This window comes from Ixodes scapularis, unplaced genomic scaffold (assembly GCF_016920785.2).
Source record: "Ixodes scapularis isolate PalLabHiFi unplaced genomic scaffold, ASM1692078v2 ptg000071l_1___fragment_3__unscaffolded, whole genome shotgun sequence".
Taxonomy (NCBI): domain Eukaryota; kingdom Metazoa; phylum Arthropoda; class Arachnida; order Ixodida; family Ixodidae; genus Ixodes; species Ixodes scapularis.
In genome coordinates, this window is record NW_024609907.1 from 83270 (window position 1) to 227448 (window position 144179).

General features: G+C 46.8%; 1 protein-coding gene across 1 annotated transcript; it reads right to left on the reverse strand.

Moving 5' to 3' along the window:
- Window positions 1-52944: 52944 nt before the first annotated feature.
- On the reverse strand, window positions 52945-94000 carry LOC121048575 (cytochrome P450 4V2-like). The gene is made up of 14 exons (XM_042287645.1): window positions 93905-94000; window positions 78063-78324; window positions 77378-77487; window positions 77215-77303; window positions 76658-76857; window positions 74717-74786; window positions 74481-74607; window positions 73492-73680; window positions 72554-72727; window positions 72397-72463; window positions 71407-71586; window positions 70576-70734; window positions 53033-53506; window positions 52945-52979 (listed from the first exon to the last, which is right to left on the reverse strand). The coding sequence occupies exons 1-14, from the start codon at window positions 93998-94000 to the stop codon at window positions 52945-52947; spliced, it is 2232 nt and encodes a 743-aa protein (XP_042143579.1).
- Between the last annotated feature and the right edge of the window lie 50179 nt (window positions 94001-144179).

The following is a 144179-nucleotide window of genomic DNA, read 5'->3' on the forward strand; positions in this document are numbered from 1 at the left end:
AGAATCTCGAAATGTTCACATCGAATGGCTTCCCAGGGCACCTCTAGGGTCCGCATGCGCTGTTAGTCATCAACAAGCAGGCTCTCTTGGAATTACAATCCAGCGCCCTGAACGCTGTTCGATCCAGCAATCGGAAGATTTGAAAAGCCTGTCAAGCACTTACTTCCGGTGGCTTCATACCTGTCTGCCAACGTTGCTGTCTGCTCAATGCGCCATCCAGGCCCGTCTAGGGGAGATCAGTGGCAGCGACGCACGGGGAGCGTAGCCACCCGAAACGTTCGCAGCGTTGGATTGACTGGGATAACGCCTAGCGCCTACCGCGGTTCATCGTGAGGCGACATGGTGTACAATCGTGAGAAAACGACTTGCTGGCGTTTCGTCAAGCTTCATTTCCCGTTGGCGATTGCGGCAACAAAGCAGGCCCCATCGTCTTTGTCGCTCCATACTACGGGCGTCAGGGCGTAATTGGCGCGGAGGCAGAACTTCTACGAGGAGTACGTGCGGCGTTAGGTTGCCGTAAGGGGCATCCTCCGGCTGCTTGAGCCTCGCTGCCGTGCACGCGTGTGACTGTCGTCACGTAGAACATAAGTGAGGAGGCTCGCACACTGCGCGGGTGACCTTCAGGTGCGTCTTAAAGGGATACTAAACCAAACATCGCAGTGTCCGTAATAAGTGGCGCACGATCTTTCCACAAGCCAGCGGCCGCTGGTGTGCGCGAGCACACGCATCAAAATAGACGTAGGCCTTCATTCACGCTTAAAGGGATCACGAAACAATTTCGAATTAGAATTTTATTCACCGCACGTCGTAAAAGGTGTGAAAACAAAACGAAAACACAAAAAAAGGGTGCCAAAACTTTTTTATTTCGTAAAGTAAAGTAAAGTAAAGCGGACACTTCTATACGTTCTTTCCTTCGGAAGCTCTACGCGTTTTCGGTGTGACGCACCCGCGGTGCCAAAGCACGTCAGTCAAATCCAAGAGCCGACGTCACGAGCACCGCGGTCATAAACAATAAACAGCCGGCGAATGTTTGTTAAATGTTTTGCTACGGAATATTCTGATTCACATTTTGTAGAATAATTAGCGATGTGACGGAATTTGCCGAATTTTAAAGTGCCCGGAGCTATGCATAATCTAGCGTGTGGTAAACGAAGCAAGAGAAAGATAAGACTGCCCCTGCGCTGTTTTGCGGTTCCTGCTATCTGCTCAAAAACATGGTGTCGGTGGTGATTGTTGACGTGGTCGGCGCGGTGGAAGCTCATCGTTCCGCGTAGTGCGCTACCCTTGACTAATGGTGAATTCCACTTTTAGATCTGGAGCGCTTTCCAAAATCCACGAGGGAGGCAAAATTCCGCTCCGTGGGGCCCGCTCCGAGTCGACGAGGGGAGGATAAATTTGCATTTTTGGAGCGACCTCCCCCACACCCCTCCCCCATCCCTTCTCCCTCCGCCGTACGAAATGGCCGCTGCTCGAACTTGACCAGCCCACGACCAAAGACCAGCCCACCAACGCCTCAGCCGGCTGATCTTTCCGACGACCAGTGACGACTGTCACTGCTTAGCTGCAGAAGTAACACGCGACACAGGCCGGGCGAAATTATACGTACCGCGGCGCCCATGCCACAAATAATGAAGACGTCCGCGTTCGGCACCGTCACATACCTTTCGGCCGCCTCGAAGCGGCGGGGCACGGACAGCGATTGCCAGCGGTGGAGTTCAGATTTGTAGTACGACTTTAATAAACACAGAGGTAACAAACCATCACTTTCGCGGTCGTTGCCTAACCACTTCTTGCTTTATTTCACGGGAAAACGCCGACGGAATGCATGCAGTGTAAAAAGGTAAACAATCACTGGCTGCAGAATGAGTAGGCCTAACCTTGCGTCTGCCTCCGGCTTTTCTGTCGTTCTTTTTCTCGTTCTTCCTCTCACGATCACAGACGTCAGCGCTTACGATTTACCGCGCTCCACATTTCCGGCTTTTTATTCCTGATCTACGCGAGGTAGAAGCGTTCGAGCCGTCACAATCCAGAGTAAACAACCGACGCACCCGTACAGATCCAACTCCACGACCCGACCGGCCCGCCGATCTCTCCAACCTCGCCGCGCATGCGCACCACCGATTTAGACGGAAATCACGTGGGCCGCTCTGTCAGCTTCCGGAGAGATCCGTGAAATCCCGCAGAGCAAGTTCGGCGGAGTTTGGGGCGCTCCGTAGAGCGGGCGCTGCCAAATATCTACGAGCGGAAGATGACCAACTTGAGCCAGATCTGCGAGCGGAATATGCGCGCTCCAAATAGAGCACTTTTGGAGCGCTCGAGATCTGCGAGCGGAATTCACCATTAATTATCGTCGTGTGTCGCGATGATAACCCAGCTCGTCCTAGGAGGGAAGATCCATCTACTCGTGCCGCGGTGTTGTGGTGGCACCCTCAAGACAACAGAAACGCTTGTGCCGTCGTGTTTGTTTACTTCGACCAAAGCGGTGCTTTCTTAGCATTTGTGTCCTCGAACATCGCCCGGATTTCTTATTTTGCGCACTCCACGCGTGTGCTCATGTTCAAGGTACTATTACTGGTGCGTACTGTATTTAAAGGCGTGCATGAAGGATGCGAATACTGTAATGACGCGTTTTCATCACCCAAGATATGCGATTAGTGTTAACATTCCTGAACGCTCGCAACATCTATGCGATTACGAAATAATAAACATAATAATAGTAATAATTATCGTCATCTTTATTGGCTCAGGAGAGCTGTTGCACCGCGGAAAGGCGACAGCCCGGATCATGGAGGCCCGCGGTGCCACGTGTAGTGATGGTGATTATGAGGTGATATCAACTTAAAAATACGATATGTACAACGCAATTTGTGGGTTTCTATATCTCTGCTAAGATTACATAGTTTTTTGCAAACCTAGAAAAGGCGTGTGGCGAGATTTGTACTATCGGTAAAGTCGTTTTAATGTCGTGATCGTCCAAGGCGGCTGACTGCATCTTTTTCTTTTTTTTCTTGATCCACTCTGCCTTGCGAGCCTATCCTGACAAATTAAAAGTTGATAAAGCATGAGCCCATAAAAAACTTCGTACATTTTCTACTACGCCAGTAAGTGGCAGCGCGTCCCCTTCTTTTTAGAGATACCGCTGAAGCGGCTGACGGCGGTGGAGAAGCGGCCGTCATGCTGACGACCTGCTGCCTTGTTGCAGTGGTTGCGGGAGTGCGTTCGTGCGGCAGAGAGCGGTTGTTCCTGTCGCTCCGGTCACAACGGACGCAGCCGTAGCTAATACGCTCGTTGCAAGTGCCCGAATTACAGTTTAAGTAGTCCGGAGCTTAAAAAGAAATAGCTGCAGTTTCACCGCTTGCCACTGGAAGAACCCCGTCGAAGCACTTGGTGCAGGCTCATCGGTTTGAGGTATACCAGGTCTAAGGTCATCCGCATATGCTTGGAACATTCCGCACATTGTAGTCGCCACTCCTTGACGCCCGATTCCGACGAGGAACTGGAATCTTCGTCGAAACAGTCGCTGCACCTTCCAACAGGCGTACCGTCGTAAAGGGCCAGTCCCATGCTGTCGCTGTAGCGTGTGGGAACCATTGGGTTCCCTCTATCCCTATCCAGGCCTAGCTTCAAGCAGGCCGTGGGAGTCGTCGTCACCAATGGCGTCGGCCTCCCGGATACAAGGAACCACGAGGCCGAATTCCCCGAAGGGGCCGGCTCTCCCTTGCCCTTTTGGGTGAACGCGCCTTCGGCACACCCTTAAGAGTTATAATGGACGCGACTGCTAGTGGCCTCCCCGGGCGCGTCCATTCTACGAGGCTACATAAGCTGGCCCCGAAGGTGGGCCAGGGGCTCTCGTCGGCGGAGGCCCTGGCTCTACAGAGCTCGGTTTTTCTGTGTGGGCCTCCGACTTCCCGTGAATCTGTCTAATGCGGCAGCGCGGGAAACCGACCGGGTGATACTGGCAATTGAGCCAGCGCCCAGACTTTTCATTGTCTAAGAGCGAAGCGTGCTGACATTGCAGTCAATAAACACGTCTTTATCCAAACCCCAGAAACCTTCTGTGTTTATAAGTGGTAACCCCCCCCAAAAGGGCGAATCCCACAAGCGCAACATATATAATTGAATTTCACTCAGCTGCGATGTGTCCATGGCTATCGCGGTAATGAGAGGTGCCGATTCAGAATATATGTTGGTGGCATCGGCGCCATCAGTGCAGTAACCCTGCTGAAAACGATTATATGAATTTTTTTCTCATATGTTTATTGGACACCTTTTTCATATCAGAACTTATTATTTCATATCAGTTTCATATGCCGCATATCAGTCACACTAGGTGGCTAGGTGGCGCTAGGTACCACCCAATTCATGTGCTGCAAAAATATATTTATTTACTCACGCCACCATGTGATACATTACGCATACCACTAGCATCAGTTGAACAAATATGTTGAGCTCATACACATACACGGCACAACAAACATGAATACAACAGCACACCCAATAACTACTACGGAGTTCAGCGTTTCCGCCTTTTATACAGGTCGTTTTGTAAGTACGGAGTTTTTCGGTGACCACCTACGCAATAAATAATATTTGCAGCTTGTTGGATTTTTTCGAGTAATGTCGTACCTCTGAGAGTATTTAGAACGGCTCAGGGGAAGAATCTCTTTATAGAAAGTAAACGCTCATGCCGTAATTATTTGAATGCCGGTAAATCAAGCCGCTCCACTGCGGTTCCAAGCCACGTGTTTGCTTTCCCGCGCGGCACCGTCGTACACTGAAAAAAATTATATGAATTTATTTCTTATATGTTTATTGGACACTTTCATATCAGTTGGCATATGTTGCATATGAGTTCTTATATGTCGCATATCAGTTTTTCGGTATCTCATATCAGTTCTTATATCGCATATCAGTTTTTGGATATTTCATATCATGGCATATGTTGCATATCAGTTCTTATATGTCGCATATCAGTTTTTAGGTATTTCATATCAGTTCTTATATCGCATATCAGTTTTTGGATATTTCATATAAGTTCTTATATAGATTCATATACTTTTTTTCAGTAGGGAAAGCCTTGTGTTAAAACCTACCGGCCCTCCGCCAGCTCGCCACTAATGCTCCCATTCTCCTACTGTCGAGAGAGCTTCCGGTTCCGGTGCCAGAGCACGTCACGACCGTCAAAATCACGCCGCGGCTTGTTTATGGTGAACTGGAAAGAAAGAAAAACTCGATATTTCAATAATTTTTTCGTGTAGAAGTTATATATTAAAACGAAAACGGATGCCTGTTCTGCGGCCATTGAACATGGAAGGTTTTATGTAAAAGTTGTTTGGCAAAAGTAAAAAAAGGTCATTTCATGATCCCTTTAAGATTACAGTGAAACGTAAGGTATAAGGAGAAAAAGAGAGTAAAAACTGGCTTTTCATCCCCACAAGTGAAAGCTACGGGCTCGCTAGACCAATCAATCTCCTACCTTTTCCACTAGACCCCAGTGTGGAGATAAAAAGCCTGTTTTATTTACCCTTTCCCCGGAGCCCCCCCATTTCACTCTCATCTTAATCGTGAACGGGGCACTATGACACCAATTGCGTTGCGTGTGCTCGCGCACACCGGCGTCTGCTGGCTCGTGGAAAGGGTATACGCCACGTATTATGGACAATGGAATGTTTGGTTCAGCATCCCTTTAAGGCTCGTTCACACACTTGTTGTGACTGCTTATGACCGAGTGCGACACGACCTCTTGTGATCTCTTCCTACTAGAGATCACAGTGGCGCCATCTATCGGGTGGTCGCGGAAAACTTACGATTTGCATACTTTACTTTCTTTTTTTTACTTTTCGCACCTCAAGTTTTTACTATTGGCGCGCTAGAAGCTTTTGCCAATCTTATAAACGATAATTTCTCATACATAGTAAGTATCTTATATCTCGCAAGTACTGCAAAACCTTCGCTCTATTGAAATTCGGTTCAAGGGCCACCTTGTAGATGGCGCCAGCGAACCAGTGAGTTCTCTCGCCGTAAGATACCACAAGAGGTCGTTATGCACTCAGTCGTAATAAAGCTCTTCATGTTTGTAGTGTATGTAGTGTAGTTGAATGTAAGGTGAAGGAACGCCGATTCAGTTGTACGCCTTTTCATCGTCTTCTTCCTTTATCATCTCCTTTCTGCTTCATCTTTCTTTTCTTTAAACACTACATTTCCCCCGGTTTTTAAAGGAAATGCACATACTAAAACAACCAAAGCAGAAAAGAAGCATCTAAATAAACAAAGTTGTCGAGTCAACGAAAACCCGAGTGCCTATATGGCAATGTTCATGTCACATAACTTCCTAGTCTTTCCGGAGGTTTTCGTTGTCTGCAACTCCTGCGAAGAGGTTGGAGTTGAAGTTCTTGTCGGTGGGTGTCTGTACCATTTGACAATGATCTCGATTCCGGTCGGTCTCCCGCCGGGGAAAACTCGTGTGACTGGGGCGTGTTTGGTGGAGGATTCCACGAAGTGACAGGTGACAGCCCGTTGTCTGTCCCCGAAGTAAGTCGTGGCAGGACTTCTTGTGGTAGTTTTGAGAGTTTGCTTGCATTCCACACCTTGTAATCGTCGAGCAAGAATGCATTCGATCCTCGACGTTCCAGTATCTTGCGTGGCTTGGAGTATCTCAAACTCCCCTTGGCGTGATGACCTGGCAACTTCACGCGAGCGAAATCGCCTGGCTGAAAAGCTGGCGTACGTGCGCCTCTCTTCTGGTCTACGTACTCTTGAGCAGCAAGCTGCTGTCTTCTAATTCGCTCTCTCAGCTCCGTCATTGCTCCGGTCGGTTCCGTGAAAAAGCTTTCTGATGGCCATCCGACGACATTCAGCTTGGTCCGCGGATGCCGATTGTGCAACAGGAATGCGGGCGACACACCCGTAGTTGAGTGTGGTGTTGCACGGTATACTCCGACATATTCGGTCAGTGTTTCTTCGAGGTTTCGTTGTTCAAGGAGAGCCAGCTGAATAAACCCCTTCAGCACTCGGTTAAATCTTTCAATCATACCATTTGACTGTGGGTAGTAAACGGATGAGAACGTATGTCGAATGCCACGTTCCCGTAAAAATTCTTCGAATTCCGCCGATGTAAATTGGCTTCCGTGGTCTGAGACGATTTCTGTCGGATATCCTTCACGGCTGAAAAGCGTCCGCAGGAATGCAGTCACTGTTTCGCTGGTTACCGTGCTAGCCAAAACAATTTCAGGCCAGCGACTGTAATAGTCCATGACGGTGACCACGAAACGATGTCGTTGGGGTGCATTTTCGATGGGACCAACGATATCGATGCCCAGCTTCTCCCAGGGACGTGCGGGAAGCGGTATTGGTTGTAGTGGAGCAGGAAAAGTCTTTGCAGACTTATCAGCTGTCTGGCAGGTCAGGCAACCACGGACAGCGTGTTCCGCTGCTGCATCCATGGCTGGCCACCAGTACCACTGCCTCAATCGTTGCTTGGTTCGGACGATTCCCAAGTGTGAATCATGAGCCAGGGCGATGATTTTAGTAGTCAATACAGTTGGAACTACGATTCTCTCGCCACGTAGGAGCAATCCATCGACCTCTGACAGCTCGGATCTCACTTGGTAGTAGGGTAACACTTCAGTAGTTACCTTGGTCTTAGATGGCCAGGTTGTAACGACGAAATGCTTGATTTTTTTAAGTGCAAGCAAACTCTCAAAACTACCACAAGAAGTCCTGCCACGACTTACTTCGGGGACAGACAACGGGCTGTCACCTGCCACTTCGTGGAATCCTCCACCAAACACGCCCCAGTCACACGAGTTTTCCCCGGCGGGAGACCGACCGGAATCGAGATCATTGTCAAATGGTACAGACACCCACCGACAAGAACTTCAACTCCAACCTCTTCGCAGGAGTTGCAGACAACGAAAACCTCCGGAAAGACTAGGAAGTTATGTGACATGAACATTGCCATATAGGCACTCGGGTTTTCGTTGACTCGACAACTTTGTTTATTTAGATGCTTCTTTTCTGCTTTGGTTGTTTTAGTATGTGCATTTCCTTTAAAAACCGGGGGAAATGTAGTGTTTAAAGAAAAGAAAGACGAAGCAGAAAGGAGATGATAAAGGAAGAAGACGATGAAAAGGCGTACAACTGAATCGGCGTTCCTTCATCTTACATTCAACTACACTACATACACTACAATGTTTTAAGAGTAGCGCAAGATGCGTCGATGGAAGAGGCACGTGCAACGTGTAGCCTATGGGAAGATCATGGCGCCACAGCGCAGCACTGAGCTAAATTTCAGGCGCCATGAATTTCCAGAAGTGGCGCGCGGCACTTGTTTCGTGCATTTGAACAGCAATGAACGGCGCCACTTTTCCCAGGATAGAGGGACAGGGGCTTTAAAGGGGCGATGCAACGATTTTTGTACTTTTCGCCAATGCCGCTTGGAACGGATCCCTGACGTTAATGACCTGTGAAACATTAGTTCGTTTTTCACCACACGTAATCGAAGTTGCAGGAAAAATCAAAGACAAACTAGCAGCGTTAATCCCCTCAACTCGCAGCCAGAACAAGCGGCCACGTGATCTGGAGCCGATTATATGCCGCCAATGTTGATCATATATAAACATAGTCACGCGGTGGGGTTAGAAAGACACAGGACACGCGCTGTGTTCCATACATTGTTATGGTTCGGCTATAATTGTCATTGCAGCGATTGGATACGAATGTTTCTCGAGCTATTGATTATCACGAGCGCAAATCGAGTGCTCACGCAATGGTCGGGTCCAATCTATGAGCGGCATGCAAATATCGTCATTTTGGAATAGTGTGATCTCCCAACTATTCATCAAGGTTTGGGAAGGAGAGACTGAAAGTAAACGCTCACTTTTGTTCTTGAAATGACACCGCAACAAAAGAATTTACTGGGCCTGTTTGCTCGAAGCCGGTAACTAAAGCGCGGTAAAAATTTAACAGCCCTTCACTACTAGGTGCGTACAAGCACCTAGCCGATTTTGACGAGGGCTTGTCAGTGGCGTTACGTGCGAGTTCAAATGGTGCCATCCAGCTCATATGAAGTGAAAAACATTCCAAGCGAATATTGTTGCACGGCCCCTATAAGTCGTAAACAGTCGGGTGTTTGTGAACCAAGTCAACCGGGATTTTTTTTTTGACAGTCCTGGTGAGTTTGTTTTTCAATCGAAACATCGAACAAGTATATATACTAAAGAAATGAGCCCGGAAGTTCCACTTTCTTGCAGTACACAGAGACAGGCAATCGTGGCGTACAGAAAAATGATTCCAGCGAATGACGAAGCTCCGGTTACGATTAGACAAAAGCGGAAAACATATGCAATGTGCGCAGGGACATGATACAGGACGTTTCACGCCATAAAAATAACAAATAAGACGCAGGCGATCTGGCGAACCTTCAACATCTTGAACACCCGAGACTAGGAACAAAACATTTGTTGTCCCCTTTTTGTTTGCAGTCTCGGGTGCTTAGAAATAGAATCAGACGACCTCCAAAAATACGTACCAATTACGGAAAACAAACGACAAGGTTCCAAGTCACCAAAGTTTTGAATAATAAAGAAGATCTAATAGATTTTAACTGCAATATATTCCAATTCAAAGAAAGACCAAAGACACTTCTGGTGGGCAGTGGCATCGTGTTCTGATATGTGTGCACTATGTACTTATTAAATCATGTCCATATTTCGCTATGAATTGTTAAAACATGTTTCTGACTAATTTGTTTTTACCATTCTTTGCTGAAAAAACTATCGTGGGTAATTGATTGGTCCTTATTTTTGTTTCTGAGTTGTATAGGATTTTATACCTTCCTTTCTATATTTTTCGTGTTCAAAAATCTATGTACCCTACACTGCTGTGTTAGAACTAAAGTCTGAAAATATATCTCCAACCAAAAAATTAAAGGCAACCCGACGTTTCAAAACCGACACGGTTTCTTCTTGAGGGGTGACTGAAGGCGCGCGGACACAACAGCAGCTCCCAACCTCTTCGTCTTCAAAAAAGGAAAGAAAAGAAAGAAAGAGAAAAGGAAAAATGAAAAAAGAGAAGTTAGGAAATTGGAAAAATTGTAAAATAACTTGTTAGTTATGAAGATGGTCATCTCTTCAGCTTTTCCGTCAGGTCACGAAGACCATGTGCGTACACAGAGGGCAGAGCGCCCAGCGACCTGTTTAGGTTTCCTGGCGTGTGCTGGATGTGCCACGATTCCAAGAAAAGTCTTCTTCGAAAATTGGGCTCTGTGTCCACCACGTGCGCGTTCGCGAAGTCAATGCGATGGTCTAGGGTATCGCAATGTTCGGCGATGGCGCTGCGCTCACTGTCAAACTTCCGCACGTCGTCCTTGTGTTGGCGGATACGCTCGGGAAAGTTCTTCGTCTCGCCGATGTAGGTTGCGGGGCACTCTGCGCAAGGAATGGTGTAAACCACGCCCTGTGCTTTTTCCTTTGGTGGACGGTCTTTCGGTCTTCGCATAAACCTTCCCAGTGTGGACGTGGGCTTGTGGGCCACCAGAATACCTTGCTTTCCCAGTACTCGTGCGAGCGCTTCGCTGGTTCCCTTTACGCAGGGAACGCTTATGCGCGCGACTCGATGGAGCTGTTGTTCTTCTACTGGCATCTGGTTTTGTCTGGCGAGACCTTGCCGTCGGGCGATGCGCTCAATAAAGCTACTAGAGTAACCATTTTTCTTTAGGTCTTCAATTATGGTCTTCTTAGAAAAGAAAAATGGTTACTCTAGTAGCTTTATTGAGCGCATCGCCCGACGGCAAGGTCTCGCCCGACAAAACCAGATGCCAGTAGAAGAACAACAGCCCCATCGAGTCGCGCGCATAAGCGTTCCCTACGTAAAGGGAACCAGCGAAGCGCTCGCACGAGTACTGGGAAAGCAAGGTATTCTGGTGGCCCACAAGCCCACGTCCACACTGGGAAGGTTTATGCCAAGACCGAAAGACCGTCCACCAAAGGAAAAAGCACAGGGCGTGGTTTACACCATTCCTTGCGCAGAGTGCCCCGCAACCTACATCGGCGAGACGAAGAACTTTCCCGAGCGTATCCGCCAACACAAGAACGACGTGCGGAAGTTTGACAGTGAGCGCAGCGCCATCGCCGAACATTGCGATACCCTAGACCATCGCATTGACTTCGCGAACGCGCACGTGGTAGACACAGAGCCCTATTTTCGAAGAAGACTTTTCTTGGAATCGTGGCACATCCAGAAAAAAGACGACGAGCTATCGAGGAAACCAGACGTGAGATCCCGAACTCCTGCCTAAGGTCAAACCATTGCACCAACACGAAGGGGACCTGGAGCCCCGTTGCAGCCGCCGTTATCATCGACGACTGCCAAAGACGCTCCAACCAGCCAGCCGACACACGAAAGGGCCCTTGGAGCTCCCCGAAAGGGGATTTTCAAGGGTCCAAAGATGAGTACCGGAGCAGGACCGGCTAAACCTACTGCTGCGCTTGCCCATTCCATCCAGGAAGGCATTGGCGGCCAAGCACCAGCGACCACTACGTCCTATTGCATGACCTCTCTGCCCGGTACTCCTGTACCGGCATCAGCGTCAGATCCTAAATGCTCTCAGCAGACACCGGCTGACATGGACCACAGCTACCACAACAACCAAGATAATCAGACAGCTCACGCCAGTCTGGGAAAAAGGCCTACTGACATTAACGGCGACTCCGCTGAATTATCGATGACATTTGTCGAACAACAGGCAGCAGAAGTTATCACAATGGATCACGAATCAACAGAAGGAGACCTTGAAGGATTCATCCTTGTACAACATCGAAGACAAAGGACAACGGGAGTCCCGGTACTCCTGACGCCTTCAAACGAGACACAACGCCTCCAGCAACTAAATCCGCTGATGTTGAGCACTGATGTCAACACGGCAGCAGGCGGCCCTATTATACGCCACCAATTTACTGCCAGGGGTGGTCTTCTAGTCGAAGTTGCAGAAGTTTCTTCTGTCAACAAACTCATGCAGGTACAAACTCTCGGGGGCATACCAGTACAAGTCACCATTCCTACTACCTACCTCCAGAACTTCGGACTAATCAAGGGAGTACCTCTGTGGTACACGGACGCTCAACTGGCTGAGTTCCTGCAACCAGAGGGTGTCGTCGCGGCCCGCCGCCACTATCGCCGTCGAGGAAAGCCTGGTGACGCAGCAACACCATCCGACCGTGTTGTTCTCACCTTCCGTCCGAATGCGGAACGTCCTTCGAAAGTGAACCTTGGGTTCACCCGGCATGAAGTCGCCGAGTACATTGAGGCACCACCTAGGTGCTACAATTGTCAAGCACTCGGCCATATTGCGAAGTACTGCAAACAAAGCCCCAAGTGCAAAAAGTGTGGAGAACCACACCTCACCAGGGATTGCAAAGGGGAGGCACCTATCAAGTGCGCTAACTGCGGCGGCAATCATCCAGCAGACTACGTAAACTGCAAAGTACGTCTTACTGCCCTTAAAAAGACCAAGAACTTCATATGAGGACCACGACAAAGCCCTCCACGTACAGATGACCCACCACCTTTGGAGTCCTTTCCACCCTTGGTGCAAGAAACATCAAACGCATCGTCCTCAGTGCAAGAGACATCAAACGCATCGCCCCCCCAGAAAGAAGTGGTGCAGAGGAACAAAAAGAAGATGAAGAAGCCCGCTCCACCGACTGAACGGGCGGTAAAACAAAACGTGGCTGCTAATAAGCCACCACAAGCAACACCGATCTCAGGCGATTCTCTGTCACCTGAATCGAGGTCCGGCACGCGCACATACAGTGACGCAGTCGGACGTACAGCCCCCGTCCAGGAGCCACCATTACCTGTGTTCGGCTCCATGACGTTCAGCGACGTAATAGGTCTTGTCTTTTCTATCATTCGAAATTTAGTTTCAAAACTGCCATCGTGCACCTTTAAGAACATAATCGAGGGAGTAATGGTTTTTGAACCAGCAATTACATCGATGATGAGAAGCACGTGCCAATCTAATGGCTAGTGCCCCCTCCTTTGAAGATAACGTAAAGGGAGCCACTGTTTTTCAGTGGAATGCGAGGGGATTACGTTCACATCTTTCTGACTTCAGGCACTTTATTTATAAATATAGGTTTCCGATTCTTGCGATTAGTGAGTCCCGTGTTGCGCCAGATTTTCGACTTTCTGGATATGAGATATTTCAATCAAGTCGAGATTCCGGAATCAGCCGAGTTTTTTTTTGCTATTCGAAAAGACCTAACATATGTAGCAAATACCATCCAATCACATGCAAATAACGAGTATGTCAGCGTAACTGTAAGCAAGGGAAAGCTTACATTCACTGTTATTGCTGCATATATTGCCCCATCATGTTGCTTCGATTTTGACAGACTGAATTCAATACTTAGACAATGTTCACCACCATTTTTAGTTACGGGTGACTTTAATGCCCACAATTCAGCCTGGGGTAGCGCAAGAACAACATGCCGTGGAAGAGAACTTCTAGATTTAATGATGATCTCGACCTTTATGTACTAAATGATGGAACGCCGACATTTATCCGCGGCACCCGATGCAGCAGCTGTTTAGATGTCTCGTTTATGTCACCTGAATTAATATCCCAATCGCCTTGGTTTACAGACATTGAGACCCATGGTAGCGACCATACACCTACTTATATAACAATACCAGGTTTTAAACCCAAAGTCAACCGAGACTTAATTTGGTACGCCGACTGGACATGCTTTAAAGATAACTTAGAATTGAAGCTGCAGGCTTCAAACACATATAATGAGTTCATTTCATCCATTCAGCAGTCGGCAACAGAGTCGAAAAAATCTGTTCATCTTCCTTCCTCGCGCACGGTAGTAGATGCGGAGTATGAGCGTCTCCGTGCAATCCGGCGGCGTGCAGAACGACGCGCAAGGCGCACTCAGCTACCTGAGGATGTCCGTATAGATAGGCGAACACAAAAACATATCCGTCGTCACTTGGACAAGCTGTTTCGCAAGAAGTGGAAAGGCTTATGCGCTTCATTTGATCCTCGCTCTCCTCTTACACGGATATGGCATATCGCACGGGGCCTGCGCTTTCGACCTCAACAACGAACACCATTCAATGCACTTTCAATCTTCTTGAAAAGGTCGCTACTTGAAATTGCAGAAGACTATTGTGCTTCAATAGTAGATATGCCAGCTACGAACAGTGTTAGTCAAGTAACAGCAAACCCTGTAAATTCAACTTCTCCGTATTCCTGTGAGATGGACAAAATTTTTACTCCCCAAGAACTCGATCAAGTTCTGACGTGCCTTAAACACTCTTCATCACCTGGGCCAGATAAAATCACTAATGGCATGCTTGCCCACCTCGGGCACGAGGCACGCCAGCATCTTTTAGAAATATTCAATGATTCTTGGATCACAGGCACCGTGCCACAGGAATGGAAAACGGCATGTGTTGTGCCCATACTCAAAATTGGCAAATCTTCCTTGGAAATTAAGTCCTATAGACCTATTGCACTGACAAGCTGCATAGGAAAATGCATGGAACGCATAATCTTAGCACGGTTGGAATGGTTTCTAGAATCAAATTCAATATACCCAGATACAATGACCGGCTTTAGACAGGGCCGAAGTTCCATTGACAATGTTATGAATCTAATTAGCCACGTTGAGGATCACAAACTACGTGGCAAACTGACCACAGCCGTTTTTCTTGATGTAAGGGGAGCCTTCGATAACGTGAGTCATTCAGCAGTTTTGCAAGGTCTTCGATCAATTGGTGTAAAAGGTCGTCTCTATAACTGGATTGCTAATTACCTACATAACAGAACGATTTTCATGCACACGAACGAAGGAGATACAAGCCAATATTTTATAAAGAAGGGAGTACCGCAAGGTGGGGTCTTGACTCCCGTTTTATTTAACATTTCCCTCATTGGTATTACTGAGGTTGTATCAAAATCTATCCACATTACTTTATATGCCGATGATATATGCCTATGGACATCCGCAATTTCCCTTAAGTGTATACAGACTCGTCTGCTTTGTGCGCTCACAAGCGTGTCTGAGTTTCTAACAAAGCGTGGGCTTGAGTTGTCACCTGAAAAATCTGCCGCTCTTGCCTTTACGCGGATGAAGACAGACCGATACCCGTTAAAAATTAACGGTACTGCAATTCCCTATGTATCCTCTCACAAATTTCTTGGGATTTTTATCGATCGTGGCCTGACTTGGAACGCCCAGTTGGCTCATCTTCACGTCAAATTGTCATCATTTGTTAACCTTGGACGGTTTATAAGTGGCACGACCTGGGGAGCTACAACAAGTGCACTTCTCTGCCTCTATAGCAGCTTGTTTGTTGGCATTCTTCGTTACTGCCTTCCTGTACTGCATGGTTTGAGTCCGACTGACATGAGAAAGCTCCAGTCACTTCAAGCACAGGCACTTAGAGTATGTCTTGGCGTTCCAAAATGCACATCCACCACAGATACAATAGCAGAATCCCACAGTCTTTCTATAATATCTCTTCGCACACAGGAGACGCTCCGGAATCATATGCGACATCTGGCACGGCATAAGACCCACCATCTAGCGAACATCTCCGAAAGATGCTTCTACAGCCTTATTGCCCAAGTGATCCTTGATCACAAGCACGTTCTCCCAGCATCTTTTCAATGTCATAAGTTACTCGACATTCCCCCATGGACACTACCTCAAATCAAAATCTACAGTACTATTCCGGGAATTGAGAAGAAATCTGTGCTCCCCGCTGTCGTCCTGAGGCAACTATCCTTATCATACATACATTATGAGCACCGTTCTACGTGTCACATATACACCGACGCGTCCACAACATTTAACCAGTCCTCCATTAGTATTGTAATCCCCGCATTTTCGCTTAAAATTGGTTATAAACTTTCTCATAGGATGCCCTCGACAGCTGCTGAGCTAGTAGCTATTCGCGAGGCGTTAAGATACATTCAGGCAATTCCTCCTCGTTCCTGGACAATAGTAACTGACTATAGATCATCCCTTCAATCACTCCAGTTCCAACGCCTGAAGAGCCCAAACAGGCAACTACTGTTGGACATCCTCGAATTGCACTGGGACGGAATACGCAACGGTCATTCAGTATGCCTCCAGTGGATACCAAGTCATTGCGGCGTCCCAGGAAATGAATCAGCCGACGCTGTAGCAGCAGATGCCCGTAACTTTGTCAATGAAGTACAAGCCCCATATACAAGATCAGATATAAAAGCAACGGTGAATATACTGGGGAAGAGCATAAACAAACGTCTGTGGGACGACGCCACCGATCAAGGGACACGGCTACGCACTATCGACCCGCACCTAATGTTTCATGTACCTCGAGGTCTCACCCGACGGCGTCAAGCTGTGCTACATCGAATACGCTTAAACGTTGCATACACAAATAAGTACTTGTTTATCATAGGAAGACTTAATTCGCCAGACTGCGCGAACTGCAAAACTCCGGAAGATTTGATACACATTATGCTGGATTGTCCCGACTATGAAACTGAACGCACACAACTAAGAACATATCTTAAGTTATCCCCTCAAGAAAACCTCACCCTCGACAAGATACTGGGACCTTGGAGAAACGAAGCCACCGCCACACTTACGACAAAGTCCCTTTTGCGATTCCTCACGACGACTGGCCTCATCAAGAAACTTTAATGTAAAATAAATTTATGCTGCTTTTTTTTTTTGCTTTTTTTTGTGTGTGTGTGCCTTTAACTTTCTTCACATCTTTTTACCTCTCTTCCCCACCCTTCCCAGAGTAGCCAGTCAGGAGATACCTCCCGGCTAATTTCTCTGGTTTCCTTTTACCGCATCAATAAAAAAAAAAAAATGGCACATCCAGCACACGCCAGGAAGCCTAAACAGGTCGCTGGGCGCTCTGCCCTCTGTGTACCTTGACCTGACGGAAAAGCTGAAGAGATGACCATCTTCATAACTAACAAGTTATTTTACAATTTTTCCAATTTCCTAAATTCTCTTTTTTCATTTTTTCCTTTTCTCTTTCTTTCTTTTCTTTCCTTTTTTGAAGACGAAGAGGTTGGGAGCTGCTGCTGTGTCCGCGCGCCTTCAGTCACCCCTGAAGAAGAAACCGTGTCGGTTTTGAAACGTCGGGTTGCCTTTCATTTTTTGGTTCGAGATATATTTTCAGACTTTAACTCTCACCCAACCAGGCAGATATCTGTCGAATATGTTTACTCTCATGTGTTAGAACTGTAAAGGGGACAGAGTCCTCGTCAGGCATCACGCCTTTAGTTTCTGCCCACCTCCCGGTCAATCGGGAAAATAAATAATAAAGAAAGAAAGAAAGAAGATGTTGATGTCTCATTATCATTGTTCCTGCGCACATCGCACTTATTCAGGCCTAATCGTATTCTCAGCTTCTTCGTTCGCTAGCATCCTTCTTCTGTTCGACGTGGTTTGATCTCATGGTGTACTGCAAGAAAATGATTCCATGGAGTTTTTTTTCTTTTTTATGCGTGCAGCTCTCGCCACACTATGGCATCTTCTACGCTCTAGAAATCGCAAGTCGTTTCACCCTGAGAAATGCCCGTGCTTGTACTTTCCCAGCAGAGCACACGGTACGCGTTTCTTATGTTGTCGGATACTATATACGTGTTAGTAGAGATATGTCTGTGAAGCGACGTTACCTCAAAAATTAGTTTCACGGTTATCAGTCAGCTTTTGCATGGAGAGAGAGAGAGAAAGAAAGAGAGATAGAGAGCGCGCAAAGCTATGGATTCAATCAAGCGTATAGTTATATAACTTCCTCAGTGTATATTGCACGATTCTCCACTCTAAGAACGAACCAATATCTGGTATCTCTTTAAGTAGGAAACTAAAAACTAAAAACAACAAACAAATGTATTAAGGAAATATTTTACGGCGAACCCTCCTTCTTGCGGTTTGGGGCAGTGAAAGCATCGCTGGGCAGCTCATTCTTTCGCCTTACATCAGACGTGGCAAGGCTGCCGGAAATAGCTTGCCATTAACGGCGCTTAAATACAGTGTTCCAGTCTCAAGGAGAGTCGTTGCAACCACTAGGTGACACAGATATCTCCGGCTTGCTCCGTGAGCACGCGTGAGGGTCTCCTCGGCAATTGCAACATACGTTGTGACGCATTTCTGGCAAAAAGAAAAAATAAGAAAATAGATACATTCGCGGAAGCATGACAGAGTAACCGCGCATATCAACGGCAAAAAAAAAAAAAAAAAAAAAAAACATGTTTAACTTTTAAAAAAGTTTCGTCACAGACATTAAAAAGAAGTAAGTCTTATTTGACGTGACCTTCAGAGAAGGAATCTACTTTACGTGTGCGCCTTTCGCGGAAAAAAGACATGCGCTGTGGGGACAGGTCATGACCTTAAAGCAATCGACACAAACCATTCTCATATCAGCATACTTTCAGTTCTCTTAGCGGCAGGCTTTCCAGTATGAATGTATGTAAGCTGGTCCGCCTTAATGGTCGGTAGTCCTGTCCGGCTTGTCTCTTCCTTTTCGTATCTTTTGCGCGGTTTTTATTCCATTATGTACATTGATAGCTTAGACTCACTGCTGATCAATGTCAACTTTTTTTTTTTTTAGTTGTACTAAAAAAAAATGAGAGGAAATAATAATTAAAAAGAAATAGCGGTTTGGAGAATCGTCACGTTGTCAAAGTTTCGCGACAAAATTACCGTCTCACCGGTTGACCTGAAAAAGTTACCTTGCAAATGCCTTGTTTTCTAATGTATTTGTTTGGAGATGACTGTGTTTAGTAGAGAAGGATTAACACTCTAGATAACCACATTCTACTGCAGCATGATCTTGATAGTATTAATAACTGATTGGAAGAATGGCTTAAGCTACTTAATAATTCCAAATTCCACGTAAACTTCAATCGCAAACGAACTCTTTCGCAGTTCCCGTGCGCATTAGGCACTACATACCTTAGTGTGTGTCCATCCCACTAGTATCCAGGTGTCCATCTTGCCTCTAACCTTCCATGATTCACCCATATTAACTCTGTGACCCCTGACGCATTCAGAACTCTCGGTTATATCAAACGTAGCCTTAAAACAGCCCCTAGCCATCTCCGCAAACTGACTTACGAAACATATGTCCGTCCGAAGCTTCAATATGCTGCAGTGATTTGGAGCCCCAATCAGAAATACCTAACCTCGCACATAGAAAAAGTCCAGAATCGAGCAGCGCGTCTTATAACATCTTCCTATTTATATAACAGGGGTGGCTCTCTCCCAAACCATCAATGTTTTCTACCATTGCTCGAAGTGCGTCGAACCATTCCTACTCTGTGCCTAATTCAAAAGTTCTATTAGAGCGATTGTTTTTCAAGCGTTACTGTCCTTAATCCCCCCCCCCCAAATAGGTAATTTCATCGTACCACTAACAGTAAAAGTTTTCAACACTCCACTGAGTCAACCAACGCGTTCATTAACTCAGTCGTACCAATTGGCATCCGCACAAGGAACGACCTTCCCGAATCTATAGTCACCATTAGCGGGACTGCACGGTTTCGTGAAGAACTTAAATCATATTTTTAAACCTCTGCGTTTCCGGTTATTTCTGTTCGTGTGTAATATGTCAAACTTCTATATCAGTCCTATGTGTTCATTATTTGTACATATCTCGTGCCTATGCGATGATTTTGTGTAAAACTGTATGCGTGTTTGTTTCTATTTTTTCTTTTGAATTTATGTATTTGAAACCCGCCTACTCGTTGATAGTCAGCTCTGTATATGTCCTGGCCTGTCTTTGCGTAAATGTTTAGTGTTCAAGCTGTTTCTCATAAACACAGGCGGCCTTTCCCCCGCCGCTTGTCTAGGGTTCGTTTCCGAGCAGTGATGTGTCGACGCTAACACGATTTAAACGCTTCGTTGACTGCTGCGAACTCGATCGCTACGAAGTCAACACAACTGTCATCGACGCATTGTTGGTAAAAGCCCCGTGCCAGTCGTTTGCAAAGCGACGTAGATAGAAACAAACCGCCGGGGCGTTTTTCGCGGCCTCGGAAGTACAGGAGCGAGCCGACGTTAAGAAAGATACGTTTGAATTAGGAGAGCGTCAGCAAGAGCCACGCAAATACCTTTTCACACTCGGAGGGGACGCGCGCGTTTGATCGAAGTGCTGGATTAGCTCCTGGTAAGCGCTTCGGGACCGATCTTTCACGATTGCAACTCGATACTGACGTGACACTCGGCGAAGAAAGCTTGGACCGGCATCGCGTAGCTCTCACGGACTGTTATGTTATAGCTCGACAGTGACGTCGCGTCGTGTCAGAATAAAAACAAAATGGCAAACTAATAACAAAGTTTACATACCGTGTTGTTGCACAAAGTGTACATACTGTGTTGCGAAGGTAATCCATACGGCGTTTATTTGAACTCTATATCACACAAACGAAGGGGAAAGAATCAATGAGAGTCCCTTTTCGACGACAGCGTTCGTCACCGCTGCCTCGGAAAACAAGAAGATCGAGGTGACAAGGGGAAGAGATTGACCACTGAAATTTAGTTCAGCGATCAAACTATTCATTCGGGAAGCGTCCGAAAGGGTGGCGCGGGCATATTCCATTCAGCAAGCCAACCGGTCGTAGGCAGACGGTCTTGGCCAAAGACTGTAGGGATAATGCTGCGCCGGAACAGGTCGCAGTGCCTGCTAGGCCTATATTCTGCCGAGCTCGCTTGGTCGGTCGGATTGTTGCCTTTGTTGCTTTTGCCGGGTGTTTATGGATTCAGCGTTCATGTTCGTCGTGGTCGGTTTCAAGTACTTCTTCCTTTTTTTTTCTTGCTGCTTGACGTCTGGACGCGCGAGAGAGCACGTAGAAAAATTAATGTCCGTTGGTCGCCGCGACCAAGTAACAGAGCGACGCTGTCGGCTATGTTGATTTGATCGTAAAAAGTGCGTAAGACAGCTACGGAGCTGTCGTAGGATTCTGTCGTAACCTTCGCAAACGTCACGACAATTTCATTTCGAAAATAAGGATTTTCTCTGAAATTTGTCGTACGCACTTCTTCCGTCGTAAGTTCGCTTTGAGAATCTGGCCTCTCTCCCTCATATGGCTACCAGGGACTCTAAGCTGGACACTCGGCAAAAAAGTCGGCGAGATTTCTGACGGCCGCAATTGGCCGGCGCCGAGGTCAAGCGGGGCGCTGGCGAATCGCAGCGGTGAGAAATCTCGCCGCCATTCTTGCCAAATGTCCAGCTTAGGACCCCAGTTCAAGGATATAGTCTGTACCCGCGATGATAGCTCAGCTTTCTTCCGGAAGATAGGATTAAATGTCTGTAAAACCACGCGTTCGGTTTTTTTTAATATCGTCCGCGATTTAGGCGCGAGCAGTGCGACGGGGGATGTGGAAGGCGCAGATCGCCCGACAGGTAAAGTTGCTGCGTTGTTCCTGGTACAGCCGCGATTTCGGCCTTGAACTGGCGTCCACCGCTGCTTGGGCTACTCCGTTTAGCGTTACGTCATAGAGCAGTTACACGACTGCTGCCAAGATAACGCTCCCACGAGATAAGACGCGGTTCGCGTGTTATGTATAAGTTTAGTGACCACTGTACTTACCTTGTATCCTCCGTCGAAAACCGTCGCTCCATTTGCAATCTAGAAAGAGCGGGACTCGGCCAGAGATGTCGACAAGGACATAGGCCACCAACAACCGTAGATTATACCGCTAGCGTTAATTGTTCGCCAACTTTCCTTTTCATGGTCTTGAGAACCGCTTTCAGGGTCGACTAAATGCCATGAAATTCATCTAGGTCGCTAGCCATCGCGGATGACCTCTATGAGTCCTTCCGTAAGGAGAAAGGGTACCCTGCACAACTGCGTCCTGGAAGTGACATAGGACGCGCACTGCGATCGTCCGCATTCTTCTGCAATGCACGACAAAGCACCGTAGCCTTTTTTTTTCGAGTGTTCTGGAAGCCAGTGGCCCCCCCTCCCCCCCCTCCCCATTTTGTTTTCACCCTTCGCATAACCGACAAGGATTTTGTTTTCTGAACGATCCAAACGCCTTGCTTTTAGTACGCCGTATCTTCAATGGGGTTGTGAAACGTTCTTTTTTTTTTTTTTAATTCTGTGCTAAATGTCAATTTGGAATCCTTGTTTTTTATTATATTACATAACCTAAGTTTATTATTTTGACCGTCCGGACTCATTTCCTAGCGTACAAAAACAAAATTTCAGTTTTTCGGGGCGCTTCCTACTCAGTTCTACAAACACGCTACGATAAGAAACCAATCGGGAATTTTCGTTGCCTGCGCAAGGTGGCGACGTAGACCGGAGTGGGCGCACCCAGAGCATCAGACAATAGCGGCGCCAGAATGACGTCACGCACGCAAGTCAAGGAGGCTGTGTTCCAAATATTACCCAAATGGATCCGAGTTACTCTGGCGGGTCGTGACACGCGACAACACAGATTGAGAAACACTGGACGCGGGTAGGTTTTAGGACGCCAAGGTACAAAACCGTCACCATGGAGTAAGATCGAGTAAATTTTGAAACACGGCCAGGATGACATCTGACGTCTGAAAGTTTGCTGAGATAGTCGTAAGATGGCCGACCTCTCTGAGCGACACTGTCTCCTCTTACAGCGCAGTCGGCTTCTGGGTTTCGAGCCGGACGCCGACACCCCGTGACGTCAAATGAGAGACCGTTCGTCGTCCGACAACGAGACAACGGCGACGAAATTAACGGCGAAGATGCGGCTTGTGCGGACTCTCGAGTTCGTTGCATAAGCCCAACGACGAAAAAAGTGGAAGCCAGCTGGGCGTAAGCCGTGTTTTTTTTTCATCCCCAGAGAGCCAGCCGGACCAGAGGCACACATCCAGTCTTCGATCGACTGGGTGCTCAGGCTGCTCGGTTAAAAGCTCGACCGCAAGACGGGAGACTTCAGGGCCCGCTTTCGCGAACACCGCCGCCCATCACACCGGCACCTAACCCGGCCTGGAGCCCCACCAAAGAGGTGCTGGGCTCCCCTCGTCGCCGGAAATTCGACTTGCTTGTCTGCAAACCGAGGCCGAGGAAGCAAGGAGCCCTTGCCTGGCGCTCGAGACCGGCCGTGCTAGAAGTCAGCAGCAGATGAAGCCCCGCGAAGATCACCGTCGCGAAGACCGCTGCTACGCCAAAGGTTTTTCACCCTCTTCAACCACAACATCAACCCCTCACCCTCGTCCACAAGCTCCATTTAAACCATCATCACTATTTTGTGAATTCACTTGAACAATACCATCTCATTATCGTTAAACGCAGCGCCGCTGGTCTTCACGGTATGGGCTACTTGCCTTTCTGCGGCGCCGCGGCTCTCCTGGGGGGAAATAAATATCCATCTATCTATCTATCCATCCATCATCAGTAATTTACAAATCAATGATTCATTGCGGACAGATCCGTTTGTTTATAAGTCTTTTGAGTGCACAGACGATTTGTCACAGTAGAAATCTACACGAGGGAGTTGTAACAGTCGCAGTAGGTACATAGTTTTAATTTCTTACAAAGCTGAACGTCGTACACAATAAAGTCAGAAGTTAAATCTTTTTTTTTTTTTTAGTTTACTGCTTATGAGGTCATATCCTTATATGGTATAAAATTGCGCTTCCAGGTGTTTGTTATTTATAATATCATATACTTACTATTCTGACTAGTAGGAAACCTACAGTAGTTGTCTGAATATAAAAACCACGGTGAAAGTAACTGAAGATCAGTTTCTGGGCTTGCAAAAAACAGGCAAACAAAGTACTGGGTGAACGTCATTAAAATATTTTGGGTCTACATTCTATGTCAAGAAATATGTGCAGCATCGAGATATAGGGGTGCAGTATGTGGCTCCAGGAAGAGTCCTTGCACTATCATTGATGTAAGTAAATATGGTATGCTTTTAAACTGCGACGTACAGTGCTTGTCAAGCTTATACAGAACACGCGAATTGTGTGCTTTCTTATGGAAACACTGTACTGGAGGAGGTTTAACAATAATTTATTCACGTAGCAGTTCCGGAGGCCGGTTGTGTGCCACGTAACAAACTCTTTGCTCGGCTGTCACCAGGATAGCTCTGCCATGAGAAAATGCAGTTGTACGTTTTATATAAACTTGACGAGCACTGTACATGGTTGTGCGATTCATGTATGATGATGACCAGAAGACTGGCTTGAAATGAGTCACTTTCATGAACATACAAAGCCAATATTATTCACGACAAGATATCCACACAAAAGAGAACATTTCAGCTGAGCTTGGGGGTGTTCTTATAACTCATGTTGCCAGTTACACATTCCTAATGGGTGATGCCCATCGTGCTTGTGATGAAACGAATGGGTCAGTGAGAATTTTTAGACACTTCCGGGAAATGTTTGGGACGTCTCTTGAAAGAGACATCTCAAACGTCTGTAATACCCTGGGTAACGTAGGATAAGCATGCTGACGACATGATACCTAAACAAATGTCGGCTTTTGTGACCCTTTAACTTAGCTGTCATTGCAGTTGTGATAAGTGAATTCCGTGGTTCAAGCGCACTGACCGTAATGAATTGTTTCAATTGTTTCAACGTTCGGGAAAACAAAATGGGGCTTACAAAACGTATAGTGTCGTCTACTTCCGTAGGCTGCAGGTCCGCTAGAGGTCATTCGCAACTACTTCCATTGGCTATCGAAGGAATTTCCAGCACTATAGCCTTCATCGTATTAGGTAATACTACGTAGGGTCTTCGAACAGGACTGCGCGAATAGTTAGAAAAATGTATCCCCTCACCAGCTCTGTGACCAGAGCTAATGAGTGGATAGACGAACATATGAGATAATGAGGTCCACCCAGAGGTTTCGGAGGTCGTGGTACTTGCTTTTTCGAAGAGCTCGGGAGAGGGAAGGGCGGGGGGGGGGGGGGGGGGTGCCCGGGGGGAGGGGGGGGGGAGCTCGGGCTCCCAAGTGCCCGCGTAGCCGGCGCCTGTGGCTGCTACCCACGCGAATATGTTTTAATTTTCATAGTGCAGAGAAGCTTGACATCGCACGTGCTTGCACCAGCAGAGGCATGAAAGGGGTCACGAAATTAATTTTGAGCTGGGATAAATGATTTAACGTTGAGCTTTACCTATTGGCAAATAGTTTAGTGGGTCAAAAGAAAGAGGGTATAAAGTCAAAAGCCAGCGATTTGGTAAAACATTTGAATATATAACTGGGTCATGTCAAACGTCCCAGACGTTGCGCTCGATCACCTTTAATTTCTAAAAAAAAAAAAAAAAAAAATCGTGGCCTTTTTTTTTAAATGTTTGCAGCCATGCCCTATAATATTTTTTACAAAAAATGCTTTTTTTTATTACGTGAGTGCGGTTTTTACTCTTAAAAACAGCGTGAAACTAGGCCTCACTGATAATTGATGAAAATCACATCTCTTATACAACACCCAACAATATTTTTTTTTCTAATAGCGAGTTCGTTTCACGCGCACTGGCACCGTTCGAGTTCTCTCCCAGAATGCATCGCACTCACAGAGTGTTGCATGGAAAACTGGGCTCAAACGAACTCGCCAAATGCACCAAGTGCAGAAGACTGATGCTGCCGCCATCTATGTTGTAGAAAAGGTACCGACTTCAAACCGAAACCAGCGCCTTTCTGTTCGGAGTGATGCGTGGGAATGCGAGAATGCAGGTCGCTACCAACGTTTATCTACAAACGTTGGTCGCTGCAACCTGTAGTTTATAGTTGCGATGACTTCAAGCAGCTAGGCTGCCGTAGAGATAATTACAGACGGCGTAAATTTCCGCAACCAGCTGTCTACAAAGCAGCTGGTTGCGATCTTTCAATTCTTATAACCGTTTACACTGAAGAAAAAAAAAAAAAAACTGATGATGCTGTCCGAGTAGAAGCTTGATCCGTTTGAGCATGGTATTATGCGTGAACCACTGAAAGGGTAAGGCTTAAAACTAGCCTGTTGGAATATCCAGCAAAACTGGGACTTTCGATTTGGACCGTCATTACAGGTGGATTAGATACTAGCCTTGGTGAGGGCGTTGAGAACGAGAGCTTTCTCGAACAAAATACGACGGGGCGAGTTAGCTGACGTAGGTAAATGTTAAACATGATGATGTTGCCCAATCCTCGAATAAAGTCTCCATCTTTAGCTTTCTCTGATGCTTATTGGGCAGTCAGAGGTTTCTGCTGGGAGAGTTTTGTCGACAAATGTTAAATTTTTCACCCGCACACGTATGTTGATAGACAGCTCGGGGGCTGCTGTTGCGTTTGTTCTGAGAATTTCTTTACACAATGGTAAATTTCAGCGTTTTGTTCGGCAACAGAGCGATTTAAAACCTGCAAATAAATCACGGGTTGTCAATTGCTTTCTTCGTGAAATAGCAGACGCTCACAATTCAAGCTCGCGTTTAATTTCGTTGCCCGCGAAACGCGATTTCTCTCAGAAAATCTACCTTTTTTCCCGTTCGGTTCCGCGACACATCGTAGCAGACGAACCCTCGTCGTCTGCTCCCGCTCCTCGCCGGCCCCACCGGAGCGAGGCATGACGGGATTGCATTTTGGCGCACTCCCGATTTTCTCGGTGCAGCGAGTGCATGCACGCGCGGGGTGTCAGCGCTGAAACGAACTCGGAGAGTGCAACCACTCGTTTTGTGCCGGCCGAAACGAACCCGTTCCACGCTGCGAGTGGGCACGCGTGGGCACGAGTGCCGTGAAACGAACTCGCTATAAATTTGCACGGCTTTCGACTTCAACGTGGTTGGGCTTGTGCAGTTTTGTGTAATTTAAAATTTTTAAACAATATTTTCTTAATTTTATTATTTTTGTTAGTTTATTAAATATATATAATTGCTCCTGAAACTTAATTGAACTTTTTTCCGGCTGCCCTGCAGGTATATAGTGTATAAAAATGTTTCAAACCGCTCAAAAAAAATATCTTGCAGTAAAAAAAAAATTCCTGAAGTTGCAAAAAATTGCGTTTTGACGCATAAACAGTCGTTTATTTCACCCTGGGATCTTCCAAGTCAAAATACAATATATGGTGGGTTTGGAAGAACAATCGATTGTCTCTTGATTCTGAAAGTTTAATCAAAGTGATTTTTGTTTAAAGTGAGAAAACAATTTTTGAAGTTGAACTCTCGCACCACAACCCGGCGTCGCTTGTTAACGCCTCTTCGCAGCACAGCACGCCACCAGCGACGGTAGCTGACACGATTGGTTGAAGAGAAAGAACTGAGTTTGCTGCTGCTTCCCCTTGTCCGTCTTTCCGGCTGCCAGGGAAGAAACGGCGGGTATCGTGTTAACTTCCTAAAGGAGAATAAAAAAAATTAAAGGAGGTCTTTTTTTTTTTTTTATGATAACTCTGGCGCTAGGAATTCCAGCTCTTTTCTCAAGAATGACAGCGAAGGATGTGAAACATTGCCTATGGAATTCTTGACCTTAAATGCTTCAATTATTTGTCCTCCCTACTTGTCCTTGTGCGCATGGAATTCGACGTGGCCCCTCACGGCGGGACGTAAGAAGCAACGTCGCGCCGGTTCTGCGTGAAGGGCTGCCCCGACGGAGTCACAACCGAAACCTATAGGGTACAGACACCAAAACCATTTGTTTCGACCTTTTGACGATTTTCTTTTCAAGATCTGAGAGGTCGTCGAGCAACTAAAAAGAAGCACTTCATCCGATTCCGTGGCTCGCCGATCATCCTCAGTGCTACATGCATGTGCCGAGCGCCCGCATTTTTCCGAGGGAGGATAAAAAACCAGGAGACGACATCACTCCGGACTCCGACTTTTCTAAAAGAAGGGCCGTAGTGCTTTCGAAATTGCGTTAAAAAACATATATTACGAATGCAGTTATGAAATATTATAGAGATGTCGCATATAAAACTTCTAAATCTTATAATCGATTACGTGACAAATAAAACAAAAAAGCGAGGATGCGAGAAAAAGGAGAGAAAAGTGCCGTAGTTAAAAAAGCGCGCGCACGCGGGGAAACTGTTTTTCGCGTTGTGGTATTTCTTTAGAGCGCAGCTCTTATACACCTTTTCCAGAAGGGCGCAGCCTTTTTGAATTTCGTCACTTCTGGTATGCGGTAAGACATCGTTTTGATATCTCCACGCCACTGGAAGGTATTAACGAAAACTGTGATATTGTCACACATTCTTGTTTTGCCTCAACTGTATTTTCTCGCATATTCGAGGTTGAAATGTTTTATTATTTTTTTCGCCCCGCCTACCACATACGGAACCCACGTCACCGAGAACGGCAGGAAACAAATGTGTGCAGAAAAGACAAAGGCACAGGCGCGTGAGCCTAGCTCAGCGAAGTGCTTTTGTTTGTTCGAGAATTCGTGCATAGAAGGCACTTCCCAAAGCCACACGTTCGTGCCCATGCCTTTGTCTGCACTGCAGATGTTTGTGAGATGGAGTATAGGCGCCCGTTTCCGGCGTGAGCGGCATCGCCGTCGCCGTGGGTGGGACCGCGCGGTGCGTTATGGGACGTGTGACGTCACTAAGGACGTCATCAGTGACGATGATGATGACGTAATCAGTGATGATGACGTTACGTGACGTAACTAATGACGTCATCAGGATAATAATGACGTCATCGTCACGTGACCTCGCAGGGGTCAGGTGACGCCATTGGGTCACGTGACCCTCGTGAGGCGATGGCGACGCTGTTCGGAGGGACGAGTAGCAGACAGGATGAGGACGTGAGGAGGAGGGACGAGGGGTATACCCTCCCCCCAGTACTCTTCCCTCCTCCTCCTCAAGAGCTGCGCTCTAATTCGGCGTTACAGGGAGTTGTAAACGGTTTTCATATTTTTGTCTAATTACTACAACTTGCATCATTCTATACAGCAACAAAAATACGACCTATCCCCTTTAAGAATTTCCGAGCAGAAGGCAAACCGCGATCAGTTTATAGGACCAGATTTGAAGCGAGCAGCACGAATGGGAGCTTGAATACGTTTTTTCCCTCGTTTTTACTATCTTTATTTTGTACTCACTTTCTTATGCATATTCTCACTTTCGGCACTTTCGCAAAGAACGTCTCAGCAGAGAGACTTCCTGTTTCTGTCACGCGGTCAAATATAAGTGCCGGAACGGTGGCGACTCTATGTTACGCCAGCCTTCGCGCAGCAAGCACGTCATATTAAGAGTGTTGCTTTTATGAACAGCCAAGGATAAATGAATTTGCCTGTCAACCGCGTACATCAGCTGACAGATATTGTTTGTGAAGCGACGGAGTAGTTCTGGAGAGGACACAATTCGTTGTTAGATATTACGTAAGAATGTAAAGGAGAAGCTAAGAACGGGGGAATGCAAAGATGCACGCCTGCTTCACTCAATTGAAATTCGACACGACGCACCGCCATCCAGCGGAATACACGCGAGACACTGAAATAAGAATCGCTTGTGCTTTTAGAAATGCTGACCAGAGCGTTGCACAACTTCGCGTAAAATTTGTGAAGTAGACGAACGAAACTGCATCAAAGTTCGTAGGACAGTTCCATTGTTATCAAATGAAAACTAAATTGTTAAAAACTAACTCATAAACTTAAAACGTGCATAGGAAGAACCTATAGCAGGTATTGGGCGCGGGTGAGCTAGCCAATAGGGTTAGAAAAATGCTAATCAACAACTACACGATCGCATGTTAATCACCCGAAAGAAGAACACTTAACGACAGTTGTGAAGCGTCTAGGGTGATGAGCACTGATCAATAAGTGCACGTGAGAAATTAATTTCGATATCACCACACCAAAAAGTTACTATAACTTGACTGGGTTTGCAAATTTGAGAAAAATCGTACACACAAAAAAAAGCCAATCACCATAGTCATAAGTGAAGACGAAAGAATGAGCTCGAGTAATGAATTTATAAATAGGAGATAGGCATATCCCCACATTCACAACACCTGTTGCAAAACGTTCACAGATACTTGTATTATTTAATTGGACAAATAAAAACGCGCCTGTCGAAATAATGTCCAAAATATAGCGCGACAAAATGCTGTAAATTACGTATACCCATATCCACCAGCCGTAAGCATAGCACTTGTTTAGCCGGCGACGAACTCATCACAAACTCAAACCATCACGGGAAGAAACAGAAGTCGTGACTAAGCCGCGGCCAGAGCACGCTCCACGTGAGTGCTTTATTCCGTGGACGTTTCCTTCCAAGAACCGTTTTGTACTGCTTCACGCTTGGTGGAATCGGTAACCGAACCGAACCCGACCCCGAACCGAACCAAACCCGAACCGAACCCGGACCGAACCCAAACCGAACCCGAACCGAACCAAACCCGAACCCGAACCGAACCGGAATAATGTCCGGTTCGGCTGTTTGCTTTTACACCAGCCGATCTTCTAGTGTATTCATGGCACACAAATATACAAAAACGAAATGATTGAATGTACAGCAAACGTAAAAGTTTACGCTTTAAGGCAGGTTCCCTAATATGGTGCACGCTAAGGAAAAAGGGAGGAGAAAGGTAGCAACATCGACTGTTCCTCCTTGTTGCGGACAAGTTGCCCAGACAAGGGAGGAACGGAAGTTCAGATGAAAGGAGGAGGGCGAGTTCCTATTGGTTCAGTTGGCGCAGGGGTAAAACATCGCGCTACTGACCGAGTGGTCAACGGTTCGATCCGCAGAGGAGCGAGGCTTTTCTTTTTTTTTTTTTTTTTACTAAAGTTTTTTCTTATTTTTGTTTACCAAAACACACATAAACAAACCCAGACCGATGAAAGGAAAATTAAAGTCCTTATTATTCACCGAGACGTTTTCCTCCTCCAGGCAGACCGGAGAAAGCTTTCGCCCTCCCGACTCATCTTCTTTCGGTTTCGTTTTTCGAGCACATCGCGCACGTTGTTTAATAAATTAATGTTGAGTTCATCGAGCTTCAGCGGCAGCGAAGGCTGCCTGTAATTCCGTCTTCTAGTCCAAACGTGCAGAACATTTCGGTTGCATTGACGTTTTTACCACTAATTTTATCAAACGAGCTAACGAAGCCGCTAGAAACAGCGAAGTTCCGGAGCTGTGCCAGCAGCGCTACATACACTGGGTAAGACGGCCTTCTCCAATTTGCGGTACACACGCGGAACTACAGCAGCGAAACCACGAGGAACTGTGTCGACGTTTTCGACGTTATGGAAATCGCGGGAACTGCGTCCAAGGAAGGCAGGCTTTCCTGCCGGCTGCCTGTGTGCCTTCCGTGCTGAGTTCGGTTCTGTTGTCCCGTGCCGAGTGCCAACCGGCGTTCAACATGATTCTGTATTTCTGCGTGTCAGCAACATCGCCAACGTGGTCCTGTATTTCTTCGTGTCAGCGACATCGTGATGGCAGTGTTGTGGGTTGTGAACAAAAGACTGGAATTATCGCCGATGTGACCGTGTGTTCGCGTATCAGTGGTGTAACAACAAGATGAGATGACGTAAACTGTCGGCCATTGATGCCGCTGGTCGGGCCGTTATCGGAGGGGGCGAAGTGTCGCAGGATGACATTCCGCTTTGCATTAAAAAGTTTCATACCACTTGAGGGATTAGGTGCAATCGATCGACGTGCGGATAGTCATGTTGGAACGCTCGTCTGGACAGTAAGCTCCTATCGTACAGTGGCCAATGTGACTGTCGGTTGTCTCGTCCCCGAGAGCGATTGCGCTCTGGAGAAAGGACAACAGTACGAAATCGTAACGGAAAGTACGTATATCTACTGTGTGGAATTTTAGCATTAAAAAACAATAGTAGGTAAAATCGAAAAAAAAAAAGCTACCCTTTATTTTGCTGTTTGAATATACTACGGTTCCTGGAGAAACTGCCCTCCAAGTGGCGCGCTGGGGTGAGCGCTAGAAGTTTTCGAGCTCGCCACGGCGTAGCTCCGTACACTTAACACCTGCCACAAGTCGCGGCTTTCACTGCATTCAAGTTGATCGAAAAGCGATTTCTCAGCCCGTGAAGCATCACTTCCACCTGAGTGAATATCCGCTCTACAGAGATTAGTTCAAGACGGCAATTGCAGCTTTGCGCGAACAGCACAAATAGGAAAACCAATAGAAATACAGGCTACGACGTGCCGTGTGGGGAAACAAACTCATGGCTTCGAACCGCATTGGAGCTGCTTGATTTATTGGCTTTCAAATAATTACGGCATGATCGAGCGTTTACTTTTAATAAGAGATTAATCCCCTGGGCCATTCAAAAGACTCTCAGAGGTTTGACATTGCAGGGAAAAAATCAACATGCTGGGAATATTTTTTATTGCTTAGGGAGTCACCGAAAAGTTCCGCACGTTCAAAACGACCAGTATAAAAGACGGAAACGCAGAGCACGGTGTAGTGTTCGGGTTAGTGTGGTGTTCTGTTGTATTGATATTTGTGTGTGCCGTGTATGTGCTCAATGTATGTTGACCTGATGCTTGTAATAAGCGTAATATGTGTATAGTAGAGGATCCCCTAGCCTAGTAGAGCGCAGTAGTGGCCTGAAAAGAGCAAATTATTTTTTGTAGAACATGAATTGGGCGGTACCTAGCGCCACCTAGCCTAGCTACTTGCTAGTTCTCTGCTTGACCCGCCATCTGGTGGCTAGCGATTTAACATCCTTTTACGCTACGCGGCTACGCCATAATTTCGTGTTACCGTGCTGAGATAAGCCAAGAGGTTGCTTCGGATTTGCTTTTTTTTTGAGAGCGGCTTTTGGTTTTGCGGGCGAATGATTTTCACTCCTCCGTGATGTGCGGTTGACGCAACGGTTGACGAATGAATTGTGGCTCGAGGAATAGCAATGGTAAGTCATAAAGTGCGCGAACTGGGTGCCGGTTGTCTCCGTTGAACATCGCAGTGCTGACGATGAGAAGACTGAGTGACTGCATGCTTTCGAAACGTAAGTTTCTTTACCTGCGGGGGTAAAGAAACTTCGGAAATAAATACAGTTCGCGGAAAGCTCGTGTTACGTTTTTATTTCCTGCTCCTCTCGCTTCGTGCAATAGACTTAGTGTTCTCGTTAAGCCTTATCGAGCTCGATTTGCTCGATTTGTGGCCGCCATAATGAGATGCAGTCGACGGAGGAACTTTTCCTCCCCTGCTTAAGGGACGAAAGTTTCTCCCTTTCTGAAGGAACATATGTGTCAAGAGCGTTCCTCCCTTTAGGGAGGACTATACTGACCCTTTTTTCTAAGAGTGTGGTACATTCCCTTGTACTGGCGCCGTGTAGCGGTTGTACTTTGTCAGTGGTGTTCTGTTCTTGCCGCAGTGCATGGCGATTTGGGGAAAGTATACGCGGCGTCGCTTCCTACAGCGCACTACACTCTAACAAAAAATGGAGGAAAAAAGTAGCAACGGCGCGTCTTCCTCCCTTCTACTGACGCGCCCCCAAGCGGACACGAGAAGAAGGGAGGAACGAGACGTTTTCCTGCTTCTTCAGGCAGACGGGAGAAAGCTTTCGCCCTCCCGACTCATCTTCTTTCGGTTTCGTTTTTCGAGCAGGTCGCGCACGTTGTTTAATAAATAGCTGTTGTGTTGATTGAGCTTCAGCGGCAGCGAAGGCTGCCTGTAATTCCGTCTTCTAGTCTAAACGTGCAGAACATTTCGGTTGCATTGACGTTTTTATCACTAATTTTATCAAACGAGCAAACGTAGCCGCTAGAAACAGCGAAGTTCCGGAGCAGTGCCAGCAGCGCCACGTACACTGGGGGATGGCCGTCTCCGGATTGCGGGACTCGCGCACGCGGCGAACCGGCGGAACTACAGTCACTACAGTAGCGAAACCACGCGGAACTGTGTCGACGTTTACGACGTTACAGAAACCGCAGGAACTGCGTCCAAGACAGGCAGGTTTTGCTGCCGGCTGCCTGGGTGCCTTCCGTGCTGAGTTCGGTTCTGTTTTCCGATGCCGAGTGCAACCGGCGTTCAACGTGGTTCTGTATTTGTGCGTCTCAGGAACATAGCTGCAACATCGTGATGGCAGTGTTGTGGGTTGTGAACAGAAGACTGGAATTATCGCCGATGTGACCGTGTGTTCGCGTATCAGTGGTGTAAAAAGATGAGATTGTAAACTGTCGGGCATTGATGCCGTTGGTTGGGCCGTGATCGGAGGGGGCGGGGTGTCGCAGGTTGACATTCCGCTTTACATTAAAAAGTTTAATACCATTTGAGGGATTACGTGCAATCGATCAACGTGCGGATAGTCATGTTGGAACGCTGGTCTGAACAGTAGAAGCTCCTATCGCTATCGTACAGTGGCCAATGTGACTGTCGGAATTGTCTTGTCCCCGAGAGCGATTGCGCTCTGGGGCAAGGACTGAACGGTACGAAATCGTGACGGAAAGTACGTATATTTACAGTATGTAATTTCGGAATTAAAAAGCAATAGTAGGTAAAATCGAAAAAAAAGCTACCCTTTATTTTGCTGTTTAAATATACTACGGTTCCTGGAGAAACTGCCTTCTAAGTGGCGCGCTGGGATGAGCGCTAGAAGTTTTCGGGATCGCCACGGCGTAGCTCCGTACACTTAACACCTGCCGCAAGTCGCGGCTTTGGCTGCATTCAAGTTGATCGAAAAGCGATTTCTCAGCATGTGAAGCATCACTTCCAGCTGAGTGATTATCCGCTCTACAGAGATTAATTCAAGACGGCAATTGCAGCTTTGCGCGAACAGCACAAATAGAAAAACCAATAGAAATACAGGCTACGACGTGCCGTATGGGGAAACAAACTCATGGCTTCGAACCGCATTGGAGCGGCTTGATTTATTGGCTTTCTAATAATTACGGCATGATCGAACGTTTACTTTTAATAGTGAGATTCTAATAAGAGATTCATCTCGTGACCCATTTAAAATACTCTCAGAGGTATGACATTGCTGGAAAAAAATAAAAACATGCTACAAATATTTTTTATTGCTTAGGGAGTCACCGAAAAGTTCCGTACGTTCAAAACGACCAGTATAAAAGACGGAAACGCAAAGTGCGGGTGTAGTGTTCGGGTTAGTGTGGTGTTTCGTTGTAGATATTTGTGTGTGCCGTGTATGTGCTCAATGTATGTTCACCTGATACTTGTAATAAGCGTAATGTGTGTATAGTAGAGGATACCCAAGCGCAGAGCCGTATATGTAGAGAGTTTGGTCAATAGGAGGCGCGGGCAGAGCCAGGGCGTGCGGCAGACTCGGAAAGAGGGCTTGGCATGCTCTCTTGACCAACCAGAAGCCGAAAACAATCCCCTAGCGGTGGTAGCGAGAAACAGTTCTTAGCCGATCGATCATCGAAGGTCTCTGTTCGTATATGGTTTTAATAAGTGCGTAAGAGTGACGTGTAGTAACTCTCTGTGGTTGAAAATAGGGTGCACGTGTTGTTTCATCATGATCATGCAGAAAGATGTAAGAAACGAATGCGCCGCTCAACTCTGTTTTGCGCGGACAGAGTGTGACCGCTCTGACGGCAGATTCCCGGCGCTCGGCGTTTGGCGTAAGGATTGTGTCGATCTTTCCGCTAGTCGCACTCTTCCACCATCATTTTAGATGAGTGTGGTTGAAACATCACGTGTACCCTAGTTTCAGCCATCGAGAGTTACTCCAATGCAGTTATCAGGTTTGTTTCTCGCGACCACCGCCAGGGTATTAATTCCGGCTTCTGGTTGGTCACATTCGAATTTCTGAAGACGCCCTGGAGCACGCCCAGCCCGCTTTCGGCCAATGGCGCCGCTTCATTTGTCTCCTATACTTCCCAACGAATGGCCAAACTCTCTACATATACGGCTCTGCCCAAGCGCAGGAGAGCGGCTCGGAAGCGCAGTACTGCCCTGAGAAGAGCGAGTTATTTTTTGTAGAGCATGAATTGGGCGGTACCTAGCGCCACCTAGCCTAGCTACTAGCAATTACTCTGCTTGACCCCGCCATCTGGTGGCTAGCGATTTAAGCTTTCACGCTACGCGATAAATAGCGGCTTCGAGTTTGTTCTTTCGAGAGCGGCTTTTGGTTCGCGGATTGAGTTTGCACTTCTCCGTGATGTGCGGTTGACGAAGGAATTGTGACTCGAGGAACACCAAAGGTAAGACGCAAAGTGTGCGAAGTAACTGGGTATCGGTTGTCTCCGTTTAACATTGCAGTGCTGTCGACGAGAAGACTGAGTAACTGCTTTCGAAACGCAAGTTTCTGTACCTATGGGGGGAATCTGGCTTCGGAAATAAACACAGTTTGAGGGAAAGCTCGTGTGTCGCTTTTATTTGTTGCTGCTCTCGTCCCGTACAAGAGACGTAGCGTCCTCGTTAAGCCTTATTGGGCTCGATTTGCTCGATTCGGGGCCGCCATATTGAGATGCAAGCGATGGAGGAACTTTGCTCCCCTGCTTCAGGGACGAAAGTTTCTCCCTTTCTAAAGGAACACAGGTTACAAGAACGTTCCTCCCCTAAATGAGGACTATCCATACCCTTTTTTCTAAGAGTGTAGCGGTGGTGTTGCCAAGTGTTCAAAACAGAGAGCAAGATAGCTTCTTCTTGCACACGCAAGAACTAGACATTTCCAAGGCCTTATAAAATAGACAACACGTTAACCATGAATCTGTGGAGGATATACATATTCCGTTTGCGAAGAAAATGGGTGGTTTTAATTTTTGGCGTCTGTTGGGACTCGCAAGGCTTTTACGATTGATCGTGCGATCGATGTGTGTAGTAACAAGAGGTTGCCACGAAGCGCTTTGTGCGACCACCCTTCGGCTTAGCTGAATGAGTGCTTGAAGATGCTTTTGCATACTTTTGCAGTCATCTCCACGTTTGATAACGTTAGCAACTTTATGCTGCTTTTTTTTAGTAACACAATGTCGCTGTCAATGGCCATTTTTTCACCTTTAGGAGTTGGAGGATTGGAATGGCGAAGTTCAGCCATTCCAGAAGTGGAAATGGGCCCAGTGTCTTCATTCCGAAGAGTTGAAAGGAATAGAATAGTCAGAAATTCCCCGGAATGGAATTGGAATGGAAAGGCTCGAATGGAATGAAATGGCAACACTGCCTTTATCTAGGCAGTCTCGTACCACGGATAGAGAGCATACCGATGGCACCCCCGGCGGCCATTACTTGAAGCGAAGCAATGTACGCAGTTACGCTCAAGGACAGATTTTGAGTCGGGGCTCTTGTAAAAAATTTAAGAAAAACTTGTCCCCTGCCCGCTCCCGCTTTCGCACCGCAGGCTTAACCCAATTCCAATAAAAATAAAAAACTGAAGATTTGTGATGGGCCACTTAGAATGTTTTGTGTTTTTTTTTTTGGTTTTGCAGGTATTTCGCGAATGAAATGGGAACCTACAAAGCTGTTAAACCCTAGTTAAAAATCAATGCATATACACAGAACAGCCGTGTAATATCATATCTCATATCTACTTATCAGGTAATCTTCATGTTGACATTTTTGGAGCCGAAGGAAAATTTCAAGAGTGCATTGGTGTTTTCTTTGATCCTGCTATGTAGACCATTGTTTTGTGGATTGAATGTTATTTTTTTCAGTGCAACACTAAAAAGGACTAGGACTTTTTTGTGCTTTAAAATACATAATTTGGGTTTAAGTCCGTCGCAGATGGACACAGCTGCGACATAACATGGGTTTTCGCTTAACATAGATGGACTAAACATAGGGTTTTGATCAGTCTTGGGCAGTAACTACACTCTAAGAAAAAAGGGAGGAGAAAGGTAGCAAAAGCGACTGTTCCTCCTTGTTGCGGACAAGTTGCCCAGAGAAGGGAGGAACGGCAGTTCAGATGAAAGGAGGAGGGCGAGTTCCTCCTTGTTCAGTTGGCGCAGGGGTAGAACATCGCGCTACTGACCAAGTGGTCAACGGTTCAATCCCCAGGAAAGTGTTTTTTTTTTTTTTTTTTTTTTTTTGTAAAGTTTTTTTTAATTTTTATTTACCAAAACACACATAAACAAACCCAGACCGATGAAAGGAAAATTAAAGTCCTTATTATTCTCCGAGACGTTTTCCTCCTCCAGGCAGACCGGAGAAAGCTTTCGCCCTCCCGACCCATCTTCTTTCGGTTTCGTTTTTCGAGCACATCGCGCACGTTGTTTAATAAATTAATGTTGAGTTGATTGAGCTTCAGCGGCAGCGAAGGCCGCCTGTAATTCCGTCTTCTAGTCCAAACGTGCAGAACATTTCGGTTGCATTGACGTTTTTACCACAAATTTTATCAAATGAGCTAACGAAGCCGCTAGAAACAGCGAAGTTCCGGAGCAGTGCCAGCAGTGCTACATACACTGGGTAAGACGGCCGTCTCCAATTTGCGGGACACACGCGGAACTACAGCAGCGAAACCACGAGGAACTGTGTCGACGTTTTCGACGTTATGGAAATCGCGGGAACTGCGTCCAAGGAAGGCAGGTTTTCCTGCCGGCTGCCTGGGTGCCTTCCGTGCTGAGTTCGGTTCCGTTGTCCCGTGCCGAGTGCCAACCGGCGTTCAACGTGATTCTTCTGCGTGTCAGCAACATCGTCAACGTGGTTCTGTATTTCTTCGTGTCAGCGACATCGTGATGACAGTGTTGTGGGTTGTGAACAAAAGACTGGAATTATCGCCGATGTGACCGTGTGTTCGCGTATCAGTGGTGTAACAACAAGATGAGATGACGTAAACTGTCGGGCATTGATGCCGCTGGTCGGGCCGTTATCGGAGGGGCCGGGGTGTCGCAGGATGACATTCCGCTTTACATTAAAGAGTTTAAAACCACTTGAGGGATTAGGTGCAGTCGATCGACGTGTGGATAGTCATGTTGGAACGCTGGTCTGAACGGTAAGCTCCTATCGTACAGTGGCCAATGTGACTGTCGGTCCCCGAGAGCGATTGCGCTCTGGGGAAAAGACAACACTACGAAAGTATGACGGAAAGTACGTATATTTATAATGGAAGTTTAGCATAAAAAAAAAAAAAAAAAAGACAGGCAAAATCGAAAAAAAAAAACGCTATCCTTTATTTTACTGTTTAAATATATTACGGTTCCTGTAGAAACTGCCCTCTAAGTGGCGCGCTGGGATGAGCGCTAGAAGTTTTCGAGCTCGCAACGGCGCAGCTCCGTACACTTAACAGTTGTCGGAAGTCGCGGCTTTGACTGCATTCAAGTTGATCGAAAGGCGATTTCTGTGCCCGTGAAGCATCACTTCCAGCTGAGTGGATATCCGCTCTACAGAGATTAATTCAAGACGGCAATTGCAGCTTTGCGCGAACAGCACGAATAGAAAAACGAGCACTACAATATAAATACTGGCTACGAAGGGCCATGCGGGAAAACAAACTCATGGCTTGGAACCACATTGGAGCGGCTCGATTTATTGGCTTTCAAATAATTATGGCATGATTGAGCGTCTTCTTTTTAATAAGAGATTCATCCCCTGAGCCATTAAAAATAGCCTCAGATGTATGACATTGCTGAAAAAAAATGAACATGTTCGGAATATTTTTTTTTGCTTAGGGAGTCACCGAAAAATTCCGCACGTTCAAAACGACCACTATAAAAGACGGAAACGCAGGGCTCGCTAGTAGTGATCGGGGTAGTGTGCTGTTGTATTGATGTTTGTATGTGCGATGCCTGTGTATGCGTTCAATATATGTTGACCTGATGTTTGTAGTGTGCGCAACGTGTCTACATGTGTTAAAGATACCGAAGAAAAGGAAACGCATGTGGCGTAAGAAAATAAAAATATTTTTTTGTAAAACATGAATTGGGCGGTACCTAGCGCCACCTAGCCTAGCTACGTGCGATTACTCTGCTTGACCCTGCCATCTGGTGGCAAGCGATTTAACATCCTTTTACGCTACGCGGCTACGCCATAATTTCGTGTTACCGTGCTGAGATAAGCCAAGAGGTTGCTTCGGATTTGCTTTTTTTTGAGAGCGGCTTTTGGTTTTGCGGGCGAATGATTTTCACTCCTCCGTGATGTGCGGTTGACGCTACGGTTGACGAAGGAATTGTGGCTCGAGGAATAGCAAAGGTAGGACATAAAGTGCGCGAACTGAGTGCCGGTTGTCTCCGTTGAACATCGCAGTGCTGACGATGAGAAGACTGAGTGACTGCATGCTTTCGAAACGTAAGTTTCTTTACCTGCAGGGGTAAAGAAACTTCGGAAATAAATACAGTTCGCGGAAAGCTCGTGTTACGTTTTTATTTCCTGCTCCTCTCGCTTCGTGTAATAGACTTAGTGTTCTCGTTAAGCCTTACCGAGCTCGATTTGCTCGATTCGTGGCCGCCATAATGAGATGCAGTCGACGGAGGAACTTTTCCTCCCCTGCTTAAGGGACGAAAGTTTCTCCCTTTCTGAAGGAACATATGTGTCAAGAGCGTTCCTCCCTTTAGGGAGGACTATACTGACCCTTTTTTCTAAGAGTGTAGTTACTAGTAACGCGTTACCGATAACTAGTTACTTTTTTCGGTAACTTTTACCTGTAACGCGTTACTTTTTAAAACTGGTAACTTGTAACTGTAACAGTGTTACTTTTTTATTGGGTAACTGTAACTGTTTAGGCCGTTACAGTTACTTTTGTTTTACTATATAAATTAGAACCTACTGCCCAGGACATTGTGAAATTGCCATCTTGAAGCATTTTCTCAAAACTCCTCGCTGACAAAAAGAAAAAAAAGAAGCGTGGCCACGCATTAAAGAAACAAAAAATTGCCTGGTTTAGCCCACGACCGAGAATGGACGAGAGACGAGTCAGCACGAAACCGGGAAATAAAGGAAGCGGCGCCCGCGGTTGTAGGGGCGGCAAACAATGTCTGTTTCATCGACTTTGGCTCACTCTTCTCTTGTGGGGACCGTCTGTGGGTGTCATGGTCGCGCGATGTCTCCGAGCGCTCCATCTGGGCTGTGTCTGGGGCATGTTCGGACTGTCGTTTTTACACCCAGCCGATCGCCGTTTCCTCACCCCTATAAGTTTTCAAGGAAGCCGTCCCCATATTGTGCAGAAAGCCGGCGCTTGTATTCTCTTCTGAGCCGCTCGAGTAAATATGACTTCTACAGTTGGCGTTTCGGACAAAGACGCCGCGGTGGTCGTCGTACATGTAGTGCACCAGAAGCTAATTGTCTCCTTTCCCCCTTTATTCTCCCGAAGCTGTTTGACCTGCTATGTTTAGGCCTGCTTCCGACCGAGTATATTCCATAAGGTTATTATGTGACATTATCTGTCCTCATTCGTTTCGGAGTGAAAAATGAACGGAAACGCTCACTGGCGCGTGTCGATGGCAATTTTTAAAAACCGTTGATTCTAAGTTATAACAATTATTGCAAATAAATTTTGCGCATCAAAATGCTGAAACGGCGAATGGCGCAAAAAAGAAACACCCTTCGGGTTTAAAATTTTCTAATTTCTCAGTTTACCTTTCTTCTCACTATACACGTTTGCAAGTAACGCGAAAGTAACGGCGTTACTGTTTTTGCAGTAACTGTAACTGTAACACGTTACTTTTTGAAACCGGTAACTGTAACTGTAACAGAGTTACTTTTTCCTCCTAGGTAACTGTAACTGTAACACTGTTACTTTTTACTGGTAACGTGCCCATGACTGGTTTTGATAATTGCAGACGCTGGTGAAAATAATGGCTGTACCACCACGTTTCTAGCTTGTAATCTCCACTCAGTAACCTTGCCAAACAAGGTATACTTTTCTTTTATTATGTGCGCCTGAATGAAACGGGGAAATCCTGTCTAACAAAACCTTAGAATTTGTCCTCGGCTGAGCTCAGCAGATTTCGAAACCACCAACGACTCCATGGCGACACTCAACAACCCTTGTTCTTGAACCTAATCTCAGCGTTTTTCCAACAACGTCGCAACCATCGACCCTTGGTCATAACATTTATATTTTTTTCAAAATTTATAAAAAATTTGAAACAAGAGGTTGAACCTATTTTTATATTTTAGGACGAGACAGAATCGGAGCGATTACCGGTTTATAGTAAAATGATAAAGAACCCATCATCTAAGCTTGAAACAGGTCTGACTAGTTTTTGTTCCATGTCATTTTGGGAGTATGCCTTATCCGGTTGAGTTTTTGTTATATTTATTTGTTTATTTGATACCTACATGATTCAGTACGCCAAACACACCCCGCTACTAAACAACTGTCGTCTGCGTAGCTGCCCGCCGTAGACACTGGCAAGTTTCTTGGCCTTATTTTTTCCAGAAAGAGAGCTACGCTTTGTAATTTTACAAGAAAAAAACCGATCTGTGAATTACACCTTTGACGAAAAGTATAGAATGCTACGTGCAGGTGTCGATTTTTACGGTCCATTTTAGATCGAGCCTGGTGACTTGGACCACCCTGTATATATTCATATAGGGTGGCCTTTATCGTTCAAATTATAAAATGCATGGTATGCTCTCTGGCTGACGAGATTCCTTACTTATTTATAGAAAAAGAGTTGTTTTGCGGATAGATGAACATTGTTTAGTTTACTAAGGAGTGCCATTCATGCGGCATGCATGAGGCAGCGGATTCAGCGCCGTGGCCGACGGGTGATCGGGCTTTGTGATTGTTGTATTTTTGTTAACCGTGGTACGCGCTGATTGGCGCGTCGAGGAGAGGCGACGTGACGACTAAAGGAAGAATCGGCGAGACGGGCAGCTTTCTGGGGCCCTAAGCTGGACGCTTCGCGAAAACGACGGCGAGAAATCTGGTGGCCGCGATTGGCCAAAGCCACACTTGACCTTGGCGCCGGCCAATCATAGCCGCTGAATTTCTCGCCGACTTTTCCGCCAAGTGTCCAGATTAGGGCCCCTGGCTGGAGCTGGTTCAAGCCACACTTGGAACCCGAATAAAGCGCTTTCCCCCCTAAAGGCTGACTCGTTGGGCGCTTGCGTTGCAAAAATTTAACCTGAATGTATACGGTATGTAAAAGGGACGAGAAACGTCCATGTTGATGCGTTGTCAAGGCTATTATAGTACACACACAGCGAAAAAGTACACCCCTGGACGTGTAAACCGTTGTCCCAGGGCGGACTCCCCAAATGGTGTTCGTTTTACACGCGAGGCTCGGTGTATTTCGTTTGCACCCGAGGTCTCGTGTAAAATGAACATCTTTGAACGTGTACTTCGTTCTGCGATCACATGTCTAGGGGTGTTTTTTTACAATGGCGGCCGTTTGACGTAAGACGGGTTCTACGAGCGAGGCCCAGCGCTTTACACGGCTTTTCGCCGCAGCGAAAGCGTAGTTTACACGTGTTCATTCGTAATCGTCCATACGTGCTGAACTACCGCAGGCATTCACCCCCAAGCGCCGACGCCGTATCCATTACGGCGATTACGCGACAGTGGGAGCGACCATCGACTGCATCCAGCAGCGTGTTTCCCCATCGAGCAGGTCCCGCTCGCGTGGCGGTTCAGTTCACACTGAAAGAATAAAAACACACAGAAAATACACGAGGGACAGACACACACAGTTCTTTCAACGAGCAACTACATTTAAATGATGCCCATTACACTGGCGGTTCAGCCGATCGCCGAGGCCTCAAGCCGGTTGCATTGTCACCGACGCCGGGTAATTTCCACAGAGGTTATCTTTTCGCGACCACAGACATGAACTTTATTGAAAAGCCCGTTTGCCGTGAGCGACGACGAATAGCTCCGACACCGACCCGACCCGACTGTTTAACGATAGTCATTCAGTTCGAAACGGCCAGGAGCAGGCAGTTGGTTGAGGCTCAGAAAAACCTTGAAGCGATCTGGCAAACTGCCTCAATGCCCCCCTACACAATGGTAGTAATCCGCTCGAACGCCGCCCGAGTGACGCTGGCATATAGTAAGTTTAGTTTGTACATGATGCAAAATCCCGAGACTGCGAATGAAATTTGAAAGAAGAAGTGTAAGAAGACAGAAAAAAGGGGACAGGACAACGTCTCAAACTCAGCTCACGACAACGTCTCAAACTCAACTCAGCTGAAAACTCAGCTCAGGACAGCGTCCCAAACTCAACTCAGCTGAGTTGAGTTTGGGAAGGGGCCTGACGGAACATCATTACCCTTTCTTATTTTTATTCATTTTTTTTTATTTTTAATTCTTTATTTTATTTTTCATTAAACAATTTATTTTTGTAAGTTGTTGTGTTAACTCTGACCTTTACTCTGTCCTGTTTAAAAGTTTCTTTCCCGCGTAATTAGCGTTCTTGTGCCTCGTCTTCATTAATCCCGGAAACTAAGACAACTTTTTTTCGGCATTCACCCTTTTTTCTTGTGTGACTTTTTTCGCCACTAAACTAGAATTTTATTTTTATCATCCTACGGCCGCTGTGTCTTACTTTTGCCCATATATCAACGGAAGCATTTGTCAACATTCGTCACTCTTTATATATATATATATATACATCACGGGCACTTCACACCATCGTACGTGGTCTCCGAGGAGGATATAAACGAAATTGTGCAGATGAATGAACCGTACTTAATCCAATGAATTAAAGAATCCAAGTTTTCCAGGAACCCGCCGAAAGCCAAAAAACGGCGGAGCCAGGCTCCGCCGTTTTTTGGCTTTCGGCGGGTTCCTAGAAACTTGGATTCTTTAATTCATTGGATTAAGTACGGTTCATTCATCTGCACAATTTCGTTTATATATATATACATATATATACAGGCTGTTTTTTTTTAAGCTTAATAGATTTGTTTAAGAAAAGTCGTGAAAGTTTCGCTTATGCCACTTGTGGAGGTGAGTTATACGGCCAGGGGAACATATTATAGGAGGCTAATCGTAGCGATCAGTCGTTTATTTAATTAAAATTCGTTAATTAACTTTTTAATTAATGAAAATAGATATATGGTTCCAATTAGAAACTTGCTCAGCGTCATCGAAAACCACTAAATCAGTCATTTTCAGAAAGACTTTCGGCGCGTGAAAAGCGTAGTATTGTACTAAAGTTACGACTCGTGGAGCAGGTACAAGGCTGGGGCTAGATAGGAGACGGAAAAATCGCGCAGGGCGCCTTATCGCAACCACTAGCTTTGTACCTGCTCCACGAGTGGAAATTTTAGTGCACTACTACGCTTCTCACGCGCTCAAAGTCTTTCTGAAAATTTTTGATTTAGTTGTTTTCAATGACGCTAAGCAAAAAAGTTTCTAATTGAAACCATATGTCTATTTTCACTAATTAAAAAGTTAATTAACAAATTTTAGTTAATTAGTCGACTGATTGTTACGACTAGCCCACTATAGTATGTCCCCCTGGCCGTATAACTCACTTCCACAAGCGGCATAAGTTTAACTTTCACGGCTTTTTTTTAAACAAATCTGTTAAGCTTAAAAAAAAACACCATATATATATATATATATATATATATATATATATATATAATATTTTTTTTTATGACGTGCCGAGTTTGAACAATATTAGAAATCTTTTTCTCTGAGTTAATTTATTTCTCAACGTGAAAATAACAATATATACATTAATTTGTATTCTGCAGATGGTAATGATATGTACTGCCTGCGGTATTAAATGCATTAGCTCAAACAATTTTGACGACAAAAATTACCAAGCTTAGGGCATAATTGCCCATAGATACATATTTGGATATTTCTCCGAAACTCGTCTTGAAGAATAATATTCATATCTTAAGACTACACTTACCTAGGCTATACATAGATCATTCTTAAAAAGTTTAACATCTCTACCATAAATATCTGCGGTTATAGCGCGCTTCAAATATGGCACAAACGACAATTGTCAAAAACCCGCCGGCCTTCCTCGCTGCTTCGGGAATCTATTTCTTTAAAACCACGCAGGTCAGACGATTGAAATAAGCGGCATTGTCTTTCGCAAGTAAGGCGGCGCCACATGTTAAAATGCGAGAAAAAAAATTACGAATATACATTTCAGCTTGAATCCAAATGAAACCGCCCGCCCGTCTTTGGAAGTTCGACGAACTTCGAACTTTTACCCTAAAAGTTTGAAGTTCATCGAACGTTTGACTTTTCAGGAATCGGAAGGTCGACAATTTTCGAATTCTTTAGATTAATAAGTTTGGAAGTTCCACAATTATCGAATTTCTTAGCGTAGGAAGGTCGAAAGTTCGAAAAGCTTCGAACTTTTTAGTGAAGAAAATCGAAAGTTCGAAAAGCATCGATTTTTTAGTCTATCAAGTTCTAAAGTTCGACAAGCATCGAATTTTGAAGCGTAATAAATTCGCAATTTCGAAAAGCGTTGAACTTCTTAGTTTAACAATTCGAAAATTCGACCTCCGTCGAATTTCTCGATATGGAAACTTCGAAAATCGAGATCTTTCGAACCTTTCAAACCGCTTGATTCGATCATCGAACTTTCGGTTCAAAAAAAGTTCGCAGCATCCCTACTTGTAACCGAGTCGTGCGATCTTCTCTGCCTCAATCTTCTGTCGCCATTCTGCACCAGTACAGTGCATTTTGTGAACTTTGGATCACGACCACAGTCTCGGCAGTTAGTCCCTAGATTGCCAGAAACTGCCTCGTTCGTATTGTTATGATGCTGTCACAGCCGATCGTTGATACATCTGCCAGTTTGTCCGACATACAACTCGGGTATCTCGGGAGAGCGGCTTGATGTTGGTAAAGAGGGGAACCAAAAAAGTCCTAGGGTCATAATTCCGGGACCACCAGGTCTTTTCACTTTTCGAATATTAAAGTTTACGATGGTGATGATGATGATAGCTGTAGTATCTTGTTACGTCACAGGTTTCAACGTGTGACGAAACGTAAACGTATCTATCAAAACCTGAGCCTCTCAGATTTTGAAGGATGAGACAAACAGCTAGAGGGTAGACACGAGTATTTAGTGTTCCAATGTTGAACTTGAAGTACCGTGCTTTGAAAGAAGATAATAATTACATGTACACTGTTTTCATACAACCTTGTCAGGGGCATAAAAAATCAAACAATTAATTTTTTTTTAGGCTCCAGACTGTGGCTGGACGGCGCAAGGCTTGTGAGCCAAAGAGCTCGAAAAAGATCACTAACTTACCGAGATTTCGAGTAAATTTAGTGAAGTTTTTCTGCAAGGACGCATATCATTACTTTCGTCGCACGTAACCTTAACTCTTTATCTTATTTTGTTGTTGTTCATTTCTTTGATCTATGTGTGTCAAAAAGTGAGGCATTTTTTATCTCTTTTCTGCTCCCTGTCTAATTAAAATGAACAGGAAAGATCAAGGATTCATATTTCTGTGTCACTCTTGTTCCTTTACAAGGTTTCTGCTGCTTTGCTGCTGGTCCCGCGTTTCAATGCTGGCTTCTGTGCGTTGTTTCGCACATTAACCATTATTAAAACGCGAGAACCAACAGCAAAGCAGTAGAAGCCTAGCAAACCATCTCGCAAACCGGGCAAAACAACAACAACAACAACAATAGCAACAACGAGAACAAAAACAACCAGAACAACAAGAACAACAAGAACAACAAGAACAACAAGAACAACAAGAACAACAAGAACAACAGCAACAACAGCAACAACAACAGCAACAACAGCAACAACAGCAACAACAGCAACAACAACAGCAACAACAGCAACAACAACAACAACAACAACAACAGTAACAACAACAACAACAACAACAACAACAACAACAACGAACTAAAGAGCCAGTTTTAATTTTTAGGTTTTGGCGCCGCCATATGGTTTCGATTTTTGATTTCGCAGCACCGCCATGTTTGGTTTCGCAGCACCGCCGGCTGCATAGCTTCTCTCGGCTCCGAGGAACATCGCAGCGCCTGAGGTATCTGTACCGTCGGCGGCCGCAACCTCGGCAGTAGCGAAACATAGCCTTCCATGCCAGTATACACCGCAGACGAACAACTGAAATGAAGTGCTTAGGTGTCTTCCGAATTTTGAATTTAGTGTTGATCAGGTATTTTTTGCTATTGAGGCTGGCCTCAGTTACGAACACAGCGCTTTCACTTTTTTATCCATTGCCCGTACAAAACATCCGACGGGGAAAAAACGACAACAGAGTTTTTGAAACACGTTGTGTATACCAACCACCGGACGCTGGCATATCAGTTTCACCTGAAGTAACAGCAGTCTCTCGTACTGGAAAGCGTGGGCGTACCAACCGGGGGGGGCAAGGGGGACGTTTGCCTCCCATTTCTCAGAGTGGGAGGGCAAGGCATGTGTTTTGCCCCCCCCCCCCCCCCCTGAAACAGACACCGCTGGGCGCGGCGAACACTGCCCGGTGGCGCCCGAGGGATACCAAGGGCGCCGCCCCCGATCCTAGAGGGGGGGGGGTCTGGTTTGCCCCCCCACTCAAGAAGAAGTTGGTACGCGACTGCTTGAAGGCATCAAAAGGAGTGGAGCACTGGTTTTACTGGAGAATCCATAAGCTGCTCTGGAAATATCAGCTGGTATTAATGAATTGATTTCAGGAGTTTGGGGTTTGAATTCGTCATTCAGGATTATGAAAATCGGCCTTGCATCACCGCTGTGACGGAGACTGAGGTCTCATCTATGTTCCTCAGCTTGCGTCATGACAGTTGTCTTTAGTAAGTTCCCGATCAAATACTTTTTTTCTTAATTTTATGCACGATTTGTGCTATTCTGTTGACAAAACGAAAATTCAAAATTGCGATATATTTTGTTTTAGCACCACTGCTAGATATTCTGTTTTAGCATCACTGAGAAATCCCACGTGACGTCGAAACGTTAAAGGTGGTGCAAACGCCTCATGCCATTGATTTTACAATCATGGAAATTGGAAAAAAAGTTTGTTTGGCCTCATGTGACGGTGTACTCGCAAATGGTAACTTTACATGCAGAAAGAAAGTAAGAACAAAAGAGGAACAGAGAGAGGTTGACCTGGGAAATTGTACCGACTGGCTACTTTGTGCAGAGAGGTTACTTTGTGAAGTCTTGAACACTATAGACATGGCACTGTTAACAAACACAGAAATTCATTGTCTATAAGCAGGGGTCCGGTCTCGTTTCCTTTAGAAAAAAAACCAGCGCTTTTGTGGCCTTTACTCCTTTAAGTGATTCGTACCAGGCACCAAGCACCTCCACAACAGAAAAGGGTCTGTTATCGAGGTATGCAAGTGTCCTTTTGAGTTTGATTCTTTTTACATCTTAGACCCCACAATCGCAAATAATGTGCTGAATTGTTTAAATTAGATCACAACTTGTGCATTCTGGCGCTATGGCTTGATCAATGGGGTGAAGGAATTTTCTTGTATATGCTACACCAACTCTTACTCGATGAATGAAAGTCTCTACCTGACTAGGCATGTCACATGGAAGGTGGAATGACATATGTAGATCTAAGGAATAGGGGGATGTACTGATATGAAGCGGTATTCCATAGCATTTTGTTGTTTTATTGATGGCGTGTTGATTGTTGAACGAACGTATGTCGTTTTTGCAGCATGGTACTTTGATACTTGATGTCCGAAAATGGGCAGATTTGGCACCAGCATCAGCTACTTTAATTCCAAATATATGACGGTGACTAGGTATCCATCGAAATTGGATACTGTGTCCCTTGTGTAAACATCCCTTGAAATTCATTCAAACATTGAGACCGATTTTTTTGTTCTTGTTGTGTCGCGCCGAAGCGCCAAAGAACAGACGCTCCCACGCAGAGCAGCAGCACACAAAGAACAAATTTAATATGGCGAAGACACATTTTACAGAGCAAAGACCAGCGCACCCTGGTGGTGAGAATAGGAACCTGTGACATTGCTTTATACATACACAACACTCCTCCACACTTACATAAAGGAACACTAGTACACCAGTCTATTTGGAGGGCGTCGAGCTCTGCTCGACCGTCGAACTTCCTGAGCAGCTAGGCCGCTGCCAGCATTCAGTGGCATAGGCACCTCACATTCGCCCGGTTCATCAACACTCTCACTGTCACTCGATCCACTCTCTGAAGAGGCTGATCGGGACGAGCCCTCACCTCGAAAGCGCAAGTGATCCGCATGCACATAACGGATCTGGCTAGCCACCCGCACCAGGTATGTAACCGGACTGATTACTTTCTTTAAAATGCCTTTGGTCCAGTTTACTCTCTCCCCCCTCACATTTCTGACCCAAACTCTGTCGCCCACTTGAATGAGTTTCGTTGGACCTCTGCGCTTGTCAGCCAGCTCCTTTTTCTTGTTTTGCTTCTCTCGTCGTGGAAGGGACGTTGCACCTGGCTTGAGCTGCGACAGTCGGGTCCGCGGAAGCCGTCCCAGGAAGAGCTCTGCAGGTGCCTTTCCAGTACTTGTGTGTGGTGTCGTCCGGTAGGCAAGTAGGAAACACGACAACTTCTCATGGATATTCCTTCTCTTCCCTTGGAGGTCGTCTTCAAGTACCTGCTTGAGCAGCGCTCGCTTGACTGTTTGCACAGCCCTCTCCGCGGCGCCATTCGAAGCCGGGTGGTAGGGTGGCATCATGGTGTGCACCACTCCTTGATCCTTCAAGAAGTTCTTGAACTCCTCACTTCGAAACTGGGGGCCTCCATCAGTCACCACTTCCTCGGGTAGTCCAAACTGTGCGAAGACAGCCATAAGTTTCTCGACTGTCTGGGGCGCGGTTGTGGAAGACATGGGCAGTACCTCAACCCATTTAGAAAAACTGTCAACCAAAACAAACAGGTTGGTTCCCGACTTGGTTGCAAAGTCCAAATGAACACGTTCAAAGACCCGCGAGGTCATCTTCCATGGCTGGAGTGGTACTGGAAGAACGTCGTTTTGGACCGCTTGGCAGATCTCGCATGACTGCACCTTGTTCTCGATCATGGCATCGATTCCGGGCCACCACACATGCCCTCTCGCAAGTTGTTTCATACGCACCATTCCTGGATGTTCTTCATGCAGGCTCTTGAGGACCGCAGCCTGTAGTGCCTGTGGAATCACGACTCTAATCCCCCAGAGTAGGCAATCTTGGTCCTTTGACAGCGTCTCCCGCCTGTGCCAGAAGGGTTGCAACCCTGGATCTTGCACGGATGTTGGCCAACCTCTCTTGGTGTGTTCAAGGACACGTTGCAGCAAGGGGTCGCTGAGGGTCTCTTTCCCCACATCAGAACTTGAAAGAAGCGGTTGCTCTGTGGGTGAAAAATATTTAAACATACTTTCCTCTCCTACAGTTGTTTTCAGAGGAAGTCTCGATAGGGCATCAGCATCCCCGAGCTCCCCGCCCTTGCGGTACAGGATCTTGAAGTTGTACTCTGCAAGTAACAAGCGCCACCTCTGGATCCTCGCAGCAGCTATGGCTGTGGTAGAATACTTAGGTCCCAGGATCGACGTTAGCGGGTAGTGGTCAGTTACGAGGGTGAGCGAACGCCCAAAGAGATACCGGTGGAATTTCTTGACCGCAAATATGAGTGCCAAGGCCTCTCTTTCCACTTGTGCGTAGTTCTTTTCAGCCACAGTAAGCGTCCTAGACGCAAACTCCACAGGTCTGTAGTCCCCGTTTCCCATGTCTTGTGTTAAGACTGCTCCGAGGCCGTAGCTGGATGCGTCGGCCGTCACTCGAAGTGGTAGACTAGGGTCGTAGAGGACAATTACCCCAGCACTGCACAACTGATCTTTGCTTCTGTCTACAGCCTGTTGGCATTCTTCTGACCAATGCCACTTCTTGTCTTTCTTTAAGAGTTCATACAAAGGTCCCAGTGTGGCAGCTAAGTCTGGGAGGAAACGATCATAAAAAGCTAGCAGCCCCACAAATGCCTTAACCTCCGTCACGTTACTCGGTGCGGGTGCCTTTTTGATAGCCTCTACCTTCTCAGGGCATGGCTTTAAACCCTGGTCACTCAACAAGTATCCCAAGTAACGCACTTCGCGTACAAAAAATTGACACTTGTCCTGATTCACACAAAGGCCATGTTCCTGAAAGCGTTTCAACACTTCCAAGACTCTCTGGTTGCAGTCATTTTGGTCTACGCCACCCACCAGTACATCATCAAGATAGCACGCTACCTTGGTTAGGCCCAACAAAATCTTATCCATTACACTCTGGAAAATTGCTGGTGCGCTTGAGACTCCGTAAGGCATACGTAAAAACTCAAACAATCCTAGGTGAGTGGTCACTGTGAGCAGTTTCCGCGACGCTTCGTCAAGGGATAACTGCAAGTATGCAGTCTTTAGATCCAAAATAGCAAAGATGCCACACACCCGAAAGTTGTTGAACACCTCATCTACCCTCGGTAATGGGTAGTGCTCCACCGTCACCTGTGGGTTTACGGACACACTGTAGTCACCACAGATGCGAACTTTACCCCCTGGCTTGGGAACCACAACAAGGGGTGTTGCCCATTCACTACTTTTTACAGGCCTCAAAATGCCCTGCGCCACCATTTTCTCAAGCTCACTCTCTACTTGCTCTCTAAATGCGTATGGCACCACTCTGTGTTTACAAAACACCGGTTGAGAGTTTTCTTTCAGTACAATCCTTGCCTGAAAACCCTTTATCGGCCCCACTGGACCTTCAAAGACGCTAGGGAACGACCTTTTCAGTGAGTCTGTCATCGTCTCGTTCTCAATACGACCTACGCCCGACCAGTTAATTTCTAACTGCTCGATCCAGTCTCTGCCTAGAAGAGCTGGTAGCTGGGCATTCGCGGACTTTACCACAATCAAGGGTAACTTTTCGCTAGGTAGCTCCCCGTTTTTTACATTAACGCTCGCTACACCCTTGATTGGCACTAGAGCCCCGGTGTACGTTCGGAGACGCATGTCACTCGCCTCAAGGGGCACGTGAGAAAACAAAATTCACACACATTCTTTCTGGCATCAAAGTAACTGCTGAACCAGTGTCGATTTCCATCGTCACCGGTTTTCCTTCGATTTCCAAAACCTTCTGGAATGCCGCAGACGCGTCATTCTTCCACATACAGGTTACGCTCCAAGGTCCGCGCTTGGTGTTCGAAGTAGGCTTAGGCTTGGCCCTACACACCGCCTTAGTGTGCCCCTGCTTCCCGCATTTGGAACACTTTGGTTTCGAAAACGGACACTTCTCGGAAGCATGCACGGTACTAGCGCATCTAAAACAAGGGCGTACCGTACGCTGATACTGGACCTGTGGCGATGCAGTGGCGGAAGGTGGACACCCGGAGTGTCCTCCACCATCACCTTGAACGCGGTGCACGTCCATTGAGTCCGGAACGCCGGGCTGCCGTATCTCGTCCGTTTTGCGCAGAGAAAGTTCTTTGGCCAGGCCCACCTTTAGAACTTCGTCGAAGTAATCGTCGTCGAGCTGGATGAGTGTCCGCTGTACCTCAGGGTCGCGACACCCCGCCACGAGCCGGTCCCGAAGAGCCTGGTCGAGGTAGTCCTTGAAAGCGCATGTCTGGGCGAGCTTCTTGATAGCCAAGGAGAAGTCCGCTAGGCTCTCGCCGACCTCTTGATTTCTCCAATGGAACTTCGTGCGCTCTGCAATCACTAAGCGCTTGGGCGCGTAGTGGCGTTTCAGCACCTCGGAAAGTACGTCGTACGATTTCGATACCGGCGAGTCTGGGACGAGCAAGGTTTTCAGAACCTGGTACGACGCTTTCCCGATGTAGTTCAGCAGCGTCACGGCCTTGTCTTCCGTCTTGACAGCGTTCACTCGAAGGGAAATCTCGAAGCGTTCGAGATATTCGTCGACGCCGTCCTCCTCCGGCTTGAACTCCGTGAACTTCGGCATTGTGCTGTTTGCCACGTTGTTACTCGGTTCGTTCGATCGTCCATCCGAGCCTCGTCGCCATTGTTGTGTCGCGCCGAAGCGCCAAAGAACAGACGCTCCCACGCAGAGCAGCAGCACACAAAGAACACATTTAATATGGCGAAGACACATTTTACAGAGCAAAGACCAGCGCACCCTGGTGGTGAGAATAGGAACCTGTGACATTGCTTTATACATACACAACAGTTCTGACTATGCCGTAAAAACGTGCGCATCAGTTGAAGTGCCGGCTTACATTTCGAAAATATTGTCCATGATTTCGACGGCTTTGACGAGATAAATTAGAAGGCTTGGTGAATTGCGATAAATTCGGATGCTGTAGACGATGCTTTGCAGGTAAGTTTAAACGTTGCTGTTGGGAGATGTTTTGGGAAAACAACTCACCCTGTTGAACGATCGGAAGTTGTCGATCCATCGGTATAAACATGACTCGTTGAAGCGTGATTGCACAATATGTTAGATAAAGTAAGTTGCTCAATCACAGCTATTGGCGTGTTTGCTTTCCTCCTGATTCCATAATTTCAACTGTGACGTTAGGAACAGGAAGTCTTCATGGTGGCACTTTCGACATCTTGGATGGAGCGAGGTCATCGGGCTAATTGGGCTTCATATGTATCAAAGCTCTTGAGCAGCTTTAGTGTTGTCGTTTAAAGTCAATAAAGTCAATATCCTACCGACCTGGATGGCATCTCTCCTTTCATCAACGTTTCCTGTACCACAAACGAAGACAAGCGCCAGGCAACCAAGGCAAACAACTTTTCAGTCATCAACCAGCTTCACCTCGGTCATTCCGGAACAGCCACATCGACACCCGCATCATCGCATTGACCCAGGAGGCCGGCCTCGTCGCCGTGGATCGTGAGAGGGCATGGAAGCACGCACACGATGCACGTCGTCAACTTTTTTCTTCCAACCCTGCAGGTTAGTAGTCATGACGGTTTTTACTGTTTTAAGTCTAATGACGTCTGTATAATAGTGCTTCCACTCCCAGAAGCTTTGGTGAATTCGTTCAGATTGTTGTTGCTGCTGCTTGGAGGTGATGTCGAGACTAACCCCGGACCAACTAATATTGAACCACCTAAGCAGCTTGATCAAATGATGCGGGTGTTGCAGGATACAAATGCGCGAACTCAGAGAGTTGAGGAAAGGCAAAATAGTATATTGAGCTCGATTAATGTTCTAAAAACAAACCAACAACATCTACAAGTCACGGTAACAAATATCGGTCAAAGGGTTTCTGCGATTGAATTGAAGTCGTCTTCAATCGATGAATTACACAGCGAGTTTTCTGGTGCCAGCCAATCTGTTCAGCGCGTTCAATAAGAAAATCATGCTTTGCGCAGTAGATTAGATGAGATTGAAGACCAGTCCCGCCGGGACAATCTTGTATTTCATGGTGTGGACGATTGCCTTGGTGAAACGTGGGCCCAGGCGGAAAAGAAGGTGGTTCGTTTACTTTCAGATTTAGCTTCTTGTATTATTTCGCGTGAACAAATCATGCGTGCTCATCGCTTGGGGCTTTTTGTAGCAGGAAAGCGTCGTCCTATTTCAGTGAAGTTTCAGTCTTTTAAAACTAGAGAAAGTATCCTGCAGGCCAAGTCAAAATTAAAAACCAGCCTATTTCTGTTTCAGAAGATTTTAGCTTTTCAACTCGCTTAGCTCGGCGCAAACTACTGTAGTATGGAAAGAGCCAGGAAAACCAGTTTAAGCTAAGTTACAAGAAACTTTTTCTTAATAACAAGTGTTATGCGTAGAATGAAATCGAAGACTGTATTTATGAAGTAGTCATGCGTCGTCTGGAAGTTTCTTCCGCGACACCACTATCCGATTTGCAAACAGCGTCTACTTCTATGCCAACTTAACAATCAGCACGAGGCAAAAAAGTGGTTTGGCCTTTTTCAAGTGTTTCCGTTTTATTTACTAACATTCGCAGTCTAATCCGTAAACGAGATTAATTGTGCTCAGTTGCTGACTCATGCGACGCCGACGTCACTGCTCTCACAGAGACATGGCTTTCTAGCAAAGTGTCTGATAACGAGCTGTTTCATTGTAAAAAAAACGTTTCAATACATTTCGCTGCGACAGGCGTGACAGAAGTGGCGGTGGTGTTCTGTGTGCGGTTGCTGACTCATTGGTTTCTCGCCCTGTCATTGTAGCCTGTGAACTGGAGATTGTTTGGGTTTGCGTTTCCTTTAAACATAAACAAACGATAATGGGTGTATGTTATCGACCACCCACTAGCAGTTGTTCATTTGTGAATTTGTTACATAATTGCATTAACCAACCGTCCAATATCCAGGAGTGCCAATCATATTAATGGGTGATTTCAATTACCCCAACATTATCTGGTCTAATGTATGTCCTGTTTCAACCCCCTTCTCATCTGAAGCTAACGAGTTTATTGAACTTTTTCTGATTTTAACTTTTCTCAACTTGTCTCAGAGCCCACTAGGGTTACAAACCTTCCATCAAACATACTCGATATCTTATTAAAAACGCATCCGAGCGTCATATTATCACTAACATACCTGCCATGTCTCGGTGACCCTTCAGCTCTTCACTTTTCCTTAAATGTCCCATTCGTAGCGCCTAAAATTCACATAAAATTAATCCGTGACTACAGCAGAGCTGATTTTACATCAATTAACTTGTACCTGCCTGAGTTCCTTAGTGATTACTTACCCGAGTTTTCAGAGCGCTCCGTTGAGTCTAATTGGATGCTGTTTAAAAATGTTGTTTTATTATTAATTGAAAAGTACATACCATCAAGGAAGATTCGTTGCAACACTAACTCGCCTTGGTTTAACTGTAATCTCTGGCGGCTTCGAAATAGAAAAAGAAGACTGTTTCGCGCTGCCAAACGATCCTCCGCTGATGCGCATTGGGCTGCGTACAAAATTGCAGATCAAGAATATACATCAGCTCTTACAGAAGCTAAATCACATTTTTTAATCCTACACTAAAAATCATGCTAGCAGCTAATCCTAAACAATTTTGGAATGTCGTTAATCCCAAGTGTCAGTCCAACATTGTTCTTAAATCATCTGATGGTATAGATATACCAGTAACTGAAAGTGCAAGTGTATTAAATGGTGTTTTTAGTTTGTCATTTACAACATCTGATGTTAACCAAGTACCGGTATTGTCATTTTCTGATTTTTTGCCTATGGACCCAGTGGCAGTTGACGCGATTGGTATTGCTGGCCTTATTAAAAATATGAAGCTTTCATCCTGCGCCGGAATAGATGGGATTAACAGCAAGTTCTTAAAAAATTGTAATATGTATTGTTCAATAATTCTTTCAAAACTTTATATGCAGCCACTTAACCATGGCGTAGTCCCTAGCGATTGTGTGGTTGGCAAGGTGGTTCCTTTACATAAATCTGGCGAAAAACAAAACCCATTCAATTATCGACCAATTTCTTTAACAAATGTGCCATGTAAAATATTTAAACACGTCATTTACTCACAGTTGATAAATTATCTTGAAACTAATGACTTCTTCACAAGTTCACAACATGGCTTTAGAAAACATTTTTCATGTGAGACGCAACTACTATCCTTCACGCATGATCTCCATAATTCTCTTGATAATCAAATTGAAACCGAATGTGTTTTTTTATATTTCTCAAAAGCCTTTGACAAAGTTTCCCACAAACCCTTTCTTCATAAAATAAATCACTTAACATTGATTCCTGTATATTAAATTGGATTCATGCCTTTTTAACTAACCGCCTACAATTCGTTATAGCTAATAATAAAAATTCGTGTACTGTTCCAGTAGCCTCGGGCGTCCCACAGGGATCAGTGCTTGGTCCGCTCCTCTTTCTTATTTACATTAATGATTTGGTGCAGAACTTGTCGTCTTCTATTTGTCTCTTTGCTGCCGATTGCGTAATCTACCGGAAAATAACTGACATATCTGACTCTATTCTTCTACAATCTCACCTTAATCGTATATCACTGTGGTGTAACCAGTGGCTAATGGAACTTAACGCTAACAAATGCAAATCGATGAGAGTGTCACGTGCTCAATCGGTGTGTCATACTTATCATCTAAACAATAATCCCCTCGCTTCAGTGTCTGTTTACAAATATCTTGGTGTTCATATAACTTGTAACCTTTCTTGGAAGATTCATATTGAATACGTAATGAACAGTCTAACCGTATGCTAGGATACTTAAAAAGTAATTTTTTTTCTCGATCCGTCTTCATTAAAACTAACCATGTACAAAATCCTAATCCGTACAAAATTAGAATATGCTGCTGCTGTGTGGGACCCCGCTCACTCGTCACTAATTGCTTCCATTCAATCCATTCAGAACCGCTCAGCTCGTTTTATATTGACAAACTATCATCGCACTGCCAGTGTTACTACCATGAAAAATACTCTAGGTCTGCCGTTACTAACTCACCACCGAAAAATCTCTCGTTTGTGTCTTTTTCATAAAATATTTCATCAAAATGTTACCCTTCGTCCTAAACTAATTACTCCACCATTCTACATATCTGCTCGCATTGACCATAGCCATAAGGTTGGTATTCCAAACTTTAAAACTTCATTATTTCAATATTCTTTAATGCCACAAGCATCTATAGACTGGAACCACATTCTCGCCTCAATTGCTAACACCACTGATATTGTTATGTTTAAAAATGTTATTACTCATATGTGCACTTTATAGTTAATAATTTACAGCTCTCTCCCCTCTTCGATGTACTTACCTTGAGGGTATTTGAAATAAATAAATAAATAAATAAATAAATACCCTGTCTATGCATGCTCCAAGGAATACATGGGCAGTTACGTAGGGAAATGTTTGATCGCAAATATGTAGGGATTCTCGATTCATTATGTGTCGAATAAACGCAAGGGCAGCTGATTTGTTGGTATAAAGTTGAAGGCCTCGGTTGCCAAGGTATTTATGAGGCCTCTTTAATGCAGTTTGTGCTTTCCCCTTGCTTCCACCCGAGAAGAGCCAGATGCACCATATGCAGATATAATCTGCATATAATGATTCATTAAAGTTAGATGGTAACACTTGGGAAAGTCGAATTAGTGTTATATTAAATAGTGTTAGGTTCAATACACCTCCCTCAGAAACACCTCGGGTGACGTTGTGTTCAACTGTTTCACCCTCTTGTTGCCACAAAGATTGCACGTTTTGAAGGGTAACTTTTTACTTATGCGTAGAAATGACCTCAAGCACCAACTTTCCGGTGCGCTTAAAAAATAGCATCTTGTGTGACACGATCAAATGCTCCTTTCACGTCCCAGTGATCGTGATTTTGGGTTGCGGTCGTTACTTTTCTACGAAAGTAGCAAGGTCAATAACGAAATCTATTGGGGTGTGGCCCCTGCGGAAACCATGCATAATTACAGGGTTCGCATTTCGTTGCACGAGATACCACTCTAAGCGCCCTCCTTCCATCTCATCCCTTCCATCTCATCCCTCCAGCTCATCCCTTCCATCAATATTTCCACACAGCTTGCAAGTGATACAGGGCGATACGTTGAGAGGAGCTATGGCGGCTTTCCTGGTTTTAGTAAAGGAACCATTCTTGCCCGTTTCCAAACATCGGGTACTTCTCTATTTGTCCGAGATTCATTAAAAAATTGTAACAAGTAATTCCAAAAATCTGCGACCATGTGGATTAAGAAGACATATGTTGCATGACATCCGGACCGGGACAAGATTTGGGTTATATGGATGGAAGAGCTGCTTCTAGCTCCGCTATAGTAAATCGATTGCCCAAGCTCATTTCATAAACTGATGGTGAATTACTCCTATACATTCTAGTATTCATATGCTGGGTCGCGTCAGCCATGAGAGAGATGCAAAATTCCTTCGCAATAGATATCATAGGGCGTTTCATTGATAATGAAAGTGCCCGGATTGGGTGATATTGTTGAGTAATTGTATCGATTCCCCTAGTGATCTTCCGAATTATGCTAAATGAATTTCGGGGATCGATTCCTGTACAAAATCCTCAGTATCGACGTTGGCTAAGCTTATCTAAATGACAGCTTATTTTTTTCTGCGGCCTCCTTGTCACACGAACATATTATGTTACACATGACAAACTCCGAGGCTGCAGTCAAAAAACGACACGAACACTAAAAGTATCTGGGTTTATGTCAATTTCAATCTATACCAGCTTGTATGCGCCCGTACATTCACTTAATATTCTATTAGTTTAGAACGTATTGCATGTCTTTCCACCTGTCGTCGTATAGCGCGGAGACGTTCATACTCAACATCAATTACTGTTCAATTGTCTAGAAGTCTGCGACTGTGCGTGGATGATTTTGCAGAACAGATATTCGCATGTTCAAAATCAGAAAGATTAGTCATTTTTTGTAATATTTCTTCAACGCCTTTTGGAATTCCCACCAATTAAGCCGTTTGATCATGTTGTCGTTTTCTCTCTTGAGGAATCCATTAATTATTGTATAAGTGGGTATATGGTTATTTCCACGTGTTTCTACATTTGTGAACCACGAAGCATGTGATGCCAAGCTCGACGACACAAATGTTAAGTCAAGGCAACTGCTGCTACTTGTTCCATGGATGTATGTGAGATTTCCGTCATTTTGGGAAAAATAGGTTATGAGTATTCGTTATATCATCAAGGAGCCTTCTACGAGGATTTGTTCGAACATTAGAATAGGTGGTGATGGGCCTTAAAATCGCCAGTTATGATGTAGGATGGAGAGACTATATTCAAAACGCTTTCTAGGCGTTGTCTATCAAATTTTGATCTCGGTTGTATATTTGTTAAAATTATTGTGTAAGAGCCATGACCTTTAGAAAGTTTTGCACAAATATACTGGTTACCCTCGTGAGGTGGAATGTAATGTGGAACGTACGTGAGTTCTCGACGATTGAATAACGTTACTCGGCTATCCCCAGCAGTACGTAACAAATCAGATTTTTTATACCCTGACAATCGAAGACTTTGGGGTAATCGTGACTCCCATATTACAATAATAGAGTTATTTATACTTAAAAACTAACTGACGGAAGGCGGACAGTCTTGACCTTAACCCTCGTGCGTTCCATTTAAATACTGTACCATTCTCATAAATCTCTTCCATTGAGTGAAATCTTGTTTTTTATTATTTCAACTATCATATCTCAACAGTAGCAGTTGTTTCAATGCAGCGAAGGCCCTGACTTCTGGAAGGTTTTTGGCTTGAGGGGATATCTTTAGGATGGCATTCATATCATTTTGCTAATGAGAATCAGAGCACGGCAGATACTGAAGATGCTGTAGCTTTCGAGGGCCGGTAGTTTTTGGATGACTGAATATTGCCCGATGTTCATCGTCCCGACGAGGTCGGTGTTGTTAAAGAAGATCTTTAATTTGGTTTCTGGGTTGTGTTTTCTTGTTTCTACTTGTTATTTTGTGTCCTGCACATCTTCCTTGGATGTTTCCGTACGCTGGCGTGGATGGCCTGCCTCCAGGTTGCTTGTTGAGGCTGAGGCACCTTAGTCGGACAATTTCAGGATTTGGTGATGGCGCATGGAGCGGAAGATTCTTTCCATTCAGCAAGTTAGAGCGAAACGCTGTGGACGCGGCTTGCTTCCGTGAATACCCAGAAAAAGTTGCTGCATGATTCCCACCACCGTTAGCGCATTTCGTTTCCTGCACGTTGGGGCAGCCCTTGTAACGATATGGTCCTGCACAGATCTTGCAGCGTTGTGATCCCTGGCAGTGTATTGCAACATGGTCGGATCTTTGATACTTGAAGCACTTCACGGAAGCTCCGAGATATTCCCCGACTGGGTGACTCGTGAAGGCAAGAAATACAGGCTGAGACATCGGCCGATCTGTGTGAAAGAATAGTACAACACTTTCAGGTGGTTTTTCTTCGACGCTCTCATCCTCTTTCGGATGACACGCTTTTTCACGCTGAACGGATGTCTCGCCTTTGTTAAGTAGATACTCCAGCAGTGCAGAGTTGGAGTATTCGAAAGGAACGTTTTTGATTTTCCCCAAATTTTTTCAAATTTTTTGAATATGTCTGGGGCACGTGGGCATTGACTTGCAGGCTGCCCACAAATTCCAGAGTCAGTAGCTTGTTCGCCGAGCAGAGCGATGGAACATCCACTGAGGGGCTACCATCCTTGTCGATTTTATGTGAAATGGTCTCCTACGTAACCGCAATGATGTCATTTGTTATTCAGTTGGGGTTTATTGGCCAAAATTATCTGGATCCTCTTGGCTTAAACTCACGGGGATTCCAGATGACCTGTTTTCTTTTATATGACACTCGCGTGAATGGTGTTGAATCCTTGTTGTCATTAATCGCGTCAAAGATTAGCATGATGTCTTGTCGTCATCCTCTGCAGATTTGTCGTCCTTTTGGACCTTTGTGGAAGGGATTATGACGTCTGTCTCGTTAATGTTGTCATTTTTAGTCAAGTGGCTCGTTGTAGTGCTGTTTCTTGGATGACGCCAAGATGCGAATTGGGACCTTGTAGCGAGTGGCCGCCTCTTGCAGCTCACGGCAATATGTCGTTGACCAGACTCGGCCAGCGAGGCGCCGAAGTGCACTATCGCTAATTATGATGTGCTGAGATGTGAAATGGTGAGAGGAAATAATCTGATTGCTTACGAGAGGAGCCAGAAAAATGGACTTTCTCTTCTGTGCACTTCTCCTTTACCGTACCTTTAAAGGGATAATACTGAAGTAAATTGAAAGTGTTTCTGAGGAATAACAAATATTTATGTTAATAATGCATGTTTAACTTTGGTGATTATATTAGTCTTACACGATTAAAATGCTAGATAACATGACCTAATTCCAACAAGGCGGGCGAAAATTTAAATATAATATTTAAAAAGTGGTTACTATGACCGAAACAAATATATTGGGTGTATAGAAGTAACAGGATAGCTTGCTTGGCTGGTTGCTTGAACGACACATAAAAAAAAAAAAAAAGAAACAGCGCAAAAAGGATGGGACACAAAGTAAAGACGGACACAGGAAACACAGGATATACGCTGACTATCGACTAAAGGGGGGGATCGGTGGCCGAGTCAATTCTATTGCCGGCGCTCGTCGGGTGCGGACGATAGGATGAGTAGCTCCCACGGAGCGGTGATAACGGCCTTCGCGGGCCGCGGTTCTTCGGCTGCTGATAACTACCGCATAATCCTGCCCCCTCTGCCTTCTGGAATAGTCACGACGAACTCTTTATTTTTACACTGCGACGTAACCGGACGACCATACCGTATTGACGACTTTCGAGAAGAATTACAGCGACTGCAAGTACTCGGCGATGTGGCCTCATTTGGTGCTTATCAAATGAACCACGTTTGGATGGTCGCCTTCCAGTCTACAACAGCAAAGGACCAACTGCTTGCGGCCAAGGAGCTCACCATCAAAGGCAAGCGCTGTCTTCTCATTGACCCCCAAAACTCAGAACTCCGCATAAAGATTCACTGGGTTCCTTTTCTCGTGTCCGATGACACGGTGCGTCGAGCGCTAGAGCAGTACGGCCAAGTTCATGAAGTCACCCGCGAGACGTGGCGGGCCCAAGGTTTTCAGGGCATACAGTCGACGACAAGACTGGTTCGAATCACTCTGAAAGAGGGCGTCACAAAGGAAGACGTCCCTCACCAACTCCGGCTGTTCGGCGGCACAGCGCTCGTCCTAGTGCCCGGACGCGCCCCCTTATGTCTTCGGTGCAAAAAAACCGGGCATATTCGGAAGGACTGCAGAGTCCCTCGCTGTGAGGACTGCCATCGATATGGCCACACTAGGACAGATTGCGTTAGAACCTACGCAGCTGCAACAAGTGGACCACTCCTCGATGAAAACCTCGACATGCTGATGGACGAAAGGGAAGCGGAACAAGCAGCGAGCGCGGGCACCACCGAGTGCAACTCTCCCACGGAGTCACTGACCAGGGGCACGCCTGCGGTCATCCCCGAGTGTAACCCATCTGCGGCCCCGCTGACCAGCAGCATGCCCTCGGACACCACCGGGCGCAATCCATCCGCGGCCCCGTCGTCCAGGGGCACGTCTGCGGCCTCAACGTCGACACCTTCCTCACAAGTCGAGCTTTCTGCGGACGCTACTACTGAGGACCCACTAACTGGCGGTGACACAACGCCCGTTTTCCAGGCGGATGGCCGGGCGAACCAAGCGCAGGAGGCAGCGGTACCGGACACGGCAGGGCAGAACGAAGCGGAGATGGAGGTGGTTGCCACGGCTATCAAGCGACCTCTCGTCCAAGAGAACAGCGCTGAGGAAGAGGAGGACGGCACACCGACTTATTTACACTGTAAACTCGCCACAACCAGACGCGGACGCCTAAGAGCCCCGAAGCCCCGACCTCCGCTAGAGGACCGGCACGAAAGGAACTCCTAGAAGGTGAACTGTTCCAACGCTTTCAGCGTCGTGCTGTGTGCAGACGCGTTTTGATGCGCGGGGTTTTGTTCTCTATTTTCTTTGGATCGCGACCATAATGAAACAGTTGAAATTAGTAACTTTAAATTGCGTTAGCCTGATAGCTCGAATAAGGAAACAATGGGTGTTAAACGCGCTGTTAAAAGAGAACGCAGACATCGTGTTTCTACAGGAAACGAAACTCTCCTCCGATTCTCAGGTGCAAGAATTGGCTCGATTCCTTGAGCGACATTTCAGTTTGTTTCATTCGAATGCTATCGCACAGAGTGGGGGGGTGGCTATCCTAGTTCGCAAAGATAGTGCTCTCGCCGTGCTTCCGGAGTGGGAAAGTGATAAGAGCGGTCGGGTGTGTGCAGTGGAACTGCTGTGTAATCGTGAGCTCTTTAAAGTTGTGTGTGTTCACGCCCCCAACACACCAGCAGATCGTAAGTCCTTTTTTATCAATCTACGACAATACTTGGACACATCGGCAAAGACGATACTAGCTGGTGACTTTAACTGTATTGTAAATTCGCGAGACTGCTCAAACGGGCTCCATTCTGATTCGAGCGTTGGAGAGCTTAAGAAGTTATTACGGGATTTTGACCTTCAAGATGTGACGGAAGTGGCGTCGGCGCCGTGGCCCGGCTATACCCATTGGCAGGGCAATTGTCACTCGCGCCTCGATCGTGTGTATGCGTCAAGCAAATGCGTAGCGACTGCGGAAGCATACAAGGTCAATGCCGTCGCTTTCTCGGACCATGCAATCGTTTCAGTGCGGGTGGGAAAAAGCAAACCTAAAGTAAAGAAAACATCAGGGTGGAGTTCTTGGAAAATGAACGAGAGCCTGCTAGAAGAGAAGCCGCTTGCTGCCAAAATAGAGGAAGTTCTACGCGAAACAAACAAGGCTGGCGTAGACGCTGTTAGGTGGGAACTCGTGAAGGAAGAGGTCAAATTAATCACCTTTCGGTATAGCCAGGAAAAGGCTGCTCAAACGCGGGCAGAAAAGCGCACCCTTGAATTAACTCTGAAAACTTTAATCGGTGAAGAAAGCCGAACCCCTGGCGTGTTCACTAGCGATATTCGCGAATGCAAGTCACGACTCCTCTCTATTATGGAAGGTGAATATCGTGGTGCAATGGTGCGATGCCGGTTGCATGCGTTAGACACAGAAGAAAAGCCGGTTAAAATCTTTAAAACGAAAGAGCGCAATCACATTCGCCGAAATAAAATAACTTCTCTGCAAGTTGGGGAACAGGTTTTTTCAGAGCAGGACGACATCGAACGTGAACTCGTAGACACATTCACTAAGCTGTTGAGTGTGCAGAAAGAGGTAGATGAGACCACTCTAGAAAAATGTTTGGAAGCCATGCCGAAAATTCCTCCGGAGATTTCTGAGAAAATAAACGGGGAAATCACTGAAAAAGAAATAGGAGAAGCGATTAAAGAACTTAACACCAGAAAGTCGCCAGGTGTAGATGGGCTGGGTTCAGCATTTTATAAAAAGTTTTCAAGCCTTCTAATTCCAATACTCCGAAATGTGTATGCAGACATCTTAAAACGAAATTTGCTACCTCCATCAATGCGACAAGCAGTAACAGTTCTCATTCCTAAAAAAAAATGCAGGCTCCAGCGTTACGAGCGCAGACAACCTTAGACCAATCAGCCTATTGACTTCAGATTACAAGATCCTCGCCAAAATTCTGACTAAACGCATTGAACAGGGTTTAAGCTGTATTGTGGGAAATCATCAACCTTACGGGTTTAAAGGTAGGTCGATCACAACAAACTCCCACATAATGCGGACTATATGCGAAACGGCGGAGGCCGAACAACACCCCATTGCAGTGCTCCAGGTCGATCTTAGTAAGGCCTTCGATAGGGTGTCACACTCGTTTCTCTTTACACTTCTGGAACGATGCAGTCTTGGAGGGACGCTAACAAAGTATATTAAGATTTGCTACAGGGAAATCACTACTCGCTTATTAGTCAACGGGAACCAAACTACTCCTATAAAGGTAAAATCATCAGTAAGGCAAGGATGCCCAATGTCGCCGCTGCTCTTTGCGTTATATTTAGAACCTCTATGTAAAATAATTATGGCCGACGAGAGCATTCAGGGCGTGAATCTTGGCACCGGCCCAACTAAAATTCTAGCCTATGCCGATGATGTTGCAATTGTATGTTCGTCTAAGCGAGAACTGGAGCTTGCAGTAAAACATTTATCGGATTTCTCCAACGCATCAGGGGCAGTCATGAATATGTCCAAATCGACTGGGGCTTGGCTCGGCCCATGGATCACAAAACCCGAGAGGTATTTGGGCATGAATTGGTCGTGTTCAGTCTCTAAATATCTCGGAATTGAACTCGAAACTTTATCACTCAGCACCGGCCGAGAGGGCATTCATTTAAATAAGGTTCACGGAAAAATGAGCGAATGGCACGGAAGGTACCTTTCGTTCTTTAACAGGTCTTTCGTTTGTAACTCTGTATTCTTTTCGAGTGTATGGTATGCGGCACAGGTTGTGCCGTCCCGTCAAGTAGATATCCACAAGTTTCACACGATTTGTGCAACATTTATCTGGCAATCTTTGTTTGAACGGATGCGCAGAACTAATTTGTTTCTTAGCCTTTCCAAAGGAGGTATGGGACTCGTTAACTTAGAACTAAAGATAAAAGTAAATCGTTTTCTGTTTTTTCGGGACCAAATCCACCCGGTTCTGGCGAGATCCTTAAAGTGCCTAGGGGGACGATACCTGTCGGCCTGGCAAGTTAGTACGGAAGAAGCCTCCAGAAGGGCTCCCGTACTTAGGTTTTACAAAGAGATTGAAGACGCCATTACTTTTTTTCAATCACGTTTTTCTTGGGACTACTTAATCCAGGCGAATAGGAAAAAGCTGTATTGGGACACTATCGACCTGGTAATACCGCCACCAATGTATCGCTCTCCGCCGGAAAGCGTAGAAGGGTCTACAGTGTTTAAAAAACTGCGTAAATACCCGGTAAAAACATGCATAAAAGACTTCTTCGTAAAATTTCATACAGAAGTGTTGCCTGTTAAGACGTGGCTCGAGAACAAAGGGTTTCTTTTGGCGGGGTCTGTCAATTGTGCTTTATGTCCTTTCCAGGAGACTTTGCACCATGTATTCCTGTACTGCACAAATGCTGAAATATTCTGGTCGGAACTCCGTCATGCACTTAACCTTGATGAGGCCCAGCCGGATTGGGGCACTCTAAAATTTCTCCGTGTTGCAGCTGGTGTAAACCAAAAGTGCGTAGAAGTGTTATTTCTGCTCGGGATGCATGTGATTTGGAGATCCCGTACGGATCACACGCTCGTTGAAGAAAAAGGCAAGCCTGCTTGGAGCCATTTTGTCGAAGGCTTTTCCTGCACTAGTAACCTGTTAGAGCAAACGTGCATGCCCGGCTTCGAGCAGTGGTCCGTTATGCAAGCACGTTTAAAAAACTACATGGTGAAAAGAGACAAGTTCATAAATAGAAATTGTATAATGCTCAACTGATCCTATGAAAATTTGATTGGGTGGGTTTCTATACATGTGTGGCTTCGGCAATGGCCAAGAAGGCCAGCTTTTAACTCTGTAAATAAAAACGTTTTTTTAAATAAAAAAAAAAAAAAAAAAAAAAGGATCGGTGGCCGAGTGGTCTAGCGCACACCAGCTCGGAGCACGTGGAGCGAAAGCTCGCGCTGCAGAACCCAGGGATCCTGGGTTCGAGCCCCACCCCTGCCCGTTTCGATCTGGATGAGCATCGTACCGGAGTGCGGTCGTGCATCACTACTGCGTGGTGCACGTTAAAGAACCCAGGCTAGCGGCTGCACCGCACTGGCTAAATTTCTCATCTACAGCTGGGAGACTCGTCGCCCCTGTGAGGCAGACCAAGTTCTAGGCTGTATAAACACACACACAACCCAATTTTTTTTTTATCGACTAAAGGAGAGCATGCGCTTGCGCGTGCAAGTATGCGCGCTTGCGCGAGCACAGTGGCACGCGCAAGCGCATGCTTTCCTTTTTCTTTCGACAAAGAGCTAAAAAAAAAACCTTTGAAAAAAGAATGTGGGAAGAAAAGAAACTTTTATAGCGGCACAAGAAAATCTTAGGGACTAATGACGCGTTCGCGCCACGATCAGGACCCTAGCGGGTCGTTGCGAAACGCGTGAACAAAATAAATAATAAGAAAAATTACTTTTGACATCGGCACGAGAAGACGTTAAGGTTATATGCCGCGTTCAGCTCACGTTCGTACCACGTTCGCACCGCATTCAGGACACAAATTAGACCTTTATGGGTCGCGTGTGACAATATACTAAGGACGGTCACAATTGAGAAATTCCAATTTCCTGTTGGTCAGTTGCACTGACGTGACACTGAAGCAGTGATCTGGTCCACAGTCAAGTATACGCGCCGCTTCCATGATTTCTCACTTCAGCTTGCCCTCAATGGGTCCCACCACCTGGGTGTTGTCCAAAGCAGCGGAACACCCACACTCAGAGGTCGGCATTTTAGGTCGCCCTTACTCACCCTCACCCTCACAGCCACACTCACCTAAACCCCTCACTCACCCTCACCCTTACAGCTACACTCACCTTCAGCCCCTCACTCACCCTCACAGTCACACTCACCTTCAGCCGTTCACTCACTCTCACTGAACCTCACGGCCCTCACGCACTCACCGCCCTCACGGCCCTCACGCCCCTCACGGCCCTCACGCCCCTCACGGCCCTCACGCCCCTCACCGCCCTCATGGCCCTCACGGCCCTCGCCGCCCTCACGGCCCTCACGGTCCTCACCGCCCTCACGGCCCTCACCGCCCTCACCGCCCTCATAGCCCCCAAAGCCCTCACGGCCCTCACGGCCCTCACGGACCTCACTCACCCGAACACTCATGAATTTTCCTGGTTCAGAAACTCACTCACCCTCACCTCACCTGTGAAGATGAGGGTGAGTGAGGGTGAGTGAGGGCCCTCATGAGTGAGGTTTGCCGAGGTATGCCCACACTCCCTGCAGTGTATAGGTAAATATGAACAATTAATGGCCACTGCCGAGTGAGGCCGCGCGCTCAGGTAGCCTATCGTTCGGACAACGACCAGTCTGTCCGAAGTAGACTACCACAGCTCAGAGGAATCTCGTAGACGACTTCCTTGACACAAGGTACAAACCGCTTGGAATGCCTCGTATCTCAAGGGCCGTTCCTAGCTTTGGTCCCGCTTGACATCGCGCACAGTTTGGACAGTTTGCAGGGAGCCGTGAAGACAACGTCGACGTTGAAGTTTCTCCTACAAGTTTCAGATTGTGCGAGATCCTGTGAACATAGGGCAGCACTTCAAACTTGTTTGGTCTTTTCCTAGGTGCTGTGCCAAGATTTTTCATCTTCTTAAGCAGCGGTCTAGCCACTTCTCTCACCACAAAAGGAGGGAAAGCCGAAAGTTCCAGGCGAAGTAGCTGACGGTCGAAGCTTTCACGTACGGCGTGGGAACGGGACTTATGTAGAGCCGTCTTCTATACTTTGTGTCCCGTCCATTTTGAGCTGTTTTCTAGTATAGGAGTAAGCGAATAAATATACGTTCCGGAGTTTGTGATGAGTATGAAAAAACTATTTTACTATTGCTAGCTAAAAATGTAATGGCGAATATCATAATTTATACGGTTGGAAACTATTTTTTTTTTTTTTTTTACAGGATTTGGCTGATAACTTCGTAGAAAGAGCAGGGGGCGAATGTCGCAAAATTTTGGCGGATGATCGCTATATCAGAACGTCTTGTAGAAGCTGTATGAATGTGTGCTCAATCAATAACGTTAACTTTTGCAAAACAAAACGGAATGCATTATAATAGATTAGAATCCCGGGACTTGGGAGAACTAGGTGCGTCACGGCACAGAAGTCTCAAACACAGCGCATTAAACTGAATATGATACATGAGTGATTACAAGAGCACACAGTCCTTGTTCTCGTTCACTGTTCACATCGGCGTCGCTAACATTACGTTAGCTTTAGTTTTTTCCTTCGACTGTCCCTCGAAATATTGAGCATAAAATTTAGCGTTAATTAAAACGTTAACTGCAACAGTTTTTTTTTCTTTCATTCTTTGCGGTGTTTGCAGACGTGCCACTGCCACATACGCGCTAAGAGGCGACAGCTGGTGGTGCCCACATATAACCCCTTTGAAAATCTTTCTGGTGTGCGTAGTTCACAGGAAACAACCTGGGCTAAAGCAAATGAACGTCACACGCGAAGTTATGTACTTTTAGTGACTATGACCTTGTGCTCGTGGGTTGGGTTAGTTCTTGATTGTATTGCGCGATTTCAGGCTTTCAATAAATCGGTAATTGTAAAAAAAAAAAAAGATACAAGACATTTTCTTTTATTTGTGACTAATCGCAGGTAACATATAGAAAAACACCTTTACTTTGAGGGAATTTTTAAAACTTTATTTCGATGGATGTTGCGTGCGAGTACAACAAAAAATGGCGTGATGTTATGACTGGCTGACTCTGGGCTGACTTAGTGAAGACTGATGGGGGCATTGAGACCTGTTCTTCTTCTTATATGAGTCCGAAGGCCGCCCCTGGCCTTCAGAATCACTTCGAACGTGATTTTGAGTTTCTCCAACGGCCATGTTGGCTCAATGGCGTACTTCAAAAGTACCTTTGCTAGAAGTAGCTTCGCTTCAAGCATAGCAAACCTTTGACCTGAAAAAAAAAGTGTTTTGTGATTTTCTTTTTTTTTTAATTCGCTTAAATGATTGTGAACCACAAGAATGGGCACAAAAAAAATTAAAAATGTATTAAAAATTGGGATCACGCCGACATACTTTTTGTCCTTTCACGCCAAACTAAACACCGGGGAGCATATATATACTGGGAGCAGGTATGCGATTTTTCAGTGCTTATGCCTAGAGCTATACAGACACACATGACAGGTGGAAGGAATATAAAATTTATATTCGTTTTGGTTTAGATATAAATTATCGTTCATTCGTGCAGTAACTACTGCATGATGCGGGCAAAAGATGACATCTAAAAACTCGTTAAATAAACACGTGCAGCCCGTACACGTTGCTGTGTTTGCAGCAGACTAGTTTCACATTGCCTAAATATCTGTAGGAAGAAAGAACAGCAAGAATTTTGACACGTATGTTAAGTCCTGTCTTTCGTGTTCTGCCACAACATTGCAAAGTTTGCAAACAAATGTGCACGTGTGTAAGTATTCCTACGTCAACTTGTGTCGGAACTATTCACCAGACAGTTCAACCCAATTTTCGTTACACCGATTTCAAGGCGTCCAGTACAACTGAAAGCACAGGCACAGGCATACTGCTTTGGATAATGTTACAAGAAACACACCAGAAATAGGCAACGTACCTAGGCAGTTCTTGGGGCCAGCGGAGAAAGGTATGTAGCTGTAAGGATGGCGATTCATAATTTCCTGGCTCATGAATCGCTCCGGAATAAAACTGTCCGGATCTTTGTAACAGTCGGGGTTTCTGTGAAGGCTAAAAATGTTCACGAAGCACCTCACACCCGTTGGTATTGTGTGGCCATCTGCAAAGAAAGGGAACGAGGCCGTTGTGAGAGAATGTGGGACAAGCATACATTCTCAACGCATGGTGAATATTTGCAAGCTATACTCAGGGATAACGCGCGAAAGACCGCGCGAGCACAGCTTTGATCGACGCTCAATATGCTCGAGAGAAGTGGCACCCGATAGCGTTGCTTCAATTGCCAGGAAAAGTTGCCCCCAAAGTATTGCGCACTGGGTGTTCCGAATTTAAGATTTTGTGCAGTGACTCCTATAATTTGCACTTGCACGTTCGGCACTAAAAGAGATGAGCACACGTGATCGATGGCCAGAACATAATCGCGAATGCACCGAGAGTTACTGTGGCTAGGCCGTTTCCACCTTCTAGTCTCGGGGGTGCTTCGACGAAAACTTATCGTTTGCAAAGTATGTTTTTTTTTTTGTTAACTAAATGAATACTGTCATTTATAATAATTTGACCATTCAGCACCAAAAAGATTATCAATGACGGTAAAGCGATGGAATGAAAATAAGATATAGATTAACGAACGCAAAAAGCGACCCCATGTGCAAAGCCACATGTATGGCGGGCGGTATGCCGAGGCAGAGAAGAGTAAATCTGGAAGTGCGCTTTGGGAAGACGGCTGTTTGCCCACACGTCCTATACTGCAGGGGTGGCACCTGCCGGGCAGTTTCGTTCCCTTCAGTGTTGGTGTGGTTGCAGCGCCGCGTGTCACTCTTTTGTCGATCCGGCAGTCGCTCATGTCTGCTAATCTCTTCTAGTGCTGACTGTGGGGAGTAGGTATAAATCAGTTGATATACCCTTTTCTTACCTATAACGAGTTCATGATCCAAAATCCTTCCAATCAAAGGAAATGGGGGGAAAAGACGCATGGACTCCTAAAAGAAACAATTAAAACCATTTGACGCTCCATAACATGCCACATAAAACGTATCTATGTCCGATTGTCAAACCCAAACAAAGGTTACCTTCAAGCAGCACTCGAGGTACTTCATCTGTTTGAGGTCGTCCGTTGTGATATGTCGGTCAATATCGCCATCGAATATCTGATCTAGTTCGTGGTGGACTTTGGCCTGAATCTCTGGATGAAGTCCCAGCATGTACAAATTCCAGCTTATGGCTGATGTAGTCGTGTCGTTTCCCTGCGCACACGGAAGTGGAAAAGTGTTATTGAGCGGAGTGCCTATGGCAGACTCAAAACAAAATAGGTCAGCTGCTATAATAGAACACTGTTGTAGACAACCTGCTGAGCGAGTTTAATATTCCGGCAAACATTTTCACGCTGGTCCTCAGCAATTACTGTAGAAACAGGGTACCTGGTACAGAGACATAATTGATTTAAAAAACAAAGTACAATTGCTTCTCTGTAGATAGCGCTATTGCGGGTAGGTATCTTAAAGTTACGCGCAGGGTAACTTTAAACTAGTATAAAAACTCTTTGTGGCAATAAAGTATTTACAAATTCTGAGACATGATAGTTTTTTGTGGTTGACTATATTATGAATACGTGCTTATTGGTACAGTAGTATCTTCATTAAGCCTGGCGAATCTGGTTTATCCGGCGCATCAGAAACAAAATCAAGCCTTACCTCTAAGTTCAATTCTTATATTGCCATCTAGGTTTTACATTTTTCTTAGTTCTACATTTTCTTTTTTTATTTCGATATTTTGAACCTGTGCATGACTTTTTGGTTCTTCAAAATTATAGTGACTGTGAATAGAACAAAAATGAGCACGAACGGAAACCAGGACGTTCCGCAAGTTAAAAAGAGTCAACCTTACCGCATTAAATAATACGAAAATAGTACAAATTACGAACGACCAGATAATAAATTTTAAATACAATATTTTGTGTACACCTCATAAATTTGAAACTATTACAAGTAAAATAAATTGATGCCCTTACCCCGAAGAGAATAGTGTCGATGTCCTTTTTCACCTCCTCGAGTTCATACCGATTCTCCTGAAGATGTCTTTTCAGCAGTGCATCCAACAGTATGCTGTCCCTCTCGGAAGCATGATTTATATTGTTTTCCGGCTCCAACTTTGAGATGACTTCGAGATCCTTGACTTTGTCTAATCGGTTCCGCATCGCCTAAATCAAAATAAAAATGAAGTTTAGTGAATTCTGGTTAAACATTTTTGGTTCACTGCATAAAATGTATGTAGCTCTGGCACTTCAGACCTCGAGGTCCGAGGTCAAGATCGAGATTCTATAAATGTAGTATTCATAGCTTGTTACTCATGGAACTTCTCATGACCTAATTGAGTTCCAGCTTTTGCCTCGCACGATAGAGCGTAAACGTGTTTTCTTTTATGACATCCATTACCACGGGTATATTTGAGAATCCACAAGGAAACCACATCCTGAAGAGTACTGTTATTTTTATGAAGATTTGCACCGCATAAATGCGACTGGTGTGACATGGGGACGGTGGCCGAAGCGAAAGGTATCTGAACTGTGCGGCTCGCCATGGAATAAGTGCGTCGAAGGCTCGCTCGCATTCCTGACAAATGGCATGAGATGCACAGCCTGAATAGGGGCTCGAGAAGCCGCACTTATTCGCGTACACGTTCTCAAGGACGCGCGCCGCACGGTTGCATCTGCGCGGGGGCCCTAACACGATAGTGCCCCTGCCGGGAGTTGCGCGAAGCCCGAGTGATCCCTCTCTGGCCTTGTTCAGAAACTTCTCTGTTCTTCCACCGTCGACACGACTGAGGCGAAGAACTGAATTTGTGATACCATTACGCAACAATATATTTTTCAAATGCATTGTTTAGAAACGAAATCGATGTATGTACACGAAAACTCCCGCGCTCATGACATGGTGTTTAGAGCTGAACATTCGTGCTTAACAGCTACCAAACATTTTTCAAGCAGATATATGTTCTTACGGAATAGCTGAAGGCCTCCATATTGTGCAGAGTCTCCTTGAAGACCCTTCCCTCGGTCGTCATCTCATAGATTGTCTGTAACCAGGTCCAAGGCCTGAAGCATCGTACGGAAATCAGGAACATTAACCTGGAAAAGAAAACAAATACCACCGCTAAACATGATATTCTACAGAGCGCACTGCAATTTTTCGTGCGGATCTCAAAATGTCAAAGCCGGATAAAAAGTTTTCTACTACCTGTTAAACCAGATCATGAAGTTTTCATTCTTGTTCTCTTGCAGGCACAATTTTGTTCCCATTGTGACCTCTGCAAAATAAACCATGGTCTAGATCAAAGGCGTTTTACGTAAGCATGATTGACGCCTATTCATTAGCTATCGCGCACTGCGGGACAGGAGTGAGTACAATAAACGGAACACCTTTATTTTCGCTCCTCGGATGGAGAAATGCTCCACTTGTGGCTAAAACTTGGACACTCAGCGAGAAAGTCGACGACTTCGGCCACTTTCTTGTCAAGTGTCCAGCATAGGGCCCTTGGTCTTCTCTGCGAACAAAGCTTCCCAAAGAAGTAAATATTTGAAAAATTTGTGAATACTCACTAATGTTTGCGAAATGTAAAGCCAAATACAAATACTAAAATTGATTTAAATAAATGGGCTGCTAAAAAAAAAAGACACGACAAATATTGAATTTTTTCTCCTCCAGGTGGCCTCGTCGCGTATCCGATTTCCGTGCATGCGGATGAGATCAAACTTCAGTCGTATTTTAGCTTTGCAAGAAACGTCCGAAAAAGTCGAAACGGGGTCAAACTTGAATCTGAGCATGCAAGTTCGCGACATCTCTACATAAAAGTTGTACAGACGCCTTTCGGCAGCTGAAGGCCGCTGTAGGTAGCAAGCCCCCATTCTTAATTGTTTCACTTTTTACTAAAACAAGCTCATTCTTTGAAATGTGGATATATAAAATGCTCCATCTTTCTTTGTCAAATATAAGCTTGATGCGTTAAGAAACCAACTTATGTAGGCCCTTCTAACGGCCCTTGAACCCACGCTGCAGATTTGAGTCCGGATAGCTATAAATAAGGACGCATGATATTGTTGGAAATATTATACTTCAAAAGGAAGCACACAGCGCTTCAAAACGGAACAAAGCTGGCAAGTGAGTTTTAAATCACGTATAGACGGAAGCCAGGAGCGGTTTCATGCATGCGAACTTTGCGCGAAAGTGGTTTTACGTCATTTACTCTATTTTCTCGTCGGCTTTTAACGCGATAGCGTAAAGACTGTTTCACATGCCGCGATTCTCGTCCGATATTGGTGCGATTTCCCGTAAATGTGCGATTAAAATCGCAGTCGCACTGCCGCAGCGGCTCTGCGACTGGTTTGCACCAAGTTGGTAATTTGCCGAAGACTCGTCAACCAGCCGTTCATTAGCCAGATTTCATCGGCTCTTGCTGCGTATTCGAAGATAAATTTAGACACCGGAAAGATTTTGGCTTAATGCTTAATTAATATACATTTCTAGTTACATATTGTCTTCATAAAATATTTGTCCTTATTCAGACGCTTTTGTTATATTTTAGGCAAAGTCGAACGCACCGCGTCCGTGTCCGCTGCAACTAACCTTGGGTAGAAGAGTCAGCCGCGCCGACAGAAATCGCGCGGTTGTTGGAGAATGTGAAACCGAACATTGGCGATTGCACTCGTTGCGTCTGCTGTCGCACCGATTTTTTTTTTTTTCGCACAGTCGCCGCATTTGAAACAGGCTTTAAGAACATCGTGTCGCAGAAAATCGGTCGTCGGCGTCGGCGTCGGTGACACCGAAAAGATCCTGATTAATCGATAGTCATGACGTCACAACCACGTGTGACGTCACGCGAGATGATCTCTCGCGGGAATTTCAAACAACCCACGACGCTCACATGTGACATTACGTGACACGTGACGCTACCGACTAGACCACGCACGTACGCTTGGGCGGGTTTGTGAATGAGCGCGGGTTTGTATGAAAAGGCTTTGCGAACGGGGCCCGATATCGCTATCGCATTTCACTCAACGACGAGCCTGGGCGTCATTAATAACTGGGCGCAACTTGCGCTCTAAAACGGCTTTTTTGCAGGCACGTGTGCGCATCACTTCTCCGGACGTGAAATTGAGCAGGAAGAAAATGAATGCCTACGTCCGATAATGTCCAGGGCGCACTTCTGCACGTTTTGGAAGAGCGGAATGGCCTCGTTGGGCGCTTCGTCGAGGAGCGCACCGATGCGCTTGGTCAGCTGGTCTCCGTTCTCATTGAAGATCTGCATGTAGTTCTCGAGCGCGCGAAAATGAAATGCCGGCGTCAGCAGTCTCCGCTTGAACCGCCAGATGTCTCCGGTCCTGCGTAAGCAATCGTCATAAAAATTTATTTGAGAAGTTTTTTTTAACGACGAGGGTTGTGTTGATATATTGTTCAGTGCTCTTTAATAATAACATCGTCGCTCGGTTTCTAATATATTATTCTATTGTAGACTACGCACACCGAAATTGGTCATTGGTAGCAGCTGGAATATATTCCCCGGGCTGAGTTCCGATTTGGGAGTCATAGCTTCACCTCGTAGTTCAACCAGTAGAATTAAGGAATGGTCTAATAAGTGCCAAAAGGGACAATGTCGTGGTGGCATTACGTTTGGGAAATGCTCTATGCTGCTAACTAAATATTTTCATGAATGGTTCATGTCTAGTGTTTCTACGTACGCCGTGAGTATGTTCCGTGGGCCTAGCCACGATGTGAGGAAGCTGTACTCGAATGTCTTGCCGTGGTTGCTGGTGCTTGAGAGCAGCGTCTGAAGTTTGAAATCGATTCAATTAAGAACGGTGTGTTACTGGAAAATAAATGAAGCAAATATGTCTTATTCACCTCTGCCGCTTCCGGGCTGTGGATCACTACGGTGGGTGATATCCCGATGTAAGCCTTGAAAGTCTTGCCCTTGTACGTGTCGCACACTTCTCGAACTATGCCGAAAAATACTAAGACAAAAAAGGCACTTAGTAAAAACAGGGAAAGTCAAGAACAAGGAATGCAATCAATAAACTAAGACGACAGTTGCCTTGCACTTGTCTCAGTTTAATTCTACACTGTTCAGGCAAAACATCAAACCTTAAGATAGGACGAATTGAACCTTGGCACTCGTTTTATTCCGCCTCTATACAATAAGAGATACCAACAAGAGATATGAATCGCAAGTTAAATGAAAGTCTCTTGCGTCTCTGAACTAAATTAGCTTTGACTGTTAAGCCAACTTGAAACTCACGTGTTTTTTTTTTTTGTTTTTTTTAACTCTCGATTTCGTTTTATTATCGACATTTCTTTTAGGTCGACTAACGATCAATTTTTCTTGCTGGAGTAGCACAAACCGCTAGATTTGATCCGAACGTAATTGAGGACGGAGTGAGTATTCCGAACAGAAGTATAATAAAAAAACACACGCATAATTTTTAAACTTCATAAATAAAATCGCAAAAAAAGCTCAGTTACCAACCGTGGCAAAGTACCTTAACACCAAGCTACCAGCCCAAATGGTATAAAACAACGGTAGACTTACATGCAGTGGCGTCTTTAACTTCGACGCCCTTCGCCAAGCTTTTTCGGATAATGGATATTGTGAACCAAAAGGGAATCAGGTCCCACGGTCCTGGTATGGGTCTCAAGGCCTTCCAGATGCGAAACCATCGAACGACGGGCAGGACGACGAAGACACAGAGGAGCGATCCAAAAATCCACGGGGCTAGTCGCACGAGTATGGCGTCAAAGTGCACAGAGAGCAGCGGTATCAAGACAAGGCCCGTCTCGTGGACAGGTCGAAGCTGGACAGATTCAAGACCCGTAAGCTTGGTATGAATGACGCCGGATCCTACAGTAACCGTTTCTGGGTTCGCGGGCTGCCTTAAATGGGCCCGAACGGCGTCATCAACGCGGACACAAAAAGTGGGCTGCGTAATGTGGCGGGAATGAGAAGTTCTGTGTCACGTGGTCCTGTCACACACCTCCTCGTCCGGCTGCCTCCTATGGTGGACACGTGTCGCAGTTAATTCGGAAATAGCAGGTTTCTTGTGGCCGCGCTCTGGCTGGGAGGATCGCTGTTCTTTTGTCTCCTTTGTCTGGGAAAAAAGGGTATTCCCATCACCGCCCCGGTAGAGAGAGGATTACGAGACGGAATGTCCAACGAGCCTGAATGTCCAACGAGACGAAAGATCCAATAATGGATATTCAGGCACGTTGGACATTCAGGCTCGTTGGACATTTCGTCTCGGTTGGATCTTCCGTCTCGTTGGACATTCAGGCTCGTTGGACATTCCGTCTCGGTTGGATCTTTCGTCTCGATGGACATTCAGGCTCGTTGGACATTCCGTCTCGGTTGGATCTTTCGTCTCGTTGGACATTTAGGCACGTTGGACATTCAGTCTCGCCTGTCACGTGCTAGAATAATTTGCCCTCTTAAATCTACAGACTTGTGTGTATATCTAGTCCGCGTTCCTGCAGGCATTGCCGTAGCGACATCATACTAAAATGTCGTGCCACAAAAGCCGACGTTGACGGACCGACAAAAAAACAGAGCAGACACAAATATTATAAATTCATCTATAGGAAGACTTGATGGTTAGTTAGCTGAGTGCCGATGCGCAGCTATGTACCAATCGGTTAAAGGTGTTGACTGTACGACGCCAAACGCTCCTTTGATATTAACAGTTCAAATGTTTTGAATATTCTGATGACATAAGTCAGCCAATTTGAAATATATAATAGGGATGCAATTTACGGGTGTTCTAGTGGATCGCAATTGGGGGACGTCTATAAAGGCCGTGCTTCAGAACCCAGGAATTTCTAGTTCAGTCCTCATCCCTGCCTACATACGGAGATCCGCATTGCAAACACATGACCGCCCGCCAGCGCCACTGACTATGCGCAGAGTCAATATTTAATTTTTTAAAATGAGCTTTGGGAGCTGTGGGTGCGATGCATCAGAGTTTCCACAAGCGTAATTTCCCACTAATAAAAAAATATAGATATCTTTTTTTTTTTAATAAAATCTACATCTAACGCGCTTGTAAATGCATGGGGGTGGTGGCTGGTGTGACCCGACAATTCCTGAGTAAATGCGGAATAATTGTGTGAATTTGCGAAATTTTTATTTTTGTTCGTTTATCTTTGGGACAGACAACTACTCACTGTACACTTTAGTCGTCAGTAGTTTACATACGCATCCATTCTCTACCAATAGGTTTGTATGTCAGTGAGTAGAGCGATAATACTAGTATCACACAGTACGCAACTTTTTTTACCTTTTTTTTTGCATGTGACATGCACAGTGGTTTTCAGAAGCCCATGCAATTTAACTGCCTTCTGGAAGCACTCCAAAACTCGCCATTCTGTCGAGGTAGTTCATGACGTCTTGGTAGGTGGGAGCTTGACTGCTGATAAAGGACGCGAACGCATCTATCTCGGCGTGCAGCAGAAGGTTCACACCCGGATGTACTAATAGCCTGCATCATGTGTGAATATAACAATAGATCGTTCCACGTGGCTTTCTATTCTTGTAGGGGAAGCGTATTGCACGACGAATCCGGTCACTTCGTCGAAATTCCATTGGTCTCTGGACAACTGGAAGAAGGACAATTCGTCCCGATTCGAAGAATGGGGCAAAAGTCCGCGTTTGTCGAATTGTCGAAAAGAGTTGATTGGGGTTGGGTGTGTAGATTGCCGGTGACAGTGGGGGTCAACAGTTAGACCTTCTTTTAAAAAAAGAGAGGATGACAAATGCAGCTCTCAGAATTGGCAAGGGTCCGATTGTGAATCGTACCCGGGTTATTCAAGATGATAAATGTCGGGTTCTTCGTGAGTATACGTTCACTCGCAACTCTAGCATTATGGATTTTGGGAAGACCGAGCGAGGGGCTGACCTCCTGATGCAGTGGTCATATGTGCACTTGTAATGTACGCATATGAATAAATAACGGTCGCACTGTCGCAGCGGCTCTGTGACAGAGATAGAACCAGTTGAAATCCGATCGCAGCCTTGGTATGCTACCTGGGCGCGTATCGGTGCGATTGCTGCATGCCATGTGACCAGGAAAGGCAGAAACGATGGAAGCCAACCCAAAAAAGTATTGTAATAATTATTAATATTACCTACTTGTTGCTTAATACATGGTTCAATGCGACAGCAATCGCTTTGGTGGCCGAAGCATGCGAAACTAATCGTCGCGATAAGCGTCAATGTGCCGAATCCTCCGCACAATCACCAATTGAGGAGATTAGCTGCACAAAGGCTTAATGGAAGAAACGTTGTATTGGCTTAATGGAAGGAACGCTGATTAGACTTCTCGGTCTGGGGACCGAGAAGTCTAATCAGAAATGTCTAAAACTTTCACGTTCGTTCTGTAAAAAAGAAGAAAACAAAAACTACAATTTAGAGTAATTACACATACTACAACGACTTCACCTAATAATAATTATAATACCAAAAATTCAATCAGGCGCTTTTCTCCCATGCGAGGGACATCATCTTTGCGGGACTAGGGACACGAATAAGAAAAATCAGCAACTCGTACAATACGGAAAAAACGGTGGCTGAGGACGCTCGTGGGTCCCACATTTGTTTCCGCTCCAGAGGTACGACCTTCTAAAATCAAACGCGTGACAGGTTGTCAATGGTCAACGAGTTCGGTCTTTGATCTTGTAGCATGTGTGACCTTTTAAACGTCTTTTTTTTTAAATTTTAGATATCATCTTTATATCTAGATATATAAAACGAACAATAAATTAATTGTTTTGGGGATTTTATAAAGTCTACAAAATATACGAGCATAATTTTAAGTTCATTTTGGGGACTTCACAGAGGCAACATCATTGAGACAAGCTCAGCGGCATACCAAAATAGCCGTCCATCAAAAATCCCGGTACTGAAAAGCCCGGTGCTGAAGCGATCACATACCGAAATGATCGCGTACCGACATCTCCGCACCGAAATGTCCGGTTCCCCATTTCATCGAACGCATTTTTCACCGCCGTAACTATCAGTAATCCTACAATTCAACAAAGAAATGTCTTCTAAATTCTTTACAAGGTTCATTCTATATCCGTTGGATATTCAGACTCGTTGGACATTCAGGCTCGTTGGACATTCCGTCTCGGTTGGATCTTTCGTCTCGTTGTACATTCCGTCTCGCCTGTCACGTGACCGATTGGACATTTAGGCTCGTTGGACATTAAGTCTCGTTGGACATTCAGGCCATAAGCGTAGAGAGAGGGGTTATTTTCTGGAAAGGGCAGCGCGGCCGCCCTTTTCTTGTGTTAGAGGCAACCGCGAAGGAGTGTATCAAATTCGGTTTTTTTTTCTTCAGATTTTCGCACGAGTCTTAATGCGACCGATTCAAAGGACAATCGCGTTTTGATGCCGCTGGCACCGGACCTTGCGCTGATTAAATAAAATAAAGCGTCAAGTTTAAGAGCGCTCCGGAGACCTTTTCGTTGTATGTGTGCTTGGATGATGATGAGCTCAAATCCGCAGAGAACGCTGACTGCTCCTTGAACACGAAGAGAAGGACTACTCTAGCAGTCTGCCAGCGCTGGCGGTTTTATCTTCGCGACCGTTTTTAGGTGACATTGGTTCAACGTCTGTAGATGTCCTCCAGTGATATGGGCGATGTACTCAGCTGATGCCACATTGTACGGAGATATCCCGCGCATTAAAAACAGAAAGGTATCTTAATCCTACGAATAAGGTTGGGAAACACAAAATGTGTAGCGTGCTTATGGTATGCGCTGTATATATATATATATATATATGTATATACTGTTGTAAGTGTTGGACCTATAACGTGGTTTCAATGTTCACAAAGTTAAGTTCTTAGAAAAAACGACCTTCCGGAAACGGAGAAATTCTAGAAAAAAGCCGTCTTCCAACTTCCGCCTATCTCGCCTGAATCACTGGCACTTTTAGGAAGGCTCCTTTCCAGTTTTTTATTCGCGGCAACTACGCTTGTGAGTTATACGTGTGCCGCGACAATTAAGTTTCTCAAGGTAAAGATCTCATGGTGAGGTCACAAGAAAGTAACCATAGAAATTTAAACATCCTTTCGAGGGGATATGTTGGCGTCCTTTATCCAACAAATAATTTATTAAGACATTGGGAGGTCCGAAGCCGAGAGCAGAACGCAGGTAGCCCCGTGCTAATTAGAGACGTTTGCGGCGCGACCATTGTACTGATTAGGCTGCGTGATTACGTCTCAGGTTTCTCGTAAAATCCACCAGAAGAAATGTCTTTAACGAATATACATGTCTGATAAATGCGTCCTTATTGCCAAGTAGGCGTTTATATATAAAAAGTCGAGAAAGGTGCGAGTGTCGTGGAATCTTTGCCGTGTTCTCCCTTACATCTCGAACAGGGATGGGCAGTATTTCAAATACAACTATTTAAAATACGTATTTCAAATACTTTGCTTATTTTGCATTTGTATTTAATTACAAATTGGGTAATGTATTTGACGTTTGTATTTAAATACTAAAATGTGGGTTTTTCAAATACAATTGTAATTAAAAAAAATTTTGTGGGCGAAAATACATCCCTCAAATTTATTGTCACGACTCAATTAGCTCATCCTAAGACGTGTCTAGAGCAGGAAGAAAACTACGTTCTGCACCGAATGCAGTGTCTCTCAATCAGTCACAAGCGTTTAGTGACTTTGTGATTACGGTGCTGGTCCAGGGCAAGAATAGTGACGAAATCGACGTTCACAGGCAGACTGGCCAAGTAAGTGCCTGTGACAACTTGTGATGCTTTCCAGTCTGATTTCCATCTATACTTTTGCCTGGAACATTCTAAATGCGCGGGTCGTCCAGATTTGCGTGACTGGTGCGAGTTGCAACTATAAAAAATTCTCTAGCTAGTGATGCGCGTCTTGGTCGTCCCGGTTCTTTGTTGGTCTATACCAAAATGTAATCGACAAAAAAAGCTGCTTGAAGCTCTGTGCTTTTTAGAGCGCAGCTCTTAGGGGCCCGTTTCCGGCTTGAGCGGCGTCGGCGTCACCGTCGGCGTAACCGCGAGGTCACGTGACCCACCCAGGTCACGTGACACCCCTAGGTCACGTGACCCCGTGAGGTCACGTGACCCCCTGAGGTCACGTGACCCCCACAAGTCACATGACCCCCTGAGGTGAGGTCACGTGACCTTAGGGGGTCATGTGACCCACCCAAGTCACCCCCGAGGTCACGTGACCCACGCAGGTCACGTGACCCCCTGAAGTCACGTGACCCCTTCAGGTCACGTAAACCCCGAGGTCACGTGACCCCCTTAAGTCACGTGACCCCCTCGAGGTCACGTGACCTCAAGGAGTCACCTATCCCTCAGTACGCTTCCATTTTCCTCCTCAAGAGCTGCGCTCTAACCGGCGTTACAGGGAATTGTAAACGGCTTTCATTTTTTTTCACCTATTACAACCAAGCTAATTCCATTTTTTTGTGATTATATTTCTATTATGTTACTAGAACCTCGCACACTAACTCCCGAGTGTGCGATGCAAAATTAAAATGAGATACCCAGAAACCCGTTGCAGGTGCCATGAAGTCGCTGACGCAAATTTTGAGGAATGTATTTGGAAAAGTATTTGGAGGAGACCAAATACATTTGGTTGTATTTGTATCTTGTACTTAAATGCTTTTTTGTAAATGTAATTATATTTGTAATTAAATACATTTTTGACGAAGTATTTTGTATTTGTATTTCGATACATATTTGCATGTATTTTGCCCATCCCTGATCTCGAATATATTTTCCACAATACAATGTGTTGTACATTTGCCATTGTATCGGCCGCAAGTGTCGGTATTTTTAGCAAGCTTTCGTTACAATTTACTTTTCGGCGTTCTTATTGGCTACCACCGCATTCTCGTTGATTGCGGAGTGAAAATAAAATGTTTCGGACTCGCTTCTATGGCCGTATGAACGGGGACGCTCTGCATTCATTTACGAATTTGTACTTTGCTTAACTCCTTATATTAAAAAAGAGTAACTTAAAGAAAAAAAAGAAAAAAACTTTAAAAGATACGAGACTATTTTCCCCTCACTTGCCAACCAGGATCCCTTTCCGTGGTGATTGTTGCAGAACATTTAATGAGTTCCGACGACTTGAGATTAGAGGTTTTAATGAAAAGGTGCCGGCGAGCTGAACATAAGAACCGATAATGACCCCTGGAAAAGCAGAACAAGGGGGCAAATGACAGATACGAATTTCCAGACACAGCTATTGTAGAGGTCCCTGGTACGGTACCGGGACCAGGCAGCTTTTTCTAGCGCGCACCAGTCACCTAGCTGTGTTTGGAGATTTGTGTATGACCTTCTCCCCGTTGTACCCATTTTCCAGGGATCATTATCGTTTATCAGATTCAACATTAATGACGTTAACTCGAAGAATGACACGACGCTTAGACTGCCAAGACCAGCGTTAAGGAACATCTTGCTCTGCGTTTCTCGTGGTTAAAGAGGTATTCTCACGGACGATAATTTTTAGGGGAGGGATCAATATGTGGGTCGTCAGTGATCGGCAGAGCCGGCGGGACTTCCTCCCTGACTCTAGAATTCACTCGAAGAGTGGGGACTGGGAGCCGGTAGGGATTTCAGTGTTATCAGACGAATTTTACGGCCGCACTCTCGACATCAGGGCTCGGTGCGCGCTGACGAAAATAGAAAAATGGACTCATACATGAAACGGCGACACGCGATTATGGCAGTAGGAGGAAGAAGAGGTGGGTCGTCGCTGCTGGCAGTCTTCATATGGGCTCCGCAGTTTTTTGGTAAATTCTGTGCGGAAATGTGCTAGCCAGTGCTTTGCTTTTTGCGTGTGTAGTCAGCGAAGTCGACATTCAACCCCTGGACGTCGAAAATCGCAAAAGACGTTTCTTGAGATTTCTGGCCTTTTTTTTTTTGAAGCACGTTATGTGCTTTACTAAGCCTAACACTAGTCAAGCCTAACAGGTCGATCGACATGAAAGTTGATGGCTCGTCGCATGCGTCGGGGACTTCGGCGCCTCGAGAAGAAAACACCGGTGATCCTACGTATTCCCTGGGTCGAGCTGTAGTTTTGGGGGAAGATATCTCCGAGAAGGATTTCTATGCGAAGCAGGGTGGCCAGATGCGGCCGAGCGAATAAGAAAATAGTCGTCCCCAACCAAGCCCCCCCAAAAAAGCGGCGTGACCTTCGTGAAGAAGTCCAAAACAAGCGGAAGTTCAATAAATGTACACATTCTTGAAAATAGTTTATTAATATTAAAATGAGAAAGAGAACTGGCTAAAATACGAAGGCGAACTCGGTGAAATACGAAGTCTGCGTGCCTTGTCAGTTCCCGCCGTATAGTGGCATGGCACGCTGAGTAACATGCTATTGAGCCTCCATTTAACATGCCAGCTTGAGCTCCAGTTCTGGTATCGTTCTTGAAGGCGACGACTTGGTAAAGCCCATGGTAGTCAAACGTGCACTGGAAAGAGGCCGAGAGTTCCTCACGTGTTTTTCTGTTGCCATGTGCTGAACAGGGTCGGCATGATGAGCGCGGATCTCGCACTTGTACGCTGCTTTTTTATCGTCTCCGGTGACTGGTCGCAGGCAGTCCTCAAGCTGTGTATCCTTTTCCCACTCTTTACAGTATCTTTTGCCATACTTCGACAACTTCGAAGCCATTTTGCGCAAAATACAATGGCAACTAGACACGACGACCGCGACTGCCGACTGGCAAGATGGGCAAGGGGCCAAAACATTTGTGAATGGATAGTAATTGTTTTGTACTTTGTGACGGGTGGTAGCTTGCGCCAGCTAACCGCGGCGCCAAACGGTCATGCTGTTTTTCGTGTTTTTACGACAAATGCGCTGTCAATGAGCATGACGAGCAATAAAATAGCAATATCTGCGGCAAAAACGCGACAAGAGACTAGAAACATCTACCAGCGACATGGTGAGAAAAGAAGCTTAAATCCGCTTATAATAGGCGGAACTGGCCACCCTGATGCTAAAGGAGCTGGATGGACAGCGGCGGTCCGAAAGGCGTTACGCAAGAAGCAAGAAACATCTAGAACTCTCCAGAACGCTGCTAAGCCTCACGGTTGGCGCCAAGGAGCAAATAAGCCTCGCTCGACACCGAAGCCAATGCCGACTAGATTGCCGGAGGACACCATCATGCTAGTTCTCCGACTCAGGAGAGGATTAAATTTGCGAACAGTGAATCGCATAGTTCTCCAACGAAATATTTCCAAGGCGGCGGAAAGAGATGATATCGCACTATTCCGAACCGACACCTTTAGGTACAACGAGCAGCAGAATACGCTGATCTTCAACAGGCCCGACAAAACTTGAGCGGGAAAACTCAATCCTATCCAAGGCATTGAAGTTGACGGTCGCCAGTACCCCGTAGCAACGTACATGGTAGCACCAGACGATACCGTCAAGGGGGTCATCCAAGGCATTCCTGCGGAAGACACGGATGACATAATCACTACGAGCTCGGTACACCCCGGCAACCCAAGCATCGTACAAACGAGGAGAATGGGTCAGTCCAACTCGGTTATCGTCCTCTTTCCGTGTCGCCGCGTTCCATTCTGGGTACGATATGGCTGTGTGGAGACGCGATGCTTTCTTCACAACAAGCAACGAGAGTACTGTGAGAACTGCGGTAACCAAGGACACCATGCTGATGTGTGTCCAAGAACAGGGCCAAGGAGATGTCGTACTTGCGGTACGCGCAACCCCGAACGAGGCCACACATGTGTGCCCGCCTGCGGAATGTGTGGCAAGGGTCACCCAACGGGAGCAAGGCAGTGCAAGAAATTATTTCGCATTCACACCAAGGCGAAACCCACCGCACCACCATATACCGCCAATGTCGAGAGCCCAGCCCTGTTCAGCTCCGAGTTCCCCCCCCCCCCCTCCCTTGAGACGCCTCGCGCAAGATCAAGATCAAATCAAATCAAATCAGCTTTCATTTTCCATCACATGATGGGGGATACCAAGGGAAAAAGCTGCTTATATGCAGCTTGACGAGCCCCCGGCACCCCTACATGGCAGACAACGCAACAAGAGATCATTTAATAAACAAATAAATCTAGAAAAACAATACAATGAGCATTTTTATACAATGTTAATAAATCATAGAATGTGCATTTTTTTATACAATGTTAACGATGCTATTTTTATTAAGTGAAGTGATATCAATTTCTAGCGATGCGACATGATTTCGAGGGTCCGATCCAGGTCACGGAGCAGAAGTCCACGTTGGCTAGCCAGACCCAGCAGGTCGAGGTCATGATCAAAGGCCAGACACAGCGTCGGGTGGAGCGAGGTGGTAGCCGGTCACCCCAAGATAAAACCAACCTCATTCACTGCAGACAAGACTTCCACCAAGGTCGCAGAGTTAAAGGCTATGGGGGAGAGCCTTCAGGACACAGTAGCACGACTTCTGCTACAAACTGCAGAGTCTGAAAGGCGACGGAAGGAGGCCGAAGTTCGGTATAACTCAGTACAGCAGCAACTCGACTTTCAGAGAAACGAAGCAGGACCAACTCCCAGGAGGAGGGCTGTTCGCCGCAGCATGACACCACTCACCTCTACCCCCTCAGGCACAACCACGGAGGAGGAAGGAGAGGCCATGCAACAGGACACGACCAACCAAGACATAGACACTCATAGACCAGCTGGAAGGCGAGATGCGCGAAGTAAAGCACTACTTAAAGACCATACTTGACAGACTCCCACAACCCAACAATAGCCAACACAAGTAAAGGTTGCATTGTGTGGCAGTGGAACTGTCGAAGCTTGTCTCCGAAGAGGGGACACCTTCACCAATACCTACAATACCTACCATGAGAACGCAGACCAGACGTTTTAGCCATACAAGAAACGTGAAAGGCCATCACCATTCCGGGATACCGTGTCTTTATTCACACCAACTCATCAAGGGTCGTACGAGTCACCACGCTAGTGCGACGCAACCCACCAGCACAACTTCATTCATTCGGCATCGAAAACATCGAGCAAACCTTCATCAAAATCTTGGCGGGCAAGAAGAAGAGCCATCGCAGCACGTTCATCCTCAATGTATACAGTCCTCCGAAGACACGACACTCGTTTCACCAGCTCCTACGCGCCGCCATAGACATGGCCAAGGGAAAGAAAGGCTCTGCTCATCGCTGGTGACTTTAACGCGCCACACATGTCATGGGGCTATCCGCAAAATAGCGCCAAGGGTCGGTAGCTTTGGCAGGACATTGCCACCCTGGGGCTGGACCTACTCACAAACCCGACGCAGCTAACTCGGAAAGCCACGGGCGGATGCAGAGACACATCACCAGACCTCACACTCGGTCACTGCTTGGACGCTGAATGGCAAAACACCCTGGAAACTCTGGGCAGTGACCACTCCATCCTCAACATTCTCCTGAGACGCGGCCCCACGAAGCCCAAGGGAAGGCCTCTGCGAATAGTCGAGTGGGACACTTTCAGGCAGAAGCTGGACGAAGTGGACAGAGAAAAATAGATTAAGGACCTGGATCAGTGGACTGCAGGCATCAGAGAAGTTGAAGCCTCAGCCACAAGAAACATTCCCGAGGAAGCAAATCTGACCGCGACGGACAGTCGGCTCCTGCACCTATGGGATATGAAGACGAACATTGAAGCACCCTTAAGGCGACAGAAAGAAAATCGTCGGTTACGCAAACCAATCGCAACATTGTACAAGACCATCGAGAGTCACGCCACCCATCTTACAACTCAGCAATGAGAAGACACCTGCAACGACATCGAAGGAGCTCCCAACACTCCAAAGACATGGAACATCGTTCGACATCTCCTAGACCCCGGAAAAAGCCGAACCACAGTCCGAAATCAGATGGAGTGTATCCTGAACTTCTTCAAGGGAGATGGAAAAGAGCTTGTCCAAACAGTACAGAACAAGTATATCGGACGAGCTCCACCAACACCTGCGATGAAATACACGGGCCAGCCAAACCCTACGCTAGACGAAGAGTTTCGACCCTTCGATGTCATGGCTGCGATCCAAGAGCTCAAGACCCGCTCCGCTCCAGGACCTGATGAAGTCTCCAACAAGCTACAGCGCCACTTGGACGACGGAGAGATTCACCGGCTAACATCATACTTCAACGTCTGCTGGAAAAAGGGAGAAATCCCAGAATCCTGGAAGACTACGAAGATGTTCTTTATACCCAAGCCTGGGAAAAAACTACAACTGGACGCACTGCGCCCCATTTCGCTCACATTCTGTCTCGGAAAGGTCTTGTGGAGCCTGTCGTACTCAGTCGCCTTAAAGGCCCTGTCACATTGAGGAAACACGGCGGAAACATCAACAAAACATGTTTCTCAACAGTCGGGAAATATGTCGGCTGTCGGCTCTGTTGCCCGACAACCCTGTCATATTGAGGAAACAGCAACACAACATGGACGACAGCGACATGTTGTCTCGGTGTGACAGCTTTTGGCAACGGAAACCTCGGCAACTTGTGTCGGACGATACGTGTTGCCCATTTCGGTGGCTGAGCGAATTCTTTCCCAGCAACACGGCAACACTTGTGGTTTTCCCCTTTTATGGGCGTGCCACTTAGAAACACAATAGGTTCCTTGGGTCCGGATAAAGACGTGTTTATTTGACTCAGATGTCACACGCTTGCCCGAAGGCCAACAATGGTGGTGATGACGGCGCTGTCTCTTTTGACAGGATGGCCAGTCGGAGTTTGCGCTGCCACTATTGACAGTATCACGGAGGGGGAGGATCAAATAAAGATATGAAGGCTCCATCGAGCAGAGCATCCCCCGGCGAGAGTCCCGCCCGTTGGATTAGGGCCGTCTTATATAGCCTGCGGGAATGGAGTCATGTCATGATCCCGAGGGGTGTGCCTTAGGCAAATCACCCGAGAAGGGCGAGGGAAAGCCGTCCAGTCAGTCATGGGTAAGTTACTTTTAAAAAGTAATTCGTTAAAGTTACAGTTACTTTTAGAAAAAAGTAGCGAAGTTACCGTTACAGTTACCGCAATAAAAGAGTAACTCGTTACAGTTACTTTTAAAATAAAAAGTAACGACGTAACTTTTAGTTACTTTTCTAGAAAAAATTAAAAAACGCCCCTCACAACGTTTTGTTGCATAAAAATAAAAAGTACGCATTTTACTTCATATTGTAACTTAGCAGCAGTTGCTTCTCGAAGTTAGTGTTTGAAAGTTTCCATGCCAGAGTAGTGACGCAAATCAAAATACGAAACATGCGCAGTGGGGAGTAGTGGCGCTAATCAAAATATGAGACATGCACAATGTCCTTCCCGTGTATTTTTGTTTCACGGCTGGCTCACCCGATTAAAATGCGTTTGCACAGAAAAATGAAAAACCACAAGATGTAAGTGTTCAGTCAAAAGTACAAGCGCGTGCGTAAAGATAACTAGATATTTTTTCATAAAATCTACACGTGGCAATATTCGGGTCGTGACTCGCGAGAAAAAACGTATTCACAACTTTGTGCAAGGCCAACTTGACACTCGAAATGTCGGAATAGACGATTTGGAAAGTGCAAGGAATGGCTAAATTGCAGCTCGTTCAGTGATATATTATTCATAAAACACTGGAAAGTAACGACAAAAGTAACGTCGCTACTTTCATCGTTACTTTAGAAAAAAGTAATAGAACAACAGTTACAAGTTACATTTTTAAAAAGTAACTCGTCAGAGTTACAAGTTACCAAAAAAGTAACGAAGTTACAGTAACGCGTTACTACTCAAGACTGCCGTCCACCAGGGAATACAACTTCGCCCTCGCATCCGGGACGCGCCCCCACGTGGCGACGCCCCACGGCCTGCCTGAGCTAGGCCTAGATAGGGATGCGGGGAACACGGGGTTCCCACACGCTCTCGAAGGCTGAGGTAGGTTCAAGAAAAATAAAAATTAACCTACCGGCTCTCGAAAACAAAACAACGCGGCGGTGCCGCAACCCACATGCATGGGCTAACAAATAAGTCGACGTTCTTCGTGACGTTCCCTACGACGCAGTCACTCGCTCACCGTGGCGTAGTGTCCTCGGTAGACGTGGATCGCGGGGCCCTTGGGACTTGCCACGGGACGAACGAGAACAGCTGGTTCCTGGTCGGCGAGCTGTCCGACCGCCGCGCTGGTCCCGTGGACGTGGATGAAGATTGGGCAGTCCCCTGACTGGATGTCGAACCCCGCGGCGCACAAAGTCTGCGGGTCGCTGGTTCGGCCCGCGGCCGGCTGGGGTAGCGGGGCTGCCTGACGAGTCACGCGCAGCTGTGGCCCATGGACGCCGCTGAACCGCCGTAACCAGGAGACAGCAGCTCCCGAACGGCGCGAAGCCCCGTACTGGCTGGGGGATCTTCTTCGTGGATGCGTGTGACGTACTGCGGTCGGATGACCACTTGGTCTCCGAACGCTTGCGACGATGCTCGCACGGTGCACCGCGCTCTTGTGGTAACGTGTGGGCACGTGAGCGTACGTGGCAGTAGGGAATTGTAGTAGACCGTTTCCGCAGCCCGCTAAGCACCCGGATAGCGCTCCGTAATCCGACACAAGACCTTGAACTATGCAGACAAGGCTGGCGGCGCGCATGCGCAGCTGCGGCGTTTTCTTCGGGGATACCGTAGCGGAGGAGAAAACGATCTACTACAACTCCCTAATAACTGACCAATGACCGTTACGCCTACCCTTTCTCTCGGATGCCGTAGTTCGGGGGATTCCCCTACCGGTTGATCCGGGAGCGAACGCTGAGGTGACCTTCTATCTAGGTCACTGCTTGCCAGTAAAACAATGGTGTGTGGCGCGTTCGCGAAGGCAGCAGGTGCATTGTGCTTTGCACTTCCCTTAATGTGACATTTCGCCACTTAATGGGGCTGCCTCTACGAAAACTTCGGATATTAGTTTTTCCGAGTTCGCAGATTGTAGCGAGACGCCTGTTCATCCTCGGCGTTATCTCGCGTTTTGCGTGCATAATGCTGCGGGGGCTGCGTTTGTTCGTCCCCTTCTTCTTCCCTTTCGTTGTAGGGTTTGAGATCGCAGACATGCACAGGCCCGCTGACTTTTCTCGAGTCCTTCTCAGTCAGCTTGTACACGAGTGGTGACAATACTTCGTGGACTCGGTTCGGGCCCAACCTCTTTGGTGCCAGTGAAGCAGAAAAGCCTTTGCTGGCATCGCTCAGAACATGATTTCGTCTGAGCACGAGATCGCCTACTTTGTAGCGGAGATTCCGGTGAGAGCGGTCGTACTGAGCTTTTTGTTTAGCTCGCGCTACCCCGAGATTGCGACGGGCCTCCGAGAAAGCTTTCGTCATCCGAATTTGTAGTGTGCGTGCCTGTTCAGTCTGTTTCCACTGTGCGTCGCTCACCCCAGCGTTTGCCCCCAGGACGCGGTTCATTGGATTCGGCAATTCTCTTTTATATGTGAGGAAAGCGGGGGTGAAACCTGTCGAATGATTGACAGTGGAACGGAGAGCGAACCCAATCTCGGGAATGTATGCGTCCCAGTCGCGGTGCTTTTCGGCAAATGCTGCCAGCATGGGTTTGATGTTTCTGTTACATCGCCCCGTGATGTTCGCCTGTGGGTCGTAGGGTGTGGTTGTTCTGTGCTTGATGCCCAGCGCTTTGCAAGCGTCAACAAATACCTTCCCGACGAAGTAGCTTGCTCTATCTGTTAGAAGGGCTTCAGCGAACCCGAATCGGGTGAACACCTCCATGAGCTTTTCAGTGATTGCTCGGGCCGTCAGTTTTCGTAGTGGGAAAAGTTCTACCCATTTGCTGAAGTGGTCAGTGACAACCAATAGATACTGGTATTTTTGGGGGCTCCTTGGTAAAGGGCCGACCACGTCGCAAGCCGCCAAAGACCATGGTTCTTGGCTGGGGATCGGCTCCATTAGGCCCGGAGGTTTGCCGCCTCTTGGTTTGAAGCTTTACCAAGTGTGGCACGTGCGGGCGTAGCGGAATACGTCCCTTTTCATGCCCGGCCAGGTTGCGATGTGGCATTACTTTGCGTAAGCTTGGAGCCGCTCGCATGTCCGGCCAAGTGCGAGTCGTGATAGTAACACATTACTGCGCACCTCAGACTTTTTGGCACTACCACCTTGAACACATTATCTGTGTCCTTCTCAGATGGGATGTACTTCAGCAGGAGCCCGTCGGCGTTTAGCAGAAATTAATACAGCGTGTCAGTACCAGTACCAGATGCATCCCGACACTCGGCGTTTACTGCAATACCAGCAGTCGTACGCCCGGCGGACGCGCCGCCCGACTCCACAGAGTCCGACTCACTCGAGAGTCCGTCGATCACCTTTCGACAAAACCGATCATTCTGCTGAGCTTTCAGTAACTCTTCTTTGCTGAACACGATCCCCATTGCGCTCACAGCGTCTATGTGGTTCACGTTTTCGTCCGAGGAATTCAGAGGTATTGCCTCCACCTTGGACGGATTTTCGGCTTCGCGTGGCTTGGTGTTTGCCATTGGCTCGGCCTGGGTCCTCGCGGAAAGATTTGTGCAGTCTACGAAAGCTCGCGACAGTGCGTCGGCCACCACGTTTGTGCTGTCTTTTCTGTACCGCACGACATAGTCGTATTTCTGCAGTAGCAAGGCCCATTTCGCTAACCGTCCTGCGGGTTCGCGAAGTCTGGACAGCCATATTAGGCTCTGGTGATCTGTTTCGATCGTGAACGCGGTCCCGTCGACATAAATGTCGAAGCGCTTCAGGGTGAATACAATGGCCAAGCACTCTTGTTCACATGTGCTGTGGTTCACCTCAGCGGGTGTCAGCAAGCGGCTAGCGAAAGCTACCGGACCAAGCACTCCCTCGTGCTCTCGGAGCCGGACCGCTCCCAAGCCCAGTTTGCTCGCGTCCGTTTGGATCACAAAAGGCTTGTTCAAGTAGGGCAGCTTTAGTTCAGCTGTGTCCGCGAGCGCTTTAGAGGTGCAGCGAAATGCTGCCTCCTGCTCGAGACCCCAACTCCATCTCACGGTCTTTCTCAGTAGCCATGTTAGTGGCGCTTAGAGTGATGCGTAGTTTGGGATGAATTGGCGGTAAAAGTTTACCATTCCCAGATAGCGACGGAGCGAGGTTACGTCCGTCGGCGCCGGAAACTCCCGGATAGCCTTTAAGTTCTCGGGGTTTGGAGTGATGCGCCCGCAATCGAGCGTGAACTCAAGCAAGTTGATGCGGGTTGCGGCTATTTGGGCCTTTTCTGGGTTTAAAGTGATACCCGCGGCATTTAGCCTGTCGAACACATCCTTCACATCTCGTAGATGATCTTCGAAGGTGTTTTAGTACACGACAATGTCGTCGAGATAGGCCATTGCATGTTTCCATTTGGCTTCTCCCAGTACTCGGTCAATCAAACGTTGGAACGTCATTGGCGCTCCGCACAGACCAATGGGCATTCTTTTGAATTTGAAAAGCCCGCGGTGACACACAAAGGCTGTTTTTGCCTCGTCACCTGCCTCCATTTGAACTTGAAGGTAGCCTCGGCTAGCGTCCAGGGCTGTGAAATATCGTGCGCTGCCGAGGTTGAAAAGGATCTAGTCAATGGTCGGTAGGGGGTATGCGTCTTTCCGCGTTACGTCATTTAGACGGCGATAGTCTACGCAGAGACGAGAGCTGCCGTTCTTTTTTGGGACCAACGCAACGGGGAATCCCCAGGGACTGTTTGACCGCAGGACAACTCCGGTGTCGATCATTTCGTTCAAAGCGACGTCGATGGCTTTTCGTTTAGGCAGACTGCCGGGTCGTGCGTTTTGCCTCCGAGGAAGCGCATCGCCCTTGTCGATCCGGTGTCGCACTTCGTTTGTGCACCCGGGACGCTCCGTGAACATGGCGTCATAGCGTCGCAATAATGTCGACAAACGGGCTTTTTCTTGCCCTGACCCGCAGCATGACTCAGTCAGCGGGGGGTGGGTGACCTCCGACGCTATGGCGCTTGTTTGCAACCGCGTCGGGGTACCTGTCGAGGGGTTGATACCCGGTTTTTGTGATTCTGTTGCCATGTCTTGGCAGCTGCTGTCTGCCGCATTAACCAGTATTTTTTCTGGCGTTGGGGGTTCGCAGAAGAGTTTCAGAGGTGCGAATGTGCCCTTTCGGTAGCCACCGCTACTCACGTCGATTACGATCCCTGTTTTGGCGAGAAAATCTCTGCCCAGGATGATCGGAACGGAAAGACTGGGGAGATGAACGAAGCGTTGCCGTCTTACTCGATTCTCCCATCTCGCAACCAACCACACAGTGCCGCTTGAATGAGCGGTGCCGCACGCGAGTCGAAAGGCCGTGTTGCCCTCCGTCATATGCACTGAGTTTTGCTGGAGGTGGGTCAACACTTCGTCGCCGAAAAGCGAGGCGCTGGCTCCTGTGTCCAGCAGTGCCTGAAACGACCGACCGACAATCGTCAGGGCTATGAATGGCGCTAGCGTGCCGGTCGGAAAGCCTATTCTGTAGGCTGTAGGCAAAAGAGTCTTTTGCTCCGTGCCGTTTTGAGCCGCCGGGTTGGTTATCGGCGGCATTGCTCGTTTCCCGACTGTTGGGGACCGGGGTTCTGCCGTTCTGGGCATTGCCGAACCAGGTGGTTGGCGCTATTACAGCTAAAGCAACGTTGTTGCGAGACTTTTTTTGCGTCCTGTTGTGCGCTTTGATGGGCGCCGCGCCTTTCGTTCTGTGTGTTTGGACGCTTTGGTCGCGTTTCTTCCCGTGGCGTCGGTAACTCTGTGGTCCGATCTCGCCTGTTGAACTGCGGCGCAGTCTCTGCTGCCCGTCGTTCATAGGAGTACGGGTCGAGCACACGATCTGATATGTCGTACGTGTTTCGACTTCGCTTGTCTGCGTAGTGGGCGGCTTCGTGTCTCCTGTTTCGGAACGCCGCGTCCCCGTTCCAAGTGCAGCGCGGCTCGAGTGCCACTGATGCTGGCGGTGGGGGACGATATGCTCGTGCGGCAAGAGTGTCTCCTTGAATCCGCCTAGACTCCGAGGCCAGTTCGTTCAAGTCGCGAAAGCGACTGCCTCGGAGATACGCCGCAAAAGTATAAAAGGGGAAAACCACATCTGGCGCCCAACGTGGGGCCGCCCCACGGCCTGCCTGAGCTAGGCCTAGATAGGGATGCGGGAACTCGGGGTTCCCAGAATCTATATTTTTCAGTACAGATAGTCGCACGAGAATACTTCAATAATTGACAACTCTCCATTTCTAAGCCTTGTTAATGCAGTCTTGCGAGCCACTCGCTGGTCCATTTTGAACGCGGCTTCTTGCGCGGCGGCAGCTGATCGTCAGAATCATCTGAATCGATGGCACAAAGAAGCACCAAAGCAGAAGCTTCTGCTGTGGCCGGCGCGTATGCCATCCTGCAAGGGTCTAGCCCTGTAGCAGAACGCAATCGCCAAATCCAGAGAACACGAGATGGCTCGCGCGGCTGATGAATTGACTACGGTAGAGCGACTGCGATGAGACGGCGGTCCAAAATGGCAACGATTCAAGGGGCGAGCGGATCCAGCGGATCTGAGCTTAGCCGCCTATACTTCGTTTCAGCTTCGGTCCAGACGCAGCCGATGCTGCAAGCGCGAGCATGTGGCCTAGAACAGTGCTTGCACTGCAGGAGCACGCGTGCTTGGCAGGGATGCTGAAAGCCCGGAGCTCGCGCTTGTAGCTTTGGCTGCTTCTGGACCGAAGCTGAAACAAAGTATAGCCGAGCTGAGCCGGCCGGGCAGACGAAGGAAAGAGAGAGAGAAAGCGCGCAGGAGAGGAGGCGATTTGTGTTCTTCCGACACGCTTTCCCGGTGTGACAGGATGTTCCCCGAGTGTCGGAAAACAAGTTGGGAAACATGGTTTTCGGACGACAGCAACATGTTTCCGGACTGTTGCTGTTTCCGCAGTGTGACAATGCCATAACAGGTACGCAGAAGCCAACAAAGGCTTCGCGGACGCGATGGTCGGGCTCAGACGTAAGCTCTCGACGCAAGGCGTGATGCTACGGCTGTATCATCAGATTGTGGCACGAGAATACGCACCCAAAAGGGACACCAAAGCCATACTCAGGCTGGACATCTCGAAAGCCTTCGACAATGTCAGCCACGCAGCCATCCTCCGTGGGCTAAACTCCATTGTTGTGGACAAGCGAATATTCAAATACACACAGCACTTCCTATCAAGTAGGCAGGTGCAGGTCTCGATCGGCGGGCTCCAAACTGACCTGCAAACTCTGGGCGGAGTCGGCAGACCGCCACAGCATCTACGCAGACGATGTCACTCTGTGGATGGTAGGAGGAAGCGATGGCGCCATCCAACACTCGCTGCCAGAAGCTATACGGATCGTGGAAGCCTACGCTAAGGAGCGTGGTCTAGCCCGCTCTCAGGAAAAATCGGAGTTGCTACTTATGGCAGGCACCACGCTGAAAACTCCCTCAAGCATCATACTGCAGGTCGGAGGCAAAGATGCCCCTCGGGTCCGGTGACTTCGGATACTCGGTCTGTGGTTGCAACAAGATGAAAATAACGCATACATCGTCCCAGTCCTCCGTAACCACGCACAGCAAGTACTCAAAGCAAGAATCCGGAAAACGGTACGGGATAAAAGAGCAGAATGTCATTCGCCTTATCAAAGCCTTCGTGATTAGCAGGATTGCCTACATCGCACCCTTTCTGGACTTGACACTCAAGGAGAAGGATGCCATCGATGGCATCATCCGCTGCGTATACAAGAAAGCGCTTCACCTACCACCTTCAACAGAGACCAAGCGACTCGAGAAGTTTGGGCTTCACAACACCCTCTCGGAGATCATTGAGGCACAGAGAATAGCGCACTACGAAAGGCTATCTCTGACCACAGGGGGGAACCATCCTCACGTCGTTGGGCATCAACTACCACCCAACAGGGCACAGGACGCGAGGCTGGCTTCCAAAGGAGCTACGCGAGCAACTACAGATTTCGCCTCTACCTCGTCACATGCATCCAGTGCACGACACAGGCAGACGGATGGCCAGAGTCAAGGCTCTGGAGAACACCCTACAGCAAGGATACGACGACACCGAGGTGACCTATGTCGACGCAGCCTCAGCTGACATCGAATGACCCTTGCAGTTACGAATCGCTCCGGCCAAATTCTCACGGCGGGCAGCATGTATACAAGCAACAGTGGAGAGGCAGAGGAAGCAGCCATCGCCTTGGCCCTCACCCTCAGCACAACAAAAGTCATCGTCAATGACTTCCAGATGGCCATCCGCCAGTACATGCGAGGTCACATCTCTGACAAAGCCCTCAAGATCGCCACTGGTCATCGTCTGATCGACCACCCAGTCCGCATCCTGTGGTCTCCAGCCCATGCGTCACTCCCAGGCAACGAGAGTGTTCAAAGTGCAGCCCGAGCTCTTACACACCGGGCTAGCATACCAAGTGAGCACTCGACCGTCGCCTCGTGGAACCACGACAACCTCTACACCTTTAAGGGGGTGCTGGACCACTACTAAGAAAAACGCCGAGCCTACCCAGAGGGTCCAGACCGAGACCCTCCTCAACCCGGCGCAGTTGAACTCGTGGCACCCAGATACCTACGACCCGTCTTGCAGGAATTGTGGCGAGATCGCCACACTCCACCATATACTCTGGGGGTGCCCGGAGCTGCTTCTTCATTCGAAGAATAAGGAGTTCATCAAGCCAGCCAGGCAACCAGGCGCCTGGGAATCCTTCTTGCGAAACCTGACCCCCCTAAGACTCAGAAAAGTCTAGCCCAGCTGGCCTCGGACGCCGCCGTGAACATCGCGTCTCGCCTGTCGACTGAGGGGATCGCTTCATCAAGAGTCTGTCCCTAAGAGAGACTCGCATGACACGGAGATCTAACAGTCTTGGACCCAATAAAGTCTACCTCACCTCACCTCATTATGGCAGTAGCGCTGTTAGATGCAATAGACGACAAGCTGATTCCTGATAAAAATGAATATATATATATAGTTCTCGAATGGGTGGATGGAACATAAAGCACGTGGAACCCAAACCAAGTTGTGTGAGGACCAGCTTGAGGACGGCATCGCTGGATGTCGAGGACTCCTTCGGGTCTCTCGGACGACGTGCGCTACAAGGCAAGAGGCATCGGCTCTACCGGTATCCCGCTGAGCAAAATCTGTAAAGTTGCCAGACACACGAAAAAGAACACCGCCAATTGCGAAGAGATCCCACGCCAAGGCGAAACTGGTTGTACAGTCCGACCAAAAGCTCCCTCATTTCCCGGAGATGTTTACGTCAGCGTAGCTCCGCGCAAAGGTGTGTCGTTATTACCACGTGGTGGGCATCGCGGGGAGCGAAAGGAGAGATTTCTACCCCATGGGAAGGAGAAATTTCTCCCTTTGCTTCCCGGGATGTGCATCACGAGGTAACAACGTCACGCTTTCGCGCGGAGCCGCGCTGAAATAGACATCCCAGGGAGATGAGGAACCACTTGCTTGGGCTGCACAAAATCTCCCCGTCTTGTCGTGGGATATCTTCGCAATCGGCTGTATTTTGTTCGCGTGTCTGGCAACTTTACAGATTTTGCTTAGCGAAATGACGGCGGTGACATTGGGATCGCATAACTTGTTGTGGCTTGCGCTGTTGCGCGTGTCGTCCAAGGCATTCGAAGGAGTCTTCGATATTCTGCAATGCCGTCCTCAAGCCACTCCTCATACAACTGGTTTTTGATTCCACGTCCTTTCTGTTGCACCCACCCGTTCAAGAAATATATTTTTTGTTTTGTTTACCAGGAATCAGTTTGTAGTCTTCTGCATCTATACTCCGTCTAACTGAACCCGTGCAGTACACTCAAACCTGCCCGAGAGAAAGATCTATCCCAGCCTGTTCAAGAGGAGGGAAAAGAGGGACAGGAGAGAAAGGCTGGGAACCCCAGCCTCTCCCTCTTCTTCCTCCTATCCCTTTTTTTGAAAAGTACGGAACACGCTCTCTCTCCTGTGGCTTTGACTGTAATACACGGTTTTATTGAGACGGAGTATAACATCACTGCTGCCGCAACTCAATATCTCCGTTTCGTGTACGCCTAAAATTTGTTTTTTTATTCTCGTCAACGTGCATTGAGCCACCGATCCCTGGTGTCTAGAATGCGACCGCTAAATCTGTCTGATAACACTGACATCCCTCTCGGCTCTTCAGCCTTCGTGTGAATCCTAGAGTCGGGGAGGGAATCCCGCCGGTTCCGCGGATCCCTGATGTCACCCACAGCCCTCCCTGAAAATTGTTCCTCGTGTAAATGTACCCATTATGGGACGAGAGAAATTCTAGAGGTATAAGCAGCGTTCATTGAGCGTTCGGTACTGTGAAGCCCGTTCACACACTTGCGACTTCTTAAAACCGAGTGCCTTGGAACCTCTTAAAATCTCTTTCGACGAGAGGAGACACTTGCGCCGTCTCTTGGGTAGGAGTGTAAACTTGGCGGTCCCTTATATTTTCTATTTCTGTCGCTCATCATCCTTTTTTTCTTGGCTCGAAACACTTTTGTGAACGTTATAATCGAGGCTTTCTCATAGGCAATACGCACATTCAAAACCTCGGAAATCCCGCAAAACATTCGCTCTTGTGAAATGCAGTTCCAGCCTCACCGCATAGATGGCGCTGAGGTGTCAGTGTGTTCTCCCGTCCTAAAAAATTCTGAAGAGTCGCAAGTGTGTGAATGGGCCTTAAGGTGCTCAGCTTGTGAACGTTCTACTCTAGATCTTTGCAAAAATCGCCTTCTGCGCGCTGCCATCTTCGTCTGCTGGGCTGTGGAACACCTCCTGAGCATGCGCCGTTGCTGTGCGCAATATCAGACGCTGCACATGCGTCCACAGCTCAGCAACGCAGCATTTTTCGCCCGTATGATAAGCGATACATAGTCTACACTCCGTTTCACATTCCCTCTGACCACAGCCATACGTATATAAAATCCGATGGAGCCACTCGGGCTGCGCCAAAAGTGCACCGTCACGGCGCTGCTCGTCTTTGTGCGTTCGCTGTCGCCGGTTAGACCGGGCATGCACAGCGAATGCGCCGTGATCTTGCGCTAATTTTTATTATTCCTGTGCGCGGGATTGGCTTAGCCGGGGAAAGCAAGCGCAAGGAAGTGTTGTCAAAACTCTCGGCACTTTGATTTTCCCTTTGACGCGTTGCCACACGTTTGTTAGTTAAGGGGGATTGAGGGCCACGGTCAAGCTGCTCGATCAGCTTTTTCCCTAGAAATCCCCCCTCACTTTTTAATATTCTTGTTAAAATGAAAAAAAAAAAAGAATTTGAAATAGAAAAGCTGCTTGGCGATGCACCTTTGGCGATGCTTGACTGCTGGCTTCATCGGATCCTAGCGTTGGCTGCTGTTGGACTTAATGCGAAATACAGAATGACTTAAGTACGCGGGTCTAAAGAGAATCATAGGCATCTCACGAATGCATTCCAACGTGAAGATGAAAACTTAATTAGTTTAATCGGCCAAAGCCGCGGTCACTCCACTAATATCTTAGCGCTGTGATCGAGGATTTGCAAAGGAAAAAAAAGAATGTAGTCTTATGCCTCCTTGTCACGTATAATACACCCCAAACCATCAGTTGGTCGTAGAGAGCACTGACGTTGTACCGACGCTACCAACTTTCACGAGCGGCTTGATAGCCGAGTTGTACAACTCATTAAAATAAATAATGCAAGTGTGACTGCCTGCAAAAAAAAATGTTGGGTTTTTGTTGTTTTACTGCAAAACCCGTTTCACAGCTCTTACTCGCCCGTTTCCGGCTTGAGCGTCGTCGTCGTCGCCGTCGGTGAAACTGCGCGTTCATTATGAGACGTCTCCCATAATGACGTCACAAGGGTCACGAGTGACGTCACGAAGGTAATTAGGGTCACGAGTGACGTCACGAAGGTCACAAGTGACGTCACGAGGGAGAAGGGAGGGGAGGAGATTGAGAGGAGGAGGATGAAGAAGGGGGAGAAGGAGAAGGAGGGTCATACCCTCCTCTCCGTACCCTCCCTTCTTTCTCCTCAAGAGCTGCGCTCTAATTCGGCATTACAGGAAATTGTAAACGTCTTTCATTTTTTTTTTCTGAGATACGTACCTTAGCACAGACTTGTGCCTGTCTCAAATACTCCACTCAAGATACTGTATCTTAAATACTTTTTGGAGTATCTTGTTATCTCGCAAATACCTTTGATGGTGAGTATTTAACACTCTATTTCAATTACAATTCCGAGTATTTTGTACTCATTATCTTAAATACATTTTTGACATTCCGCCATTTTCCGAGTTTTTCCGTATGAAGTGGGGTGGGCGTGGCACGGACAAACGTGAACATTCTTTCGAGCAACCGAGTCCTCTTGCTAGCTCCGATTAGGTACGGTGACTTTAACTGATCTCGTGAAAATATCGCTTTTTTGCTGACTGTGACTCATATTTCAGCCCTAAGTTCGTACAATGAAGGTTCTTCCCTCGCCTTCCCAAAGGCGCCTTTTGTTTCTATAAAGTTTCCCCCCAAAAAAATCCTCAAACCAAAGGTGTGGTTTTACGGAAGTAAAGATGCCACTGACGCGCAAGCAGACCGTTAAACGACCTGCGAGAACAATGCAGAGTTAAGTGTCAAGAAATAACAAATAGAAGAAAATGAGAAGTGGACACACACAAAAAAGCATACATTTTTGTTTTGCTTTTTGTATGTTTGACCCCCGCTAAGGCAAAACGCCGAGGTTTTTATTTTTTTCTGTTGTCAGTCCGCCACTTATTGCTCTCGCGAACACTGTCTGTAACAGGGTGTAAGATAGACAGGTGGGGAAACGAGAGCCAAATGAGCGACCGGATTGTGTCCCCCTCGGTTTTCTCTTTTTCTGTGGCGCCATCTATGTGGAGCACCGCAAACTCTCACTCCGGGTGGGCGACCGGTGACCACAGGCTAAACTGACGGAGATTGTTTCTCGTGAATTTTCAATAGAGGGCTGTCGTGCTCTCGGTCTATTTTGCGCACTCTCCCAAAGAGTTCCATGCAAATCCGATTCCAGTTTTTTTCTTCTTGCCGCAGTGCCATCTGTCGCAAATCGGGGGTACCCGCAAGCAGACGAGTATACAATCCGGTCACGGCGCTGCGGTAGGCTTCTATGGGCCGTTTCCCCACCTGTCTATCTTACACCCTGGTCTGTAAGCGAACGCTGAGAAGCAGAGAACAGTACAGGAAACGAACTAGGAGCTGGGTGACCTCTCAAAATGCCAATAAAGTGTCCCCCAACGTTGAATGCTCTTCTGAACGCAACCTAATTGAAGAAGGTGCGACCACTCCCGTGGCTATTATGTGGGTTCTCCTTGTTATCCATTCACTCATTTTCGTGTCCCAAGTTCGTTTATAGTGAACTCCCCATATAGGAAATATGGATTGTAGTTAAACGATGCGTCTAAGGTGCGCCGCAGGATGTGATATTCAGCGATGTCACTATTGGCGAAGTGCTCTGCCCCGCTTGTCACCCCCACACCTCTTTGCTTACCAAACACAAGGCCACTGCACATGCCCGCAGGCCTTGTGGGCATGTTCGTGTCATCTTTTGTAATAGAGCGCGGGGCATAGTGTAATGAAAAAATACCAACAATTAGTGAAGTGAAATTAAGTGCCGGATCTCCCACCGAAAGCAGTCGTCAGAGGAGGCGAACTTGACCCACTTGGGCTTTGTGCTGAGCTGGGCAGGATGCATGCTGCATTGTTCGTGCAGGCCGGAGTGGTAACAAAAGAGCACCTCACCGGAGAACACGAACTCCAGCCGAACGCTGTCGCCGGGTTTGGTTAAGTCAGCCGAGCGCTGAGCCATTGTATTTGTGGTCCCCATCCATCTAGTTCTAAAGTTAGCCGCTTGGGGCGCCACGGTCTGATCTCCTCCCCAACAGCTAAAGCGACCTCTTTCATGTTGTTCCAGAAATGTTTTGTAACATCTATCAGTGATATTACCACGTGCGTTGCCCAGCGTGCGCGTGGCCGAATGGTTACCGCACTTGGCGCTCGCGCGGAGTCTCCGGGTTCAACACCAGAAAGCGGACTTCTATTTTCTTTATTTCTTCAACTTGGCATTCTGGTAAGTTTGAGAATTTTGTCGTCTGATCGAGTTACGAATGTTCTACGCGCCGAACTTTCTACGCCGAATGTTCCAGAAACACACGCGGGTACAAAAGGTGCGCCGAGTGGCGGTTCGGAGTCAGTCTCGCCCCAGCGGTCAATCCTGCTGTTTCGCCGACATCGACGCCTGCAACACTAGCCTTTCTCTCTTTTGTTGTGGGAACAAGTTCGCCTCATTAAACGTTTACTTTCTTCAGTTATTCGCCGCCTCATCATTTATCATTCGTGACAATATTGTTACGACAAATATATATATCTACAATGATTTAATTTACATTAGGTGAAGACTGAAAACGGCAGTTATAATCATCCAAAGCTCCTTGCCTCTGCCTCTTCTTCTTCTCTTGTCTCCTCACAAAAACGTCCCTTCTTTTTTCGTCTTAACATCACTCCCCCTCGGGTGGAAACGGCGTCCCGCCGTTTGAATGGGGAATGTATGGTTTGAGCCGGAGAACGTGGACTGTTTGTACTTGACGATGGCGGTTGTTTTGGGGAGGTTCGACGGGTTCCACTGTATAATTGACGTCACTTGTTCGGTTGAGGATCCTATAAGGACCGCGATATCGAGGTAGTAGCTTCTGAGCAAGGCCGACTTGTCGCTGTGGGGATCAGATCAGAACCGGGTCACCTGGTGAATAGGCAACGAAAGTGTGGGTGCTGTCATAACGGGCACATTGCCGTTCCTGAGAGTCAAGAGTTTGCAGGCGTGCAAGTTGTCGTGCCTCTTCAGCACGGCCTATGGCGTCCGATGCATAGTCGGAAAGTGAGGCCTCGGGGTGTAGCGGAAGCAGTGTGTCTAACATGAGGAGGGGTTAATGACCGAAAAGAAGATAGAAGGGAGAGTAGCCGGTTGTGTTATGAGGAGAAGAACGTCCCAATTTTTGTGCTCGTGGGTAACGTACATGGCGAGCATGTCGGCAAGGGTCCGATTAAGGCGTTCTACGAGGCCGTTCGTCTGTGGATGGTAGGCTGTCGTTTTTTTGTTTTTTTTTTGTGAAAAATGGAGCAGAGGTTTAGGATTTCATTAACGACGCGAGATATGAAGGGCCGTCCATGGTCGGACAAAAGTTCACGAGGTGCTCCCTGCTTGAGAATGATGTCTTCGAGCAGGAATTGGGCGACGTCAACTGCCGTTCCGGTCAGGAGGGGCCTTGTGATTGCGTAGCGTGTGGTGTGATCGATCGCGACCGCTATCCAGCGATTACCAAATGAGGAAGTAGGGAAGGGACCAAGAAGGTCAACTCCTACGCGGTGGAAGGGCTGGGCTGTTCAGGAGGATTCAGAGGTTGTAGAAATCCTGCAGGACGGGAGGAGGGTGTTTTTCGGCGCTGGCAGGAGTCACACGAGGTGACGTATCGCTTCCGCGTTCTGTACATATTTGTCCAGTAAAATCGTTGCTTCACTCGGGCGTAGGTTCTGACCATACCCAGGTGACCGGATGATGGTGCGTCATGCAGCTCGGCGAGAATAAACGTTTGTAAGTGCTTGGGTATGACCAGAAGCCAAGAACAACCGTCGGGTCGCAAATTTTGTCGATAGAGAACGCTATTTTGTAGAGAGTAGAGACTTGAAGAAGGTGTATTGGCGTTACCTCTCAAATCTGAAATGATAGAGTGCAGCAGTGGATCAAGGTTCTGTTCCCAAGCAATGTCCAGAATGTTCGAGATAGGAAGAACGGGAATATCGGTGTCTTCATTGATCTGGGTAGTAGAGTCCACGGGGTAACGGGATAGGCAGTCGGCGTCTTGATGGAGCTTCCCTGATTTATAGGTTATGGTGAAATCGTACTCTTCGAGTCGAAGAGCCCATCGTCCAAGGTAGCCGACAGGATCTTTTACAGACGATAGCCAGCACAGGGCGTGATGGTCAGTGATTACAGAAAACTGGCGGCCAAACAGGTATGGCCGAAATTTTGTTATTGCCCATACAACCGCTAGACACTCCCGCTCGGTGATCCTGTAATTTTTTTCGGCTGAAAAAAGCGTGCGGCTAGCGTAAGCAAGCCGCACGCTTGCTTACGCAGGTTTTTTCCGCCTCTGGGCGGAAAAAACCCGCCAAACAAATACAAAAAAGAAAATTACTCGGTTGTGTCAGGATTCAATTTGAGCCAAAATAGCACCAATCCCATGGCCACTAGCATCTGTGCGTAGCTCAGTGGGTGCGGAGTCATCAAAATGACCTAGAATGGGGCCGGTTGTTAGAGCGGTCTTTAAGCATGTAAACGCTCCTTCTTCGTCCGATTGCCATAAAAAAGGCGTGCCTTTTTTCAGAAGGTTGTTAAGTGGGCGGGCAGTGTGTGCGAAATGGTGTATAAAATGGCAGAAGTATGAAGACAATCCCAGAAAGCTACGGACATCCTTAGTGCAGCGCGGTCTTGGAAAGTCCAGAACAGCTGCTACTTTGTCAGGGTCTGGTTCAACGCCGGTTTTATCCACCAAATGGCCCAAAATTTTTATTTGGCGACCGCCAAAGTGGCACTTGGACGAGTTTAATTTAAATCCGGCATTACGGAAAAATTCGAGTACTTGGGCCAGGCGCATGAGGTGAGAGGAAAATGTGCTCGAAAAAATAATTACATCGTCGAGATAACATAGGCAGGTTGTCCATTTTAAACCTTGTGGGTTTCCCCCTTTAGGGGTGTACCACTTAGAAACCCAGAAGGTTCCTTGGGTCCGGATAAAGACGTGTTTATTTGACTTGGATGCCACACGCTTGCCCGAAGGCCAACAATGTTGGAGATGACGGCGCTGTCTCTTTTGACAGGATCGCCAGTCGGAGTCCGCGCTGCCGCTATTGACAGTAACAGGGAGGGGGAGGATCAGATAAGGATATGAAGGCTCCGTCGAGCAGAGCCTCCCCCAGCGAGAGTCCCGCCCGTTGGATTAGGGCCGTCTTATATTGCCTGCGGGAATGGACGCGCCCGGGGTGGGTCGGATGTAGGTGGCTCCCCGGAGGGGCGGACGCGTCCAAGTCATGATCCCGAGGGGTTTGCCTTAGGCAAATCACCCAAGAAGGGCGAGGGAAAGCCGTCCACCAGGGAATACGGCTTCGCCCTCGCATCCGGGACGCGCCCCCACGTGGCGACGCCCCACGGCCTGCCTGAGCTAGGCCTAGATAGGAATGCGGGGAACACGTGGTTCCCACAACCTTTAAGCAGGCGATCCATCATCCTCTCGAATGTCACGGGGGCATCGCAAAGGCCGAATGGCATAACTTTAAATTCGTAGAGGCCATCTGGTGTAATAAATGCTGTTTTTTCTCGATCTGAATCGTCAACTGTAATTTGCCAATACGCGAGTGGAGGTCGATAGTGGAAAAGTACTGGGCACCGTGCAAACAATCCAGCGTGTCATCAATACGTGGGAGTGAATAAGTGTCCTTTTTTGTGATTTTGTTCAATCGACGGTAGTCGACGCAGAACCTCCATGATCTATCTTTTTTTTAATCAATACAACGAGCGATGACCAGGGGCTAGAGGAAGGTCGAACAATGTCCTTCGAAAGCATGGTGTCAACTTCTTGTTGAATGACTCCGCGTTCGCTGGCTGACACTCGGTAAGGTCTGTGGTGAATGGGAGTTGCGTGGCCGGTGTTGATTCGGTGTGTAGCAAGGGTCGTTTGTCCAAGAGGGCGGTTGTCAAAATCAAAGATGTCAAGGAACTCCCATAGAAGATCTTGAAGGCGCTGTTGTTCGGAAGGGTCCAACGTGGAGTCTACCATGGTGAGTATGTTGAAAGGGTCCAGGGCAGCTGGGCGGGTTAAATTAGAAGGGGGTGGGTGGTCTGCTGCAATAGTGGAGACGGTGGCCGTGTCTAGCGATGAGCTTGTTGCTAAGGAAGCACCTTTTGGCAATACTTGTGTACTCGAACTAAAGTTAGCTATCCATACGTAGGTGCGGCCATTGGCAATTGGAACAATGCAGTGCGGGAGGGCGAGCTGTTTCGCGAGAAATATGTCCTTGTTAGGCGTTAGAACGTAGTCTCCATTGGCAACGAAGTGATTTGAGTGAAGTTCGACGGTGATGGCGGCAAGCGGCGGAATCCGATGACTTCCAGTGGTGCATAATCTTGAAACGATTGATTCAGACGTGTGGGCTGAGGTAGGAATGTCGAGGGCAATGGTTCCTGTGGCGCAATCAATGAGGGCGGCGTGCGTTGACGAAAAATCCCATCCTAGAATCATATCATGGGGGCAATTGGAGATCACGGTGAAGAGAACGCGAGTGGTTTCATTGTTTATGGTAATTTGAGCGCTGCACATTCCAAGAGGTGAGATAGCACGACCGTCTGCATCCCAGAGGAGCTTAGAATCTGGGGGCGTCAAAACCTTGTGAAGCTGGCGTCTAAGATATTCTCTCATAATGGAGATGGCGGCACCGGTATCTACAAGCGTCAATATAGGAACGTGGTCGATTAAAATTAAAAGTTCGTTTTGTGTGTTGCTTATAGCATCCTGTAAAGGATTAATGGGCACAAATTTTGATGCAGCCCCGCTTCGCGAGGCTGCACATTTTTGTTTCCCGAAATGCGGTGATGGTGGGTGGGGGATGTTGAGCGACGGGGCATAGGCGAGGGTGAGCGGCGGAGATAGGCGGAGGGGGAACGGCTGTATCGCGTGGGCAACCTGGGCTCGTGATCTTCATGACGGTATAGAGCTTGGCTGATGGGCTGGAGTGACGTTGAAAGGACCGACGGTAGTCAGTCGATGACAAAATGCGTGGTCCATCGTTGAATCGGCGGCGACAATGCCGAGCAATATGCCCGATTCCATGACAGTGAAATCAGACGGGTCGGTCATCTGACGTGCTCCATGCGTTGGATCCCTTTGTGGGCTCATAGAATTGGTGGATGGCAAGTGGTGGAAAGAACGAGGAGGCAGACGTCGGCTGTCTGGTCGTTCTGGAGGGACGAGCCGGTGGATTTCTCGTTGAACCAGCGCTTGAACAGCAGATGCTGGAACTGCTGCACTACCTGAATCAGCAGGGAGAGCAGAGGTCTCTGTTGGCAGCATCGCTTCCAATTCACGGCGTACTATCCGGATGATTTTCCTCTCAGATATAGGCGGATCCTCACAGGTGGACGTTGGTGGCGTGTTGGGCTGGTTGGGCAGGCGTGTGAAGTTGGCTGTGATCCGGCGTTTTTTAGCCTCTTTAAATCGCCGGCACTCTTCTATAACATCATCCACTGTGGCACAATCTTTAAATACAATCAACTGGAATGCATCGTCGGCAATACCCTTAAGAATGTGAGTGACTTTGTCAGCGTTAGTCATGACAGGATCAGCCTTCTGAGAAAGGGAAAGAATATCTTGAATGTACGTAATGTAGTATTCTGTGGGCGTTTGGACACGTGAAGCAAGCTTGCGCTTCGCGGAGAGCCTTCGACCAGTATGATCGCCAAAGTGATGTTGCAGCTGTTCCTTACACATGTCCCAAGACGTAATAGTTTCCTCCTGGGTAAGGAACCAGGTTCGGGCTGTGTCTTGTAGATACAAAATGACGTTTGCAAGCCTGATAGTTGGGTCCCACCTGTTATGGACGCTGATTCTTTCGTATAGGTGGATTCATTGTTCTACATCTTGATCCCCGGATCCGGTGAAGTTTCCAGGGTCAGGGTCACGAGGGTGGGCGATGATACACTCTTAGAAAAAAGGGTATGGATAGTCCTCCATTGGGGGAGGAACGGTCTTGTAACCTATGTTACTTTAGAAAGGGAGAAACTTTCGTCCCTGAAGCAGGGGAGCAAAGTTCCTCCGTCGCTTGCATCTCAATATGGCGGCCCCGAATCGAGCTAATCGAGACCAATAAGGCTTGATGAGGACGCTACGTCTCTTGTACGGGACGAGAGCAGCAGCAAATAAAAGCGTTACACGAGCTTCCCGCAAACTGTGTTTATTTCCGAAGCCAGTGCAGTCTTGCTTCCGTCTATTATCAAACATGTCTTGTTCTTTATTTGGATCTCACGGAGCAGCAACAATCTTTCTTTTTCTTTGGCAGAACGTACTGTGAACAGCCACACATGATTGTATTGGAAGGCCCCAAGCGAAGCTAGCTCGTTTGGGTTGATGATTTTCTTCAAAGCAGGATCGAAATCGTCGAGGCGGTATGGCCGGGCCGATGGGTCCCCATGAAGAATCAGTGAGTTTTCAAGCAGCTTACCGTTGGGAAGAGTTGGCAGTAAAATCTTGTACTCTGTTGTAATTGGTGCAGAGGAGGCAGAAGCAAGAATGATATCAGAATATTCCCGGCTAGGCTTAGCCGTTGAGACTTCCTTTACGGAGCCCATTTCCAACGCGGCCATTCAGCTCGTTGTCTTCTTCAAACTTCCCACTCGGCCACCGATCCCCCCTTGACTGACACGAACACTACACCCGTGCTCTGCGTTTCCGTCTTTTATACTGGTCGTTTCGAACGTATACGGAATTTTTCGGTGACTGAATAAGCAATAAAAAATATGTCGATTTTTTCCCAGCAAATTTCATACCTCTGAGAGTATTTTGAATGGCTCCGGGGATGAATCTCTTATTAAAAAGTAAACGCTCGATCATGCCGTAATTATTTCAAAGCCAATAAATCAAGCCGCTCCAATGCGGTTCGAAGCCATGACTTTGTTTCCCCATACGGAACGTCGTAGCCTGTATTTCTATTGGTTTTTCTATTTGTGCTGTTCGCGCAAAGCTGCAATTGCCGTCTTGAATTAATCTCTGTAGAGCGGATATTCACTCAGCTGGAAGTGATGCTTCACGGGCTGAGAAACCGCTTTTCGATCAACTTGAATGCAGTTAAAGCCGCGACTTGCGGCAGGTGTTACGTGTACGGAGCAGTGTTGCGGAATGGGCACCCCCATTCCATTCCAATTCCATTCCGGGGAATTAGAGTTTTCGATAATTCAATTCCTTTCAATTCCTACGAATGGAGACACTGAGCCCATTCCCACTCCTGGAATGGCTGAATTGTTCCATTCCATTCCTATAATTCCTAAACGTAAAAATTGGCACTTGACAGCTACATTTTGTTGCCGGCATAAGCAGCATAACGCTGACATTATCAAATGCAGAAACAATTGCAAAAAAAGAAAATGCTAAATTCCTCAAAAAAGCACAGATTTTTACTAAGCGGTCCGCTTAGTAAAAATTTGTGCTTTTTTGAGGAATTTAGCATTTTCTTTTTTTTTTTTTAATCAGGCTGGTGGCAGCCTGTTTATTTAAAATGTACTGCAAACATTGAGAAAGCCCCTTGATATGTCAATGCTTGTTTAAGACATCAGTCTCACGACCACGTGGCTCGTAACAAACAGCAAAACTTAAATACACTAATTTTTCGGCAAACTTGTTGGCATTTGTCTTCTAGGACATACACGTACGGCCACCGTGTTTGTTTGATAAGAGCATAAAAATACCCAGTTCGTGCGTGGCGCAGAAATAAGCTATATTACTGTATTCTTTAAATACCTGCACAGCAACACGGCTATAAAAAAAAAAAAGTACACTGCTATAGCGACTCCATGCACGGCGGCAAGAACAGATCCTCTGACTAAATGCAACCTCTGCAGCGCAGCACGAGGGAGCGTAGAGACCATGTAACGAAACCTGTTTTAAAACGCATAAGTTCACGCTTGCTTAACGAATCTCGATATTTCTTATCATATTTAATTCAATTTTTTGGCTGGTTCGCCTGTACTTTTCCACCCTTCGCATACTCATTCTCCTGCTTCCTCTTCAGATGGCGAATAAGGTTCGATAATATACGCTCACTGCAGCGTGTATAGTTTCGTTGCACAACTTTCAGCGTGCAGCTTGTTTATTTTCTTCGCTACTAATGTAGAAAAATGTCTACTACGATGCCATGACTCGATTTGTATTTATCTTGTCTTCTCGTCCGAATTGTGATGTTTCTCTTCGCGCTGATCGAGTGGCGGGTTCAGGTAGCAGACGGTACCAACCGATTCATTCTTCTACCTTGGTGTCGGTTGTTCGCGTTGTGGCGACGGGTCGGGAAGTCAGCGTTGACAAAGCTCTTCCCATCAAGATACAATTAACGGGGTAATACCGCACCGTTCGAATTGACATTCCTCGTGTTTCCTCAACACCGTCCAACTGACTTCTCACCGCCTCAAATAGGTTCCAGGACAAAGAGCACGAATGCAGACCGGACAGCCTGAGACGCCGGGAAGCCAAAACCTCGGTGGCAGCTATCACCCAGCCCTCCTTCTCAGTTGCCCTCGCAGCAACGGTCGCGCCTCGTCTGGGGCGGGACCATCTTTCTGCAGGTTTAGTCAGTTCGGTCACACCAAGAGCGGCGACAATAGTCTACTTCACCTTACGATGGACCTCAACAGACAGCATGAGAGCCATCGAAAGTGCTTTCTGAGTGTCGCGTGACCCTGCAGTCCCGCTCACGGTGCTGGATTGCCTAGGGTGACTCGTAGCGTCCGCAGCGGTCCATCGCAAGGTGAAACGAAGTATGCAGAGACTAAAGTCAAAGGATATGAGCGGGAATCCGCTAGCTTGCTTGTAACCCCAACCCACTAAAATATATAACACAGAAAACAAGCATCGGAACAAAGACCAAGTAATGGGCGGACTTACACCACAAATGCAGTATAAAAAAACAAGCCTCGGAGCAAAGCGCAAGAGGATAAGAGAGAAGTGAATCTCGCTTTGTTTTCATTCCGACGCAAACCCACATTTGCCACTTCAAAGGAGTGCGCGCGAATGAACGTGGAAGGCAGCAGGGTTGGCTGCCTGCTAAACAACGCGCCTCGAACTATAAGAAACAATACCTGATCATCTTTCGACGGCGCCCGAGTCAACGAGGTATCAGAGCCCTGCGAGTTAGGAGTCGAGAAACCGTCGCAACAACAACAAAAAAAAGCATGACAAGAAGGACGATGAGGAGTTGTGCATGGCGGCTTCTTTGTTTGCCGCTCCCTTTTCTTTTGCTTGGTGCTTGGTTTCTTGATTCGCTCTCGTGTAACGCCATCGAAGCCCGACGCCTGCGCGTCCGTGAATGGGATTACGAGACGGAATGTCCAACGAGCCTGAATGTCCAACGAGACGAAAGATCCAATAATGGATATTCAGGCACGTTGGACATTCAGGCTCGTTGGACATTTCGTCTCGGTTGGATCTTCCGTCTCGTTGGACATTCAGGCTCGTTGGACATTCCGTCTCGGTTGGATCTTTCGTCTCGATGGACATTCAGGCTCGTTGGACATTCCGTCTCGGTTGGATCTTTCGTCTCGTTGGATATTTAGGCACGTTGGACATTCAGTCTCGCCTGTCACGTGCTAGAATAATTTGCCCTCTTAAATCTACAGACTTGTTTGTATATTTAGTCCGCGTTCCTGCAGGCATTGCCGTAGCGACATCATACTAAAATGTCGTGCCACAAAAGCCGACGTTGACGGACCGACAAAAGACAGAGCAGACACAAATATTATAAATTCATCTATAGGAAGACTTGATGGCTAGTTAGCTGAGTGCCGATGCGCAGCTATGTACCAATCGGTTAAAGGTGTCGATTGTACGACGCCAAACGCTCCTTTGATATTAACAGTTCAAATGTTTGGAATATTCTGATGACATAAGTCAGCCAATTTGAAATATATAATAGGGATGCAGCTTACGGGCGTTCTAGTGGATCGCAATTGGGGGACGTCTATAAAGGCCGCGCTTCAGAACCCAGGAATTTCTAGTTCAGTCCTCATCCCTGCCCGTTTCGATCTATAGATGAGCACCATACGGAGATTCGCATTGCAAACACATGACCGCCCGCCAGCGCCACTGACTATGCGCAGAGTCAATATTTAATTTTTTAAAATGAGCTTTGGGAGCTGTGGGTGCGATGCATAAGAGTTTCCACAAGCGTTATTTCTCACTAATAAAAAAAATATAGATATCTTTCTTTTTAAATAAAATCTACATCTAACGCGCCTGTAAATGCGTGGGGGTGGTGGCTGGTGTGACCCGACAATTCCTGAGTAAATGCGGAATAATTGTGTGAATTTGAGAAATTTTTATTTTTGTTCGTTTATCTTTGGAACAAACAACTACTCACTGTACACTTTAGTCGTCAGTAGTTTACATACGCATCCATTCTCTACCAATAGGTTTATATATCAGTGAGTAATACTAGTATCACACAGTACGCAACTTTTTTTTTCTTTTTTTTTATGTGACATGCACAGTGGTTTCCAGAAGCCCATGCAATTTAACTGCCTTCTGGAAGCACTCCAAAGCTCGCCATTCTGTCGAGGTAGTTCATGACGTCTTGGTAGGTGGGAGCTTGACTGCTGATAAAGGACGCGAACGCATCTATCTCGGCGTGCAGCAGAAGGTTCCCACCCGGATGTACTAATAGCCTGCATCATGTGTGAATATAACAATAGATCGTTCCACGTGGCTTTCTATTCTTGTAGGGGAAGCGTATTGCACAACGAATCCGGTCACTTCGTCGAAATTCCATTGGTCTCTGGACGGTCAACAGTGAGACCTTCTTTTCAAAAAAGAGAGAATGACAAATACAATCTCAGAATTGGCAAGGGTCTGATTGTGAATCGTACCCGGGTTATTCAAGATGATAAATGTCGGGTTCTTCGTGAGTATGTTCACTCGCAACTCTAGCATTATGGAATTTGGGAAGACCGAGCGAGGGGCTGACCTCCTGATGCAGTGGTCATATGTGCACTTGTAATGTACGCATATGAATAAATAACGGTCACACTGTCGCAGCGGCTCTGTGACAGAGTTAGAACCAGTTGAAATCCGATCGCAGCCTTGGTATGCTACCTGGGCGCGTATCGGTGCGATTGCTGCATGCCACGTGACCAGGAAAGGAAGAAACGATGGAAGCCAACCCAAAAAAAGTATTGTAATAATTATTAATATTACTTACTTGTTGCTTAATACATGGTTCAATGCGACAGCAATCGCTTCGGTGGCCGAAGCATGCGAAACTAATCGTCGCGATAAGCGTCAATGTGCCGAATCCTCCGCACAATCACCAATTGAGGAGATTAGCTGCACAAAGGCTTAATGAAAGGAACGTTGTATTCTATCACTGATTTTGATACGAGGATCGAATTTTCGTTTCTGGGGACCGAGAAGTCTAATCAGAAATGTCTAAAACGTTCACGTTTGTTCTGTAAAAAAGAAGAAAACAAAAACGACAATTTAGAGTAATTACATATACTACACCGACTTCACCTAATAATAATTATAATACTAAAAATTCAATCAGGCGCTTTTCTCCCATGCGAGGGACGTCATCTTTGCGGGACTAGGGACACAAATAAGAAAAATACAGCAACTCGTACAATACGGAAAAACGGTGGCTGAGGACGCTCGTGGGTCCCACATTTGTTTCCGCTCCAGAGGTACGACCTTCTAAAATCAAACGCGTGACAGGTTGTCAATGGTCAACGAGTTCGGTCTTTGCTCTTGTGGCATGTGTGACCTTTTAAACGTCTTTTTTTTTTAATTATAGAAATCATCTTTATATCTAGATATATAAAACGAACAATAAATGAATTGTTTTTTGGGATTTTATGAAGTCTACAAAATATACGAGCATAATTTTAATTTCATTTTGGGGATTTCACAGAGGCAACATCAGTGGGACAAGCTCAGCGGCACACCGAAACAGCCGTGCATCAAAAATCCCGGTACTGAAAAGCCCCGTGCCGAAGCGACCACATACCGAAATGATCGCGTACCGATATCTCCGCACCGAAATGTCCGGTTCCCCATTTCATCGAACGCATTTTTCACCGCCGTAACTATCAGTAATCCTACAATTCAACAAAGAAATGTCTTCTAAATTCTTTACAAGGTTCATTCCACATCCGTTGGATATTCAGACTCGTTGGACATTCAGGCTCGTTGGACATTCCGTCTCGGTTGGATCTTTCGTCTCGTTGGATATTCAGGCACGTTGGACATTCCGTCTCGATTGGACCTTTCGTCTCGTTGGACATTCAGACTCGATGGACATTCCATCTCGATTGGATCTTTCGTCTCGTTGTACATTCCGTCTCGCCTGTCACGTGACCGATTGGACATTCAGGCTCGTTGGACATTCAGTCTCGTTGGACATTCAGGCCATAAGCGGTGAATGGCGCCACACTACCCCCCTTTCCCCCTTTGCTTTGACGCTCGTTTTTTCTGTTGCATTTTTTTTAGCGTATAAGTCTGTTAGGGCTCTACGCGGGCTAGCAGTTTCCTGCTCATTTTTTTTCTAAACAACTGACTCGCTGACTGGCTCGGTTTCGCTAACCGTAAACACTAAAAAAAAAAAAAAAAAAAAAAAGGAAGAACCCTGGCCATTCCATTCCGGGCAAAAAGGCATCTAATTCCATTCCATTCCCCTCAACGTTGCCGCCATTCCATTCCCATTCCATTCCGGGGTCGTGAAAATGCGGAATGATTCCGGAATCCTTCCAACTCCGGAGTGGCGACTCCGCAACACTGGTACGGAGCTACGCCGTGGCGAGCCCGAAAACTTCTAGCGCTCATCCCTGCGCGCCACTTGGAGGGTAGTTTCTCCAGGAATCGTAGTATATTTAAACAGTAAAATAAAGGGTAGTTTTTTTTCGATTTTACCTACTATTGTTTTTTAATGCCGAAATTTCAAACTGTAAGTATACGTACTTTCCGTCACGATTTCGTACTGATTCAGTCCTTGCCCCAGAGCGCAATCGCTCTCGGGGACGAGACAATTCCGACAGTCACATTGGCCCCTGTACGATAGGAGCTTCTACTGTTCAGACCAGCGTTCCAACATGACTATCTGCACGTTGATCGATTGCACGTAATCCCTCAAGTGGTATTAAACTTTTTAATGCAAAGCGGAATGCCAACCTGTCACACCCCGCCCCCTCCGATCACGGCTTGACCAGCGACATCAATGCCCAACAGTTTACGTCATCTCATCTTGTTGTTACACCACTGATACGCGAACACACGGTCACATCGGCGATAATTCCAGTCTTCTGTTCACAACCCACAACACCGCCATCACGACGTTGCAGCTATGTTGCTGACACGCACAAATACAGAACCACGTTGAACGCCGATAGCACTGGGCATAAGAAAACAGAACCGAACTCAACCGGAAGGCATCCAGGCAGCTGGCAGCAAAACCTGCCTGTCTTGGACGCAGTTCCTGCGGTTTCCATAACGTCGAAAACGTGGACACAGTTCCGCGTGGTTTCGCTATTGTAGTGACTGTAGCAACTGTAGTTCCGTGCCGCCCGAGTCCCGCAATCCGGACACGGCTATCCCCCAGTGTACGTGGCGCTGCTGGCACTGCTCCGGAACTTTGCTGTTCCTAGCGGCTTCGTTTGCTCGTTTGATAAAAATAGTGATAAAAACGTAAATGCAACCGAAATGTTCTGCACGTTTAGACTAGAAGACGGAATTACAGGCGGCCTTTGCTGCCGCTGAAGCTCAATCAACTCAACAGCTATTTATTAAACAACGTGCGCGACCTGCTCAAAAAACGAAACCGAAAGAAGATGAGTCGGGAGGGCGAAAGCTTTCTCCCGTCTGCCTGGAGAAGGAGAAACAGGTTTCGTTCCTCCCCTTTTCTCGTGTCCGCTTGGGGGCGCGTCAGTAGAAGGGAGGAAGACGCGCCGTTGCTACTTTTTTCCTACATTTTTTCTTAGAGTGTAAAAGGGGAGGTGGGTTGCGACGGTGTGCCCTCCGGTGGGGTACTGCCGGATGCCGTGCTGCCGGAGGTCAATATGTTGGATGAGACGGGAAGCTGTCGGCTCCGGAGTTTCAGGTTGGTGGGGACGAAGAAGTAGGTGGATGGATCGCACCTCCACCAAGATGTTACGACGAATATATTGTGGGATTCGACTTACCTCACTGCACCGCGAGGTCGATCCCACTCCGTAGCACGATGTTGAGGATTGCTACGGCCGGGTCCGTCCGGAGGCTGCCGTAGACTCCTAGGAGAGGAATCACTCCGAAACGCAAAGGTACTGAAGAAGCGGGTTTATTAGGCTCCTGTGCCACCACGCTGTGCCCGTCGGCAAAACTAATAAATAAAAGGAACGGTAAAGTGTCGGCGCTGTCGTATTAGACAGATTCACCTGGAGGGGACCCCCGCTGCCGTATTAGGCAGATTCGTGGGACAAAGGGGAAGCACAAAAAGAAAGAGGCTCACGACGAGAGCTTCCCCCAAAACGAGAGTCAGGGCCGCCGTTCGCGGCCGCTTATCTAGCCAGCGGAAAGTGGACGCGCCCGGGGTAGGTGGTGTGGCTTATCACGCAGATGGGCCGCGTCCACAGTCATTTCCGAAGGGTGCGCCGGAGGCACTTTCACCCAAAAGGGCGAGGGAAGACACGCCCTCTTCGATCCCGGATACGGGGGTAAGGCCGCATTCCTCTTCGACGAATGCGGCCTTACCCCCGTATCCGGGATGACGTCACCATAACGCTCCCATGGCCTGCTTGTGCTAGGCCTAGATAGGGAGATGGGAAACACGTGGTTCCCACAATACATATATACAATGATTTAGTTTACATTAGGTGAAGACTGAAAATGGCGGTTATAATCATCCAAAGCTCGTTGCCTCTGCCTCTTGTTCCTCTCCTGTCTCCTCACGGAATTGTTCCTTCTTTTTCGTCTTAACAATATTTTGCTCTTTAGAGTTGGACTGCATAGAATATCCCTACGATACTTTTTTTTTTCCGTTTTGTGTTGTTGCGTGCTAATAAACCATTCTGGTAACCCATATTTGCATAGCTGCATAATTGTCGTTGTCAATGACGTCGATACCAATTAATCAATGCGGAAGTATCTTCAAAAGTAACTGAAATACATTTCTAAGCATTTTACTCTACTCAAAATACTTTACAGTGAAAGTAACTTGAGTAGTATTTTAAATACTCTATGACGCAGGTATTTAGTAACTTAACTTAAGTACTTGTATCGAGTATTTTGTCCAACACTGCTTTAGCAGTTTAATCTGTAATATCTCACCGTTATCAAACGCTTCGTAAAAGTTGGGGCCGTCAGTCCAACGTAAGTGTGCTGTACGTCGAACTCAAGTTTTAGGGTGTATTATATATAACACAAGGAGTATGGCTTTTGCCCCTTTTTTTAGTGTGTACATCGTACAGAAGAGAAGCTTCAGACACTGTCTGAGCCGTCTCTCTTCTCTGTAAGGTTGTCCTCTAACAGTGGCCTTAGAAAAAGGGCCCACAGGCACGTTCGGACTGTACTCATGTAAGAAGTAAATCGAACGTGCTTCAGTCGTTTCCGCAGTGTAGCTCTGTCATCATGTTTGCAGCGACCACTGTGTCCTAAATGTATGGTGTATACGAGAAGCGTCATTGCGGCATAGTGTGCTCCGTTTCACCTCAGGTTGAAGTACGGACGACATCCACGAGCCGTCGAATCCAATCCATTGCTCCCTGAGTGTCCCGTTGCCTTCTGGAGGCAAGCAGCGATCACTGATCTCTGCAATAGGGGGCTGGATGGCGCAAGGCTGCAGCTCTCCGAGCCTGGCGCAAGTGAAGCTACCGGAAGTTTGATGCTTGTCCCTGAAGTCAGGCGTGCGCTGGGCTTTCTAGTGCATTCACACTAGAATTTTGGTCCCTGATTTTTTGTGTGTTTGATTGGGTTTTAATACTCCCGTTTTGAATTAAATGATGAGAATGAGGCATTTGAACGTGGGACATACGCACGCTTGATCAACTAGAATCTTGAAATGTTCACATCGAATGGCTTCCCACGGGACCTCTAGGGTCCGCATGCGCTGTTACTCATCAACAAGCAGGCTCTCTTGGAATTACAATCCAGCGCCCTGAACGCTGTTCGATCCAGCAATCGGGAGATTTGAAAAGCCTGTCAAGCACTTACTTCCGGTACAATCCACTTACTTCCGGTGGCTTCATACCTGTCTGCCAACGTTGCTGTCTGCTCAATGCGCCATCCAGCCCCGTCTAGGGGAGATCAGTGGCAGCGACCGACGGGGAGCGTAGCCACCCGAAACGTTCGCAGCGTTGGATTGACTGGGATAACGCCTAGCGCCTACCGCGGTTCATCGTGAGGCGACATGGTGTACACTCGTGAGAAAACGACTTGCTGGCGTTTCGTCAAGCTTCATTTCCCGTTGGCGATTGCGGCAACAAAGCAGGCCCCATCGTCGTTGTCGCTCCATACTACGGGCGTCAGGGCGTAATTGGCGCGGAGGCAGAACTTCTACGAGGAGTACGTGCGGCGTTAGGTTGCCGTAAGGGGCATCCCCCGGCTGCTTGAGCCTCGCTGCCGTGCACGCGTGTGACTGTCGTCACGTAGAACATAAGTGAGGAGGCTCGCACACTGCGCGGGTGACCTTCAGGTGCGTCTTAAAGGGATACTAAACCAAACATCGCAGTGTCCGTAATAAGTGGCGCACGATCTTTCCATAAGCCAGCGGCCACTGGTGTGCGCGAACACACGCATCAAAATAGACGTAGGCCTCCATTCACGCTTAAAGGGACCACGAAACAATTTCGAATTAGAATTTTATTCACCGCACGTCGTAAAAGGTGTGAAAACAAAACGAAAACACAAAAATAGGGTGCCAAAACTTTTTTATTTCGTAAAGTAAAGTAAAGTAAAGCGGACACTTCTATACGTTCTTTCCTTCGGAAGCTCTACGCGTTTTCGGTGTGACGCACCCGCGGTGCCAAAGCACGTCAGTCAAATCCAAGAGCCGACGTCACGAGCACCGCGGTCATAAACAATAAACAGCCGGCGAATGTTTGTTAAATGTTTTGCTACGGAATATTCTGATTCACATTTTGTAGAATAATTAGCGATGTGACGGAAATTGCCAAATTTTAAAGTGCCCGGAGCTATGCATAATCTAGCGTGTGGTAAACGAAGCAAGAGAAAGATAAGACTGCCCCTGCGCTGTTTTGTGGTTCCTGCTATCTGCTCAAAAACATGGTGTCGGTGGTGATCGTTGACGTGGTCGGCGCGGTGGAAGCTCATCGTTCCGCGTAGTGCGCTACCCTTGACTTAATTATCGTCGTGTGTCGCGATGATAACCCAGCTCGTCCTAGGAGGGAAGATCCATCTACTCGTGCCGCGGTGTTGTGGTGGCACCCTCAAGACAACAGAAACGCTTGTGCCGTCGTGTTTGTTTACTTCGACCAAAGCGGTGCTTTCTTAGCATTTGTGTCCTCGAACATCGCCCGGATTTCTTATTTTGCGCACTCCACGCGTGTGCTCATGTTCAAGGTACTATTACTGGTGCGTACTGTATTTAAAGGCGTGCATGAATGATGCGAATACTGTAATGACGCGTTTTCATCACCCAAGATATCCGATTAGTGTTAACATTCCTGAACGCTCGCAACATCTATGCGATTACGAAATAATAAACATAATAATAGTAATAATTATCGTCATCTTTATTGGCTCAGGAGAGCTGTTGCACCGCGGAAAGGCGACAGCCCGGATCATGGAGGCCCGCGGTGCCATGTGTAGTGATGGTGATTATGAGGTGATATCAACTTAAAAATACGATATGTACAACGCAATGTGTGGGTTTCTATATCTCTGCTAAGATTACATCGTTTTTTTGCAAACGTAGAAAAGGCGTGTGGCGAGATTTGTACTATCGGAAAAGTCGTTTTAATGTCGTGATCGTCCAAGGCGGCTGACTGCATCTTTTTCTTTTTTTTCTTGATCCACTCCGCCTTGCGAGCCTATCCTGACAAATTAAAAGTTGATAAAGCATGAGCCCATAGAAAACTTCGTACATTTTCTACTACGCCAGTAAGTGGCAGCGCGTCCCCTTCTTTTTAGAGATACCTCTGAAACGGCTGACGGCGGCGGAGAAGCAGCCGTCATGCTGACGACCTGCTGCCTTGTTGCAGTGGTTGCGGGAGTGCGTTCGTGCGGCGGAGAGCGGTTGTTCCTGTCGCTCCGGTCACAACGGACGCAGCCGTAGCTAATACGCTCGTTGCAAGTGCCCGAATTACAGTTTATGTAGTCCAGAGCTTAAAAAGAAATAGCTGCAGTTTCACCGCTTGCCACTGGAGGAACCCCGTCGAAGCACTTGGTGCAGGCTCATCGGTTTGAGGTATACCAGGTCTAAGGTCATCCGCATATGCTTGGAACATTCTGCACATTGTAGTCGCCACTCCCTGACGCCCGATTCCGACGAGGAACTGGAGTCTTCGTCGAAACAGTCGCTGCACTTTCCAACAGGCGTACCGTCGTAAAGGGCCAGTCCCATGCTGTCGCTGTAGCGCAACATATATAATTGAATTTCACTCAGCTGCGATGTGTCCATGGCTATCGCGGTAATGAGAGGTGCCGATTCAGAATATATGTTGGTGGCATCGGCGCCATCAGTGCAGTAAAGCCTTGTGTTAAAACCTACCGGCCCTCCGTCAGCTCGCCACTAATGCTCCCATTCTCCTACTGTCGAGAGAGCTTCCGGTTCCGGTGCCAGAGCACGTCACGACCGTCAAAATCACGCCGCGGCTTGTTTATGGTGAACTGGAAAGAAAGAAAAACTCGATATTTCAATAATTTTTTCGTGTAGAAATTAATATATTAAAACGAAAATGGATGCCTGTTCTGCGTCCAATGAACATGGAAGGTTGTATGTAAAAGTTGTTTGGCAAAAGTAAAAAAAGGTCATTTCATGATCCCTTTAAGATTACAGTGAAACGCAAGGTATAAGGAGAAAAAGAGAGTAAAAACTGGCTTTTCATCCCCACAAGTGAAAGCTACGGGCTCGCTAGACCAATCAATCTCCTACCTTTTCCACTAGACCCCTGTGTGGAGATAAAAAGCCTGTTTTATTTCCCCTTTCCCCGGAGCCCCCACATTTCACTCTCATCTTAAGCGTGAACGGGGCACTATATGACACCAATTGCGTTGCGTGTGCTCGCGCACATGCACCGGCGTCTGCTGGCTCGTGAAAGGGTATACGCCACGTATTATGGACAATGCAATGTTTGGTTCAGCATCCCTTTAAGGCTCGTTCACACACTTGTTGTGACTGCTTATGACCGAGTGCAACACGACACGGGTGGTCGCGGAAAACTTACGATTTGCATACTTTACTTTCTTTTTTACTTTTCGCACCTCAATTTTTTACTATTGGCTCGCTAGAAGCTTTTGCCAATCTTATAAACGATAATTTTTCATACATAGTAGGTATCTTATATCTCGCAAGTACTGCAAAACCTTCGCTCTATTGAAATTCGGTTCTAGGGCCACCTTGTAGATGGCTCCAGCGAACCAGTGAGTTCTCTCGCCGTCAGATACCCCAAGAGGTCGTTATGCACTCAGTCGTAATAAAGCTCTTAATGTTTTAAGAGTAGCACAAGATGCGTCGATGGAAGAGGCACGTGCAGCGTGTAGCCCATGGGAAGATCATGGCGGCACAGTGCAGCACTGAGCTAAATTTCAGGCGCCATGAATTTCCAGAAGTGGCGCGCGCGGCACTTGTTTCGTGCATTTGAACAGCAATGAACGGCGCCACTTTTCCCAGGATAGAGGGACAGGGGCTTTAAAGGGGCGATGCAACGATTTTTGTACTTTTCGCCAATGCCGCTTGGAACGGATCCCTGACGTTAATGACCTGTGAAACACCAGTTCGTTTTTCACCACACGCAATCGAAGTTGCAGGAAAAATCAAAGAAAAACTAGCAGCGTTAATCCCCTCAACTCGCAGCCAGAACAAGCGGCCACGTGATCTGGAGCCGATTATATGCCGCCAGTGTTGATCATATATAAACATAGTCACGCGGTGGGGTTAGAAAGACACAGGACACGCGCTCTGTTCCATGCATTGTTACGGTTCGGCTATAATTGTCATTGCAGCGATTGGATACGAATGTTTCTCGAGCTATTGATTATCACGAGCGCAAATCGAGTGCTCACGCAATGCTCGGGTCCAATCTATGAGCGGCATGCAAATATCGTCATTTTGGAATAGTGGGATCTCCCAACTATTCATCAAGGTTTGGGAAGGAGAGACCGAAAGTAAACGCTCACTTTTGTTCTTGAAATGACACCGCATCAAAAGAATTTACTAGGCCTGTTTGCTCGAAGCCGGTTAACTAAAGCGCGGTAAAACTTTAACAGCCCTTCCCTACTAGGTACGTACAAGTACCTAGCCGATTTTGACGAGGGCTTGTCAGTCGCGTTACGTGCGAGTTCAAATGGTGCCATCCAGCTCATATGAAGTGAAAAACATTCCAAGCGAATATTGTTGCACGGCCCCTATAAGTCGTAAACAGTCGGGTGTTTGTGAACCAGCTGTTAAGTCAACAGGGATTTTTTTTTTGACAGTCCTGGTGAGTTTGCTTTTCAATCGAAACATCGAAGAAGTATATATACTAAAGAAATGAGCCCGGAAGTTCCACTTTCTTACAGTACACAGAGACAGGCAATCGTGGCGTACAGAAAAATGATTCCAGCGAATGACGAAGCTCCGGTTACGATTAGACAAAAGCGGAAAACATATGCAATGTGCGCTGGGACATGATACAGGACGTTTCACTCCATAAAAATAACAAATAAGATGCAGGCGATCTGGCGAACCTTCAACATCTTGAACACCCGAGACTAGGAACAAAACATTTGTTGTCCACTTTTTGTTTGCAGTCTCGGGTGCTTAGAAATAGAATCAGACGACCTCCAAAAATACGTACCAATTACGGAAAACAAACGACAAGGTTCCAAGTCACCAAAGTTTTGAATAATAAAGAAGATCTAATAGATTTTAACTGCAATATATTCCAATTCAACGAAAGACTAAAGACACTTCTGGTGGGCAGTGGCATCGTGTTCTGATATGTGTGTACTATGTACTTATTAAATCATGTCCATATTTCTCTATGAATTGTTAAAACATGTTTCTGACTAATTTGTTTTTACCATTCTTTGCTGAAAAAACTATCGTGGGTAATTGATTGGTCCTGTTTTTTTTTTGTTTCTGAGTTGTATAGGATTTTATACCTTCCTTTCTTTACTTTTCGTGTTCAAAAATCTATGTACCCTACACTGCTGCGTTAGAACTGTAAAGGGGACAGAGACCTCGTCAGGCATTACGCCTTTAGTTTCTGCCCACCTCCCGGTCAATCGGGAAAATAAATAATAAAGAAAGAAAGAAAGAAGATGTTGATGTCTCATTATCACTGTTCCTGCGCACATCGCACTTATTCAGGCCTAATCGTATTCTCAGCTTCTTCGTTCGCTAGCATCCTTCTTCTGTTCGACGTGGTTTGATCTCATGGTGTACTTCAAGAAAATGATTCCATGGAGTTTTTTTTTTTTTTTTTTTTATGCGTGAGACTCTTGCCACACTATGGCATCTTCTACGCTGTAGAAGTCGCAAGTCGTTTCACCCTGAGAAATGCCCGTGCTTGTACTTTCCCAGCGGGGCACACGGTACGCGTTTCTTATGTTGTCGGATACTATATACGTGTTAGTAGAGGTATGTCTGTGAAGCGACGTTACCTCAAAAATTAGTTTCACGGTTATCAGTCAGCTTTTGCATGGAGAGAGAGAGAGAGAAAGAAAGAGAGATAGAGAGCGCGCAAAGCTATGGATTCAATCAAGCGTATAGTTATATAACTTCCTCAGTGTATATTGCACGATTCTCCTTTCTAAGAACGAACCAATATCTGGTATCTCTTTAAGTAGGAAACTAAAAACTAAAAACAACAAACAAATGTAATAAGGAAATATTTTACGGCGAACCCTCCTTCTTGCGGTTTGGGGCAGTGAAAGCATCGCTGGGCAGCTCATTCTTTCGCCTTACATCAGACGTGGCAAGGCTGCCGGAAATAGCTTGCCATTAACGGCGCTTAAATACAGTGTTCCAGTCTCAAGGAGAGTCGTTGCAACCACTAGGTGACACAGATATCTCCGGCTTGCTCCGTGAGTACGCGTGAGGGTCTCCTCGGCAATTGCAACATACGTTGTAACGCATTTCTGGCAAAAAGAAAAAATAAGAAAATAGATACATTCGCGGAAGCATGACAGAGTAACCACGCATATCAACGGCAAAAAAAAAAAAAAAACATGTTTAACTTTTAAAAAAGTTTCGTCACAGACGTTAAAAAGAAGTAAGTTTTATTTGACGTGAGCTTCAGAGAAGGAATCTACTTTACGTGCGCGCCTTTCGCGGAAAAAAGACATGCGCTGTGGGGACAGGTCATGACCTTGAAGCAATCGACACAAACCATTCTCATATCAGCATACTTTCAGTTCTCTTAGCGGCAGGCTTTCCAGTATGAATGTATGTAAGCTGGTCCGCCTTAATGGTCGGTAGTCCTGTCCGGCTTGTATCTTCCTTTTCGTATCTTTTGCGCGGTTTTTATTCCATTATGTACGTTGATAGCTTAGACTCACTGCTGATCAGTGTCAACTTTTTTTTTTTGGGGGGGTTGTACTAAAAAAAAATGAGAGGAAACAATAATTAAAAAGAAATAGCGGTTTGGAGAATCGTCACGTTGTCAAAGTTTCGCGGCAAAATTACCGTCTCACCGGTTGACCTGACAAAGTTACCTTCCAAATGCCTTGTTTTCTAATGTATGTTTGTTTGGAGATGACTGTGTTTAGTAGAGAAGGATTAACACTCTAGATAACCACATTCTACTGCAGCATGATCTTGATAGTATTGATAACTGATGGGAAGAATGGCTTAAGCTACTTAATAAATCCAAATTCCACGTAAACTTCAATCGCAAACGAACTCTTTCGCAGTTCCCGTGCGCATTAGGCACTGCACACCTTAGTGTGTGTCCATCCCACTAGTATCCAGGTGTCCATCTTGCCTCTAACCTTCCATGATTCACCCATATTAACTCTGTGACCCCTGACGCATTCAGAACTCTCGGTTATACCAAACGTAGCCTTAAAACAGCCCCTAGCCATCTCCGCAAACTGACTTACGAAACACATGTCCGTCCGAAGCTTGAATATGCTGCAGCGATTTGGAGCCCCAATCAGAAATACCTAACTTCGCACATAGAAAAAGTCCAGAATCGAGCAGCGCGTTTTATAACATCTTCCTATTTATATAACAGGGGTGGCTCTCTCCCAAACCATCAATGTTTTCTACCATTGCTCGAAGTGCGTCGAACCATTCCTACTCTGTGCCTAATTCAAAAGTTCTATTATAGCGATTGTTTTTCAAGCGTTACTGTCCTTAATCCCCCCAAATAGGTAATTTCATCGTACCACTAACAGTAAAAGTTTTCAACACTCCACTGAGTCAACCAACGCGTTCATTAACTCAGTCGTACCAATTGGCATCCGCACAAGGAACGACCTTCCCGAATCTATAGTCCCCATTAGCGGGATTGCAAGGTTTCGTGAAGAACTTAAATCACATTTTTAAACCTCTGTGTTTCCGGTTATTTCTGTTCGTGTGTAATATGTCAAACTTCTATATCAGTCCTATGTGTTCATTATTTGTACATATCTCGTGCCTACGCGATGATTTTGTGTAAAACTGTATGCGTGTTTGTTTCGATTTTTTCTTTTGAATTTATGTATTTGAAACCCCCCTACTCGTTGATAGTCAGCTCTGTATATGTCCTGGCCTGTCTGTGCGTAAATGTTTAGTGTTCAAGCTGTTTCTCATAAACACAGGCGGCCTTTCCACCACCGCTTGTCTAGGGTTCGTTTCCGAGCAGTGATGTGTCGACGCTAACACGATTTAAACGCTTCGTTGACTGCTGCGAACTCGATCGCTACGAAGTCAACACAACTGGCATCGACGCATCGTTGGTAAAAGCCCCGTGCCAGTCGTTTGCAAAGCGACGTAGATAGAAACAAACCGCCGGGGCGTTTTTCGCGGCCTCGGAAATACAGGAGCGAGCCGACGTTAAGAAAGATACGTTTGAATTAGGAGAGCGTCAGCAAGAGCCACGCAAATACCTTTTCACACTCGGAGCGGACGAGCGTTTGATCGAAGTGCTGGATTAGCTCCTGGTAAGCGCTTCGGGACCGATCTTTTACGATTGCAACTCGATACTGACGTGACACTCGGCGAAGAAAGCTTGGACCGGCATCGCGTAGCTCTCACGGACTGTTATGTTATAGCTCGACAGTGACGTCGCGTCGTGTCAGAATAAAAACAAAATGGCAAACTAATAGCAAAGTTTACATACCGTGTTGTTGCACAAAGTGTACATACTGTGTTGCGAAGGTAATCCATACGGCGTTTATTTGAACTCTATATCACACAAACGAAGGGGAGAGAATCAATGAGAGTCCCTTTTCGACGACAGCGTTCGTCACCGCTGCCTCGGAAAACAAGTGAGTGAGTGAGTTTATTGAGCAAAAGAAAAAGGGGGTAATGCGGAACGAGAGGTTAGTCTCCCAATAGCGGGGTCAGCTTTCTCGTTCTGCTTGGGGAAAAGGAAACCAAGAGTGGTTAAGAGGAGGAGGATGGCTGACGCCCGTCAGTACAGCCTAGAGGCGTGTTGAGAGGCCAGTCTCTTGGAGGAAAAGAAGGATGACTTTGAATGTTTGCACCCTTAGTGCTTGTGGTCCTGCGGGAAAAAGAAGACTTCGGGTATCCTGGTTACTGCCGTTCGCAATAGATTTTTTCAGGACGTTTCTTGAATTGGCGTTTTGTGGGCATGTCCAAAAGATGTGGTCCAGATCTTCTCTTTCATCACGTGCGGGACAGTTTGGGCTAGACGCTTGTCTCATGAGATGTAGACGAGAGTAGGTGTTTGCACAGTTGACTCGTAGTCTATGTAGCAACGATTGTTGCGGTCTCGGGAATTTGTTTTTAGGAATGGTTGGAGGAGGTAGTCCAGAAGCCGTTCCTGGGTGGGGGTGATTAGTTTGTGCTCCATTATGGATTATGATTCGATAGTTGTTGTATGGATGTATTTCTATTACTTGGGATACATTATTGTGGGCTTCATTTGCAAGGGCATCTACTCTTTCATTTCCATGTATACCCACATGTGAAGGGATCCACTGAAAGTAGATGATTGATCCTTCTTTAGCCATGTGGTGTACGAGTTGAACAATGGATCTTGCCAAAGGAGTTCCCCTTCTCAAGTTTTGGAGCTGTCGTAAGGCTCCTTTCGAGTCCGTGAAAATAGCCACTTTTTCATTTTCCGAAAGTGTTATTAACTCGGAGAGCGCGAGCCATATCGCAGCAAGTTCTGCTGTGGTCGTGTCGGTACAGTAGCTCAATTTGGCTGTAGAAGATTGATTAGATTCTGGTATGATGTAAGCAGCTGTGGTGGATAAGTCTTTCCTGCTTCCATCGGTATATATGTGCTTCATGTTGCAATAGGACTGGATGACGTCATTTGCGATGTCGCGTGCCACGATATCGGCGACGTGGCCTCGTCGTGGGAGGTCCATGATCTCTGTTGTTATGTGGAGGTGATCGTTCTGCCGGTGTGGAGGGGGGAGGGGAGGGATGTTCTCTGGGTAGCCGACGTGGTCAATGAAGCGTTTCATGGTCTTACCGAGGTAGGAGTGATGGCGTAGTAGTATGTTGTCAATGAGTGTCTCGTATGATGGTACTCTGAGCAGTCTGGCTGCGTGAAGTAGTGTTCTCTCTTGTGATTGTGTTTTTAGTGGTGAGTCACCTGCCTCGACTATAGTGGAGACGTTATGTGACGAGCGTGGCAGTCCGAGACAAATCCTGAGTGCGTTGCGGTGAAATGTCTCGAGACTTTTCCATTGAGAATCCAGAATCTCCAGCAGGGGGAGGGAATATAATATTCGGTTGACGATAAGGCCGCGATACAGCGTAAGCATGACTTGTTGACTGGCACCCCAGTTGCGGCCTCCTATTCATCGGATAGCGCCAAGTAATTTGCGGGCCTCATTTAGTGTATGTTTGGCGGCTGGGCGCCAATTTCCTCGGTCGTCAATGATTGCACCAAGATATCGCACCTCAGTGCTTCTGCGAATCCGTTTGCCATCTACGCGTAGCGAGCTGAATTTTCCTATAAGTCTAGCTCTTGGCCGATAGCTCAACGCCGATGTCTTTGTTACTGACAGCGTGAGACCCGCGTGGTAGAGAAATGCGGCTGTTGTGTTTAAGGACTGTTGGAGTTTTGCTTGTATTGTAGTCGAGATGCGCGTTGACCCCGTACACCTAGGCGCAACATCGTCTGCATAGATAGCGCAGTTGACTGCGATTGTGTCACCTTTAGGAAGCGCAGAAGGTAGGCCGGCCATCACGATGTTAAATAGCAAGGGACTTAAGACACTTCCCTGTGGTACTCCCTGGGAAGAGTCGCGGGGCGAACTTGTATGCCCAGCTATTTTTACATGGAAGGTTCTTCGTTGTAAAAACGACGCAATAAACTTGTACGTTCTCCCTCTGACACCGATATGACGAAGGCGCTCCATAATCACGTTGTGTGGAAGTGCATCAAATGCTCGGTGAATGTCTAGAAAGACAGCATGAAGAACGTGTTTTTGTGCCTTGGCTTGCTCTAGTGATGATGTCAAATTTCCAATCGAGTCCGCTGTTGAGCAGCCCGCGCGAAACCCTAATAGCTGTGGTGGTAGCGCTTGTGCGTCTTCAAGTTGCCAGCTGAGCCGTCGGTGGATCATCCGCTCTAAAAGCTTGCAGACACAGGAGGTTAAGGAGATTGGACGGTGAGATGTTATGATGGCTTTCGACTTGCCTGCTTTTGGGAGGGCTACTACAGTAGAATGTAGCCAGGAGGAAGGAAGTTCGCCGGATTGCCAAATCACGTTGAAGTACTCTAGAAGAAGGGGTCTATCCATAGCGTCAATGTTTTTGAGGGCTTGGTTTGTAATGCCGTCGGCTCCTGGGGCACCCTTGCGGCGACAGCGAGTCGGGGCATAGTCTAGCTCTGGGTTTGTGAAGTCGTCGTTTATAGTGGCTAGGGTGAAATTTGGGACTGGAGGCTTCGGCTCTGGAGGTTTTCCTTGCGGTGGAGATACAGGCCTTGAGAATTCGTCAGCGAATTTTTCTGCGAGGTTAGCCATAGTAAGGTTGTCTTTTATCGCTATCTCAGCAAAAGGATATGCTTGAGATACAGGCTCAAGTAAGCATCTCACAGTGGTCCAAGGTAGCCTCGACCCCAAATCAGTTTTAAGCGATTCGCTTCGAAGTTGCCATTGTTGTCTGCCTAGGCGTCTGGTATGACGACGTAGGTTTGCGTCTATTCGCCTTGATTTTGTCCAGTCGGCGGGGGCATTTGTGCGTCTCGCAATCCGCTGAGCTCGTCGAGAGGCAGCGCGGATTTCGAGATATATAAGGTCAGGAACTGGGGGTTTCGCGGGTAGGGTGACTGTTTTGGTGGCTTAAGAGATAGCTACACATATTGCATCTTCCAGTGGGATGCTACCCGTGCCAGTGCTTTTAAAGAGTTTTGCTAGTATTTGTCGATACATATCCCAATTCGTTACTGTATGTACACGATGTTTTGGTGCGAGGCCGCAGCGGGGAGTGAGGTGAATTGGAATATGATCTGAGCCCCATGTGTCGGGCTCGAGACTCCAGACTATCTCTATTTCAGGCGATACCAAAGTGAGGTCTAGGACGCTTGCTTTTTCAAGGTTGGGCCGTACTAGTGTAGGGTCTCCGGTGTTTATGCAGCGGAGGTTCAAATCAGCGATGATGTCCAAAAGTATGGTGCCTCGTGGCGTAGTGCTGTCGCTTCCCCATGCTGGATGGTTTGCGTTGAAGTCGCCACACCAGATGATGGGTTCAGAACAGCGTGCACGAATTTTCCGGATTGCGTTAGGATTCCAAGGTGTATTTGGTCGAACATAGGTGGATATGACAGTAACTTCCTGCTTGGCTATTCGTATGATTGCCGCGACGTGTTCGTCATATGTAGAGTTGAAGTCTTTCAAAGGTATTTCTTTTTGACAGATTGATTTTTTTATGAATAAGGATGCACGAGATTTTCCATCGGGGTGAATTGTATCACTGTGGTACTGGACATATGGGGAGAATCGGTGAAGCCCTTTAGGTAAGTAAGTCTCTTGTAGTGCGAGAACATCTGTTTGCAGTGTAAGGAGGCGGCGCCGAAGTTCAGGTAGGCGAGGGCGAAGGCTGTTTACATTCCATTGTAGTATAGTTGGCAAAGGTTTTATGCTCTTGGCCTTTTTCGTTGATTGTCGTTTAGCTGTTGGAGCAGAAAAGTGAAAGCACTGGGCTTCGTGGAGGCGTTATAGACCTTTTAGTGCGAGTATGGCGTGCTTGAGAATAGTTCAGAACGCCATTGAAATAATGGACTCTAATGAAAGGACTGCTGTGATCACTTGGTGGAGCGTTGATGATGGTGGTATTGTGTCCAATATTTTTCGAAGGACGGAGAAAATTAAAGGCACTATCACTTTAATCAGTGAGGTAGGTGCTCTTCCATTCGCCTGGTTGGGAGTCGACGCATGTGTATGAGGAGACGAGTGTGAGATAATGTCTTTGATGTGTTGTTTTTCCCAAAAGGATGGTTTCTGAGAATTTCCTAGTGTGTCTGATGATGTGGATGCCGCGGTGGGGTCATCTTCAGCCGTTTTCCCCCGAGCTGCTCAAAGGAGGGAACGCCTCATCAGTCAAAGGTGGCGCTGCCGTACTGGCTATGTTAGGTCTCTGTATATGTTTTTCATTCACTTGCTTGTTGGTTTCACGTTTCGCGTACACAGCACCCCTTGCCTTACGAAGTGTCGTGTTATTTTCGTGTTGGTATCTCATAATTTCTGTTTCCCTTTGCTTGACCGGGCATTCTGTTGCATTAGAGGTGTGACTCCCTCGACAATTCACGCAGCTCGGGGTGGCCTCACATGCGCCTTCATGACTTTGCCCACACTGATTGCAAATTTGGAACTCTGCAGCGCATGCAACTGCAATGTGACCAAATTTATGGCATTTGTAGCATTGCAGGGGTCGTGCTCGATAAGGAATTACTGTAGTCCTCACAAGGCCCACTTTGACATGCTGGGGTGCCATTTTACCTGCAAATGCAACTCGCAAAACAGGCGATGCTTTGCCTAGTCGCTTCACTTCTGTTACTCCAATGGAGGACTGTAGCTGCGCCTTGACGTCTTGTTCGGTATAGTCGGGATCAATATCTCGAAGTACGCCGAAACAGTTGGAGCGTTCTCGAGGTATAAAAGCGCTTACAGGCACGTCACAGAGTTTTGTTATCTTTAGAAGTTCGGCCTTGTAGAGAGGTCGTTTCACATCTACTGCAACGATGTTACGTGCTGCGTTCACTCGAACTACACTGACCATGCCTGGAGTAACGTTGTTGAGGAAGTCCGTGAGCTTTAATTTGCTGAGAGATCCCACTTTGTCGTTTGCTGTCGGGATGAACAGTACTGTGTATCCGACCTGTAAGTTGGTTTCGTTCGTAGGTGGTGATGCAGGGCTCTGGCTTGTCTTGCGTCTTTTCTTTCCATGCACTAGTTCGTACTGTGCGTCATCGGAGAGCATGTCGTCGTCGTCACGTAGGGATACAATTGTCGATGAAGAACTACTGTGTGAGTCATTTATGGAATCAGTAGGTGGAAGGTCACCTATGGGGCCCGTAGCCTGGTCTTCGTCCTCTTCCATGTGGAGTTGGTTCGGTGGGGTCAGAGGCTCAGTTGTCATTTCCGAGATTGTTCCGGCCTCCCAAAAGGAGGCCCTTTGAACACAAAGGTCAGGTACTTTTCTCTAGTGGTAGTCACAGAATTGGAGGTTACTCAAAACGAAAAACAGTAGTTTCTTACGATTACTTCGGAGAGCACAAAATGGGTTACCAGAGATAGGATAAGAAGAGATTGACCACTGAAATTTAGTTCAGCGATCAAACTATTCATACGGGAAGCGTCCACAAGGGTCGCGCGGGCATATTCCATTCAGCAAGCCAACCGGTCGTGGGCAGACGGTCTTGGCCGAGGACTGTAGGAACAATGCTGCGCCGGAACAGGTTGCAGTGCCTGCTAGGCCTATATTCTGCCGAGCTCGCTTGGTCGGTCGGATTGTTGCCTTTGTTGCTTTTGCCGGGTGTTTATGGATTCAGCGTTCATGTTTGTCGTGGTCGGTTTCAAGTACTTCTTCCTTTTTTTTTCTTGCTGCTTGACGTCTGGACGCGCGAGAGAGCACGTAGAAAAATTAGTGTCCGTTGGTCGTCGCGACCAAGTAACAGAGCGACGCTGTCGGCTATGTTGATTTGATCGTAAAAAGTGCGTAAGACAGCTACGGAGCTGTCGTAGGATTCTGTCGTAACCTTCGCAAAAGTCACGACAATTTTATTTCGAGAATACGGATTTTCTCTGAAATTTGTCGTACGCACTTCTTCCGTCGTAAGTTCGCTTTGAGAATCAGGCCTCTCTCCTTCATATGGCTACCAGGGACTCTAAGCTGGACACTCGGCAAAAAAGTCGGCGAGATTTCTGACGGCCGCGATTGGCCGGCGCCGAGGTCAAGCGGGGCGGGGCGCTGGCGAATCGCAGCGGTGAGAAATCTCGCCGCCATTCTTGCCAAATGTCCAGCTTAGGACCCCAGTTCAAGGATATAGTCTGTACCCGCGATGATAGCTCAGCTTTCTTCCGGAAGATAGGATTAAATGTCTTTAAAACCACGTGTTCGGTTTTTTTTTAATATCGTCCGCGATTTAGGCGCGAGCAGTGCGACGGGGGATGTGGAAGGCGCAGATCGCCCGACAGGTAAAGTTGCTGCGTTGTTCCTGGTATAGCCGCGATTTCGGCCTTGAACTGGCGTCCTCCGCTGCTTGGGCTACTTCGTTTAGCGTTACGTCATAGAGCAGTTACACGACTGCTGCCAAGATAACGCTCCCACGAGATAAGACGCGGTTCGCGTGTTATGTATAAGTTTAGTGACCACTGTACTTACCTTGTATCCTCCGTCGAAAACCGTCGCTCCATTTGCAATCTAGAAAGAGCGGGACTCGGCCAGAGATGTCGACAAGGACATAGGCCCTCGACAACCGTAGATTATACCGCTAGCGTTAATTGTTCGCCAACTTTCCTTTTCATGGTCTTGAGAACCGCTTTCAGGGTCGACTCAATGCCATGAAATTCATCTAGGTCGCTAGCCATCGCGGATGACCTCTATGAGTCCTTCCGTAAGGAGAAAGGGTACCCCGCACAACTGCGTCCTGGAAGTGACATAGGACGCGCACTGCGATCGTACGCATTCTTCTGCAATGCACGACAAAGCACCGTAGCCTTTTCTTTTCAAGTGTTCTGGAAGCCAGTGGCCCCCCTCCCCCCCCCCTCCCCATTTTGTTTTCACCCTTCGCATAACCGACAAGGATTTTTGTTTTCTGAACGATCCAAACGCCTTGCTTTTAGTACGCCGTATCTTCAATGGGGTTGTGAAACGTTCTTTTTTTTTTTTTAATTCTGTGCTAAATGTCAATTTGGAATCCTTGTTTTTTATTATATTACATAACCTAAGTTTATTATTTTGACCGTCCGGACTCATTTCCTAGCGTACAAAAACAAAATTTCAGTTTTTCGGGGCGCTTCCTACTCAGTTCTACAAACACGCTACGATAAGAAACCAATAGGGAATTTTCGTTGCCTGCGCAAGGTGGCGAAGTAGACCGGAGTGGGCGCACGCAGAGCATCAGACAATAGCGGCGCCAGAATGACGTCACGCACGCAAGTCAAGGAGGCTGTGTTCCAAATATTACCCAAATGGATCCGAGTTACTCTGGCGGGTCGTGACACGCGACAACACAGATTGAGAAACACTGGACGCGGGTAGGTTTTAGGACGCCAAGGTACAAAACCGTCACCATGGAGTAAGATCGAGTAAATTTTGAAACACGGCCAGGATGACATCTGACGTCTGAAAGTTTGCTGAGATAGTCGTAAGATGGCCGACCTCTCTGAGCGACACTGTCTCCTCTTACAGCGCAGTCGGCTTCTGGGTTTCGAGCCGGACGCCGACACCCCGTGACGTCAAATGAGAGACCGTTCGTCGTCCGACAACGAGACAACGGCGACGAAATTAACGGCGAAGATGCGGCTTGTGCGGACTCTCGAGTTCGTTGCATAAGCCCAACGACGAAAAAAGTGGAAGCCAGCTGGGCGTAAGCCGTGTTTTTTTCCATCCCCAGAGAGCCAGCCGGACCAGAGGCACACATCCAGTCTTCGATCGACTGGGTGCTCAGGCTGCTCGGTTAAAAGCTCGACCGCAAGACGGGAGACTTCAGGGCCCGCTTTCGCGAACACCGCCGCCCATCACACCGGCACCTAACCCGGCCTGGAGCCCCACCAAAGAGGTGCTGGGCTCCCCTCGTCGCCGGAAATCCGACTTGCTTGTCTGCAAACCGAGGCCGAGGAAGCAAGGAGCCCTTGCCTGGCGCTCGAGACCGGCCGTGCTAGAAGTCAGCAGCAGATGAAGCCCCGCGAAGATCACCGTCGCGAAGACCGCTGCTACGCCAAAGGTTTTTCACCCTCTTCAACCACAACATCAACCCCTCACCTTCGTCCACAAGCTCCATTTAAACCATCATCACTATTTTGTGAATTCACTTGAACAATACCATCTCATTATCGTTGAACGCAGCGCCGCTGGTCTTCACGGTATGGGCTACTTGCCTTTCTGCGGCGCCGCGGCTCTCCTGGGGGGAAATAAATATCCATCTATCTATCTATCCATCCATCATCAGTAATTTACAAATCAATGATTCATTGCGGACAGATCCGTTTGTTTATAAGTCTTTTGAGTGCACAGACGATTTGTCACAGTAGAAATCTACACGAGGGAGTTGTAACAATCGCAGTAGGTACATAGTTTTAATTTCTTACAAAGCTGAACGTCGTACACAATAAAGTCAGAAGTTAAATCTTTTTTTTTTTTAGTTTACTGCTTATGAGGTCATATCCTTATATGGTATAAAATTGCGCTTCGAGGTGTTTGTTATTTATAATATGATATACTTACTATTCTGACTAGTAGGAAACCTACAGTAGTTATCTGAAGATAAAAACCACGGTGAAAGTAACTGAAGATCAGTTTCTGGGCTTGCAAAAAACAGGCAAACAAAGTACTGGGTGAACGTCATTAAAATATTTTGGGTCTACATTCTATGTCAAGAAATATGTGCAGCATCGGGATATAGGGGTGCAGTATGTGGCTCCAGGAAGAGTCCTTGCACTAGCATTGATGTAAGTAAATATGGTATGCTTTTAAACTGCGACGTACAGTGCTTGTCAAGCTTATACAGAACACGCGAATTGTGTGCTTTCTTATGGAAACACTGTACTGGAGGAGGTTTAACAATAATTTATTCACGTAGCAGTTCCGGAGGCCGGTTGTGTGCCACGTAACAAACCCTTTGCTCGGCTGTCACCAGGATAGCTCTGCCATGAGAAAATGCAGTTGTACGTTTTATATAAACTTGACGAGCACTGTACATGGTTGTACGATTCATGTATGATGATGACCAGAAGACTGGCTTGAAATGAGTCACTTTCATGAACATACAAAGCCAATATTATTCACGACAAGATATCCACACAAAAGAGAACATTTCAGCTGAGCTTGGGGGTGTTCTTATAACTCATGTTGCCAGTTACACATTCCTAATGGGTGATGCCCATCGTGCTTGTGATGAAACGAATGGGTCAGTGAGAATTTTTAGACACTTCCCGGAAATGTTTGGGACGTCTCTTGAAAGAGACATCTCAAACGTCTGTAATACCCTGGGTAACGTAGGATAAGCATGCTGACGACATGATACCTAAACAAATGTCGGCTTTTGTGACCCTTTAACTTAGCTGTCATTGCAGTTGTGATAAGTGAATTCCGTGGTTCAAGCGCACTGACCGTAATGAATTGTTTCAATTGTTTCAACGTTCGGGAAAACAAAATGGGGCTTACAAAACGTATAATGTCGTCTACTTCCGTAGGCTGCAGGTCCGCTAGAGGTCATTCGCAACTACTTCCATTGGCTATCGAAGGAATTTCCAGCACTATAGCCTTCATCGTATTTGGTAATACTACGTAGGGTCTTCGAACAGGACTGCGCGAATAGTTAGAAAAATGTATCCCCTCACCAGCTCTGTGACCAGAGCTAATGAGTGGATAGACGAACATATGAGATAATGAGGTCCACCCAGAGGTTTTTGAGGTCGTGGTACTTGCTTTTTCGAAGAGCTCGGGAGAGGGAAGGGCGGGGGGGGGGGGGGGGTGCCCGGGGGGAGGGGGGGGGGGGAGCTCGGGCTCCCAAGTGCCCGCGTAGCCGGCGCCTGTGGCTGCTACCCACGCGAATATGTTTTAAATTTCATAGTGCAGAGAAGCTTGACATCGCACGTGCTTGCACCAGCAGAGGCATGAAAGGGGTCACGAAATTAATTTTGAACTGGGATAAATGATTTAACGTTGAGCTTTACCTATTGCCAAATAGTTTAATGGGTCAAAAGAAAGAGGGTATAAAGTCAAAAGCCAGCGATTTGGTAAAACATTTGAATATATAACTGGGTCATGTCAAACGTCCCAGACGTTGCGCTCGATCACCTTTAATTTCTAAAAAAAAAAAAAAAATCGTGGCCTTTTTTTTTAAATGTTTGCAGCCATGCCCTATAATATTTTTTACAAAAAATGCTTTTTTTATTACGTGAGTGCGGTTTTTACTCTTAAAAACAGCGTGAAACTAGGCCTCACTGATAATTGATGAAAATCACATCTTTTATACAACACCCAACAATATTTTTTTTTCTAAATTTGCACGGCTTTCGACTTCAACGTGGTTGGGCTTGTGCAGTTTTGTGTAATTTAAAATTTTTAAACCATATTTTCTTAATTTTATTATTTTTGTTAGTTTATTAAATATATATAATTGCTCCTGAAACTTAATTGAACTTTTTTCCGGCTGCCCTGCAGGTATATAGTGTATAAAAATGTTTCAAACCGCTCAAAAAAAATATCTTGCAGTAAAAAAAAAATTCCTGAAGTTGCAAAAAATTGCGTCTTGACGCATAAACAGTCGTTTATTTCACCCTGGGATTTTCCAAGTCAAAATACAATATATGGTGGGTTTGGAAGAACAATCGATTGTCTCTTGATTCTGAAAGTTTAATCAAAGTGATTTTTGTTTAAAGTGAGAAAACAATTTTTGAAGTTGAACTCTCGCACCACAACCCGGCGTCGCTTGTTAACGCCTCTTCGCTGCACAGCACGCCACCAGCGACGGTAGCTGACACGATTGGTTGAAGAGAAAGAACTGAGTTTGCTGCCGCTTCCCCTTGTCCGTCTTTCCGGCTGCCAGGGAAGAAACGGCGGGTATCGTGTTAACTTCCTAAAGGAGAATAAAAAAAATTAAAGGAGGTCTTTTTTTTTTATGATAACTCTGGCGCTAGGAATTCCAGCTCTTTTCTCAAGAATGACAGCGAAGGATGTGAAACATTGCCTATGGAATTCTTGACCTTAAATGCTTCAATTATTTGTCCTCCCTACTTGTCCTTGTGCGCATGGAATTCGACGTGGCCCCTCACGGCGGGACGTAAGAAGCCACGTCGCGCCGGTTCTGCGTGAAGGGCTGCCCCGACGGAGTCACAACCGAAACTATAGGGTACAGACACCAAAACCATTTGTTTCGACCTTTTGACGATTTTCTTTTCAAGATCTGAGAGGTCGTCGAGCAACTAAAAAGAAGCACTTCATCCGATTCCGTGGCTCGCCGATCATCCTCAGTGCTACATGCATGTGCCGAGCGCCCGCATTTTTCCGAGGGAGGATAAAAAACCAGGAGACGACATCACTCCGGACTCCGACTTTTCTAAAAGAAGGGCCGTAGTGCTTTCGAAATTGCGTTAAAAAACATATATTACGAATGCAGTTATGAAATATTATAGAGATGTCGCATACAAAACTTCTAAATCTTATAATCGATTACGTGACAAACAAAACAAAAAAGCGAGGATGCGAGAAAAAGGAGAGAAAAGTGCCGTAGTTAAAAAAGCGCGCGCACGCGGGGAAACTGTTTTTCGCGTTGTGGTATTTCTTTAGAGCGCAGCTCTTATACACCTTTTCCAGAAGGGCGCAGCCTTTTTGAATTTCGTCACTTCTGGTATGCGGTAAGACATCGTTTTGATATCTCCACGCCACTGGAAGGTATTAACGAAAACTGTGATATTGTCACACATTCTTGTTTTGCCTCAACTGTATTTTCTCGCATATTCGAGGTTGAAATGTTTTATTATTTTTTTCGCCCCGCCTACCACATACGGAACCCACGTCACCGAGAACGGCAGGAAACAAATGTCTGCAGAGAAGACAAAGGCACAGGCGCGTGAGCCTAGCTCAGCGAAGTGCTTTTGTTTGTTCGAGAATTCGTGCATAGAAGGCACTTCCCAAAGCCACACGTTCGTGCCCATGCCTTTGTCTGCACTTCAGATGTTTGTGAGATGGAGTATAGGCGCCCGTTTCCGGCGTGAGCGGCATCGCCGTCGCCGTCGGTGGGACCGCGCGGTGCGTTATGGGACGTGTGACGTCACTAAGGACGTCATCAGTGACGATGATGATGACGTAATCAGTGATGATGACGTTACGTGACGTAACTAATGACGTCATCAGGATAATAGTGACGTCATCGTCACGTGACCTCGCAGGGGTCAGGTGACGCCATTGGGTCACGTGACCCTCGTGAGGCGATGGCGACGCCGTTCGGAGGGAGGAGTAGCAGACAGGATGAGGACGTGAGGAGGAGGGACGAGGGGTATACCCTCCCCCCAGTACCCTTCCCTCCTCCTCCTCAAGAGCTGCGCTCTAATTCGGCGTTACAGGGAGTTGTAAACGGTTTTCATATTTTTGTCTAATTATTACAACTTGCATCATTCTATACAGCAACAAAAATACGACCTATCCCCTTTAAGAATTTCCGAGCAGAAGGCAAACCGCGATCAGTTTATAGGATCAGATTTGAAGCGAGCAGCACGAATGGGAGCTTGAATACGTTTTTTCCCTCGTTTTTACTATCTTTATTTTGTACTCACTTTCTTATGCATATTCTCACTTTCGGCACTTTCGCAAAGAACGTCTCAGCAGAGAGACTTCCTGTTTCTGTCACGCGGTTAAATATAAGTGCCGGAACGGTGGCGACACTACGTTACGCCAGCCTTCGCACAGCAAGCACGTCATATTAAGAGTGTTGCTTTTATGAACAGCCAAGGATAAATGAATTTGCCTGTCAACCGCGTACATTAGCTGACAGATATTGTTTGTGAAGCGAAGGAGTCGCTCTGGAGAGGACACAATTCGTTGTTAGATATTACGTAAGAATGTAAAGGAGAAGCTAAGAACGGGGGAATGCAAAGATGCACGCCTGCTTCACTCAATTGAAATTCGACACGACGCACCGCCATCCAGCGGAATACACGCGAGACACTGAAATAAGAATCGCTTGTGCTTTTAGAAATGCTGACCAGAGCGTTGCACAACTTCGCGTAAAATTTGTGAAGTAGACGAACGAAACTGCATCAAAGTTCGTAGGACAGTTCCATTGTTATCAAATGAAAACTAAATTGTTAAAAACTAACTCATAAACTTAAAACGTACATAGGAAGAACCTATAGCAGGTATTGGGCGCGGGTGAGCTAGCCAATAGGGTTAGAAAAATGCTAATCAACAACTACACGATCGCATGTTAGTAACCCGAAAGAAGAACACTTAACGACAGTTGTGAAGCGTCTAGGGTGATGAGCACTGATCAATAAGTGCACGTGAGAAATTAATTTCGATATCACCACACCAAAAAGTTACTATAACTTGACTGGGTTTGCAAATTTGAGAAAAATCGTACACACAAAAAAAAGCCAATCACAATAGTTATAAGTGAAGACGAAAGAATGAGCTCGAGTAATGAATTTATAAATAGGAGATAGGCATATCCCCACATTCACAACAACTGTTGCAAAACGTTCACAGATACTTGTATTATTTAATTGGACAAATAAAAACGCGCCTGTCGAAATAATGTCCAAAATATAGCGCGACAAAATGCTGTAAATTATGTATACCCATATCCACCAGCCGTGAGCATAGCACTTGTTTAGCCGGCGACGAACTCATCACAAACTCAAACCATCACGGGAAGAAACAGAAGTCGTGACTAAGCCGCGGCCAGAGCACGCTCCACGTGAGTGCTTTATTCCGTGGACGTTTCCTTCCAAGAACCGTTTTGTACTGCTTCACGCTTGGTGGAATCGGTAACCGAACCGAGCCCGACCCCGAACCGAACCAAACCCGAACCGAACCCGGACCGAACCCAAACCGAACCCGAACCGAACCAAACCCGAACCCGAACCGAACCGGAATAATGTCCGGTTCGGCTGTTTGCTTTTAAACCAGCCGATCTTCTAGTGTATTCATGGCGCACAAATATACAAAAACGAAATGATTGAATGTACAGCAAACGTAAAAGTTTACGCTTTAAGGCAGGTTCCCTAATATGGTGCACGCTAAGGAAAAAGGGAGGAGAAAGGTAGCAACAGCGACTGTTCCTCCTTGTTGCGGACAAGTTGCCCAGACTAGGGAGGAACAGTAGTTCAGATGAAAGGAGGAGGTTCAGTTGGCGCAGGGGTAAAATATCGCGCTACTGACCAAGTGGTCAACGGTTCAATCCCCAGAAAAGCGAGGCTTTCCTTTTTTTTTTTTTTACTAAAGTTTTTTCTTATTTTTGTTTACCAAAACACACATAAACAAACCCAGACCGATGAAAGGAAAATTAAAGTCCTTATTATTCACCGAGACGTTTTCCTCCTCCAGGCAGACCGGAGAAAGCTTTCGCCCTCCCGACTCATCTTCTTTCGGTTTCGTTTTTCGAGCACATCGCGCACGTGGTTTAATAAATTAATGTTGAGTTCATCGAGCTTCAGCGGCAGCGAAGGCTGCCTGTAATCCCGTCTTCTAGTCCAAACGTGCAGAACATTTCGGTTGCATTGATGTTTTTACCACTAATTTTATCAAACGAGCTAACGAAGCCGCTAGAAACAGCGAAGTTCCGGAGCTGTGCCAGCAGCGCTACATACACTGGGTAAGACGGCCTTCTCCAATTTGCGGTAAACACGCGGAACTACAGCAGCGAACCCACGAGGAACTGTGTCGACGTTTTCGACGTTATGGAAATCGCGGGAACTGCGTCCAAGGAAGGCAGGCTTTCCTGCCGGCTGCCTGTGTGCCTTCCGTGCTGAGTTCGGTTCTGTTGTCCCGTGCCGAGTGCCAACCGGCGTTCAACATGATTCTGTATTTCTGCGTGTCAGCAACATCGCCAACGTGGTCCTGTATTTCTTCGTGTCAGCGACATCGTGATGGCAGTGTTGTTGGTTGTGAACAAAAGACTGGAATTATCGCCGATGTGACCGTGTGTTCGCGTATCAGTGGTGTAACAACAAGATGAGATGACGTAAACTGTCGGGCATTGATGCCGCTGGTCGGGCCGTTATCGGAGGGGGCGAAGTGTCGCAGGATGACATTCCGCTTTGCATTAAAAAGTTTCATACCACTTGAGGGATTAGATGCAATCGATCGACGTGCGGATAGTCATGTTGGAACGCTCGTCTGGACAGTAAGCTCCTATCGTACAGTGGCCAATGTGACTGTCGGTTGTCTCG

What these genes read in the sequence shown, in the direction of transcription:
- LOC121048575 (XM_042287645.1), bottom strand. Translation starts at nt 94,000, where the DNA reads ATGGCAAACACCAAGCCACGCGAAGCCGAAAATCCGTCCAAGGTGGAG. An exon ending in TTCATGATCTGGTTTAACAG is followed by an intron (nt 74,608 to 74,716) that starts GTAGTAGAAAAC and finishes TTTCTTTTCCAG; the next exon opens with GTTAATGTTCCTGATTTCCG. An exon ending in TCATATAAGAAGAAGAACAG is followed by an intron (nt 53,507 to 70,575) that starts GTCTCAATGCCC and finishes TTTCCCTTCGAG; the next exon opens with TGAACGCTGTCAAGACGGAA.